The sequence below is a fragment of the Aquila chrysaetos genome, chromosome 1 (genome assembly GCF_900496995.4).
Source record: "Aquila chrysaetos chrysaetos chromosome 1, bAquChr1.4, whole genome shotgun sequence".
In the NCBI taxonomy this organism is placed as follows: domain Eukaryota; kingdom Metazoa; phylum Chordata; class Aves; order Accipitriformes; family Accipitridae; genus Aquila; species Aquila chrysaetos.
In genome coordinates this window covers 77,395,840-77,540,018 of record NC_044004.1, presented here as the reverse complement: position 1 = coordinate 77,540,018, position 144,179 = coordinate 77,395,840, and the positions used below count along the sequence as shown (strand labels likewise).

Below are 144,179 nucleotides of genomic sequence, written 5' to 3'. Positions count from 1 at the left end.
TTGAGGGGAAGGGGGGGGGGGGGAATCACAAGAGAAGTGTCCTATGCACTTAAGGGGGAAAACAAGTACTTTGATTTAGGGAAGAACAAAACTCGCCTGTGGAGGTAAAAAGTCCGCTTTTTCCAAAAACGTATTCTTGGGGAGGAGGAAGAACTAGTTTCTATTTCACAAGTTATCCTGACATTTGTCACTCTTAGACTGGGTATGAAAAAACATACAAATTGTGTTTTCACAGAAAAGATAGCACTAACTCCTTTTGGGTCTAGTTCCTAATGTCGTCGTTATCATTTGTCATATGAAAGAAAGGCAGGGCTGGTTTTCACTTGTAGATAGAAACAGTCTGTGGACAGTGTTTGCAGAAATATCAACCAGCTTCTCCATGGGACTGCGTGCGTGTGACTTGCTCTCAGGCTAGCTCTCTGCCAATAACTGCTCTACATCAGAGGGTGCCCTTTTGTTGTGGGTTTTCTTTCCTGAGAGAAAGCCTATACAGATAAGGGGAGAAATGAGTTCTTGTCACTTGAGAGCTTCATCTAATGATGATGGTGCTTCTATTTTCTGTCTTACTGGGTATGATACAGAACACTTGCAGTTTCTGTTTACTTCACTGAGACTAACTCAAGTCTCAAGATTAGCCATTTAATGTCAGCTAATAGTAATAGTCTCGATCCCTTAGGGCCATTGGCGGGGAGAGGGGGGGAAGCAGTAAAAATAGGGAAGTATAGGGAAAGGTAGTTAGCATGTCCTCGTGGAAATCATCAGGGAAAGAGAACAATAGGGCTCACAGGGCATGGGTCTCCTGTAGGAGGTAGCAGCATGGCTCACGCTGACACTACAGCAAGCATGAATCTGTGGCCACTAAGGCAGATGTAGACAAACTTTCCTAATGAGTAACAAAACATGCAGCAACAGGCTTCTTGCTGGATGAACTGCTTGACTTTTTGCAAGTTTTGTGACTAACATTAAGCACGGGGCTGTGCTCTTCTCTCTGGTCAAATAGCAGTTGTCAGTGTATAGGAACTGAGCCCTAATGTATGGAAGCATACTGTACAAAACCAGAGTTGGTGGGATGGGCATGAAATAGTTGCACAGATGTGAATATAACTGAGTTTCCTAGAAAAAAATAGTTTTCAATTTTAGTATGAGAATAAACTGTTTTGTGACAAGCTGTATAATGTAGTGATGAATGCCCTAGCTGAAACACCATGCTAACTTGGATTTGTGACAAACTGATCATTGTAAGAAAATTTGGAATTTCCACCCTATATTTTGGGTATTCCTGCTATCTTTCCATCTAGGATCTCTCCAAGATCCACTGATGAACAGATTTATCTATATAGTATCAGCTTTTCTTGGGCTTCAGGAAATCCATTCTGCCTGGCTGAGCCCCAGAAGAGCTGCATCTTCAGTGTAAGAGGCTTTGTAGGAAGTATGATCGACAGAGCCCCTCTTCCTGGAGAGATTAAGATCTGTGACTCCAGGAGTAGATTGCAAAGGGTGCTAAGGATTATCCAAACAATTGACCTGTTACATACATGAGCAGAGATGAGATGTTTGGATCGAACACAAACCTGGTATAAAGGGTGCAAGTCTTGTCACAGTAGCATGTTCTTGCAGATATCTTACTTTGGTACTCCTATGTCCTGTAGTCATAAAGTGGCTAATGTCAAACCTTACCCGATACCCTTGTGATTAAAACAAATCCCACTTTTTTTCTTAATATTTTTAGGAAAAAAATACAGACTACCTTCAGAAATAGTGAGATTGCCTGTGAAAGGAGTTCAGTGGGTGGAATTACTCACAAAGATACTTCAGTACCTTGCATAGTTGCCTTGGATATAATTTGGCATTTTCTAGTTTAAGAATATTTGTTTTACTCTTCCTCTCCCTCTTTTATTGTCGTTCTAATTGGTGTTCTCTTAGGTATGGAGTTAAAGTAATGTTTAGTGAACAAATAGTTCAGGAGAGGAAGATTATGATTCAGAATATGAACTATGTATGAGTTACAGTTCTCACACGTTTATTTTCCAAAACTAATTAGCAAGTGATTTAGGAGAATCATCTTGTTCAAGAAATCTTCAATGTCCTCTCAGGCTGAAATATCTGTGAGTTCCAAGCTTTTGAGGCTACGAAATTTATGGCTCTGCATCCCGTGGTATCATATCCATGTCTTGATTTTCTGAGTGTAACTGAATGATAAAAGTCCTGATTCTGAGGTGAATGTTTTAATTCAGTTTTGGCTAAATATATAAAAATATTTGTATAAAAGGTTCCTTTCCTACCACCATGCCTTTGAGTAAACTCATTTGCTAAAACAATTGTGGAAAGTGATTGTGTAGAGATCATTTTGTCTTTGTCCCAAGCATTCACTGTCTTTTTCCTTTCCCATGGGTGCTTCTGTTTAGCTAAGTTCTACAGAATAACCACATAGTTTCATTACGTACACAACAGCTATAAAGGACTACATTCCCAGACTATGCAGTAGCAAGGTTGCCAGAATATTCAGCAAGCAACTTTCCTCAGTAGATCCTACTGTTACTGACAGATGGTTTTGCAACTTAGAAATACAGCTTACATGCTCTTTTTCACGTGTTTTCCCTTTTAGGATCATTTGGGTTCTCGCAGAAAATTCAGTTTCAGTGAAACGGAGGCAGGTTGTGAAACTGTTTCCACTGAAGTGTTCTGAAGAAAAAGAGGAATGCTGAAGTGCCTTTTTATCATTAGGAGGCAAAATTTTGATATAGTCATTTCAAGATACTTTTGAAATCTGGAATCTGTACTGTGGTGTTTAGGCAGTAGGGGGAAAAAAAAACATAATGCGTTTTGAGTTAAACTCTTTTGTCCCTAGAATTTATTTTCATGGATTTTCTTGTTCCTAATCAGAATTAAATGAAACTTCAAGATCTTGAACAAAATGGAATTTTTTTACCTGGCAACTGCTGTTCTGAGCACTTACTGTACTTTTCTGATGAGTAGATATAGTTTAAAATTTGGCAGATATTTTGAGGAGATGCAGCTGACCTCTGTGCAATGATTCAGAATGTGGGGGCTTAATATTTTTAGCTGTCACTTTGATAAAGTTCTGTGTGGAGTGAGCAGCTGAATCCTCTTCTCTCCCTCTTTTATCTGAAATGCCTATGCATGCCAGTCTTCCCCTTCTTGTCCCCCCTGCCCCCCCCCCCCCCCCCCCCCCCGCCTCAAGTGCTTTGGGCACTTGAAAGTGAAATGAAGGACTGGATTCATAAGATTTGGATCATTTGCCTGAACTGTGGGAGGTCCAGGCGTGACTCCTCTGCCAGACTGGTGCAGGTTGTTACCCCTATTTCTCCAAGAGCGAATGTGCTCACTACCAGGCTGCTCTTAAGCTCTGCTCTTCTTTGACGTTACTTCAGTGGGAGAACATCTGCTGAAACAAGGCCTGTGACAGTGATATGTCATCCCCGGATGATTACCCAAAGTGAGAGTTAGAAAGCCTTTTGACTTATTTTGCTGTGTCTCACCTTTAGAAAGTGTATCACCTTCATCAAGATGGACTGGAAATATTCATAGCCAGAAATTTATTCACCACAAGGTAAGCATCCTAATTTGGGTTCCCTTGGGCAGAGGAAGGAGAGTAAGTTTTGAGAAACCCAAGTTTAAGTGAACAAAAGGAAAAGAGGGAGCAACAACTGTTTTGTTAATCTAGCCTTTCATTCCCCCAAACAGCTGAAGATATTTGATGAGTTCAGAAACAAGTTTGTCACATGTTTTTTGGATAGCCTGAATTATTTTTGCCATTGTGGTGAAAATGAATACTTTCTGGAAAAATAACTGAATAATTACCCAACTCTATTCGTTATTACCAAGTGTGTTGGCTGCTTTCCCTATTGGTCAGCCCCTTATTCATTATTCTTTTTCTCTTCTGACTTCCTTACCTAATTCCAGGGAAGAATTTATCTTTCCTGGAAGGAAGATTAGGAACCACAGAAAGGGAGGAAAAACCCTTATTTGAGGCAGAACCCTCAAAGGCTTTGCGTCAGTAGACCATACTTACTCTTCTTAGTAGCAAGCTTCACCTACTCCTCCTACCTTTAAAAACCACACTCAACCTTACATGTGTCGCTGCCCTAATTCTATATACCATGTACTAAAGAAGAAACTTGCCAAGGTGAGCCAATGTTATGTGTATCCCCAGAGGCCTTCCACAGTGGAGAACCTGACGTGTTGCTAAGACAAGATGTTGAATATTCTTTTCTAAATGGTTTTTTTGACTTGAACTATTTATAGGGTGTATGTTAGCTGCAGGCCTAGGAGCACATGATTCAAGAAGCAGGATAATTCCTAAAATAGGCTTTTAGGCTTTCATTGATCAGGTGACATAGTGTAGTTGAGTGAACTAGAAGCATTTTAATTCTACTTCTCACAGATGCCACTGTAAACTGTAGGAAGATTTCAGAAGCACATAGCCTGGTCATCTGCAAGACAGGAATAAGATTTCCAGCACTTTCCTTTTGATAGCATCTCTGCAAGATGCTGAGGAGCCTCTTCTCCAAATAAAAATTACAGGCCATACAATGCTTTTAAAGACTATGTTTTATGCAAGTATTATGTCCACACGTTAATAAAAAGCAGACACACAGCAAAATAACATCACAGTTATGAGTGGCAGAGTTCATTTTAATAGCATTGATCTATAAAATATTTAAGACCATTAAACCCCCCCCCCCCCCCCCCCCCAAACTACACAGCACAGAGCTCTTTTTCTTGTATACTTGGTCACAAACATTGAACATGAGGTCAAAGAGCAATGTTCTCTACATTCATGATGCTCTTCTGGGCATTGCATTGGCAGGAAAGCAGAAAATAGGATCCAGAATATATGCTTGGACAGGCAGATCGTACAGAGTGATTTAAAATCCATGTTGGAAACCTCTTTGTTTAAATATACAAACATTAATGCTGTTTTATAGGATCTGGGCACCCATGACTTGCTTATGGATGTCAAAGTTAAAATCCCAAAGTCATTAGCTAGTGAAACACAATGTACCTAGCCAACCACTAGAAAGAATTGGGCAGTTTATAGGCTCAATAACTATCTTATGTTAATAATATGAAGCCTAAGCTGTGGAAATGTTATTAGGTGGTTAGATAAACAGAAGAAATGTTATCACCCTGAACAAAAACCACCTTTTTACATTCTTCCCTTTGTTGGTTACTAATCACAAATGAACTGACAATACCTAATTTGACTGTCTAATTATTTCTTTTTGGGGACATAGTAAAATATTCCAAGATAAGGAAAGACAGTGTGACTGCAAATCAGGACTTATGGGATTATTTCCAATTTTTACCAATGGCAATGTGTGACCTTTTCCAATATCTGTTCAAAAAACCTTACCAATTGAACAAATTAATGGCAGAAAAAATACATTTAATAATATGTTTCTGGCTTGAAGACCCTGACCTGTAGCTCATTTAGGGCTGGGAGAGGATACCAGGAAAGTACTGTTACTTTTCCAGTTCTCATATTTTGCTATTAATATATGTTGCTGATTACTGTCGTAGATGTCACATTACACATGATGGACCTTTGGTCAGAGCTTATATAGCAGTCTTCAATTTTTATTCCCTGCGTTCCATATTTGCATACTTAAGGTATTACCATTTAGGTCTGCAAAATCCCCATTCATTTGTCACCTGATAGCATAACTGCTTGAGAACTTCTGGTAAGTTCATTTTTGCCAGTTTGTACTTGCACAGCCACCCAAATCTTGAGAGCACTAGGGTATTAGGCCTTAGCTAGTATGATTCTCAAAGTAGGTATTTTCCCTTCCCACTCATCTCACCTGACCTGAAGTGTGTGCCAGCTGAATCTAGCCAAAAAGTGCTCCCCATAGTTTAAAGGGAAAGTAGACTCAAGTATAATGACACAGGGAAAAACAGGGACTTGAAGAGGTTGTCAGAGCCTGCATCAACATATGTTGAGATGATGATGTAATGTTCTGGCTCATACTTGTGATATATGGCTCTTCAGTGTTGCCAAGGGGAGCTAAGCCTATTCTCAGCTTGCTTTGGCTAGTAATTGAGCACTGTAAAATGACAATTGTAAAATAAGGCCAGAGTGCCTAGCTGGTTAGAGACAGAAGCAGAGAGGAGTCACTTTCAAGTAAACTCTTACAGTGTCCCACTTCACGTATTTTTAGGATGAGAGGAAGTTGCCTCAAATTACGCCAGGGGGGTTTAGATTGGATGTTAGGAAGAATTTCTTTACTGAAAGGGTTGTCAGGCATTGGAACAGGCTGCCCAGGGAAGTGGTGGTGTTGCCATCCCTGGAGGTATTCAAAAAACGTGTAGACAAGGCACTTCAGGACATGGTTTAGTGGGCATGGTGGTGTTGGGTTGACGGTTGGACTCAATGATCTTAAAGGTCTTTTCCAACGTAAACAATTCTATGATTCTGTCTTCTAAAGCGGGGCTAGAGAGACCAGGTACCAAGCAGTGCCCAGTGCCACGGATGCTGACTGTGTTACGTGTCCTGGTAGGAACATGCGTAAACTGAAATGGTGCTTGGGATGTGGATATCTACACAATCTGTGCATCGCAGGGGGATGCATCTTGGACTAGCTCTAGTCTGGAGTGAGTGCCCATTATTTGTGGATTGTGTTAGGTGCATTCCTGGAGTGCGTGTCCGAGTTTGGCTTCCTCTTCCTTGAATCAATTTCATGCACTGTAGACTAGTTCTAGTCAGGCCTTAATAAATGAATGTTCATTAGCAACTGAAGTACATTGGGTATATACTTGGAGGATCTCTCTCTCTACTTTCCACCAAAAGGAGTCAGGTTGCATGCCCTGAGACAGCCTTGCAATATAAACCAAAGTGTGGTTAAGTAGGGCAGATAGAGAGATTCACCTCAAAAGCCCACTCCTGTTCCTGAAACACTGTAAAATGCTCTCCTTCTTGGGTTAGCTGAAAAGGACTGAATATGTTCAACTTCTCCTTCCAGTACGGTATCAGAGAAATAGTAGCTTGTGGACTTCTTCCTTGCAAAGGGAAAAACTTGTAGCAGCTGTCACACCGGTGCCACTCCAGAAACATGGATAGTAGTAAGAATGTAGAAGACACAGACCGATGAGTACAGGAAAGCAAGAGAGAAATCATATCAGAAGGTAGCTGGAGGCATGACATCTATGCTTCTGTCCGGTGTCTGAAACTTAGCCATGGGACAGGCACGGCACAGGCGTTAGGGAAGCAAATGCTTCATGCTGCCCCATCAGCATTGTAAGAAGGACTGCATCTAACAGGAGTCCAGTGTTGAAGGCTGGCTGGTCCTTAACCTTTCTAGTAAAACTGCTGATGAGATTGCTATTTGTGCCAATTAAAGTGGCGATTTTTAGTTACATAAAAGCGTCCAAAGATGACTATGGTCAATCACTTAATTTTGTATCAGTTATCAAAGAGCCAACAGATGACCTTAACTTTTGATCTCTGTTAAGTTAGCTTTTGTCACATGCAAGAAGAAGGTGTGAAAAAAGTGGAAGTGTCATATCCTCAAATCACTTCCCTTTTTCTATCCCTCAGGCTCTGTCATTTCCTTCAGTATTTATTTGGTTAACTGAACACAACTCTTCCTTAATTTACCTTCTCTCAGTTACTTTGGAAAAAATGAAACACAGAAGCCCCAGCACGGAAGCTTCCAATGGCACCTATTTGCAAACATATCTTGGCCAAAAGCCCGACTTTACCAGTTTAAGTGCAGATCTCCCCACCCCCTTGATTGTACTGGAAATTAACATGACGAGGAAAAAATGTAATTTGACTGGTAACATCTTCTGGAAGGGTCAACCCTGTGATGCGTTGGGGCAGAGTGGGAGGAATCTCTGATGTTAGTTTAGCGATTAAGTTACAGGAAGGAAGATCACAGAGCAGCTCCGTGAATAGAGAAGGAAAATATCTTTAGGGAGGCCACCCACACCCCACCCAGGTCTTAGCTACATTCTTTCCAAATGCCACTCAGAGAAGCCCCCTTCACTAAGCATAGTCAGTATAAAACCCCTCATTAAACAATGTCAGAAGATGTGGTAAGGCATCCTTTTTTATTTTATTTTTATAATATTGTTTTGATTTTCTTTTCAGCAAGCGTAAAAGCTTTTTTTTTTAATTTTTCATTTGGTATTTGGGAGAGGAAGTCTTGGGTTCCAACTATATACCAGTTACTGAAATAGTCCTTTTGCATTTATGGGCTACTGTAGTTAACAAAAATGCCGGTTGCAACCGTTAATTTCACATGTTTTCTTTGTGGAGGTATATTACAGGTCATTCTTTCTCTGCTAGAAAGGGATGGGGGGAGCAGGGCAGGAAGGAATTTAAGCTACAGGACAGGCAGAAAGAGGCAGTTGAGCAGCCCAGGTTTTGGGTGTCCTACTACCCCATGGAATCTGCAGCTCTAAGTCGGGTATCCAGGTTTCTTACCAACGTGACGCTGGGATCTGGGTGGATCCTGCCACAAGCAAAATAAATTGCTGACAAAAAAGGTAGTAAGAGATGGCCAGGAAAAAGATATGGGATTAGGCCAAAGGGAGAGAGTAAGGGAGACCAATATCACCATTAAGGCATTCACATGGTATATGGGTATCCATTGAACATTGGCATATTTGCACAAAACAGAATGATAACAGAAGAAGAAACAGATTTTAGAATCAGGCACCTTCTAGAGATGTAAGTTCAAGTCATGGCTCAGAACTGGGCAGAAGGTGTAGACTCAAGCTTTTCTCACTCTCGTGGGTAGCCAGACCACTTGCTTGTATTTAACTCCCAATTTGGGGAATGCAATTTTTCTAGACTATATGGCATGTTAGCTGAGAGGAAGCATATATGTATTTAGCCCTGGAACTGCTAGAGTTTGTATGAGAACCAGATTGACAGGGAAAGAGAAAGGTTCAAAAGCTTCTTAGTGAAACAAAAAAGCCTCTGGTTGTGCCAGGACCATCTGGTAGTATGTGAAATGAGAGTTCTTCATGCTACATCAGATCTTCCAGTGAAGAAGATAACACAGCTATGAAAACAAAGCTTGATGGGAGAACATTATTGTGTAGGAAGGAAGAGCAGTATCTGTAGCAAGGGAATGATGTTGGGTAAGTGTTGGACTGAGCTACTCTGGCAAAGTGAATCTTTGCAATTAGTTAGGCTTTGTTGTGTGCACCTTCAGACTGTTCAGCTGGAAGGAATCATGAAAGCAAGGTATGAGTCAAGGGTGGAACTAATGCCTATTTCCATACACAAATGGGGAAGATTTTTTTTTTTTTTTCACTACCAGTGGGAGGAATGGAATACAAGCATGGAGGTAAAAATGTGTCTGACTCATGGCAAAGAAGCCATACATCAGTTTGATAGATTCTGTCACGTTTCCTTTGTGAGTATTCAGTACAAATAATGTATGACCTGCCCACAGTCTTTTCCACGTCCGAAAAGTGCTCCTGCATGACACATACTGGAACAGTACAAGGACTTTAAAATTAAAGCAAGGCTGTTATGATACCTTTTGGTCATAAAGGTATAACTGTTCCTAGAATAATTGTCTTGCAAAAGGAAAGTAAAGGTTTTGCTATTGCTGTAAAGGCTCTAATACTTAAGTATGTATTTTTCTCTCTTCTAAACCATGCAAGTTCCTAAACATGCATGCATCTAAACCACTTTAGTGAGGTTACATAAATCGTGATTGTCAGTGACAGTAATTATTGGTTTTGGAGGGTGAGGACTTCAGAATAAACCCTTATTTTTCCAAACATCAGAACTTGAAATATGTGCATCTTTCCATGCCAATAGCAAGTATGTTAGCACCCTGATTCATTTTCTCCCATACAGTCTTTGCCTTTTTGTGTTTCACATGTAAAAGTCAGTAGAAACAGGTAAGTCAGAATTTTCCACTCACCCTGTTACTAGAATTTGTGTCTGAATTTCTAATAGAGCAGAAATATGTAACTATATAATAACAGATCCTAGCTGCATTTCTTAATCCAGGTACAAGTCTTCCCATTGGTGTTCTTCTGGGTCATCCCTTTCTCTAAGTTCCTACCTCTGCTCCAGACAAAAGAAAATGAATGCCCCCTGCCCCCAGTCATTAAAATGATGAAAGATGTGGTGTTCTAGAATATCATTAGGGTTTACTGGTCTTATATTTTGAACTCAGAGATGTATTGCAACTCAGAGGCTATAATAGCACCTGGACACACTACTAACAGGTTACCATGCGCTATTTCTCCTGCAGCAAATGTGCGGTTCCTCATTACTTTCATGTAGGTCCATTTACCAGCTGAGACCTGCTGGCTTCAGTTGAATGTGTTGTCTCCCATTGAAGTTTTTAAGTTACTTGTGTCAGGGTTGCAGTACCTGGAGATTATAGTCTTTTGGGAGGTGGGAGTTGTTTTTTTTCATGTGGGTGATAAGTGGTATAGGAATTGTGGGCTCAGGCAACAGCTGGAACACGTGATGTGGCAGTCAACTGGACGAAGCATCTATCAAACTGATAGATTTAACTGAGTAAGGAAATGTTTAACTTCCAGATGTTTAAACTCTAATCCCTCTGATGAAAAGTCTTATCCTTCCGTGATTGCAACGGATGGGTAAGCAACATGCTGTGCCTGCCTGGCTGCTCGTGTGCCACTGCAACACGCCCAAGGTAGAGCCCTCCGCTACCGTACATGGTGCGGGAGCGGCAGTGGTTACGCTATTGTTTCTTTCTGAAGGGGTACTATCCATTTTTTCTTATGAACGAGCGGATGCCAGAGCTATGTCTTTTGTGTTTTAAATGAAAAAGTGTCAATACTAGGTATCGCTGAGGTGAAACTGAAAATATCTGTAGTGAATCCACAAATCCTTGGGCCTGGTTCATCATTAAAATGTGTCTCTGCAAGCTAGTTAAGGCCTCTGTAGCAGCAAACAGCCAGGCAGAAATCTCTCCTCTGTCCAGGGAGGAATTCCCCCAGCATGGAAAATCCCTGCACATCGTAAAGGGCTGCCTCTGCCAAATTTAAGAGATCTGTGCAAAAAGTGTTGGCATGGGAAATATCCCAGGAGTGGTTAGGGTAGGCAACGTTCTCTCGTATAGCATAAGCTGAGTAGTGGCATAACAGGACTTTGTTCCTGGAATAGCACTAAACCAGAACTGGAGGCAGCCCTGGTTATGAAGCACACCTGGCATTCTCGCTGTAGGCATGAGCTTCCTTCTTGATGCCTCCCGTGAGGATCTCTCCTCCTTCCACCAGCCTCTGCCTCCCCATGGTCCTGGCCACGGTCTCCTGTCTCAGAGGAAGGGAGGCTGCCTGTTGGTCTGGCACTGCATGCTCGTTCTTTTTACTGTTTTCTTGGGTCTCCAGCTAACTCCCGTAACCTTTCCAACTGCAGCTTGCCTTTTGCTTATCTAGTGACAGGAAAGTGTCATTGCTGCTTTGTGCGATCGTCCAAGGATCTCACCCATGTCTATTCTTCAAAATGGCCTGAGGTGCTTTGCTCCTTTGTAGCAGAGCCATTCCCTTTACTGCTTGTGCAGCTGTTGTTCCTTTGCCAAGTAGAGCATGTTACCCCGTGGCGGAACGGTTGTGGTTTCCAACCTGCCATTCTTCTGGATTTTGTCTGGCTTTTCAGTGGACGTAATGGAATGGCCCAAAAGATTCAGGTGGGGATTTCCTCCTGTTCCCTCTTCAGTGGCCCCACCAGCAGGAACATCGCTAGGACTTTAGGTAAGCTCAGAGGCTACATAGGGTTTAGCTCTAATTTCAGCCTGTATTTTCTGTTCTGTATAAGGCCTGTGGTGACTGTTTGTTTTCTTTCTTATTTTAAAGGGATTCTGGGAATATATTGCTGTACTTGCAATATACATATGTAATATCTGTATTTGATTTACGCTGTTTCCTTGCCAATAATGGGCAGTACTGCCACATATAATTTTTCTGCTCTTTGGGATTTTGTAAGATCTGAATACAAAACACATCATGCACATCAGCAAATGTAGTGCAGAGACTTTCCATGGGACTTCAGTTCATGTTAGCTGTGAGGAAAAAAGTGAAAGTCTTCTACGTTCTGTACTTTCACTGCCACAATATTTAACGGCTCACACTTCATTGCGCCTCAGAACTTTTTCTCTCCCTTCTCCAAGAAAACCAAGTGCCAAAGGAAGATGACATATAGTTATCTTAGCAGGTAAATTTACCTGCCCCCAACTGGAGTGAATATATCATTTGCATCATTTCTTACTAAAATCACGCTAATTGATAGGGAAATTACTAAACAGGAGCAAGGTTCTAGTTGTTTCTTGACTGCATGCATAGAAAACTAGATATTAAAACTGAACGATATTAAAAAGGTCCCAATAAGATAGAAATCATCATCTTTCATAATAACAGTAGCAGCAGTAAATGATGAGATTTAATGGACCCAAGATTTTTTGGACCCCAAACAAAACCCCAAAGCCACCTGTGCTCAAAACAGGTGTTCTTGCTACAGAACCTGTGCTTCAGATAATTTTGGAAATTTCCTCCATGTTATCATTTTATAACTTACGCAGAATTTCCTTATACTAAAAGCATACCAGCTCTTGGGAGAACAACTGGTCAGTGTGTACACACAGTTATTTCCTACTACTATAGTTTCATGTTTTATTTTGGTACGAATGCAGGAGGGCAGAAAGGCACAAAGCTGATAGTATTAGCTACCCTAATTCTACGCCAATAAAAGGTTTTATACTGAGACAATGTGGTTTGAAGGCTCAAGGACTTGCTCTTCAACAGAGTCAGTCCCTAAAGATAGACAGCAGGATTTGAGGAAAGGGTTGGCTACTCAAAGCTGTCTTGAGTGATTTTATAATGTACCTTTGTGAACAAAGCATTTGCATTGCACATGTCGTATTAGCAGGATGTTGTCCCCAAAACTGTGCAGCCACCCCCAAGATAGGTGCCACATTAAGTCATTTCTTCATTTTACTTAACAAATAGAAAGCTGCAGCAATCCTCACCTGTCATGAATTAACCTTCTTGATTAGCATGTAAGAGAGGCATGTGAACTGGAGCCCAGCTTTGTGTCAGGTTGAGGAATTCAGCGCACCATAAACCCCCAGAATTGTGATCATTGTGGGACTGGGCTCCAACCAGTCAAACATCCTATCAATCAGGAGGACCCCTGCGTGGTATGGCATTAACTTCTACAATTCAGACTAGTGTGGAACTCGGCTGTACTCAATCCATCAGTCAAGTCTGTCTGCACAGTTCCTCCACAGGGGATACATCAACCTTTACAATGCTGGTCATTGACAAGCTGAGTTGTGATCAATCAATCAGTCTCCTATCATGCTGCACAACGGCAGCAGGATAACACAAGCTAGACTGCCCCATCAAAAAAAAAAACTTAAGTAAAATAACCTTAAAAAAAAAAAAAAAAAATCCGCCTATTCCTTACATATCACTCCCAACGACATCCTCCCCCAGTTTTCTGTCAATTATTTTGCTCTCCTTTTTTTTTTTCCCCTTTCCCAATCTCAGTTCTGATGAATGTTTTTAATTATGGTTTGTTTTTTGGGTTTTTTTTTTTTTTTTTTTTTTTTTTAAGTTTTGTGTGTATGTGTGTGTGATTACCTAATCATTTGGCACGAAGAACTGTCTCTGATCAGGCCCAGGCCTAGAATAACAGAAGTGTGGCAGGTCAGGATGGAAGAAGGTGGATTGGCAGAGCAAGCGTGTTTACATCATCCCTGGCTCTAGCTCAGTTTATCAGTAGATTTGGCCCTATTTACTGTTTCTTTATAGCTAATGGTGAAGTAGATCATATAAAACAGAAATGATTTACAGGATAATAATTGTTTGGAAAAGCTAGTAGTGAATGAAACTAAAGAGAGTGAGCAAGCATGATAATATGCATGGTGTGCCTTGTGTAGGCAAAGGATGTGGTCGTACTTGGGCATTCATATAGCTACTAATTTCTGCACACCTCTGCCCTCCAGTTTTGGTAGAAATTAGTAGATTTTACTTTTTATATACATAAAAATTGTGTGTGTGTGTGTGTGTATATATAAAATATATATTTTTGCTGTGGTGTCTTGCTCCTCTGTCGTTTGTTTCAATGACTTTCAGAGGGGGTTTTTTGGCAACACTTTTTTATCTGGAAAAACACTGTAATTATACTGTGAAGTGATCTCAGTTTTTAACAATTCTTAAGTATTTTGTAAAATTCTAGGGGAAAAAAAAAGTCTGACTCCCCCAGGCCTTGGTAACAATGCAATAGTCTGATAGTATATATAGTTATAACTTTACTATTAATGGGGCCACCAGTTTGCCAGTATTCTGGGCAGGTGTACTTTTTGAATTAGCTTTAGAAAAATTAATAACATAAAATTCAGTATAGCTGAACCTGTTCTTCTGCAGTTCAACAAGTGTTAGGAACAGGGGGTGGCATGAGGGACGGGCTCAGTCGTGCAATGGTAACATTCAAGTTACATGATTTGTGCTGAGGAGATCAGTTGGAGTAGAATAGCTTCTTCCTTCAAATGTGCTACTTTCTAGGGCATGGGCCAAAGTACTGTTAGTAGCTGTGTTTTTATAACTTTTAGGAGCAATGCTTCTTTAGCAGTATGCAGTGGAGCCAATACACTGTTAGCTGGCTGCAGCTAGGAAAATTAAATGCCTGCAGATTCGGTGAAACACTTAGAGGGATTCAGAAAGACCAAACCTTGCTGCTTACCCCTCATCCCATAGTAACGCTAGCTAGGCAGCTATTTGGGAGAGGAGATACTGTGGGGCACCGGTCCCTTATTGTCCAGACCAGGTCTAGAGTAAGCTGGGATACGTTCCCGGCCTGGATTCAAAGTTTTCCTTTCTGTTGCTGTCTCAGTTGTTGTATGCCCGGTGACCTTGGCCAAACAGCTCCTTTTCTCCTGCTGCTGCTTCTCCTTGGAGATAGCAATACTCCTCTCTGCTATGCCCGACTCTGAGATCTGCTAGTGAAAGGTAGTAGGCAAGAACTGGGCAGATTTCATTGCAAATCTTAGAGAGACATTTTCTGTAGTAAGTTTTACAGCAGTTGCAGCCTTTGTGCAAGACTATGGTTGCTTCATTGTTTCTACAGGAGGAAATTCCCTGTCCTAATTCCTTGTAGGAAACACTGGAAATTTTCATGTTTTGGGAAGAGATGAGAGAGTAGGAAATAGCTTGTCAGGCCAGCCCTACAAATACTTAAATACCGGTGAGGAAATTTGCTAATTTATAAACCTGCATCTTACTTGGCAGGGGTGGAAAGCTCTGAAATCTCCGTGCCAGGGAAGCAAGCAGTGCTAATGAGAAAAGGCAGGCGGATTTGTGGGAGGCCTGGGGCATTCTAAGGCAAGGACACAGTGGATTTCCAGATCCCAGCATGGTAGGGAAAGGGAATCGCTGCTCTGATAGGCCACGGGGAGGCAACTAAACTAGAGGAGAAGAATTAAACCTTACCTTATCCATCAAAAGCGTTCTATATAAAACACAGGCCCCTGTGTCAGCGCGGGAAGAAGTCCAGAAAAATAATGAAGTTGTATTGGATTCACTAGCTCTTTTTCCCTCCTCTGTATCCTGCCAAATATGCTATTTTGCTTTAATTTTGTTTTTGTGTTGTTTTTCATGATGCTAAATCATTGCTTGAACACAGATGTAAAAGATCAGTACAGTACTGTAAGGCGTGGACCACACAGACATGCAGTTCCTTTCAAAATGTAAACCAGAGGAAACAATCTGCCTTTAGAATTAAACTTCCTCATTAATTTCATTAAAAACGTGTGCGGCTTTTAGGGAATGGCAGAGGGTGACTTAAAACATGGCATTATCCCTTGAAAACTGGCAGGCGGTGAATGTGCTCTGGAGGAAAAAAAAAAAAAGGCGATCTGAAAGAAAGGTTGGGAAGGGGAAGCGGATCTCCTGCAGCGGTTGCCATTTTTCTACTCCTGTCTGCTTTGCTGTGCTCTGCAGACACACAATAATAACCCCAGTGGGCCCGGGGATCAAATGACGTGTTGCTGAAGGATTAGGAGCAATTCTATCCCCCTGGCATGGGCTTAGGAATTTTCATTAAAATGACCTTGGGTGTGGTGAGAAAGGAATTCGGGCTGCATGGATGGAGAGCTAAACATCCTACCTGGGGAACAACAAAAGGGCCTCTGCACGACTCGCCTCCCTGGGCCCCAAGCGGAGCTGTCATGTTTTTTCCCCCTCAGTGCAGTCGTTCATGGATTAGCTTGGAGATACGTGGAGGGTCAGAATTAAAAGGCATCTTTCCAGGGGATGGAGGGGGGAGGTGGGAGGATGGAGGGGAGGAACAGGCAAGAGGAGGGCTTGTTTCCTGGAATTGCTTAAAAAGAAATACTTAGAAACAAATATGTGTTTGGTAGGGTGGAATTGCGTTTAATTAACAAGGGAGCGCTGTGTCTAAGTGCAGTAGAAAATGGGAAATTACTGCTAGGTTGCGCAACCCCGTCTTGTTCATCTCTACAAGCAGCCCTTGCGCAGTTTGGTGAGTTTCTTGTGTACGTGCGTGCTTGAACAAAAATTTTTAGTCCTGGTCTAGGAGACCTGGTGAGTGTTTGAATACAGTTTGACTGTATGTAATCAGGCAGGCAGTGTCTTGCACCTTGCAGTAGCACTTTTCAATTCATGCTGGTTAAACCCAGTCGTCTTTGAGGAAGCAATTAACTCTTAACTGTAATGCAGTTACCTATGAAATATGCTGTAACATCTTCAACTGGTAGCAACATTCCAGAAGAAACAGGTTTATCAGAATAAAAACAAAGCATGATGTTGCTAGCAACAGATCAAAAGCATTAAAGCAAGCAGAATGTAAATACCCATGCTTACGTTTATAGGGCATGTGGTTGAATGGTTCTATGCTTGTATGTACAGTCTTGACATATTTCATCACCTCCTGGTGAAATGTCCCTCCTTATGTTGCATTCAAGGTAAATTAAAAGAAATGGTGGGAGCAGGTGTCATTCTTTTCAGGCAAATCTGTTGCCTTTGTCCTCAAATTCCACTTCTGTGTCACTGTCTCATTTAAGCATCCTGCAGGCTTTGCATCTCAAGCTGTTAAACCCTCCAGGCGGGCCCTTTAATGCACAAGACGGTGACGGAGGGGCTTTTCTCAAAGTACTGATGGAAATGATGAAAGAAGGAAGGTGGTGAAACTCACTGACCAAGCAATGCACTGTTGAGTTAGTCTCCTCCTGATCAGACTAGCCATGTAGTGAGCACATAACACTATAGCAGGTATTCTTGGCGACAACAGTCGTTCTGGAGCACTTGGATGTAACAAAAGGTTCAGAAGCGAGCACTGAAAAAGGTGTATTATCTGTAGTTCACTTTTGTCTGGTTTTAGAGGTTTGTTCTGAGCTTGAACTGGAACTGACTTTGGAGATTCAAACTCATTCTGGAAGACGTCAAGGAACTCTTGATGTCCAAAGACGTAACGGTCAACAACTGACAATTAGGTGAACCCGAGCTATGTCATAGGTGTACCTGTGCCCAGCTGCGTCCCCTACTGGTCCTCATTGGACTTCCCAGCCTGACCCCAGACTTAACCTGTAACCTCACTTTTTTCCACGGTCACTGGGCTGTAGGTGGATCTTCTCACTGTCACCACCCTGGCCCTGCTCGGCTCCTGGGTTGTCTAGCCCTGCTCCTGCTGCTTCTAGAGAGTGAGTGTGGGGAAGGAGCAGGATCCTGGGCAGTTAGGTTCAGTGGGGTTCCTGGGCCCCTAGGCACGGGATCCCAGGTAAGGCTGGTCATGGCAATTAAGGCCTACTGGTGCCCTCAGGATGAGGGACTTAAGGATCTCTGACTTCATCAGGAGAGTGGGGCAGAGCATGTGTCAATAGGTCAGCACTGGCTTTTTGTGAGATATTGCACAGCTTCTCTGTTGGGAAAACAGATAATCTCCTCTTTGCTAATGTCTTAAGAGAGAAAAGTCATTAAGTTGGCTTGTGCTGTCCTGTCAGTGGACTTGAAAAAGCTGGGGGGGAGCTGTGGGCTGTGGTTACTTAAAGTTCACTGAGACAGGAAGAAACTCCATTACTTTGGGCCGTGAGTGCAACCTTGTTGAACCTAATGGACAGTTAAGAGCCCTTCAGTCCTCCTTCCTTTGACGGTCTCCTTCTAGAGAAGATCAGTTTGGGCTTGGCCTGGCCAAGTGCTGTCTTCTGGGAGAAGACACAGCCCAGGGATGGACTTCCCTGGACCAGAGGAAAGGCTGAGCATTTTGCAGCAGGTGCTGTGTGGCCGACCACCCAGAGTTTGTAAACCAGAAGCTGATTGAGTGCAAAGTCCTGTCATGTTCTCAGAGGGTGCCCTGGGTGGGATTGCCATGATAGCAACAAAAGATTATCTGTTCCAGGCCTCTCCTTCCTGAGCCTGCAGAAACACAATCCATTACTTCAGACTGAAAGAGTTTATTTCAGCCTGATTACGTTACAAGAAGATCCTGGAAGCGCGTTCATGCACGAGTAGCAGAAACCTGTCACGTTTGAGAAACTGTTTGTCAGTATGACTGGCCTGTTCCCCTCAGCTCAGTACCTGGAGGCAGAAGGCACTGTGGTTAATGGGGGGGAGGCCTGGAAATACTAATCAAACCTGTAATCTCCTACGAAGACATGTGTAGGCACTGCTGCTGAAGGCTGTTATTCTAGACACCTTATTCTGATCTCTTGACTCTGTCTTATGTGGCTCTTGGAAGGAAGAGAGGAATGGAAGTGTGACCAAGCTCAGTAAGTGGCTTTCATGAAAACAGGCTAAGAGTGGTTTTCCTCTTGCAGAAGACCCATGTGAACTGCATGGCTTTTCCCTAAATCTCTGGAGATTGCTCTTCAAGAGATCGATGGGGCCCAGATTTGTAGAGCTGAGGATAGTAGGACCTGTTTTGCATTTTCTTCATACTGTACCCACAGATAATTTGGTACAAGTTAAGAAGGGAAGTTTTCTTCTTGATCTGCATGGCAGATCTCTGCCTCCCTCCCCTTCCGTTGTAGGGAGACTTCTTTGTCCTGGGAAAGATTTTTAGTAAATTTTTTTAAAAGAACCTTCAGTCCACCTGTCATAGGAATCAATGGGGCTGGAAACCTGAATCTTTCTTTCCAGAAACAGACCTAAGGTGTCTGAAAGCAAAGGGAGCAACTTTATTTGTGCTGGGGCTGCCTGTCCTCTCTGCTCCATGAGGGAGAAAGACAATCAGAAACTCTGAAATATCTGTCATTCCCATTGAGTGAGGAAAAGCAGAGTGTGATACTTTATAGTGCCAATCTGTCAACAGTCATTATTGCTTAAAGTTTTTGCTTGAGGCATGCAAGTTGGTATACTTATTTTCACTTGCAGGAAGGGTGATTTGAAGCAGAGAGAGGTTAATCTCTTACATTAGCCAAGTCATATTAGCACCGGCCAAAATGTTCAATAGAGTTTGTTTGCTCACTGTCACTATGCATAGCTAAAAGCATTGGTATGCACTGCTTCTGCCTGCCTATTATGGGCTATCTTGGGTGGCCTGTCCAACCCATTGATAAGGCCCAGTGGTGACGCTGCTGTGACAATGAAATTGCCAGGGAAGGAGTCACTAGCTGAGCTGTGAGTCTTAAGCCTCTAGTAATGTGTCCAGCCCAGGTTTTCCTAAGCTGACAAACGTGTTCACTGCGGCCAGAGAGTACAGCAGAGGTGGCTAACTGAGCCGTTTGGCAGCCCATAATTTTCTAGTCACAGGGTGACTCAGTTCCTCTAATACCATTTCACTGGCCCCGGAGAGACTGGTTTCCCTTGCTTCTAGTCCAAACCAGGTGGCAGTTTTGGTGGCCATTAGGTCTTTTTTGTTTTCTCAGATCCCCGTATTTAGATGCATTACTCTCGTATCAAACACAACTGTGTTGTGTTCTTGCAGATTTCGCTCAGGAGGAATGGAAGAGGACATCCAGTAAATATTTACTGCATGGGAAATGTATGAATGCCAGTGAGGGGGAGTATTTAGTGCTAATGGAGGGGTGTTGTAAAAGGTACAGCACTATTTGACAGGATTTTAGTAGTTTTGTCAATATGAGAATGTCCTGAATCTGAAAAAGTTGTCTGCTAAACGTGAAGGGGAGGTTCTGGCTGTTGAGACCTGTGCATCATTCTTCCCCTTTGGTCTAGCCTGTGTGAAGGCAACACTAGAAGTCTTCTCCCTCAGGATTTAGAAACTGAACTGGAGAGAGCACTGAAAGAAATTTAAACAGAACAGCCAAGATCATGCAAGAGGATATGGAAGAGGTTACACAGTTCTGGACATATTTTCCATCTTTGATTCTGAGTTTTGCACATATGAAGACTTTCATGTTGGACTAATGCATGGATATGAGGGCTATATTTGAAATCCCGATTTTTTTTTTTTTTTTTTTTTTTTTTACGCTTTCATCCATGTTTGTGATATTTCACGTATAGTCAGTGCAGTCTCTGACTGACATTTCTTCCCTTGGAACATGTGCAACGTGGCTAGCAGGTTTAAAAACAAACAGAAGAGCTTTATTAAAGCAGCTTAACCAGAAGAGTAAAAAAAAAAAAAAGAAAAAAAAGTCTTGAATTGGACCTTCAGTTGCTGCAGAGGTCTGTTGTCCCTGGAATACCTTTGCAGTGTGTGCTAAACGGTCACTCAAAGTCAGCATGAAAAAATGATTTCCGAAGCTGTTGGACAAATAAGGAGACTCATTCTGAGCAGGGACTAAATTGGTTTGGAACATATGCTTGCACTGAGCAGCCAAAGTACATAATCAGGTTTAGCAAAACAAAGCCTGATACCAAACTTGCCAGGAAAAATTGTTTTGTCATTTTGAAATCTGCTCGGTTTTAAAGCAGACCTTCCCAGAACAGAAAACAATGTGTTTCATACCCCACTTCATCTGCCATTGCTGTATTTTTCCTCTGAAGATTTGTAAGGAAGGGGAAGAATATATAAGCCCTTTGTTAAGATACTTAAATTAAAAGCTTGCTCGTGTTGAACTGCCCTTTCAGTCGGGATTAAGATTTGTTACCCGTCTATATACCCTGTAAAACAACGACTAATCCTGACATTAATCACAGGAAATATTCTGGACCTTTTAAAAATAAACCATGACGTTCTATGAAGAATACATAATTGAGAATATCCTGGACAGGTTGAAAATTAGCCCAGTTGATCAGTTACATAATGATCAGCTGGGTAAGCCAAGGGGAAAGAAAAGAGCACATGGGGCAAACAATGCAGCAACTTTGTGCTATTGTCTGCCTTTTCCTGTCCTCGAGTTCAGCTCGGTACAAACATTGTCATTCCAAACCAAATTATATTAACAGGAGGTGTCTGTACTCCTGATCAACCTTGCTTCCCTGCTCTCCTTTTTTTTCCAACCACGGTTCATATTTTTTCCCCCTACTCTCTTCGCCATTTCCAGCCAGTGTTTCCCAGCCCCGATCTGTTGCCCAGAGCAACTTCTGGAGCAGTTGGGTTGTGACTGATCCCTTTCTTCAGGCAATATCTGTCAATGTCCCCCCTCCCTGCCAAAGGCCAGTTACTCATGTCAAGGTCAAACTGTGGACAGTCATTCTGTGTCTGCCCAAGTTAATCCAAACCAAACATACCATGTATAAGTAGCTTATCTCCCAAAATAAATAGATGATAATTAGCATAAGCCACCGCACCCACTCCTTTTCCATTCCTCTCTGAAAAATCCCTCCACCTGAGTAAATCAGGATGCTTTGTCTGACCCATTCTTATTATGTCGAAGAGAAAGCAAGCAAGCTCTGGCTCCAAGTGGGATTGCGTTTACTACCTGGCTTTCCCAGACCAAGCCAGTCTCGGTGACACAGAGAGAAAGAGATGCGTGCAAACGTGCCTGTAAAGGAGATGAGATTATTCTGGGAATTCCTCAAAAACTATCATTTGCAGCAGATCTACCCCCAGCTCCGGGTCTATCATTATCGGTTGCACTGATGTTGCACTGGTAGTCTAAGTGGGCATCAGTCCTCAGGCACAAAGGTCCCATCACTATTTTTTCAGAGACAGCAAGCTAAAGCAGACCTAGCTGTGCAAGGAGACCAAGGTACTTGGAGTTACAGTATGGATATGAGTCAGAGGCGTATAAAAATTCCATATTTTGTCTGTGGGGCTTTCACTGGGGACCTGTCCCACACCAGCTTGCTTCCCGGTGGGCTGAGCCTTTGTGCTGTGTCACCATGGGACTCCAGTGAAAACAGTGTCCCACCCTGGTGCCATAGAAAATGTAGGTAGCAGTCCTGAGGGAGGAGAGAGATAAGGGATGAACGCTGATGCTGTCACGAGGGTACGTGAAGATGTGTGATGTAGAAGGAAGAGCGTGAACAGCCAAAGGTAAAGGAAGCGATGGGTCTGAACTGCTCTCCCTGCCCAAAGTGTGAAGGGGTGGTTGATGGTCAATTTTTCACTTCTGTGGAATCAACTTATAGCGTTAAAAAAATAAAAATAAAAATTACATGAACTGTGAAAAATCCCAGCTTTACTCTTCGAGAAAGAAACTGCCCGATGCTGGTTGCTGAAGCTCAGCTGGCAATGGAGTAGGCAGGTGGGATTCTGCTGTGCTGGCAGACAAGAAAAAATTTTCAAATTGCCTAAACTTTTTTCTTTTGCTTTTAAGTACCCTATGAGAAGAAAGAAAGATAGGCAATAATCCCACTGTTTGTGTTTAATGTTGTAGAGATAACATATATGTAACTCTCATTACTTAATAAATGACTAGTAACATGAGCAAATTCTGTTCACTACACAGGGTTTCCTCTCTTACTCAAGCTTGTGTAGCTCCTTTGACCCTCTCAGGACATGTGATTTGTTCTGAAAGAGAGAGTGTCTGTGAGAAGGGAGCTGAGCACCCACACCTTGGCTATGGTTATCATCTAAGGTGTAATTTCTATTTAGATAATTCCCTTTTTTGTCTGGGTTTGTGCCTTTCTCACTCCATGCCTATGAAACAAAACATGAATATCTTGCTTAAAAAGTAAAAGAAATACTCTAGGCTAAGAATGATCTATAGGTTTCATGCAAGAGTTAGAGGATGCAGTATTTTGGGGTGGAATCAGACAGGAAATTAAAGGGTTAAACCCAGGACACACAGGTCTGCTGTGGGTCCCCAGTCCAGGGTTTTCCAGAGGGAGAAGTGAGATATAAGGTAACTGTGGCCCATTTCAGCCAAGCCCCTGTTCGGACAAGGTCCTTGGTGTGTACCAGAAAACACAACTGCCTTACAAAATAGAGGTGTTTCTGTTTCAGTGGTGCTCTTGCACTGAGTATCACAAATTCCATTTTAATGAAACTATTTGCAAGTTTGCTAAGCTCTTGTGCTTAATATCACAAATTTCAGTTTAATGAAACTATTTGCAAGTAGAGAAAGAGAGGCATGTTTTGGATGTGCTTCTAGCCAACAGCAAAAGTGGCCTAAAATGCAGTTTTGAAAGAAGTGTTCGTGCAATCTGGGAAGCTGTATTAGCTATAGCAGCCCAGGAGCACAGCAGAGGTGATGTGAAACCTCTTGGGGGGTTTGGTTTTGCTTTGCATAATTTCCATCAACGTCTACACATCCTTCCTTGGCTTCTGAGGCTCAACCCAGGTGTGCTCAAATGCTCCTGAAACTTGGCAAAAGCTTCTGCAAAGCTGGCGAGAGCTCTTGGGCTGGGGGAAGGGAGGGAAGGAGGCAATGGGGAAGTTTCACCTGGTTTCAAGTTTCAAGACAAGACTTCTGCGTGAGTAACAGTTTCCAACTTCAAGAGCCCTGTGACAACATCGCAAGCAGGAATCCAAAATATTGGGTCTGTATGCAAGACAGGAGCTGTCGGGCAGAAGAGTGGGATTTTAAGGCAGAATTGAAGAATAGGATAATGTGCTTGTCACTGTACAGGATGTGCTTACTGGCAGTCTGTGGGAAACATCTTTTTGTTAAGCACCCAGATTTGGCCACCTTTTTCTCTCGTGGCAGGGGAGGGGAGGAAGGCTTTGGAGGCAGCGGAGTGGCAGTTGTGTCCACCGTGTTTTTGAGAGAAGGGAGTCATCTGGCACATCGCTTGCGGCCAGGCTCAGGGCTGTGTTTCTCCTGCGTGCAGCTGTCTGCAGCTGTCTGCCAGGAGCCTGAGAACTGGCTGCTCCCCCAAGGTGGTTTAGGAGACACTCATGAGTGGTGCCGTGCTGCTCGCGGGCTATCTGCCAAATTCAGCTCTGGTGGCAGAGGGTTAACCTTGTAAAGGAATTACATTGATCGTTGGGTGTAGCTAAAATGCGCCCTCGGTTGAAAAGTCATACATTAATTAAGTTGATGGCCTGTTTAGCTTGTAACCTCAGCAGCAGAGTCTCAACCTCTCCGTGGTCAAATAGATTTACCTAATGTAATGAAAGGCCATACCCTTTCCATTTCCTTCTTTCAAAGCCTTCTCACCACAAACTCTTCTGGTAAGGCCACTTATCAGTGACAGCACATTTTTCATTACTAGTGGAGTATGTGTTAAAATGAAATTTTGAAATACTTTTTCAAATGTCACACAGAGCATGCTGCATATCGACTGGTCGGTAATCAATCCATCAATCAGTTATCTTTGAAGAATTCTGTTGTTTTGATTTTTTTTCCTGCTTGTATTGCATTTATTTGTGACAACACTCCTTATTCCAGGCAGGCTTGTAGAAAAAAGGCAGAGAACTGATTTTTTGTCCCAAGCTGAAACATTAATCTTTTCATTGGCTCATTAAAAAAAAAGAAATTAGTTTTGTAGATCTTAAGTAATTAGTTTTGTTTTGCTATTCCTTCTGAGTTAAAAAAAATAAGGCTATATATATTCACACACACACACACACACACATATATATATATGTAAATAACCACTTCTATTCTTGTAATATAGTTATATGTGTTAATACCATGAGGCAGTCTATGGTAGTGAGGTCTATTTCATGTATTCAATGTATGTTAGTAAAGTATGAATTTAGCTCGTGCACATGTGTTCAAAATGATCCTACACAACTCCAATTATGTAGGTTATAATGCTGCTTCAAGTTAATGAGAAAATTTTTATTTTGCATTTGATTTTGTACTAGTGCGTACTGATGTCATTCAGTTTACTTTCATTAAATTTTACAACAGAGTTATTGAGTAAAGAATCTGTATTGGGGCTTTTTTGTTTGTTTGGGTATTTGGTTTTTTTCACTTGTTTGGTTTTTTGGGGGTTTTTAGGTGGTTGTTGGATTTTTGGTGTGTTTTTTTTTGTGATTGCAGCAATGATTCAAGGATCTGCCCAGTGGCTGAGATGGCTAAGGTTAATGTGCTTAATGTTTTCTATAACAAGGAGGAAGTGTCAAACAGAAAGCAGAAAGATATAGGAATAAAAATTTGTAGATGGTAGGATAAGAAATCTCAGGAAAGGCTTAAAAGAAGAAAAAATGTGGAAAGCATTTATTAAGATGGAAGATTTTTCACTTGACACTGTTATCGTCTATAACATGTTCTGTTATAAATTCCATTCATTTTATACTGCAAGGCATCCCTGTGATACTTGAATTAGAATCTCAAGTAAATTCAGTGACAATGACAAAGACCTTACTGAATTAATGCAATCTCTAACACGTCTGTAATTTCAGGGCTAATATCTCCAAACATTTTTATTTTAGCTGTGGCTATTACTGTTCACTTGCTTGGATTTGATTTAGTAGAATAACATGAGTGTCCGTCTATTGAGGATATTGCTGTTTCAAAAAGGATTTAACAGAATATTTGCCAGAGTAGTTCAGACCTCAGGTCTTTGTAGGCCAGTATGCTGTTTCCAGCAGTTGCCAGTAGTGATGTCTAGGAAAGACTATGACCAGGACAAAGATCTAGTGATACATCCTGGGATGGATTTCGTACTTTTATGTTTAGTGATCCTGTATGAATTTTAGCTTATTTTGTAAGATGGCCATACTGGCTTAATCTTAATAATTCTTCCTGACAGCTTTTCTGAAGCTAGATAGATCTCCTGTGAGTCTTAACACAAGCTGAGTTCTTCTTAGCTCTTTAAGTCCTTGGGCTTTAAGTTCTCTGAAGTCCAGAGGAGTCTTTTCTAATTTTTAGTCTCTCAGAGATTTGGAACTTGATTAATTTTTTGCTTTTGAAGAAGATCAGTGTATTAAACTGACACCGGAACTGGTGCTCAGTGGAAGGATTTAAAGCAGATGATGGGGCAGACAGACAGCCACAGGATATACCAGCTGGAATTTCTCACTGTCTTACACAACTGGCAGACACCCTGCCGCATGAGAATTGCATAGATCACTGCTACCTCATAGGGGAGGAAAGGATAAAGCAAACTGTGGTGAGATAAAGCTCACTTACATGCTGATGTCATCTGGCCATTCACACTTCATGAAGAGTCAAATTGGCCCTGAAGCCTTTGCATTACTATGATTCAGTGAAACCCTCAGCTTTCAGTAAAAGAGGGAAATCACAGAAGCAGTGATCTAGCCAAACAGTTTTTTTTTGTTTTGTTTTTTTTGTTTTGTTTTTTTTTTTTTTTGGTCATGAAGATATCCCTATCCAGGTGAAACCCAGACTTACTTAAACATTTTTTGTTCGTTCGTTCTGAAGGAAGAACAAGACTTTGCTGAGTAGTTAGTCAGTTCTCTGGTTAGGGCACTATACTGAGGGAGAATCTGGTTTCAGAGTGATTCCTTTCCTAATGGAGAACGTGGAGATGACATGCTATCTTTACCATCTCAGGAGCATGCACTAAATACTGTGCTGAGGGTTTCCTAGATTGACTCTCTTTCCTGCTGAAACACTCCATGCTGTGGAAGTAGCTATGTGCTGGGCATCTCTTTTATTCTGATTAAAGTTCTTTGTTGAAATCCTTTCCAGAAAGTTTTGGCAAATTTCTGACAGAAAAACCATGTCACTGGAAACCCCTCCATTACCTCTTTCTGGAACCAACCTGGGATGGCCTAACCACACTGCTGCATTTGGTTTTGTCTCCTCGTAGCCATTTTGGTTCTCAGATTTGTTTTACGTTGTTAATGGGCTGGTGTTTCTAATGCTTAACACATACAATTACTGCTCTGTTAAAAAAATAAAGCATGCCATGGAAGCTGAAACCAGAGCCTGGAGACTAAGAGTGAAAACAGCTGAGAGCAGCAGGGAAGGGGAAGCAAGTGGCAGGGCAGGCTCTGGTGCTCTGTGGTGCCGAGATGCAGAGTACTCCTCGCTTGTCATCATTTGCTGGGAGCTAAACAGAAGCAAAAGCAATCTCTTCTTTTGTAAGTTGGTACAAGTATCTTAAAAATCTTCATAAGTGGAGACAACGAAAAAGGGTGGAAAATAATCCAGAATCTCTTTCTGATTGCTTTCTGACCGTCCCTGCTCTGTCGCATGTTGAAAAGATCTGGAGCAGAGTTGCAATCCAGATTGCATCCTATTGTTGCAATTTCTCTTTATTGTAGAGCAGGACTGACAGTGAGAGGATGACTTTCAACAAGATGCCATGCAACCGGTTTATGTCTACTATCTGAATTTACACATCAGCACAAGTAGGGGTACAACAAAGCAAAAAGATGCTGAGAGGGTCAATGAAGTGTTCTTAAGCACTTGGAGCTCCTAAATGATATGTTGTTAGGCAGTAAATGAAGGTAGAGCACTCAGGTAGAAAGAGAAGCTGTAGAAACACAAGCAAGGAAATGTATTTTCTTCCAGAGGGGAGAAGGAAACACTGCTTCACATGATCATGCTGTGACTTTGGCTGTGTAGCTAAAGTGATGTACGTAAACCATATAATTTTTTTTTTTCCTTTTTAAACAATACACTCAGAAAATGTTCTGAGGGTACAACAGAGGGTGCCCTCTGTCTTGTGGCATTCACCTTTAGCTGCAAAATCTGTACCTTTCTGTCTCTTGTTTAATCAAATGCGATGGGGCCATTCATGTGACCTACTTAATGGGGAAAACACATTAAGTGCCTATGGTGTCTATGTTTGTGAGGGAAATTCAGACATGCTGCGGACAGGAGATTACTCTCAGTAGTTTGTGGACAGAGGGAGTCTCTATATTAGCAACTAGCTATCACAGTAGCAGTGGACCTGGAAAGGGAAAAAGTTCATACTGAGGACCTGACGCCTATGCTATACTGTATTTTATCTGGATCCGAGGACTGAACACCTGTTAATGGTCGAGTGCATTAGGTATGTTTCTGCAGTGCATTTTACTGTATGCATTATACTGTATACCTTTGATATACATGACAAAGGTAACATAGATGCAATCAGAAAGCCTATATTGAAATGGGGTAGATCCCTCCTCTCTCGCTGAAGTTTCATGTTTACAGTAGAATAAGAATAAATGTAATGGCAAAAGTCTAGATGCAAGATTCACTGTATTGCACATACTTTTCTTGTAGCATTGAAATGATGAAATCAATCCTGCAGCCATTGCAAAGAAGGATTATATCCTATTTATGAAAGTATTTAGTTCAAACCAGATTTGATGGTTTTTAAACTCGGCTGTACTAATGCCTGAACACAGCGTTCTTCTGCCGGCCTCTAACGCTGTGTGAAAGCATTAAGGAACACACTGAAATGCTTAAAGTGCCTGTGCAGTATGTAACTCTCCAAAGCAACATTCCAGTTCCTGAGAATCCAGTCTCGGTGTAATTGCGGAAGCAGCAGCCAGGGACGGATGATTTTTATCTTACATCTTAATGTGAATAAAATGCATTTATACTCAAGGAATCAGATTTATCATAGAGGGGAGGATATGCTGGAATCTAAATATGCAGCAAAGGGGTTACATTCCTGCTCTTTGTGAAAATCCCATCATAATTATTTAGCGACAGCCAGTACCTGTACAATGAAAGAAAAACAGCATTGTTGACAGTATAAGATAGTCTTGTATGTAAGTTTTATCATCCCGAGGCTGAGTGGTAGCAGATGTTCCCGGTCATGCAAGCTTGTTTCCCGCTGGATGAGGAATCAGTGATCTGGAATCTGGGTATGTTCTTAGTTTACTTCAGACTGCATTCACCAGTTGTGTGACAGAGATGGTCAAAGACCATGCATGATGTTCTTCCTCATCCTTGTTTTCTTTCCTAAACTGCTAGAAAAGCAATGCCAATGGAATGACTTTATTTCAAGAATTAATTCTAGTTAGAGACACTAACGCAGAGAACAAACCACCTTGTTAACTTGTGACAACTCCCGCAAGAAAAAACGGAAACTTAAACCTAAAAATATTAGCATTTCTTGAAAGATTGAACAGTGCTTGCCAGCTAAATAAAAGAAGATGTAAAGCAACATACAATGGCATCCCTTTACTCTCACCATAATGATACTGAAATTGAGGATGTAAATTACAACATAGAGGATGCAAGATACAGCATGCAACACATTGGGGTACAGTGCCAAAATAGCTGATGAATTATAATTCATCTCTTTTTAATGGTACAGTCACTCCTTCTTTTAATCAGTTCATCTCTTCTGAGTAATGACACAGTCCAGTTATTGTTCTAATGTAGGCAATAAGTAATCGTCAAAAACAATTTCTGTACCTGCTCTCTCTCTCTTTCCAAACACAGGAGATTATGAACCTTAATTCATGTTGATAAGTAGGTCCTAGAAAAAGCACATAATCTATTTAATGGCTGAAGTTGTAAATATATGTCTAACTTTGCTGATTTTATATTCCTCTAACATGTAAGAGAATGAATTTGGGAATCTAACCCTGAAAAGCTTTGCATAAAAATACCCTAATCTCAAAGCAGAAGTTCTCTTTACTGCAGTGTAAGAAATTATGTTTGTGATTTCCTTTGTTGCATCTGCTGCAAGTCTTATATTTCTGTTTTTTTTTCTGTGGCTGAGAAAAGAAAGGTTCCAGTAATATTTTCCAGCAGGACTGTCCAGTAAGGGAATTTTTTAGAGTGGAACTTTAGCTCCAATAACATCAACTGGAAAAGCCCAGTTGTCTTCAGCAGAACCAGAGTGTCACTCCAGTTTTCATGCAAACCAGGATCATGTGCTGCTTCCGAAGTCCAATTGCATTTAGTACTGGAAGCCCTATTTCTCTTTGCTCTTAGAGCAGCTTGGGGAATCTTGTGCATGGTAGCTGGATCCTTGAAAGCTACAAGCCATTGCCTGGTTTAGTGTTGCAACATCTAACCTTTCTGAGCTGCCTTGTGGAATTTTTTGTTGGGAGCTGTGTACCCTTGCACTTGGTGCAGCACATTGGTTGGTTATCCTTCTGCCGGGAATACTGCATGGAGCAGAGTTGGCTAACATGGTGCACTCCTCTGATGGACCCAAAATAAACACCTGGGCTGTCTAGTACGTCAAGGTAGCTTACAGTGTAGACTCCTAAGTGACAGCACATGTTCACACAAACACAAAATGTACTCAGTTAAAAGTTTTTTCAATTATAAAGAAGAATAGTCCAGGAAAAAGCACTCTTGCTATTAAAATACAAACAAACAAAAACTCCCTGGCATGTGAAAAATGTCATGGCAGAGTCATCTTTTTGGAAAGTTGGTGATGCAGAACAGCTGTGTTTCTCAGCATCAGACAGGCGATCTGTTGGTAGCGTGATGGCTTCCCATGCGTTGGAATATAGTGTCACACTGCAGATGGCAAAAGCAAGTACTTATCTTTAATCTTAGCTTGTATTTTCTGTATTTGTTACAACTTTTGCTCATTTATTTGCCTTTTCTCTGGTGGTGTTTGGCTGTCTCTTCGCTTTCTGAAGTGCTAAACCAAAACCAGAAGCTCTGATAAGAGTGATGGAGTATGTCAGCTCAACTCACACTCATACTCTTATCGGGAATAGCAACTTTGGAGGTACTGAAAAATAGGTATGTAATTAGGGAGACAGGAAATGCCCATTTCTGCAGAAGACTCAATTTCTGTAATTAACTCCTGAAAGAGTTGGAGCCTAACACTGTGCCTAGATTTATATAGTGTATTTGTAGTACTTATATTATAGCTGAAGAATAAAAATGATCAGTTTTCTAGCTTTCCTGAAGTTGGGTAATATTTTTTTCTCCTGGTGAGGTGTTGTACATGTTTACATGTTTTCATATTCCTCTTGATTTTCTCCTACCTGTTTCCCATAGAAGCCAAAGTATAACCTGACCTTTGTGGGAGGTAGATTGTACCACAAATAATGATTGCAGTCAGAGATGGCATACCAGCCTACATGATCCTAATATGACAGTCGGATGATTCCCTCCAGAAGGTTTGCTATATCCTGGACAGTAGAAATCCCAGGTTATTGCTGTGTATTAAAGACTTTTCAGTTATTTTGCAGATATAATTAACTTTATGTCTATGCAGTAACCTTTTTGAGAGAGACAGAGAATCTTAGGCTAACAGCATCACTGTTTTGATGCGAGTATCCTCAAAGGAAGGAATAATGTCCCTTCTTTGGCAGAGTCATGGCTGAGCAAAAAAACCAAACAAACAAAAAAAACCTGTAGGCTTTATCTCACTGAAATTTAGTCTAGACTTCCCTTATAGGCACTTATAAACCAATTCATTCACATGACATGAGATCTGTTTCTTGCCACTGATTATAAGGGAAACCCAAAATACTAACCAAACACATAAGTCTCCTTAGACTTTATGCTAAGTGGGTGCAGCCTTGTCAGTAGAGAAACACTTTCCTTTATGTAAGAAAGTTGTACAGAAGAGTATCTAGTCTTCCTGATATTTCAGGAACCTATTGTAGAGGCATGAACGGAAACATCTAGAAGCCTGCTACCTACTGGTCATCAAGACTGAAAGAAAATTGTCTAACAAAACTGACATGTGTTTCTGCAAGAAAGCAGGGCTGTGTACATTCTTCGTAATTAAACAGGATTGCATAAAAGATACTTGGTTCCATCGCTGATTCTTCCTCCTCCTGGAAACAGCCCACCTTGTCTTGAATTTTGCCTCACTGCCTGGATGAAAAGGGTAATAATACGTGTGTGAGGGGGGTTAGTTGTGGCACTCCTTTTCCAATATTTCATGATGCAGAGAATCTTATTTAATGTTTTCTCGTTCAGGTTGTTTTATGCGGAATTTGCCTATTGAATTTTTTCCTACAATTTGAAACTAATTCAGCAGATTTGCTGGTATGTTGATGTGCGTTTGTAGCTGGCCTGTGGTATGGGGAAGAGAGACATTCAAGTGTCTTCTGTTTCCAAAAGTGATATTGATGCAAACTTTGGCTTTGATTTAAGCAGAGTCAAACCTGGGTCTCTCACACCCTTGGCCATAGGCAAAAATTGTCATACACTTTTCTTATTTGAAAAAATAAGGCTCACACTAAAAAAAAAAAAAAAAAAGGAAAGGAAAAACCAAATGAATCTTTTGCTAAGTTTGTATTTTGCATAATCATTTAGAAGGTTTTGGTTCTGTTCCTATGAGGACTAGTATCAGATGATAAAATCTCCAAAGCTGGTGCCAAATTGCAGTCCCCGGTCATCTGTAATGAGGCTCGTAACCATTGGTCCCCCAGCTCAGGGAAAGACCTGTGTGTTGAATTAACAGCAGCTTTCTCGTATTATGTGCTTCCTACTCTAGGGTCGTGTATCCAATTATCATCGGTTACCAAAAGCCAGGAAAACAGCGGGGTAGCGTGGCGAAAAGGCTGTATCCACAAACCATATTGATCTCTGAACAAATTTGTCTAGAGTCCTCAAATACACATATACACATGTGTGCGCACACACACATAAATTCCTGCGGCTTTGCCGCTGCTGCTATTTACGTGGTTTGGTCTGTGCCCCCTCAAAGCTTCATGCCTTCGCCCAGTAGTTTTTCTGAAACTGTCAGTGCAGGTGTTCCAGAAATGCCTGCAATACATGAGTGGGGATTAGCAACTTGCTTCCTGATAGCTCTCTTGACAGCTGATGGATGGTTCTTTTATTACCAAAAGTTTAAAAAACAAAAGGATCTTGCAGTGGCGTGGCTCAGAGTCAAAGAAAGCTAAACAAAGCTGAAAATTGAGTGTATACATTGCAGCTTGATTATTTTGAAGGTTGAGGTTTCTGCTTCAACCCTTCATAAGGAAAAAGGCCACCTTTATTGAAGCAGTCTCTTTTATCATTCTCTGGGATCTTTATGTTTTGTTTTTTGGGTGTTTTATGGGAAAAAAAAAAGTCAGTACATCTATTAACATGTTTACTGCTAGTAAACTTTAGTAACCCTGAGCAATGCTGAAGTTCTCTGAATAAAGTACAGCGTTTTATTAAGGGGGACATCATGAAAGGCATTTGTTTTCTGGCAGACAATGGCCAGAAGTGGCCCCAATTTGAAGTGATTCCATTCTGGATATCAATGTTACTGTCCTAAGACTTCTGTTAAAATAGGTGGGATGTTTTCTGCTAGTCAATGGGAATAAAGGGAAAGTAAATGAAAAAGGGATAGAATAGCATTTGTAGGCCATGGAAATGCTTAAAGGTGTCTAATAAAAAGCAAACAAAAATGAAAGTCTCCTAAGAAACTGTCCTGTTGTGCTTCTCTTGTGTTTTCTCTCCTGGTCTTTGCAGGCAGGTTTTGATGAGATGAGGTATTTGATTCCAGTGGGATACTTGCAGTGATGCGTGCCTGTGATGCAGACTGGTTAGCGAGTCCTTCATCCCACAGTGAGGAGAAACAAATCACATGGGGTAAACATGACAGCTAGCCCACGCCTTTAACCACTCTGGATTTGTAACCGGTCTTTAGACAAAATTGTAAAGTACCGAAATGCTTGTATATGCTTTCTGTTGGCTCCCTTTGTATTTCTGGTTTTGGAGGAGGCCGAAAGCAGAAAGGCCAAGAGTATTTGCTGTATTCTTTTCAAGTGCCTTTTAAGTACATTCGGTAAGCAGGGCAAGCATCCAAACAGCAACTGAACATCACATCTTTTGACACTCTCCTGTTCTGGTCGTGGACAAACGACCTGGCCTTCAGCAGCTCTGTGGTACGGGATGTCTCAGCTATTTTTCTGTTGTTCATCCACTGTCCTTTCTAGTAGAACAAAAAGGAAGCAAAGAAAATCTGAATGTATTATTCTGGTAGTGCTGTTGTCGTGTGGTACGTGCAAAGCCAAGACTTTGGTTCGAAGCTGCGTTGGTTTCAGGGTAATCCCAGCGCTTGCAGTGGTGTGACTGTGCGATTTAACTTAAAGGCTATTTCCTGCAGGACAATTCTGCTTAAGAAGTTTACGTAGGTGTATCGGTGATATTCATTGTGTGAGGGAGAGTCAGCAGAGTCTTCTGGCTTTTTCAGCTTCTGTAGTGAAAATGCAGTACTTGGCCTGCATATTTCTTGATATCAAATTATTTTAAACTCTCACAGGTACCTGAATGCCTAGGTAGGAGGCAGCAGGCAGCAGGAGGATGTATTTCTTTCCTACTTTTTGCAGTATGTCTTCTCTGTAGATACAGAGAAGTGTGTCCATCACTGAGTACAAAAACCATCTTAATGCAATCCTAAAATGCAGGCACAAATCAGCAGGAGTAGGATCTAAGCTTTTAGGAATTTCTAGATTTTATATTTTCAAAATAACATCCTGGCCATTGACAATTCATAAAATCAAAACTTCTCCTGATTTTTCTCTTCCCATCTCCATTAAAAAAATCCCATCGTAAATTAGGATTTGGATTCGTAATAAGTCATTTTGCATACGGCTGCTCACACAAAGCTATGTAACATAATCTGAAATGTATGTTATAAAGTCAGGCTTTGCTATCACATCATATTTGCACATAATTTTCTGGACAGAAAAGCGAATCTGACTTTTGAAAAGTTACATTCCTTAATCTGATAGCTCTGTAGAATCATTTAATTTTGTATGATGTCTTTCACAAAGAAGCTGGCATCTGGCTGACGTGGTGGTTCGATTCTGGTGCAGTGTACTCGGCAAGAGAAATGGACCTGATGAGAGCTGAATCGTTCAGTTCCTCTTTCAAGTCCTTGCTCACTGTTTCGTCTCTGTTCAAAACAAGAATTTGTGTTGACCTGATACTACTAAAATTTGGGAGTGAGGGGTGGGGGTAGGGAAGAGAAGTATCACTGCGTAAAGGATTACTGCGTCCGATTGGCACTGATGTGCATCCTTGGTTTGATTAACATGCAGTGTCAGTTCTTTGACTCTCAATGGTTTTTGCCTTGAAACGCTGTTGTGCAATGCAGATGTGAAACGTAAGTGTAACACAGCATAAACATGAAGTAAAGCTGAACCCTTTAGACCTCACCTGTCATTATTTCAGTAGATAGGTGAGTTTATTTGTAGTATACACTTGTTGTAGTGAATACCCAATAAGAGGAGGACAGAATTAATTTTGTTTGTTTATCTAAGACAACATTTTAGGGTAAGAGCTGTATGCTCTCATGAATGTGATTATTCTACCAGCTGGTCCTCTGTGGTTACAGCCTGCTGTTTCTCACTTCTAAACCTGTTAATTCTTTAGTTGGGATCTGGAGGCCTTGTGATGGTGGGGTTGAAAGCCCAAGGTTTGAACTCTGTCTGCAGAGTTCATTGTCTGTGCATATAAATGGATTATAATTTCCTTAGCTGGGAGCATAACAGGGTATGCATGCTCGGGGCCAGCTGTACTCTCCAGTTCTCTACCATAGTATTTGGTTACGGATCAGCCTTGTATTTTTTCCCTAAAGCTCTTTTGCTGATTGAAATGAATTTTAATTTTTCTTTGATCAGCATTTTCATTATTGTCTAGTAAAAACATTGGGTCTGTTTTGTTTTTTCATGCACAATTAAATACAGAATTAACTGTGAACTAGGGTGTCAGCAGTGAGCAGCCTTTCTGAGTGCTGGCTACAGTGATCATGCTTTGGGATCTGTGATGACATATCTGTGACAGGACCTGAGCCTGCATGGAGACACTTTTTTACCTTTTGTTCATTTGTCTGGTTTGGTTTGGTTTGGTTTGGGGTTTTTTTTGTTTGTTTGGTTTTGGTTTGGTTTTTTTGTCTGCAGACTCTTCAAACCAAACGTATCTTATTAACTCCAAAATGCCTATATGAAAGTGTTGGGAGTCTCTGGGGCTATGAGGTCTGGCTACAGGAACTAAAGGATTTTGCGAGGAGAATGCCACTGTTATTTGCCTGTTGTTGCATTGCAGTTCATATCCTGTTCGGCTGCATGCCAAACCCACAAACTCCCTCTATCCCTGGTTACTGAGAAGATTACTTGCTTATAATGCTGTGAAATAAGTGCTGTACCATTGTGAGCATATGTAGGAAAAGCCTTTAGATTTGATACTCTTTATGTAGAGTCTCTGAACCTTCCTACAACTGAATAAAGACTCTTATTCCTGATATAAGATCTAATTTTAAAACCTGGTAAAAAGTTTACAATTTTTTTGGCTATGTTTAGTAGGTTAATTTATGTAGAAACCTCTTAAATTTTTTTTGTGGCATGTTGGTTTCATCCCCAATAAATTTGAAAGGGCTATTGTATAAAGATTAATGCTGGTCTGTCTCTTGTTAAAGAGTAAATGCCCAAGGAAATGACAAAAACTTGTACTTTTGCACCATTTATCACTACCAGTAGTGAAAGCACACACCAAGACACAGAGTGTGGTTGCTGGTAGCAGTGAACAGTCTAGGAGATCTTTCCCGCCTTTAACTTTTAGCATTTTTTAGCAGTTCTCCAAACTTAGAGATTAATAAGGTTTCCTGAGTCTCAGAGAAGAGGGTCTAGTGACAGCCTTGCTGTCATTAAAAGGCAACACCACCAAATGTATGGGGTCAAAATGCAGCATAGTTCATTTATTTTTTCTGGTCATAACTTTGCTGTTCTCCTTGAAATATCCTGGTTAGATCCAAAAAGGAAGACCAGATGGAGATGCTATTCTAAAGGTAGTGGTTTGGGTTTTTGTTTGTTTGTTGGTAGGTTGTTTTTTGTTTGGGTTTTGTTTTTTTTTTAATTAAGACTAAAGAGCAAAGTATATCAAAAGACTACTGTGAGTTGCTCGAGAGGGAATTCCAGCCCAGACTTGTGGTCCCATATTATGTGAATAAACACCTGGATCTTTGTATACTTTCAGCCTTTCCAATACTTCCTTCTGTAAAAACATCATAGAAAAGCAGATTGTGATTTTTGCCCGATTTGTGCAGAAGGACCATGAATGAATTATTTTGCCCACTGAGTTAGTGGGTTGTTGAAAAGACCTCTGTGGCTGTGAGTGTGCAGCATGATGAACTGTCCTTGTGCTTCTGAACAGGTTGAGATGTGTAGGAGGGAGCTTCTGTCCGAGCTATTGATAGAGCTGAACTGCATGATCAAGTTTCTGCTGTTCATTGCCCCCCTTTTTCCACCAATAATATCCAGAACAATAGAGAATATTATCTCTTCTTGGCAGTCTTGCCCTTCTAACATGAAATCATCTTGGATATGTTAAGGTAGCTGTACTTTGAATCTTTTCAAGCACTGTTGTGAGAGTTTGCTTTTCTGAGAGGACTTTAGGTACGGCATACTGGTGGATGCTAGTCCTGAGGAAAAAAGATTAATATTTCCCTGTTTCTACCTGGGCCCATTTGAAGTCCTTTACAATACCATGATGTGGTGCTGAGGTATTAGATGTCTCATAATCTCAAACCGGATACAGCTGAGTTTATTGAGGTCTGATCCTACTTGCTCTGTCCTGAAGAGGAATTTAATAATTTATTTCACCTGTTGCAAGACTGCATGAATAACTGGTGGATTAATATTTTTGTTTTGAAATTATGATGATTTTATGATTAATAAATGGCAACATTGCAGCAAAAAAAAAAAAAAAAAAGCACCATAAGCAGATTTTTGTTAGCTAGGGTTCCCATATTTCTGTGTCTGTGATTTCACAATGATACTTCATGTGAACATCCAATGTGAGGGAGAGGAAGAAATGATTAAACTCAATTTCAGTTGAACTGTTGGTAACAGTACATCATGCCCTGTTAAGAAAAGGAAAAGATGCATGTATACTAATGACTTTCTATTATGCTATCAAGAGTATAAGAATTCACACAGCCTCATCTTGGGAGGATGATTTTTCCTTCCTATTCCACAAAACTCTTTAGTTCCAAGAGAACAAGCTCAAAGACCTTGGCTGCTTCCCAACTTAAGGCTAACTAGTACAAACCAACTGGTAGGATGGCCATGAAATACACCCCAGCCTTATAAAGACTTGCGTTTTGGGCTCAGTGCACTAGTTCCTGAGACAGGGTGCAGGACTTAATGGAGAGGATTAATAGGGAACGTTATTTATGCTGTATTTATAAAATCACTGTGGCAAGATGAAAACCTCTAAGTCAGTTTTGGTGGGGTGTGGATTTGCAGTAATCCACTGAAAACTTTGTTTTTTCACTTGACTTTGCCTTGTTAAAGCTTCTGTGGCTCCTGTGGATTATTGCTTCATGGTGCTTGGACAAACGTCGATTAGTATACATCAAAAATTTTCTCGTTTGTGTCCTCTGCAAATGGAGGAGGCCCAAAAGACACAATCCAATTGAAAACGGCGCATATGCAGATTACAGCCAGCCAGGCAGCCAGTCAGTCAGTCAAACTTTGTGGACAACGTGATTTTGCTGATACAGATTTGTTGGAACTATTATATTTCTTTCTGAGACAGGAATGATTATAAAAGCAGATCCCAAGAGAGCAACTTACTGGAAACCTAAGCCATGCTGAATAGTAACTACTTTTACCTAAGGAAGTTTGCCGTTTGCACACTGTGGGCAATTTGGAAACCCGGCTGCCGTGTTTATTTTGGGATTGCAGTGGATGTTCTATTGCTGCTATTGTGGATTTTTGTATTTTCCAGGCCACAGCTTTTAAATATTCTCCAATTTCAATGATCCTCCAATAGTTTACATCCCCAGATTTTGTGTTTGTTAACAGGAATGCATGCAGTACAACGTCATGCAAATTTTACTCACTTTATGTATCTCCTTCTACTGAAGAAATAGGAGATCACGTGAAGAGATTTGTCAAGTCAGGTATACAGCAAGGTCAGTGTAGACAAGAATGTATATATGCTATTGGTAGTCTTGCCTAGTTTTAAGAATAAGCCAATTCAGTGAGACAAGTCTTCACTCAAACAAAAATTTCTGAGTTGACGTGAATGGACGTAAGAATTGGTCCCTTTGGAAAACTCTGGTTGAGAGAAGCTGGATTCTGTGTGAGGAGGTTCGGCTAAGCATGTACCTCTTGGCCTGGTGCCGCTCTCTAGTCTTATTCTTTCTATGTCATACCACAGGTAAGCTGAGGGACGATCTTAGTATGCTTGACCTATAGAGCAACAGTACGCATTTTGTCTTGGTTTTATAACAAGGATTACCAAGCAAGAGAGTAAGTCGGGAACAACAAAATGAAGGACATATTTTAAGATATTTAGGTAATTCTTCGGCACTAACTCAGCCAAGCTTCCTTGTACTTTGTCAGGTAAAGTGGAAGGAAAGAGACTGTTATGTTTGATTACTTCATTTTGATTAAGTGTGCCTGATGGGAGAAACCATGCTGTGTGATACTGGCTAGACTGTAGAAGTGAGTGTGAAGCAAAACATACGATGAAGTATCTCTGGTATATTGGGGAGACTGCTCACGCTTACTCCATTATGTCTGAGTGAGGCTGACAGAGGATTTGTCTTTGGGGTTGGCTCGTCAGTCAGTTTCAAATCCCTCATTTTGCCTTGTCTACCCAGTGTAGGGAAATGAAGGGATTAATGAAGGGATGGTGTTCTTGGGTTGGGGGAAGAAATAAAGGGATGTGGGCCATCTGCACTGGTAGGGTGCTCTCAGAGCTGCTCTCAGGTCCGTGGACAGGTCCCAGGACCTGACGGAACAAGATAATCTTCTCAATTAGACGTTGGGATAAACTGATTAAAAGTGGTACCTGTTGTGCTGTGAGAAGGCCTTAAAGATTTAAATGTTAGTCTTCTAAGTACTTTTTCCACCAACTTGCTGTTTTGCTTACATATCATATGGCAGTATCACTTTTAGATACCAAATGAAAAGCATATGTAACAGAAAGCAGAAACGTTCTTCCACTCTGTGTAACCAAGGGTAACGTCCAATATGAAAAATGGATTTTCCTGAAGTGGAACATGCTACTTTAATTATTACATGCAGTTTGGAATCACGACTATTTATACAATTAGAAGTTTGGAAAGGCTTCCACAAATTCTTTCTACTTATGCATTAGAGAGGGTTTTGAGGGGTTTGGTTGGTTGGTGTTTGTTTTTTGTTGTTGTTGTGGGGTTTTTTTTGTTGTTTTGTTTTGTTTTTTTCCCCTATCTGATACAAACTAGAAGATGAATACCAAAAAAAACTTGGAAGTCGTCATGGCAGAAGAAGTATCTTGCATATTGGTGTTGCTGGAAATTCAGTAAGCATTTCTTAGCTGAAGATTCAATACTCTCTTTACCTTTAAAATCAGTGTAGACCATTGCTGGAAAATAATCTTGTTGGGAGGGGAATGGCTGCCATGGTCAAAGCACTTTACAACTTCTCTGGCATTAAGGTTGAAACTGTATTTCCATATTGGCCTTATAATTTTAAATTGATAGCTGTTTTCTGGTGTGGGTTTTTTTTTTTTAATTGTCTTTATTATGTAATGGTATGCAGGCTGAATTCTGCTCCGCATTGTTTGAAAAAGTGGAGGGTAGTGAGATCTATTATTTGACATGTTCTTCAGAGTGAATGCTCTGAAATAGTGTTATTATCACATTGCAAAATTACATAAGCTAAACAACGGGCAAAATTCTGATCTTATTGACAGCGGTGTAAATCTAGGTGAATTCCCCTGAGACAAATCTAAATACATGGATTTCCTCCACATTTCTACTGTTGTTTTAAAGCGCTGAAGCTGCGCCGGTGACATAATTGAAAGAGCCACTGATCACACAAGAAATCTCCTGCTATTTGATAAGGTTCTACAAAGAAAGTTTATCCTCATGAATTCCATGTATTTTTAATGCAAGTTCTCTTTTTCTGAATTGATTAAGCTCTGTTGAAAATTCTTGAATGTGGAAGCAAATCAGCTGTGACTGTGGGAGGGATTGGCTGATAATTTAGTAAGGAAAAAAATAGCATGTCTGTAGACTTCTGAAAAGAAGATTTCCAGTAGCTGTAATTTTCAAAATAGGCTGTTTTTGAAGTTTGATAGTATGTTCAGAATGGAGCTCTTCCTTTGCTTTAGGCTCTTCATGCACTTTACCAGGGGTCAGGAAGTTTGCATAAAAGCAGGGGCAGTAGGTAAAATCCCTCTGAAATCATGGGTAAAACTCTCAATTAAGCAGAGTCAGGATTACAAACCATGTCAAATGCAGTAGACAGACTAATATTATCTGTGGAGAATTTGTCTATTAATAAGGTGTGGCTAGTTTTCCACACTGAAAAGAGAATTGTACTTGATTTAGTGTACTGTCATTCCCTTTTTCTTAAAAACAACATGGTACAATAGTCTGCATTAATGTCACCAACCATTACAATGGTGTTACTGTAATGTTCTGGTTCATTTCTTAGACTGCTGTAATATTTTATAAGTATTGTATATCAAGGGCTCCATCTTGGTAAGGCAAAAAAACCCTGGCTGCTTATATGTATTTTCAGGAAAACTGGGAAAAGCGAATGGAACTTCAAATGACTGTACCAGTTCTGCACACATCTCTTTTGGTTTCTTTCTCCTGTGGTAATGATCGGAGGATTTCTGTATCCACAGGCATAACAAATGAACAATTAGTCTTTGGTTTTTAAGATTACATCAGCTCTGAAGCATTGCTGCCTCAGAGAACCAGATCAGTGTGGTTGATTCATGTTGATTACAGCAATTGCAAAATGTATCCTATGCCTGATGTTCCCTTGGCAGATGTGTGTTAGACCTGTTGATCACTGAATAAAGGGAATTCTTTTATTCAGTGACCTCTGCTTGTTATATCTTTCGTATGGGTTCTGAGCCACCCATTTTTCTTTCTTTCCAGAGAGAATTCCATCTGGTTGAGTGATAAGGACCTTCCAGCTTGATGATCTGGTCCATTTTCTGTGCACACTCAAAAGAAGAATATCTGGGAATAAACTAAGAAATACTATGTGTCTGTGGCTCCCCGACTAAGCATTTGCTGGCAAAATCAGTATGTAAGCAATTTGTACATGAAATCATGTCACTTTACAGTACTTACCTAAAGAAGTAGAAGCTAACACAATCAGATAAGAGACCAGATGACTTGTCTTTGTCCTCCCTCTGAACCAGATGTGCTAGGAAGGGAAGAGACATTGGTGAAGGGTCATTGACTGAGTAAATTCTCACACCAATGTGTCAAGTATCTCCTTTCCTGGTACACTTTATTTCCATTCACTCTCATGTCACTAATGTTACTCAGTGTTCTGAACCAAGTGCTGTGCACATAGTCTTTCACAAAACCCTTTCCTAATGCTAAAACAGGAGTCTCCTCTTAACTCCCTTATGTGTACTATGACACTGGTTTGTGAACTGACTTTCAGGTACGACCCGATGTTGCCAAAGCAAATCTAAGTCATGTCTGAAGCGTAGTCCGAGAGACCACTCTGCTGTCTGGTCACAATGCTATGGGTCAACGTTCAGGTTACAGACCCCAACTTTAGAAACCCCAGTGTATACCTATGAATACAAAATCTGGAAGTATGGCTTATCTACTGTTAAAGCAGTATACTGTTGATAATGATGCCTGTGGTTCCAGACAACATGGTACTGTGGGGTTTTTTTTGTATGCTTGGATAGAACAACGTGTCTGTGTTTTCCAGCACTGTATCTTACGGTATCCTTTACAATGACTCTTAATTAAAACCAAAACATGTTAAGCCTGTTTGGTATGGGGGTCAGGGGTTATTCAAGGTGGCATGGTGTGGAGAACAGGCATCTTCAGTTGAGGAATGGCAGATTAATAAATAACGGATTCAGTTCATTTGTCTGAAAGAGTATTGGTTGCTCAGAGAATCATGAGCAGAGGAAAGAGGCAAGGATGACTGGTAATACTCAGTGATGTAAACTTCCTTAGTGCAAAATGAGCTTCAGCCATATTTGGATGAAAGGGAAAACAAAGGTGAATTAGAAAGTGGTAATAATAATCCAGCAGAGAGTCTCCTTCCGCCCATGCTAAGCACAAACCCAGTATAGTGCTAGAAGGTAGAGTTATTTGAGGTGGTATTTAACACAATGATCAGTACAAGAAAAAGGATAATGACATCTTTGCAGGTCTAGACTTCCATAAATGTCAACAGATTAGATCTGTACATATCGGTTATAAGCCTCTAAATAGGGGGATTGAAATATTTTGCAGTATCAAATACAATGCTGTTTTTCAGTGGGTGATAATTCCACTTTCCTTCATTTAAAATGCATCTTGTGCAGATATATGTAAGTAGATAGATAGATGTTTGTTAGATATATGGTAGAACAAAGCAGCTACAGCTCTCTAATTCAGAATCTGCATTCTGAAGTAGACAAAACTTTATTTTTCTTATATCATTCTGCTTAAACCAGGCCTTTCAACTGCCTTTACTTGAAAATGGCCATGAAATTGTTTTGCCTCCTACCCCCATGAAAATCTGGGACAAATTATAGCCTCTCCAGCCCTCTTCCCTTTGACAAAAATGGAAAAAGTTTTCAATATATTTTGATTTTACCAAAGTCTGTTATCTCTTGTTAACAGTCTTTGGCTGATAAGTTTAGACTTGCTGTGCTTTTCAACTGCTTGCAAGAAGCCATGAGTGTCCTGTCTTTAATTTTTATAGTTAATGTACTTCTAATTTCCTAATTCCTCTTCCCTCTTTGCCGCATCTCAGGTACGACAGTCCCACACATATATCGAGGTCTGCTATCAAGTCCTCTAACCAGTCCTTTCAATGCTTCTTTTGGAAACAAAAGACCCCTTTTGGAATCTGAGAAAAGCCCTTGCTCCAAGTCTCTCACCATCAGATGCATTGTATCCAGATATTGCTGGATCTGTTCTTTTACTTCATTTTATTCTAGCAGTAGTAACAATTTGTAGCAGCTAGTATTGTACATAGAGCAGGTTCTTGCTATTTTCAGTGTAAAAGATGGACATACTGTGTATGCAGGTGGCTTCATGGCAGTATGCAATATAATAAAGTTTATGAAACACTGTGTGAAATACTGATGTTACTGGAAGAAGCCCCTTGTGCTAGGAGCTTTCTCACACTGTTGAAGTAATTCAAGAATAGTCAAAAGCTTGTGTTAGTCTGGGCTGTTAACTACAGATTGAAAAAGCTATGTATAGTGGAGGTAGCTCTCGAAGGCAATTGTGATCCTTCCTTGCCTTGTATCTTCATAATTTATGCACATGGCAAGTGAGTTTCCCACACATGCTGCAGACCTCGTATCTGAGGACCAAAGCAGAGAAGTCAGGACTATAAAGTCCTTGGAAAGCACAAGACTGCAAAGAGGATAAATATGCTAGCTGGTGTTGAAGCTTTTTGCTTAGTGATGTGAAAACAGGTGTGTAAGAGGCATGATCTTTTGCTTGAAAATAAGGATGTGGGAGGCAACCATGGTCTTTTGTGTGATCTGGTCTCTCACCTGGGTTCTGGAGAACAGGTAACAAGAGAATCCATGTGGGATTCCTTCCTACCTTGGGCATCCGGACACATGAAGCAGCAATCTAGTGCTTAGTTGCTTACTTCTTAGCTCCCTACCAATTTTATAAAAAAATGGATGAGCTACTCAGTTTCCTTTTCTCAGACCTTATGGAAATCCATCTTTCTTTTTGCTCCCCCCTTTCATTTGTGTGCATGTGTGTAGGTGTACGCACATGCACATCTGTATTTTTGTGCGCTGGATGCTACCCGCGACACTCAGTCGTAAAGAATGCATGACAGCCATGACCGTAGAGCTGTGATACGGCTATGTTGTGTGAAATGGGGCTGGGAAGGGAGGGCGGGAGACCAATGGTACACACTGAATGTACAGTCATTCCCTCCTTTCCTTGTCTGAAAGGTTTCCAAATCTCATATATTCACAGGCAGACCCCAGCCAAAGCCCGCAGCTGTCATGCATTTTCAACAGATTCCACAGGGCCTAGATGAGGTTTGAAGACATTCCTTTGCTCTTACACATTAGCTAAAAGGAATTACCGTAACATCTGATATTGTGGAAGTGGGAAATTTGCCATCCTGACCTTGCCCAAAGCATTCCGGAACTGGGGGTCCGAGGATTTATTATCTCAGATGGCCTCCAAAGGTCATCGAGGGTCTGTCTAGCGGTGCTCCAGCACAGCTCAGACAACCAATGTGCTATTCATTTGGAGGGACTACGCTGGCGTTTTTTTTTTGTTTGGTTTTTTTTTGTTTTTTTTTGTTTTTTTTTTGGTACGGCTGAAATAATGGGCAGACACATGTTACTGCTGCTCTCTGGATCTTTGTCATAGGAAAAGCATGTTCCATTGGAGCAATTCCCAGCTGTCAGTAATGTGCTGAAACACCACAGCCAATCATCAGAGAACAGGCCAAATAAACAGGATGTTCACAATGTGTATGATTGCATGAGTGTGTAACAAACTTTCTGCACATTTCACAGTCTCATAATGAGATTGACATGCATTGCTTAATCTGCATCTGTCTGTTTGGGGAAGAAACACATAAACACCATGGAGACCATGTGCAAGAAAACTCAGTTTCTTGGCTGCGTGGCTGTTGATATGATAGGACAAAATCTGGTACTGAGTTGGAAACAAGCAGTGCTTTAGAGCTATTCATTTAGCTGCTGGGAAGTGCCCTGTAGTCAGCCAAGCACAGTTTGGTGAGTGTTCGTGTAATCAAAGTGGTTATTATAGCAACAGATGACAAAAGTGCCTGAGGATGATGCACAGAGCTATTTTTTAAGGGAATATCTGAGGCGCCATTTGTTTTCTCTTTGTTTTGATTTCAGAATTTATTTTGATTGCTTTATGTATTTAAAAAAATCCATGCACAAAGCAAACCAACAAAGGAAAGAATGTTTACAGAAATCTATAATTACATAATGGAATAGAAAAAGCCATTGTGTCTTTAATTTGAAATCAGGACAGTATAATTAGAATAGCAAATATAAAAAGGAAGTCAATGTCCTCACCCTCCAAAGCATGCATTTTTCCAGCAGTTAATGTTCTCATCCCCAAAAGCATGCATTTTTTGAGCAGAGTGAATGTTAATGCACGTTAACTATCTAGCTGCACGATCATCGAGGTGCAAGACACAGATAGTTTATCCCACAGTTGGACAATGCCAACTTCTTCCTTAATCCCTCTTCTCCCTGCTGCTAGGCCTTTTCATGGTTCATTGCTTATAATGTCCTAAAACCTACATGCATTTTGTTCTCGTGAGATTTTTATGGGTAACATCTGATGCCTATTACTTACCTGAAAAAACAGATCTTAAAAAGAAAAAAAAAAAGGCAAAGCACAGATGAAATATAATAATCTGATCTGATAATCTGTGTTATAGTAGTGGCCTCAGATTAGTCAGAGGCCCTTCTAGAATCTATGAAACCATGTCTGAAAAAGCTATCATCTGCCCTATCACAGTACTCAGAACTGTTGTTAGCTTTTCAGTCTTATGGGAGAATGTATAAGGCACGGTTGTTATGAACACATCCACCACTACTTCACAGAGGCTGCTTTCTGATATAAGCTCCAGAAGAAAGCTAGTGCCTGAATGTCTTTGCAATGAGCTGCTGCAGAAGACATTTCAAATGCTACCAGTGTTGGATGATGATAGTGATGAATTTATTTACCGTAACTGGATTGACTGCAAAATAAGAATAAAAATATGCAGAGTATGTCCTGACTGACTGTACCTAGTCAAGCTTTGAAAAACTGGCCACCTTGCATTCCATAAGACTGAGGAAAGTGATCAAGAAATTAAAATTGCACGTTACAAGATACGGTATTCTAGACATGGTATCCCCTACCATTATCTTCCAATTTATCTTGGCATTTAGGATATGCAGAGCCTTACCCCCATTTCTCTCAGAAAATCTGCATAAAAATGGGCAGGCGATAGTGCAAAACACTAATAGACTATTTTCAGACTATCTATTTAGCATTTCTAGTGTGCAGGAATACTGCTTCCCAAGGGTGCTTGTGAGGAAGAACCCATTTACTAACAAGAAAAGTCATAGAATGTCAAACAAATGGAGTGGGGAAGGAGGAAAGAGTGAGTTATTGGCAATTCTAGCCCAAACCTCTGGGAAGATGTAGGAAAAGGTGACTTCTGTACAGTTTCTTAGGGTATGACTATTCTGGAAATGTAAGTGCTGTAGCAAAAATTCAGGCAATATGAGTCAACAAACAATGTGAGAAAGAACAGAAAGAATTCCATGATGTATCTATCAAGATGCCAAAATTGCAAGTAAGCATAAAGTCAGAAATAATTCCCAGTTCATGGGGTTGGAAGAGAGTCTGGGAAGAGGTGAGTTGCCAATTCTGAATATGTTTGAAATAGATCTGACATAGCTTATTTGAAGAAGCCATTTTGTCTCAGTGGCTATCATTTCCCAGCATAATCTCTAGCCTTTGTGGGTTCTACAGGAGTGGAATTTATGGGAATTCTTTGTTGTTGCTGACTTGTTTGTAAAATGTGGGAAATGGAGGGAGGCGGTAATATTTCAGGACAGGTCTTGTCTGATGGGGCATCTAGAGCTTGGAAATGGAAACTGAACAAACTGCATAGCAGTTAGCATGAATCCCTAGCCGCCGGGCCTTAAACATGCCCCAAACTGTTCTTTTTTTAACAGCCTGGTTGGTTTTACTTCTTAATTTTATAACCTAGTCACATCTTTCATGTTTAGAGTGCTATCCTAGCTCCCAAACACTAAGAATATTAAGAATTTCTTTTCCCATTTGTATACTGTTCCATTATGTCCAATTCTGTTTGATTTTTCTCTGTGAATTATGTTAAAGCTCCTGTTCAGTGAACATAGTCAGTGCTGTATTATCTCTTCAGATACGGATTCAGCAGGGTAGAGGCAAAAGTGTGGCAGCAGGTACTGAATGTCACCTTTCAACAAGGTGAAAAGAGCACCTTGTTGTAACAGTTCCATGGCCCAGGAAATCAACCATATAAGCCCGCTCCATGCTCAGCACACACATGGGCACGTCCATGATCTTGCTTCCTCTTTTGCTGGCAGCTTCTCCCCGCTACAGTGTTCTCACCACAAAAGATTGAGCAACTTTCTTTCCTAGTCTTTAAATACTTACTGTCTAATTTCCCACCAACTGAGAGGCAGCCATCACTGGTATTACAGATCTGTTCAAGTATCCTGAAAAGGGTAGTATTTAGAAACTGTGGCTGAACATGCTCTGAAGCTGTATAATGAAAACTAATGTAGCGTGCAGGGTTTTGTTTTCCTAACTTGATTAAATTGCGAGATGCTAAATGGATGGATGTTGGTACAGGCATAAATAAATCAGAGTAAGTCTACTGCAGCGCTCTAAGTTTATATGCAGATTATAAAATGAAACCATTACAATGCTGCCACCCTGATTTATTTAATTTGACCTGAGACATTTATTAGTCAGGACATTCTAGATCTCTTACAAAGCCACACTCATGAGAATTAAATGTTTCCACTAAGTTAAGCTACTTCAATATTGACATTCTTCTCTAGAACCAAAGAAGAGCATGGCTAGGACTTCCGTAGAAAAACACTTCTTTGAGTCGGTATTTTTCTTGTTTTGTTTATTGCCATTACTGCAAGCTAAATCAGACTCTATTTGTTCTCTTTAGCTTCTGAAACTGTATTCAGTTGTACTTCCCAAGAGCTTGCTCAGCAATGCCAACGCATTATGGAATCGATGGGGAACAGGAAGAAGACAAGGAGGAAGCTGTAAGTGTCCAATACAAATGTATTTCTAGGACTCTATAATGGCTTGAGCAGATGTGATATTGTATCTTCATCTAGGTGTATACGGTTGTTAATATTTTAAGGCATTTCCTGACCAGAGTTGCTGCTGCTGTTGCTAATCAGTAACCCTTTGTTTATTTCATGTGTCTTCGGAATGAGTAGTGATCCTCATCCATGTAATAAACAACATGTTTCTCTTTCAAAATGAACTGTATTTTTTAAGAGAGACTTCTCAGCCCTTCTGTTTGACTGTGTAACCATGTGTATTTGGTTAGTTACCCATAATAAATTTTTGGGAGTGAATGCATTCGTTTGCCTTAGTTTTAGACCTAAATAAAAATTATGACTTCATGAGATTTGAAAATTTTAAGTTATTTATCTCCTGTTGCTCAGCTTATTGAAAAGTGGAGCAGAGGTACGTCTGGTTACTTGGTAGAGAAATGAGAAGCAGAGAGGCATTCCTGTAGAGAAGAACACAAGTTGTCTATGATTCTCATTGCCGGCCTGGTCTCTCTGTACTCGTTCAGCATCTCTTCCTTACAAGCTGAAGGTCATACCCACCAACTGGTAAAGCTTTGGGAAAGACTGTGATCAGCAAAGATTGGGAAGGAATGGCCTCTGCAGCATATGTTTTTGAGAGAATAACTTGGGCACATCTAATCAATTCTCTGCCACTTCAGGAGCCTCAGGAAATGGTGATGTATTGATGTCTCCCTGATTTAAGGCCTGTTGCACTGTTTGGCCTCCAGAGAGCTTGATACAGGATTCTGAAGTGAAATTCAATGACAGGAAGTCGCACTAGATGATCTAATGGTAGAATTCATCAATAGATGAACTAATGGTACTTTCCAGGCTTAAGAAGCTATGAGTTTACCAATGGGGTTATAACTGAACACTGTCATAATCATCATCATTGTTAGCAATATTTATATACATGTGTGGGATGTTACATTCTTTATTTTCATTTTATTAATGATTCTGTAGAGCCTGTTCCTGACCTCATGCATCTCTTCTCAAATGCATCCGCTAAGGTCCTGTAAAATAACAGAAATTTCATAGGAGGTTAAGATAACAAAAACGGCTTTTTTTTTTGTTTTGTTTTAAAATATATATACACAGGTAATCTCAGTTAATTGTAAGCAGCATGGGAGAGGTGAGTTTTTAAGAGGGCATTAAATAGCAGTAGGGGAAGAACCATGCATATTGCTTCAGGACTTTGTTCTGTCAGAGAAGATGCTTGAGAAACAGATAATAGAAGTGATTTGTGAATGACTGACAGACCAGTAGGCAAGACTGAACATTAGCAAACGTGAATGGTAACACAAAGCTTGACAAGGAGAGATAGAGTCAAGGGATAGTAACGTAGAACTTGGAAACTGATGGCAAGGAACTTAAATTGTAGTTTGCAACTGATGATTAGAAAGGGCTCGGAAAATGAAGATTGATATGGTCAAACTGATGAGTCAAAAAGACAAACTTTGGCTGTATTTTGTGTATTGAGAAGAAAGAAAACAGTAGTAGACAGGAGAAGAAATTAGAAAAGGAAATGTAATAAAAATACCAGGAAAAGGGAGGAAAAGTTTGCATAGTTTCTGGTTACACAGGCAAGGGTGAGGATAAGGAAGGAGGCAAAGAACAATCTCTAGGTTGTTACACATCAGCTATTTGCTGGATTGTATGTTTGTACAATGTACAGATATAGAGTAAGGTGTTACCATCAGTGAAGGAAAGTGGAGGAAATATGAGGAAAGAACAAAACTTCATGTGCCATAGTTATGGAAAGAAACAAAAAAAGTCCATTAATTAGGCAACTATCTCCTTATTCCTGGTCTCTGTTTTGTGTTTAGAAATTACCGTTGGACACAGGTGAGAATTTACTTTCTCGTACATGCATGTCTGTAGTTTGCGAGTGTATGAAGACTTGAGCTAGGCCAGTTTTGGAGAAATTTCAATTAGTAGTATTTAGTGAAGGCTTCTCTTAAGAAAACCTTTAAATAAAGTAAAATTTACCCTGTTAATGCAGAGACTAGAAGAAAAAAATCAACGATTAAAGAAATGAGAAAACATTCAGATTTTGAAATGTTTTGGTGAGGCTGAAGGCCTCTTGAAAGGTCATATGGTGTAGCCTTACAATTTGAAGATGTTCTGCTAGTATTAGGTTTTATCTTTTAGCTCTGTTTTGTACCTAATTATTTGCTCATTTGCTTAGTAAAATGAGTTGAGATCCTCAGGCAAAAAACTATTATTCAAAATGCAAATGGTCTTCTGTACTTATTTTATTTAGGGAGTTAAACTCTATGAATAGAAGGGCCAGACAAACCACTGTAACATTTCTATTCCATTACTTTGGAAAATCCTCCCCTTTGCCCTCCCTCTCCTAACCACAACCACACATATATCTGCTATTTTGAGGAATGCCAACATTGTTCTCGGTTGTATTTTCCTTGCAATTTTAGTGGTTATAAACTGAATTCTTCATCCTCTGCTCTGGTTCGTATTTTTTAACCTAAATCAAACTCATATGTCAATCTCCAATTGACTAATGCATGCCATATAAACTTAAGCAACAAGACTGTGAGCCATATACTGAGAATGACATAATACTTGATAAAATATCAAATATTTACCAAGTGAAAGCCAGTGGAAATGGCTATCAGTGGCAGCAGCAGAATTGTGAAAGGCAGGGAACATCAGCTAACTTAGCTCATTTTGATAAGAAAATAACTTTTTCAGTCTAAAAATAATAGTTCTTTAGTGCTGCAAATATACAAAGTGTTCTATTTGTCTACGATATGTTGTTAGTTAATAACAAACAGGTCTAAACCCGCCAGTAGTCATAAGCTGCTATAGCTCCACTGAAATTCATATAGCTCCTCTGATTTTCATCAATTAAACATCTGTCCCTAAATCTAAAGATAAGCGATACTGGTAGTGTGAGCCAACTGATTTTTTTGAAATCCACGTAGACCCACAGAGTCTCCTTTTACATGTCTCTGACTGTTGTGACATCCGCTACTTTGGCATTCCAAAAATAAGCAGGACCCTTCCCAGTGAATATGAAATGCATCTGCCAAACTCTTTCCTTAATTATCAGCTCAATCATGTTGCCTCCCTCTTTCGTGTATGTCTACCGGCTCCTCATCTGGTACTGCATCAGGTTTAAACAGCTTGCCACCACTTTCACAGCTCTGTGTGTAAGAACAGCTTGCCCTCCTTAGCTGTCCTCCCACAACAAACTTCCTGTTCCCCATCCTCCCCATCTGCTCCTCCAATATTCCCAAATCCATCTGCTTCCCATAGTATCACCATCTTTTTTTTTTCATGCTGTCCCTGCTGAGCAGAGCAGCCTGCCTGAGTGAGTTGGTAAGACTCTTGCCGTATATGTTTATACTCAAGCCTTTGTAAGGTTCCCATTTCATTTGTGACTTGCACTTTAAAATAACCCTTTCTGTTATTCCATTTGCTCATCGCTGAAATAGATAGGCCCATAATACAGGAGTGATGCCTTCCTGAATGTCTAGAAAACATCTGTCACCTGATGATGATAAACAAAAGATCTTTATCGTGGTAGGACAAAAAGGCTGGAAATATCCTCATAAATGCACTGTGAGATGGTACTGGAATTGTCTTAGGAATTTTTTAATTAAAAGCTCCTACCTACTGTCCTTATTTATTGCTTGAAGACGTGATCTTACATGAAGCTTCTCCCCTTCACTTGTGGGAGGTGGTGTTTGGATATTCCTATGGTACTAACCTGTTCAGCAGTACGTCCTGCAGGTCCTTCTGGGAAGTGCTGTAATCCATGGTGAGAACTAGCACAGTCATTTTCCCAACTAAGAAATTTCCTTTACCGAAGAGAACACAGGAACTGCCTTAAAAAGGGATCTTGCAAAGGAAAGGAAGCCACAGCTTAATCAGAGACAATGAACCCCTATTTACAAGCCCCCCCCTCCTTTTTTTTTAAACTGATATTTGGCTTTAGCGGGTCTAGTGCCTGCCCAGTGTGAGTTAAGGGAAAGTTGAATCTAAACATTACATAGAATTAAGTTCTGACATAGCAAAATGGGATACAAGGCACAGATATTACTGAGAGGAAGGGAAATTGGGGCGAGACCCAAAGTCTCTGAGGAATGGCACAGTAGGCGCTTTTCACCAGCCAGTTCTTCGAAAAAGGCCATCAATGGCAATTTGTTTGCCTTGCAGTGATGCAGAGCTGAGCCAGCCTTCTGAGGTTCATACCCAGTATTTGAGTCTTTTACATATTTCCCCGACTCTTAACTAGCCTGGAAAACATTTTGTTTAACTCATAGGCTTATACAACTTAACACAGGAAGGACCGTGACATTATCTGCCGTTAACTTCTGACTAGTTAATTCTCTATTGAAACCTATTGTTTATGTTTTATAAAAGTGTACCTTCTGGAGAAGTCTCAATTTTGATTTGAAGATATGTACAGATGAAGAAACCATTACTCATTTTTCTTTTTCATCCAGGAGTAAATCATTAGCTTAAAATACTTTATTTCAATTCAGATAGATTCGTTTTCCAGCCATTGGATCTTGAAATACAGTTCTTTGCTAAATTTAAGAATTGTTTAGTGTCTGTATTTTCTCTTCATGAAGGTATTTACACACCGTGATCCTTCTCAAGTATTCTCAGTTAAAATGAACAAAATGAGATCTTTAAATGTATCTCATCTCAATGTAAGAAATTTTCTCAAGCCCTCATTTTTGTACTTTTTTCCACCTCAGTCATTCCAGTTTTCCAATCTTCTTTTTAGAAAGTGAACATCAAAACTGTGAGCAAGTATTCCTTAGTGGTTTAATCAGCTCTAGTCTAGAGGTTAAAACACACTTCTACTCAGTAATTCTCTGTTTATATATCTTAGGTTTCTTTATTTACACTTGCCAAAGATCAAGCTCAATTTAAATGACCTGCATACTCTAACACCTAAATCCCTTTCTGTTGCTGCTTTTAAAGACGTAGTCTCACACTATATAGGTCTATAGTGACCTGTGTATGTGTCTGTGCAAGCCTCACGATGTAGGTCAGTAGGGATTAATATTTATAGATCACCCATGAAAATGCTGGACCCAATACCAATTTGTCAGGGCTCCAGCTAGGAAACTTCCATTCAGTGACTATTCCTCATTGAGAAAATATTTTAAGCTAGATCTTAATCCATTGATACGTATCTCATTGATATTGGATAGTGCTAAACAAATCAGAAGTGCATGTCTTATATAAGTCTAAGATTATTGCATCTGTGCAGTTGCTTCCATTAATGAAATATGTAATCTCCTCAAAAGATTGAATGGGATAGGATATGTTTGACAAGATCTACTTTCCATAAAAACATGCCGAGTGGTAGTAATTATGTTCCTGTCCTTGAGTTCTTTATCAATTCAATCCCTTATTGGTTTTCCATTATTTTGCTAAATAGATATCACACTAACCAGCCTGTAATTACCTGGGTCATCCAGCTTGCCCTTTGTGGGTACTGGCAAATCATTAGCATTCTTCCAGTCTTCTTGAATTTCCCCATTATTAAAAGATTTATTAAAAATTAACTTTATCAGGCTGGATATATATTCAGCCAGCTCTTACAGGACTCTGTGCCTGTTATCTTGGTCAATTGTTTTTAAAGTGTTTATAGCTAGCTGATGCCACTTAGTGTCTTCCTTGACCGTGAACTTCATCCAGTAATGTTTTGGTTTTGTTTTTTTCCTGTGAGCCTTCTGCTGTTTCTGCCTTGATATTAACATCTTAAGCATTCCTAAATATGGTGGACCCTGATTTCAGCACTAGGATTTTTTGTTACTGATTCATTAAAAAACACTTGTTATCCTTAACACTGCCATCATTCCTTTTTTAAGCTTTCTTTGATGGTTTTCTGCACTGCGCAACTCCCCATTTTTATGGATCACAGTCTCCTATTTTTCCATGAGTTATGTACTGTAATCTTTCTCCTCCATTGCTGTCTTAATTTTGACACAGCTGGTGGTTTAATCAAGTTATTGTCTTTCTTTGGATATTTATATTTATTCTCATATTTATATTGGATATTTATAAATATTCTCATATTTACCATATGAGAAACTTTTTCCTAAATAGTTTGATTCATTTATTTTTGCTTTGTAATTTTTCTTCCCAATCAGTTTAGCTTAATTTTTTTCTTTGGGAAGTGAGCTGGTTTGAAGCAATGAAGTACATATGTCTGAATAACCAAGTATGTCACTCTAACCCTGTCCTGCTTGCCATGCAATATGCTTTAGCCATGTAGGCTGGACCTTGTGCTAGTTAGCTCAGCTTACCACAGGTGATTCTGGACGGACTAGTAGCTCTTGCTCTGGAAGCAGACATGCACAAAAATATCCTGAGCAGATTTCTTCTGATCTACTGTGTGCTTCTCGGAATGCTTGATTCTGGAAGTAAGTAATTTTTCTCATCACATTGTCATATAGCATGAAGAAATGTGGCTGAAACCAAAGATCTGCTACCAATTTATAATGATCATGTCAGGTTTTTTTTTCACAAACTTAAAACTTGTTCAGACCATTGGAGTGGTAATAGTTCTTGTTGAAAAAAACCCAAACTTTTTAAAAACAGTTTAAGTCGGTGTTAGGCCGGGACTGGTGGAAGTGGGGACACTGGTTGAAGGGTACAATAAGAGGATCAATCAATTTTCAAAAACTGAGTCTTAAAATGGTAATATTGTAACATTTTCCATGACTTTCAAGAGGCAGAAAACATTGTTTTCAAGAGTGCTATGTGCAGTAGCCCACATTTCATATCTGGATTATTTTAATGGGGCTGTTTTCAGAGATGAATGCCTATGATGGCGTTAAGTGAGTTTTTATTATAATAACTCTTGTTTGTATTGCTACTGCACATGTGTACATGGGTGACAGTAAATCCTTATGTCTTCACCTGCCTTCAACATTAATATAAGATACAAACAAATGATTGTTTGTAATAAAAATAAATAACACGTTAGACAGCTTCCAGAGGATGTGCAGCTCTTTTGGTTACTGGCTTTAGTTAATGAAATAAAATTGACAAAAGAAAGCCCAGAAAAGATTTATTGTTACATAAATCTTAGGTATATTTTGTACATCCTTGGAACAACAGATCTTTAGACATTAGCTTTAAATAGATTTACAGGAGTCAAAGGTCATAGTTCCTGAAAACAGAGGAAACTATGCATAGAGATCGTGTTTATTTTCAGTCTCTTAAAAAAATCAAATGAAACCATTCAGTGTATAAAGCAGAAGCACTTTGTTATGAGTAGAAGAACCAAGGACTGCGGATATTTTCATCTCCCTGGTTACCATGTGTAACAAAAACAGATGTAGAAAAACTTGTGGCTTTTTTCATCATTACTTGCCTTAACAGTTTTTTTTGGTTTTTTTTTTTTTTTTGTTTTTTTTTGGTTTTTTTTTTAATATTGCAGTTTGTTTAAATAAATACAGTAATTCTTTGGGAACATCTGCCCATAGAGTGTGCACCAGAAAAACCCACAGCAGATTGGAAGAGGAGGCAATATGCAGTTGCTTCTGAGGAGGGAGTCTGGTAATAGATCTGTACCACCTTCCTGAATGAGTGACAGCTTTAATTACATGGTTTTACTGCAGGATAGATGAAGATAGATTTACAGGATAGATGAAAACCTAGCACTGAGACTTTTTTCCACAGATTGAATGCCAACAATTTAATTTTAAATAACCCATTTTTAAATTATAAACAGTTTAAAATGAAGATTATTTTCCTGAATTGTTGAATACAAAACGTCATCGTTATTTAAAGCTGAAGCACAGAATGATTCAAATCCCCTTTCTGACTAGACTAGGCATAGCACTAGCCTCCTTTGGACAGGGTGCACAGTGGAGGCTGGATCATCGTTACTTGCCTGGTGATTTCGGTACTTTTCCGTACAGTACTATCCAGGATCATATTTATCCTTTCCATCCCTTTTAATCTAAATCTTGATCTCTACACTAAGTACCATTTGTCAGGGCTTTCCTAGCTTTATTTTTTGGTTTAACTAGTTTGTGGTCCTGCATTTACTATGAAGAAAAATTCTAGTGCCTCTTCCAGATCTGCCCTTCACAATGAATTACATAGCTGTTGTTCATAATGCTTATGAATCAAACTTAGCATTCCCTTCTTTTTCCTGCTACAGAACAGTGGCTGGTCATGCCACTAACCAGCCATAGGATTGTTTGTGGACTTCCATCTCGGCTTCCCCGGAAGGCTTTGAGCAGTCTAACTCTTATCTGAGTGACCGAGAAACTGGGTTATTTGGCTTACATTTTGATGTCAATTATTGTATCTGTGGTTCATCAACTTGTAAGGTAATGGATTCCTCCCACCAAACAGTTGCTTTTGGGAGCGTATTGGTGCATAACCTAGGGGACTAACGTATTTATTTATTTGTGGGGCTCTTATCAGAATAAGGGCTAGGTGCTTATTTACGCAGTAAAGCTAAATTGCCTCAAATCAATAGCATGGGAGTTGCTGCAACTGCTCAGCTCTGAGTGGAAGTATCCAGGTCCTCTGAGTGTACTGGGTGTAATGGACATAAAGGAGGCTGAAATACCTGGAGATTGTAACAGGCAGAGGAGAAAACACAAATGGAAGGAGCACGAATAGGAAGGGAAGGAGGAATGATCACAGCATTCATAATTTGTGTTCCAATAACAGTAGGAATACACAAATCTTTCTGGGTTTAGATTGGGGATCAGACAGAATGCAGTGGTTCATAGACAGGCCTGAAAAACAAGCCTTCTGAAAAGGCTTATGCTTAGCACTTCTGCTGCTTCGGCATTTGGAAACATGATGCGTTTTTCTTTCATGGACACAGACATAATGGGACGCCTACCAAATAGATTGTACTTACTACAACTTCAAGGGCAGTGTTCACAGTTTCTTTGTATGGCCTAATTTTAGTCACCCAAGTCAAATGCCGATTTAGAAACTTCATTTCCCAGGTTTCCTGTGTATCCAACAGAAAGAAAGCAGCTAACATCGGTAGAAAAAATGGCCTGAGCTTTCCTACGCTCATATCTTTCAATCGTTTTGCTAGAGTTTGCTGGAGTGTCTCCTTTCAGCTTCAATTAGAAGAGTTTTAATCGTGTTTGAACAATATATCAAACATATAACGTACAGTTGTTATTTAGGATCAAAATCCTTCAGTGCAGTTAGGCTTTTGAAATGATGTATTCTGAGGCATCTTGTCCTGAATTTTCCTTTCTTTTTCCTCTCTCTGTCACTCTTTCTGGTCATTTATGAGATATCTGCCCCCAAAACTGGCTGTAGAATCCTTTTGGCCAGAGGACTTCCTTTGAGGCACAAGTCAGTGATGTTTGCGCACAGGCCAACAATTTCATACTGGTATCTCTCCGAGTTCCCTGAGTTTTTATTGTCGTGATTGTCTGGCAAAGTTTCTCTCGGGATCAGTCACTATCCAGCACTGCTGTCCTGTAAGCAGTAGGTCTCACAGCAGCTAGCAATGCTTGTACTTGTGTTTTGTCATGAAGAAAAACCTTTGCTTTTGTAATATACCCACCAGTTCCCAGCTCTCACCAAATAGCTAGGAACGAGGTGTCTCAGTGCTGGAGTAAAGCGAGGGTAGGAAGCAGATGCTGGGCATTGTGGAGAATGTTTAAAGCACTGTACAAAGCCAGATTTAACTGCTCTCAGTCAGTCTGAGCTGACCCTATAGGTATACCCAGGGCACATTCATAAAGAACAAAAGGTCAAAGTGTCAAAGACTCAGAATAATCAGCCAACTAAATGAATGGAAAAAAAATACTGGTTCCTTTTTTCCCCTTCACTTGGGGATTGGATATTTGCCACCAAGCTTCAGACATAATTAAAGCAGGGGCCTTGTTCACAGCAGGTACAGCAGAATACCTTCTTTCATAGCTGCTCGACTACAATAATACTGTTTTTCTTGCATCAGAATGATTGTTTTGTTCAAATACTTCTCTGGGGCATAGCTCTTCCTAAACTTTGTGGAGAAACCCATGATTCTAATACAGGTCATCTTTCTCTTCCTTCCTTCCAGGCTATGCTTTTTTAACAGGGTAGCAGAGAACCTCTCAGATCAGCAAGGAAGCTCTGGAAAGCTGTGATTCCACAGACACAGCTATTGGCAAAGTAAATGGTAATGATGTAAAGGACTGAGTTAATCAGACTACAGTTTTGCTTTTGGAAGACGGTGAAAAGGCTGTGAGGTAGAGAGGGATGATATCTGCATTGGTGTGTCCAAACATGTCCTGTATCATTAGAACAATGAAGATGTGAATAGTTGTTCCTCTGCAGACAGATGCAATCAGTTCCTGTATATAGTGTAGCTATTGGACGTCACATTTCCACTTGAATATGTCTTGCAGGAGACCTCCAAATATGTTGAAGTTATGAAATAAGTAAATACATAGACAAATATCATGAAATCGGTCACTCTAAATGATTTTTTTTCTCTAGTGCACTTTATCTGTGTGTTCTGTGGAGAGATGTGCCATCCTAAAAAGATCTTGAGGATTTTCTGCAAAGCTTTCAGAAAATTGTGCTTTCCCTTTATGATTGTGGGTCAGGTAGTAAAGTCAGCCTGTGAGGATGGTGATGGAAAGATTGCATTTGTACTTATATTTTATGCACAGACCTTGGGGCCATTTCCTTGAAAAGCTACCTTACAATGCTGCTATTTTGTGAATATCTCTGGTAAATTTTGAGGAATCCACTCTGAACTGGTTCAGTTCAGCATAGTGGACTTAAGTATATTTTACTGTTTATAAATCCAGCTGGTTTCCAAATGTTCTGGGGTCTAGTCTAGCCTTCTAATATAATTATGAAAAAAAGGTCAGGCTAAATGTCAGGTGTTGACAAAGTACTGATTGTTTCCACTTTGCAGGCTTCATAAATGTCAAGAGAAAAGAACTCTGCTGTCTTGCCTTATTAGAAAAGAATTTAGTGAATGTAATGCGTCTGAAGAGTATTAGTGTGGCAGCATGGCAAACAGTCTCAGTCTCTTTCCATATCAGGTAGCTCATGGAAGAATGGACGGATATGCAGGTTTCTCCATTTTGACTTTATGCTCTATATCCAAAGTCACTCGGAGAAATTGGGTATGTAACTCAAAATCTCTTTCATTCCTATTTTCCATTCAAGTTTTAGCCTTTCTGCAGAAGTTACCCACTACTCTGGATTGTTTTTGTTTTCTCTCATCGTTGTATGTTTTTCCTTTAATTTGCTTGAACAAGTACTCCTTGAAACATCATCTTCAGAACTCCTTGCCAATATGGTTACAATTACCATCACCCTGCACTCAACTTTTTCTGTTCCTACTGGTTAATACCTATAGTAAAAAGATACTTGTTCCCAGTAGGAATATCCTGCAGTATTCTTGATGTCCTCATCAGTCATTAGGTTGTATCCACCAAGTAAATACTTGGCACCTGGTTCAGAACTCTTGATTGTCTGATGGTCCTAATAGGCAGTAAGAGGGATTTCGTGAAATTCAGTACAGTAACCGTTCTGGAGAATTGCAATATATGGTCGCAGCATGTCACTTTTTATTTAACAGAATTGGAGCATCATTTAATCATTCAAAGCCCAATAGAGGGATAAGAGAGCATTTTTTTAGAACTGTGGTCCAGAGTTCCAAGTGAGCTCCAGAAAGCTACGCCAGTATCATTGCAACCAAATATTATCTTCTGACTGTTCGGGAAACTCCAGTGGTAGAAAGGGCAATAAAACAAAGAAGCTTACAAAGAGTTGTAGTGACATATTTTGGGCTCACAACAGTTCAGTTGCTGAATGGTGTTATGTGATAATTTTTTTATTCAGGATATTCCTATTGGGTTGGGATATGGGACATCTATGTTTTTATGGAGAGAAAGTTGGAGGCCAGGTGGGGATATCCAGTGGCTCTAAATGTTTATGTGTATACAACAGAATAGAGTCCATAAGTCCCTTCTAACTGCTTCCACTGCCTCTTGCTGACATGCAACTATGGCTCTGCGGTCATCTTGAGTTGCACCGCAGCTTTGGTCATGGGGCCCCTCTCTCGTAGACAAGCACTATCTTCTTAGTAAACCTGGTTGAATCACCTTCTAGACTTAGCACTATTTCAGCCTCCTCTCTCCTCTTCCTTTCTAAATGGCTAGGTTTTAGTTGCAACAACCCAATAAACCATTCCTCCTTAAATGGCAGTCTGGTTTCCTGTCCTTTCCTTCCCGTATCGATAGGTCCTTTGCTTCCTATCTGCTGAAGGGTCACGGTCCACGTTTGGACCTAATAGATCCAGTTAAGCAATCTATGTACGTAGATGTGCATATATGTTTACCTATGAGTTCAATAAGTGATAGCTGAGAATACTGAATACTTATATTAAGAATTGTATCTGATGCCTATTATAAAATTAATACCATTAGCAGGAGTAGGTGAGGACCTTTTTTAGGTTAGAAGGTATTAAGTAATGACTCTGACCTCTGAGTGTCACATTCTTTCCTATCCTGCGGGAAGACACCTGAAAATTAAGATTAATGCCGAGAATAAATTTGTGAATATTTGTGAAGTTCTAGTTTCCACGTGTAGTATCAACGCAGAAAGACTGGGGCTGTCCCATTCAGGTCAAGGGAGACCTTCAGGTGACTAACAGTATTCATACACCCTTGCAGGATTATCTCGAAAGCTGGAAAAGACAATTTAAAAAATAATTTATTTAAAACCAAAATAGTATTGGAACAAAACAGAACAGTTTTGCCATTATGAATTAATTTAGAGTACATAATTTGCCTTTTAATGTATTCTGCTCAAATTTGCCTGTTTAAATCTCGGGCAGAGGAAAAGTAGGCAAAATGTTCTCTTCTGGCAAAAAGCTGTCTCTGCATTTGGAATGTATACATTAAAGAGAGCTACCAGGGATCATTCTTTCTATATCTGTAGTAGCGTGCCAATCCTTTGTGTGACATCTTTGTCTGTCACTGTGCAGTATGGCACAAAAAGGAATGGATAACATAGATTACTCTCGATCTGGGAAACTGGTGGCTGCCTAGAACACAGGAGGTTTTTTCCATGCCACTTGGGAGACTACAAAAGGCATTCATTTTTAAAGTAGACCAGGGTAATTACCACTACATTTATGTTAGAGGTTAACATTAGTGTTATTTCCTCTATTGCCTGGTTTTACAGAATGTTATGCCCCACTGCTTTTATTGGATCCAAGCAATGGATGAAATAAGTGTTATTAACCTCTAACACTTGAAAAAATTAGGCTTAAGAAAAACAGAGACAAAGCTGGGCAGTTATTTTTCCCTGCTCGTTGGGTAAGGTGCCATAAAACTTTGCAAATTTAATAGTTATTTCATAATGTATCCATGAAAAAAAAAAAAAAGATGGGAAACAAAATAAGAAAACAAAAGTCAGTAAAATGCTTGCAGCTTTTCTTAAGTCATCGAAAATTTACATAAAATAGAACAATAGAAGGTTTTTACTGAGTATGAAGTCATTTGAGTTAAAGAAACACTAATGTGAGTCTTAACATAAAATGTTAACCAACTATATTTCATTGACATCATATTTGAGATTTCAAAACATTGTAGATGCTTTACTTTGTGGTTGCACACAGGACCTCGAACAACGCTAGTTTAAACAATTCCAAGACCCATGTGCTTAGCAGAGTTAGCAACTGGTTACAGCGTCACCAGAAATAAGATCTGAAGAGGTTCCCACACAGTACAGATTTAGCAAGAGTGCATATCCTCATCGTTAGGCAGAGAAATCCCCAGAGGATGAAATCAGGAGAAATATGGCTGGATATAGTGGGATATGGATTCCTGAGGTCACTTCCTAGGTTGGTCACAAACCTCATGTATTTATGGTCATGGATGCGCAGCTCTCTCTTCCTGCTCCTCACCTGTAGGGTTCAAATAATGGTGCTTCTTACCATACTGTCCTGAAGTTAATTCGATGAATAATGGGAATTAGGGAAGTTGAAGACTAACATACAGGGGTTGTAAAAGTGCCTATGACCATGGACTTTTTTGAGCCCAGTTGTCTTATGAGTTAAAATACAGTATAAAGTTATGAATACAATGTTGAATGTAGAATTTTCCTGAATTTAAACTTATTTGAAGGTCTACAAATTCATTTTTAACTGCAGAAAAAGTAAATCAATTTTTTTATTATTATTATTTTATTTCCGATTTGTCTTTGTGCATTTGCCAGCACAGCCTTTGCTAACCTTACAAAGAGTTAGGTGCCCCCCTGCCTCCCACCCCCAGCCCAAGTCAGGACTGTAGCTTTGGACATGGTTTGACTTTAAACTTCTGGTTAAATTCCACTTTCTTCCATCTGAGTTAAATGTATACCTAAGTGCTCTTTGAAATACTGTTTTTTATCAATATGTTTCTTCATTTCTTAATAAGAATTTTTCATACAATGACCTGTGGAACAGTGGGGAGGAATGAAAAAGATCTTGAGGGGGAAAAAAAAGGTGTTGTTTTAAGGGCACAAGCATTGTCAGGAAGAAGTAGAAACAAGAGAACAGATGTACTGGAGAATTTTAATTTGTTAAACACACACATGCAAACCAAACAACTAACTTCTAATTACTGGTGTTTTTCTAAAAGCTGATATAATCTGCCTTACAGAGCTATCCCAGTACTCAACATTTTTGGAAATTGAACTGATGATCTCATTGGTCTTTCCTATCTCTAATTACTATGAGATTATATTTTATTCCATATTGGAACTTTTTAAAAGATTATAACTAATTGCTGGTGATAAGGGTATGTGTCATTGCTTGAAATGAAATATCTACTTTAGATCCATAGGAAAAAAAAAAAAAAAGAATGCTTTTAAAGGTGACTTTAAAGGATTCTGTAAGACTTGTATAATTTCTGTGGGGAGCAATTATGGTAGAGAGCACACCCTTGAAACATGATTTCTATAAACGCATATTATTGCCCTTCTTTGCTGTTGCTGAAGTTCAGAAAGTAAATACTGTCATTTTCTAAACATCTAAAATATTCAGTGACCCAACTAATTTACTTTCAGAATATTCAGGTTTTACTTACTTTGTTAACTATCTCTTCAATAGCTTAATTGAGTATTTTAAGCCAATAAATTACCCTTCAACATTTCTGTCTGGAAGCTCAGTCAGTATCCAAAACAAGCTTGTCATTAATGAACACTTTCTCAAACAAAAGAAAGGAAGGCAGCAGATCTGAATTGTGGACGCTGTTTGGTTCCCTTATTCTAAACACATTAGTACACTGTATTTCCCCACTTATATAGGCTTTTGTATGGTGAGCATGTGACTGTTTAAATGTCCCAGCAGGGCATCCAGAGACTGCAAAAAGGAAAAAAAAAGAAGAAAGAAAAAGAAGAGAAAATTGTTTGGAACAATTTGCATTAGTTCAAGGGCAATGTTAAGCATTTTACAGCTGGTTTATTGCTATTCTTGTGCTGTTTAAACTGTCTTTCATGTCAAAAGTCCTTTCCTGCTTACAAATCATCAGGAAGAATTGCGGCCACCACGCTGTTCGCCTAAGCTCCTCCAGGGGTTCTGGCCCTTTGATCACAGATATCGTTTGCAATCGAGTTAAAAATAGGGGGCTGCTGAGATAAGCCGAGGCTCTGACAGGAGAGCAGCTTTCCTTTTTCTTTTGGACTTTGTTCGCTCCTTCTGTGGTATGGGAACACGTAATCTTGGCACAGAAGGAGTACTGTTATGGCTTTAGGAGATGCGTTTGAAGGAGTCGGGGAGGTCATTAAAGAGCTCAGTCCCTTGCGAGCGCAGTCCAGCTTTGCAAGGTCCCTGGGTTCAAAAGCAGACTTGTAAACGAGAGCCTCAGCACATAAAATTAACAAATGTAAGGCTGCATCCCTCTTTGAGGCAGATTCAACTCAATGCCACGATTTTAGCACTTCTCAGCTCTCTTCAGTGAGGAGAAAACTATTTAAAACTGAAGATCGCTTCCTCAGTAATTTCATGTCGAAGAACCCTGTGCTTATTCAAGCTGATCGAAAATTCTGGTTGACATTGGTGGCCATTAGATCAAGTTTGAAGTGAGTGGCTATGGTGTGGGGAAAAATCTCCAGAATAGTGCATGTACTTTTCTGCTGTAGGTGGAGTAGCGAAAAGTCTTCTTGAACAGTGTCTGTGTGTGCAACCAGAAGAAGGATGGACTGCACTGCAAGTGAGGTTAATACTCCCCCCTGAAAGTAAATTAATTTTATTTTTTGTTGCATTGTCTTTTTTAAGTTACACTAACACCTCCTTTTGGAAACATCCAGGATTAGGGTGAAGAGGTCTTTAATTTAAGCTGAAAATTTTTGTCCTTGAAAAAAAATCCAAGTAGTGTAAGACACGGTCCACACGGAGACTGCACAGCCCACATACAGACTACCTTTATTAATATTATTTATTTGTTTGATTATATTGCTTAGGAACCTAGGTCACGAACCAGAGGCCTGCTGGGCTAGATGCAAAACCAGAAAAACGAATAAGCAAAAAACAGTTTCTGCAGGCTTTTTGTAACCGACGATCGAAATACGGGGAGAGGCAGAGCAGCTGTCACAGCACATCAGCAATCTTTGGTTTTAGCAGTCCTCATGGCAAAAGAGATGTTTCAGAAGGGATTTGAATGTGGATGCGGAGGTAGCTTTACAACCATTTTTTGCAAGACTTGCAGCTTATATTTCATTTGCTAGAGAAGAGGGAGACAGAAGATATATAGAAAAGCACAGTGTTGTTACAGCTATGATGTTTAAAGGGTATTGGGGAGGAAAGATTAGAAGGGAGAAGCAGATTTTATTAGTTGGATAGATTTATTTTTGGGGGAAAAAACCTCACAAGATCTTAAGAAGGGCTTTTGTGCCTGGAAGGTTTTTTTTTCCCCATGTAGCGATTGGTATAACAGAAGATGTTACTCTCCCCATAAACTGTTTCTTTTTTATAGAGAGGACTTAGATGGCCTATGAAGTAGGCTACAGATATGATCATGCTGAATTTTGGTTTCACTTATGCACTGATCAGTAATGTAAGAGAAGCTCGCTGTTGTGTGACTAAAAGTAATCACTGCATGTTCTTGTCCTCCAAAATAAATGGGGATGAGAGCAGTTAGATCTGTGGGTTTTGCTGTACGCAGTCACACAGGAGCTGTGATCTGACCTAATTAAGTAATTTCATAAGAACATGATATTTTATGAAATCAGGAAAAGGTGGAGTGAAAAGTAAATCAGACTTGAATTTTATGTGCAGTTGTTCAGCTGTTACAGAGCTGCCTCAGTGTACGCAAGATTAACAGGTCAGAACTTTTACTGCTGAGTTTTGCATTTGGGAGTATTTTAGTCATATAAATACTACTGGTAGTAAAAAAAAAAATCACTGGAAACTTTGTGGGAAAAAGTTGGTTTTAGTGGGTTTTTTACCCTTTTTTTCTGGTAACATAGAAGGTTTTTTTTCTGGATACTTTTACTGGTATATATCTTGACAGAAAAAGTATCAAATGGCTCATTTATCTTTACAACAAAAGATACATTTCCCCCCTGCCCCCCCATGTGTTCTGACCATTTGCTTAAGATTTACCATCTATAAAACAAAAGGAGAGCCTTTATAACTTTTCAAAAAATGCAAGAAATATCAGTGTTAATATCTCAGAATCAATAGTCACCGTGAAGGACAGTTCTTGAGCTCTGCCTTATTTTATGCTCTGTTACCCCATAGACCGTTGAATTGCTAGACACTCTTTACAAAGCCCATTTTCTCTATCACTTTTTGTCTTTTTAATTGGCTGACTGCTATGACCACAAAACACACCACAAGCCAGTGATCTCATAAGCTCATGTATACTGAAAAAAATGCAAGTCCATGGTAATATCCTCTAAAAATTGTCAGGAGGAAGAAATTCCATATTTCCAAAAAAAATTCCCCAATGAAAAGAACAGAACATGCTCTGACATACATGCAAACATCCCACCTTGTGAAACTCAGGTGGGAAATTAGTCTGAGAGTCCTAAGAACAGAACCGAGGCAGCCACCATCACAAAGGTGACAGCAACGTGCGCTGGAATAAAGAGAATTGTTTTTTCATGAGCAAGTTATGAGCTGTGGCCAAAGACGACAGCACGGTGAAGCAGGGGTCCAGGAGCAGGGTGGGATCCCTTGGTTTGCTGATGTGGTTAGTTGAAAAGGAAAAGGAAAAACCTGACCAGGTGCACATCTCTGCGTCCGTGAACTTACTGTCCTTGGTCCCTTTCATAGTAAATGGCGTAATACAGGGACTTCTACTGTAGGACATCTGATTCTATAGGGTGGCTGGCGCTGAAGTGAATGTCTGAAACAGGTCAGGTGAATCACATATTAAAAGTTCTTGTCTCTCTTCATTGACCCTGAAGGGGGGTGGTCTAAGACAACTGGTGTAGTTATCTAAGACTGTGTGGTGTAAATTAGTCACCCACAGCAGAGGACAGGGGTCTTGCCTCCTCCTGTAGAGACAGCGCAGGGAATGGGCTTACTTATGCTTTTCTTTTGATGGAGAACTAAGGCACCTACTTCAATTTTCCCCCAGCTCTGTTACCCCCGAGGACTGGAGGTCCTGTCCTCGGCCTGGGGAAGGAGGCAGGCCAGAAGACTGCTGTCTGCTGAGAAACTCTTGACCCCTGAACTGACCCTTTATGGATCATCATTTGATGTCAAGTGGAGCTGCCTACCTAGAGGTGCTTCGACGGACTGCTAGCAATGCAGGGAGGGAACTGCAAAAGGGGCACGTACAAACTCACTTCTGCAAAACAGTAAGTAGCCTTCTCCTGGGCACCTTCGGGGGCTCTCTGGACTTGCCTCTGATGTATCCATTTACGTAACTGATTCATTTTTATTTGGTTTAATATTGAAAGAAAAACACAGAGTATATTAATACTTCTCCCATGTGAAGAAAGCAAAGCATTTATTTTCAACATATGTAAAATATATAATTAATGTACGGAGAAAATTTTTATTATTCTTTAATATAAAACATAATACAGTAAGTGCTCATAGCAAGCCACTGTAATTCTATATTGTTGACAATGTTAGAGTGCTCATCAAATTCAGTTGTCATATGGTTGATGCTAATTATACAGCTCACTTGCTAATTAGATGTGAGTCCTTCCGTAACTTCTAATAGTGGGGCTATTGCAATTTGTATTAGGAAGCCACTTACCTGCGTGATGTTGAACAGTCATGGCGTTTTGTTCTTGAGACAAATGGAAGCAAAATTGCTGTGCTCTTGAGGGAAAATTTGGGAATAAATACTTGTATCGGTATCTCCTTTCTGCTGTCCAACATGGGAGAAAGTCTCCTCATTAGTCAGGAAGATTAAGTTATTCTTAGAAAAGAAGCTTTTGTGTGCGTGTCTTTGAAAGACATCATCTGTCATTTGTAGGCTTGACCTGCTGCGTACGTAGGCGTTTGAAGTGGCAAAAGTAACATGATTAGAGATGTTAGGTAGGTATCTCTGTTTGAGAGGAGATGTAGGCTCTACACTCAAGCCTCAACTTTTAGTACAACAGTGGGGGGGGAAAAAAGAGATGTTTTGCTATTTGACAAAACCAGCTTTTCTCCTCCTAACCCTTTAAAAAGTGTTGCTTGAAGTTGGCCTTGCTTATGATTTACTGGTTAGAACCAGCACCTCCAGTGAAATGGCTTAGCTCTGTGATTGAAAACACCAATTCCTAATGTATTGCCTTTCATATCTGCATTTGTTTCCTTGTTCGCTGTTTTTTCTTACTCAGTTTCTAGCATATTGCAGCGTTATGTGTAGTGACACCTATGGCAGAAATGACATTATTTCTTTGTGTAAGGGATAGCATAAAAACAATATCCAGAATTGTTTTAAATGTCTTTCTGATGATCTGTGCCTCAAGGAGGGAAGATAAGGGAGGGATAGGAAAAAACCTTTGAAGAGAATGGAAAATCCATTTGCACAGATGTCTGGAAAATCAGTTTCCTCCCAAGCTGTCGTAAGACTTTTGAAGAAATCATTATATTACCTTTTAATCCCCTAGTTCCAGCAGTTGCCTGTGTGACCCAACACTGCCAGCAATGGTCTGTGTGTCTGACAGTCTTTCCTCAGTGTACACATGTTAATTAGATTTGTTCCTGTGGAGAAGCACATTCATGTGCACATAAACACATGCATTTTTTGCTTTTCAAATTTTGACAGAGATTATTAATTGCAGGTATTAATAGGACCTGTCAAACAGTATGGAACACGATTTACTTCCTTTCTGGCACCAAGTATATCCTGTCCCTATAGTGAGGAAGTACTACTGCAAAAATGTTGGTATCTGCATTGCTTGTGATAGCCCATTCACCAAGCAACTGGGACACTTTCTTCCTTTCTTCTTTTTGCAGGACAGTAGAAACTGAATATTATTCCAGTATTTTTTAATATCTAATGTATTAATTTATATCTAATTTATAGATTTATTATTTTATATTATTTATTTCATATATCTACATTTGTATAAATGTGCACATTAGAAATCTGATGTCATAATCCGTGGCATTACTCTTGCTTACGTCAAAGGTGGTGTGCTGTATAGACAAATATGTATCCCACATGATGTTACTAGCATTTCTACATAAGTAACTTTACAGTTATCTCCTGGGAAAAAGAAACTGTGGAATGTAGTACTGGAAAATTCATAATACTGGTGCATGGAGGACTGGGCTGCAAGGGGGTCTTATAGGTGCACAAGGAATAATCCTGTGTTTTGCATGCATTTTTATATGTTAAACTGTTGTCAATTAAAGGATTGATAGATTATTTCATGCTCTGAATACTACTATCAATTATCTACAGCCAAATCCACATCCCTTATTTACTCAAGTAACTGTACAGAAGTTGAGATGTTACTCACCTAAGTAACATTTAAAAAAAAAAAAAATCCCATCTTGTGTAAATGATTGATTATTAAACCAGTATAGTTACTAATTTAGAGGTAATACTATGTAGTTAATATGATATCCCATGTATACAATGCTGTCTTTGTAGTCTTAATACTGAATACACAAATCCATGCAACTCTTTCAGTAACAAGGCTTTGCTTTAATTGCTAACAAAATCTGCGAAAGTTCTTGTTGAGGATGTGTCTTCCTATAAAATGTTTTATTGGGCACCCTTGGGTAGGAAGTGGTGAGCCAGACTGATTGCTTAAGCCTCAGCCACTGAAATCATAATTGTGTGCGTTGGTGACCCTGGGATTAGGATAAGAGAAAGTCCCTGTGTTTTTGAGGTCATGTTGCTGTTAAGATTTGTTAGAGGAGACTCTTTTCCTGTTGCAAAAATGGCATCTCTTCGGCCCCCCACTCTTTTCTTTCTTTTATGATCCCTGTATAAGAGTGATGCAGATGCTATCTGAGCTTTGTTTACCCTGCCGCAGACAAAGATGATGTGCCCAAAGTCAACCAAGTAACCTCTCAAAGCCACTTAAATGTGCATTATCTCAAAGACGTGAGCAGACACATGGTAATTGGCTTTCTCCTGGTAGTAAGTAGGGTTGTGTTAAATGTGGGCCTGAGGGGAACCCCTGTTTTGGGTTGTAGTTTATTATTAGGTGAGGAAATTACTGGACACCTCCAGCTGCCATTAATCAGCCGTGGAGTCTGACTGGAGCCAAGTGAGAGGCCTGTGGGTGGATGCCGCTGAATGGCAGGGAAATACAACGAGACAGAGACAAATGTTTTCCAGCTTACCAGCACTAAACTCTGCCCTTTCACAGTCCTTAACATGCATGTTCAAATTGATTTAGTCTGTTTACCCCCTCAGCCTAACCATCTATTTCCATTGAAGACTGACAGTTTTATGTGTTGCTACCATGTTATTATGTGTTGCTGTGCTGCCAGTAGCTATAGTATTTCAGAAGGGCTCACTTGCAGACATAAAGGGAGAAGGGGGGTGGGGAGCTTGAGTCACTTAATTCCTTTTTACAGGGTGCAAAACATGTTGAGCATGACACCAATTCTCTCCCTCTCTCTCCTTCTTTTCTTCCTTCCTCCCCCCCCGCCTTGTTTACTTATTCATTTATTTATTGATTTTGGGTCAACACATGCCATGAAAAAGCCTTAAATGAACTTGCATGCTCGAGAAACATATCTGTCAGGTGATGTAAGTGTCTGGCTTATTCCTCTTTCCTGTTTAGTTTACAAACATGCCATTCCTTCAGGGCTCTGGTATGCTGACCGAGAGGCTGCCGGACACGGGTGCCGCTCAAGCGAGGAGGAGCGCGGGTAGCAAACCCACGAGCTTCAGTTGACTCCTAAACGTACTTCAGGTCCATCGCTGCTGCTCAGCAGGGAGGTCAAGGTACCGAGGTTGCAAGAAAAGCTGAACTCGTTTATTGTACGCATTCACAAAATGGACATGCAGGGAAACAAAAGGGAGGAGTTGTTCTTCTGTTCTGCAATTTTTTTTGAGACGGAAAGCATCAGCTCATTATCCAAAAGCCTAATTTCAGAGTTAGATTCCACTAACACTTCTTGTGCTGGCTAATGCCTTCTTCCACAGTTTGAGGGCTGGGGGTCTGGTCAGCAATGATAGAGGTATTAAAGGGAGAGCCAGGATGTGGCTCTTTTTCCCCACAGGATGATCTGTATTTTGCTGGTTGTTTTATACTGAAATAATAAAAAAAAGACACTTCTTGTTTGACTCAAATGCAGGAAGCTATGAAACCCCAAAGAGAAAGAAGTGGCAGACAGAAAGTGAATTTTGAGCAGCTCGGTGATTAGGCTTGTCCTCTGGGGCTCACTTAGGTCTGTCCTATGAATTGCGGAGTTCAGAGTTTTAGTGCACTCGGGTGGTTTTCTCTCTTCTGGTTTTGAACATTTCTTGCTCCTTTTCCAACCTGTTTTCTTTCCAGGTGTTGCCTCTTTACATTTTTTTTTCTCCCCCCCCCCCCCCCCCCTTTTTTTTTTTTTTTTAATGTGTGCATATATAAAATATAAGATAGCTCTGTGGAGTAATTGCATCAAAGTTACCCTGCAATAGTAACAACATCCTCTGGCAGAAGACTGCCAGTCAATAAAGAGGATTGTTTGGGCTTCCCCTTGCATTGCCTGACTTCATTCCTGTTGAATCATAACATGTTCAGAAACTGAAAACAAAGGCAAAAAGTACTTGTATACATAAAATGCTGATTTCTGAGCTGAGGCTGATTCATGTGCGTATTACAGCATGCCAGGCCCTGTGTATCTGTGACAGGCAGATCCTCTGTGTTCTGTTTTGCATTGAAACATCTGCAGAAACACTGCAGTATCTTCAAGAAAGTTTTGAATGATAAATAATTTAGTAAAATTATTTAGGTAAATAATTAGTAAACTAATGCAATAAGCAGAACAGTCATAATCCACAGTGCTACACATACAGAGCAGATAACCCCTGTAGTAGTCCTGTCTCTGTAGGAGAGAAAGGATGTCTTAAGATCTCCCCCAAAACTATCTTTTGCAAGCAGGTAATCTTGCCTGACAGTCTTTCCTATCTTTAAGGGGTAATTCCACCCTAAGAGCCTATGCTGGCATCCATGTAAAATTCAAATCAGGTAATATCATAGCACTCTCTAAATGACTCTTGCAAAAATTACCAAAAAATCATGGTCTCAGAAAATAAAAGCATTGCCTTTGTGTTATTTAGCAGCGGCTGCCTGCTAAATTCATATTAATCCTTTAAGTTCATATTAATAATTAAAAAAAAAAGTAACAGAGTTTGCATCACTTCATAGCATCCTATATTATATGGATAAGTATGTTATAGGCCTCCTTTTTCAATATAACTAGTAATATTTTCCAGCGTTTTGCATTAGGAGAGCTAACGGTGTGACCAAGCCACCCTAAATCTTATGTTTCCAAAAACTGATCGATTTTTAAAATCATTTATTCACTTTAAAATTACTGTATTTTTATTGGTACACAATTCAAGCATTAACATCAAACCAAAACCATTTTAGCTGCAGCGATCTCCTTTTTGGGGGGTAGGGGAGAAATGAAGGCAGGTGCTGAAGAGGCAGGTGGTATAAAAAAAAGTTTCCGTTTTGATGGATACAGGCACTCTGCCCACCACATTTCTGTACTCTTCTCAAAATGACATTTTTACTCTGTTCACTACCCGCATTTAGGCAGGACCTGTGGTTTCCAGTGGGTTTTCCTGAATACTCTTTGCCTACGGTCATATTCTATCCATGGATAATGGAGTCCCTGTTTACAAAACCTGGCTGTGTGGCTCTGGAGAAGAATACTTAGGAAGACGGTGATGTGGCCTGTGAAAGCCGCCGTCAAGCCCCTAATGCCATAAACATGGATCGGTAAGATCAGGAAGAGCTCAGAGGTCAAAGGGTTGCCAGTTCCTCTCCCTGTAGCGGAACCCCCGCTTTTGCAAAACCAGCTTTTCTCAGCCGGCTCTGCACATCCTCTGTCATTGTCCTCCTCCCTAATGGCTAGTTCAGTGAGATTTTCTTTTGTGCCAGGACAGCCATCAGCTCCTACTCCTTCCCTAAGCTGGGCAGGCACAGTGACCAGTCCCTTCCAGAGACCTTCTGGGTGTCTCAAGTTAACCAGCTTTATTTTCTGTCTCTTTTCCCTTGCTGCCCTTTCCCTCTTCCTCTTAACTGGTGGTTCTCATCTCTGACGCTGCTGGGTTCTCCAAAGGCTGCGAGAGTTGTTCTGGAGTCTTCCCTCTGCTCCGATGTTATATATTTTTTATGTGCCGGTGTGAAAAAGATTAATGTTGTCAAATTTTATTTTCTGATTTTCAGATTGGGAACATTATCAGATCTAAAACACAACAACTTTTCTTTTAAAAGTGTATCCATTCCTCTTTTCTATGACAGCTGCATACAAAATAACCCTGAAAAGCTGGCAGAAGGCTCAACAATGTAGGAAAAAGAAAAAAAAAAAAAAAGAAAAGCAAATGGTTACATTAGAACAATGATCCTGTGTGGCAAGCTAAGTAACTGAAGCTCAATAAGGCCAGGCGTTTTGGGTTTTTTTGGGGTTTGTTTTTTTTTTTTTTAATGGGAATAGACTTGAACTTAAATTTTTGGTGGTTATGTTTATGTTTGTGTCAGAGCCTCTGTTAGAAAAAGAGGAGGAGAGAAAGCGAAAGCCCTGTGTTTGTGGAATATTTTTAATCCTTTTATGTTTAAAATCAGAAGGGAAAATTTTTTGGGTGTATTGATGAATAAGTTCTACTAAGGCGTCTATTTTCACACTTCATATAGTTTGGGAGCTTCCTCCGTGATTCAGTAAGAATCACAGGGAATTTCACAGGAAACTCGCAAGAATGAGGGAAATTCATCCTTAATGATGTGCCAGTCTTTGACAACAAGATGACTTTTGGCAGCAAATCTGTATGTTTATTTTGTGTTGGATGCTTTTTTTGTTGGACCTTGAACATACGTAAAGTAATATTTGTAAAAACATTTGGAGCCATTAGCATCACGATATTCTTATTTGTAGTAAAAATCATCCTCAGACCTTCACCAGAACAAGGGTAAAGTTTCCATGATTCTGTCACTGATGTGGCATATGGAATCCGTGCTATTTTGGCATTACCTATTTTAACTGTTTTCCAAATGCTTGATGAGGAAGTGGGTGAATATTCCAGTTGAGGGACTATGAGTGAGCTGCAGTTGAAAATGGAGGGGCAGTAGTTGTGTGAATACCAAGCGGCTCTCGCTGTTGCTTATTGAGTGAAACCTTTGTGGCGTTACTGTACGTGACAAATACGACAAAATGGTTGTCAGAATTCCTCCGTGATGCCTTTGGGTCTAGTACAGAATCGATCTTTGACTGTGGATGAGTCAAGTATTGTACATAATTACTGTAATACTTACTACTTGTAAATAAATATAAAATTGTCATGGCATCTTCTCTCTGCTGGTGACTGACCTCTGGTTGGACATCATGCCACTGATCACAACCCTTTGAGCCCAGCAGTTCAGCCGCCTTTCAGTCCATCGCCGGACTTAGTCACTTAACTAGGCTGCGCTTCATCAGTTTGTCAGTGAGGACGCTGTGGACTTGACTTTCCGTGTTGTGAGAAAGAGCACAAAGCAGGGAAACAGGCCTCTTTCAATCACCGATTTGATGCTGGTCATTATTAACCATATTTTTAAAATGTGCTTTTGGACATACAGCTATGCCAAATTAAAGCAATTGCCTTGAACTGATATATACTGCATATGCAGTTCTCTTTGAACTAATCTCATTTCATAACATTTCCCATTCCTAGCCGTGACTCTCAAGTTCTTGTTCCACTAAAAGTGGAGTTCACATTGCAAATTTTAGACTTTTTTTTTCCTTGCACATAGTGCTGAGTACTGCAGTCAGCATCTTTAAAATTTTCTTTCAAATCATGACTTCTGAAGTGAGAGCATCTGTTCAGTCTCTGCCTCCACTGAAATATTGCTGTGTAAAAGTAATTCTTCAAATGAATATGCATTGAAAATATATAAAACATTTTGTTCTTTAGGAGCATACCTAACACTAAGACTTATTGTTCATGTAATTGCCTAACATTACTTTTTCATCATTAAGAATAAAATAAAAAAAAAAAAACCCAAGAGAAAAATATTTAAACAAAAAGAGACTTTTTTTAAAACAATGTGTCTATCTGGAGAACATGTAAATTGATGCTGCACTATTTAAAGGTATAATTTGGTCCTGTAAATGTACCTAAGAATTTATCTTAAATTGGTTTCTATTCAAAAGGATACAATAATGCTTAATATCCCAGCTTTGGATTCAACAAAAACTTACCCACATGCTGAGATTTAAGCACGTGAACTGAAGGAACAACGCTATAGGAACAGCTTCATCACATTTCATTTAAAAGCTGCCTTTTCTAAGAGGAAAAGCAAAGCAAAGTGTCTCCAATGTTTTCCAGCATAACAGCAAAGGTGGAGAATATCAAAGCCAAAAATTATCATCGTATTGCTAAATGCTCAGTGCCCAGGAAATTTAATACAGGGCAAATCCTTAGCTCTCCCTGCCTTCAGCTTGTTCCTGTAAACACACAGGTAACTGCATGCTATAATGTAAGAAAAAAGTATTTCTTTATGTAATGTAAATCTAATTTTTGATGACTTACCTGTAAAATTGCCTTACCCAGTGAATTTTAAACAGCTGGCCTATACATCCTTTTCACTCAGCTGTTTTTCCTTCTGGAGATACTTAAATAATATCTTGAGGGTGTTTCCTCTTAATGAGGTAATAATACCCATATCCTGGGCTAAATAAACTTGAGGCCAAAGGCCTAGGTGTTTATTAGCAGAGGATGTGGTTATTAACAAATTTAACAGGAAGCACCCTCGAGTTATTATTTTACTGACATTTCTAATGATTATGCATTTGAGAAATAATTGGTTGAAAAATAATGCTTACACTTTTAAGAGGGCAGGTGAAGCAGAAAATAATTTATAGGTCGGCTCATGGCAAACAAAGCTGCTATCAGTCTGGTACCGTCCGAAGTGGGTAGTGATATCAGAGGGAGGAGGATCAGTGCACTTTCAACCGTTGTTGCCTTGGGCCCTTCAGGTCAGTATGCCCCTCTCCTTAATGCGAGAAAGCCCATGGAAGTTTTGGTTTTCAATTCAAAGCCAGTTAGACTGTGCGTCTTTTTAAGAGACTACAGTTATTTGTCAACGACAGAGGTAGCAAAAGCACATGAATTTGTGAAGTTTGCATGTTGTTAGCTCTAATAAGTGACAATTGGCATCCTAATCCTCTTTAGTAAGAGAGTTTTGCCCCCAAAGGAGCAATAATAATGAGCTTAGCACTTAGAAAAAATGGTTCTCATCTCTGGAGCTTAATTGGTTTTGCAGAGATGGACAGAGGAACTGAGACAAAGGGAACTTAAAGAGCATGCCAAGTTCCTGTCATAAGTAAACAGCAGTTTGGAGAAGGCTCTGGACTCTTAAGTCTGGTGTTCCAGTCATGTTGCTTCCTCTGCCTCGTAATACCTCCGTCCTGCAAGTATTTGTGCTGCATGAATAGATTCAGAGGCCTTGGCTCCACTTACCAGGCACCTACCACAGTGGACAGAGTTTCATTTACAACACTTTTCATTTTGTATGATGCAAATGCTGACAGAGTACAAATGTACTGATGAGAATATGCAAACTACTCACAAAGTCAAAGCTAAGCGCATATGTACGTATTTGCAAGACTGGAGTCTGAGAGAGATCAGATTATGCTGTTTAGTTTCACTCATATGAAATCAACAGCCATATAAAATCCTACCAGCTTCCCTTTATTGCTACAGAACAGAAACTTATTGGATTTAAACATATAAAAAGAAGGTGATTCGGTGAACTGACAAGTCTCTACTGTTCTTTGTTTAGGGCAGAAATTGTAGCAAAGTATTTTCAGGTTAACTAGCATCTGTGATCTGAATTTTTGCCAAGCTTGATACCCTCCATTAAAAAAACAGCAGTGACTAATTGCTCTGCTGACAGTCTGTTTAAGTTGAATATAGGATGCTAAGTTCCTCATGTTAGAACAAAACCAAAAATACAATGGCTAGTTATGTTTTGCATACAACTAACAGAACAAACTTCTTAATAGAGAGAGAGGATACAAACAGATGTTCTAATTGCACATCTGTGAGAAACTTTGCTAGTTCCACTGTAGCTTGACCTCTGTACCTCGGGAAGTTTCGGTCCCATAGGATTTAAATGATTTATTGATCTGGATGCAATGAATATTGCAGACACAAGCTGTATTTCTAGGAAGTTAAATACATCCTCATTCTGTGTAGTACTAATTAATGTTTGAAAGGAATCCACACTCTGCTTTAATTGGAGTGGAGATACCAACATTGTTCACCATATCCTTGAATAAGTGGGAGGAAAGATTAAATATGCAGAGGATATGATATTGGGAAACTGGAGGAGTGTGGAAACAAGGAATTTGGTTCCAGTAGTTATGTCTTTCTCTTTAGGCTTCTAAAAAGATTTTGAGAGATGGACCAAAGAAAATACAACGGAAAGAACCACTTTTTTGTAGCAAGCTAAAAAACCCCTCGTACCCTACACTGAAGATTAATTTTGTATCACAGTTCTCTATCCAGAAAAAAGCTTCATAATACATATGAAGCTTTTTTCATAAGTAAAGATTTATATTGACAGGTTTTCATGACAAGTTTCAAAAATAGCAAATAATGAATATCAAGTGACTTTAGGACCAGCTGCAACATAGAAGACTGCAAAATAATATCCTGACCTCTACACTGGAAAATTGACCATAGTAGATTTGTATTAATTTTATTTTGTTTATTTTTTAAGAATATTTGCTTGCATTGGTTTTGGTAATTATGCCTTTGACACAGCAAATACACACACTAGTGTGTGTAGCTTTGAGTATCTTAAGAGGTCCACTGAAGTCAACACTTAGGTCAGACATGGGAAGATGCCGGTCCCAAACCCAGTGCTGGTTGTTAGAGCTGTGTTATCTACCTAGCTACCTATCTGTTCCTACCAGCAACAGTTACACTGTGTTGAACTGAAGTACAGCAAATGTGTATGTTTTTAACTGCACTAATTTTTACATACATCTGTCTGAAATCAGTGCAGAGGAATAAACAAATGGCATGCAGCTTGATTTGTTCAACCTGGTAGAAATCACTGGGGTTTTTTTGTGGGTTTTGTTGGTTTCGTTTTGTGGTTTTTTTTCTTAAATGTCAAACAAACCTGAAGTTAATTTTGCTAAAGGAAAGTGAGATTGAGGGGAAGTAACAAATCCAGTGCTACAGAGGAACGGATGGATCTTTCCAGCTAGGAGAAAAATATCTGCAATCAATATGGAAGCGCCCAGAGCATGTGTTCCCCCTCTGCTGCTCAGGTCTAGCCAGCTGCATGATGGCATCCTTGTTTCCATGTCCTCATCGGTGCATGAGTCTGGCATCACGTTAGGAAAACTCTTCATGCCTAAAAAGAAAGTGAATTGAGAAAGTAAAATGGTGAGAAGAAAGAGCAGAGGGAGGATAGCAAGGAAGTGGGGAGGAGTGTAGAGGCAAGAAGTGAAAGAGTAACTCACTGAATGAGTCAACAGGGAAGGAAGATTTTTCTCCTGCTTGATGGTACCGAGCCTCCTGCTGACGGTGCCACTGGCTTGTTTTGCTGAGATCTGGATGATGATGACAACGACGAGGGAAAGGAGTTCTCTCTTCTTGTTGTAGCGCTAGCTCTCTGTGTTGTTTTGGAGATTGCTGAGGCGTGGGAAAATGGAAAGGGAAAGGAGTGATCATCTGAAGTATACACAGGACTTGGTGGATCGGCGATGGCTAGATCCTTAGCCAGCTCTGAGCTCTTCCACTTGGCAAGCTGGGAGACTAATGTTTGTTTCACGGAAGACAGATTTCTTCAACAGAAAGTTATAATCCCTTTTCTAAGCTTTAAACCCAACTAACTCTCAAGGAAATCCCTAGTTAGTATTAGCAAATAAGAGTTTACCATTAAAATACTATGGTAGTATATCTAAATTACAAAAAAAACCCTCACAAAATCAATAGGAAAACACACACATGCACTTATGCATATATGTGTGTAAATCTCTGTCCAAGGATGACTCCATTAATAACAGCAGCATTACATAGCAAGCGTTAGCACAGTATTTTCTATTTATTATTCTTTTCATATAATTTTTATACCTCCTTTTTATGTCTTTCCCCGTCCGTCCCCTCCCTTTTTTTTTTTTTTGGCAGAGGTGCACTGCCTTGCAGTTTTCAGGTTATTTCTGTGGAGCTTTATGGGTTCTGAAGTATTTTGTGGCACACAGAAATGTTTGAATTAGAAGGCAAATCATTCTTTGATATGTATTTGAGGAGCTAATATATGGCTTCTAAATTTCTACTTCTCTTTTATTAAGGCTAGTATGAGAGGATCCTCCAGGTGTTTTCAGTTAACTATTTGGTGTACCGCAAATACCTTTCATATGTGTTGTGCATTGTGTCTACGTACTATCTGGAGCTATTGTAAGACAGTATTTACTGAGGAAGTCATTGAAGAGTTCATATATATGATTTTAACAGCACAATTTTCCTTTCCCTAGAGGTGATTTATATATATATATATATATGTCAAATTTAAAATATATGACTCCGCAAAAAGTAGCCACAAAACACAAGACTGTGGTCATATAACACAACTCCAGTGTCAAAGAAAGGCTGTATTTTAGGACTTTGACACCATTGTCATGAAATATGGCTTGATATAAAACTAACTGAAAGTCAAAAGTTAGTTTGCAAGAGAAAGGGACAGTAACTTGCTGTTCTTAAAGTTCCTGTGGTAATGGGGTTATGTTACATACATATCTTGTGATAAGGTGCTGCCAAGGCTAAAAAATGAAAATTAAGAAATAAAAAAGAGGTCATGCAGATATTCAATTCCAAGGCAAATTCATCTGTCAGCTGAAAGCCTTCATTTAACTTTGTTAGTGTGTGAATGACTCTCAAACTGGAGAATCAAAGTCCGTCTGTCCTACAGCATATACCTAATGGGAAGGAGACACGCATGTCTCTCTCCTTTTCTGCCCTTACAGAAAGCTCCCACGGCAGCAGAGTTGGCAAGGTTCTGCTTTTACTTGTTCCCAGCACACCAATGCACTTGTGTTGCTTTGGATGCTATGACTACTGGGTTCAAATAACAACCTAGTCCAGTATTTCTTTATGTTCAGGCTAGTCTATGGACAAAAGCATTAGTATTATTGAATCACTGTGTATAAATTTATGGACAAAGCAGACTTATAAAACTTGTGGTTGTTATAGTTCAAAAATGAAGTCGATTCCAGTAAGAGCAGGTCCAGAATTACTCAAAATGATTGTACTTCTCAGTGTACAGCAGTCTATCAGGGCAACAGCTTTTTTATACACAGTTTACTCTTAGATATGAGCAACAAGATGATCTTTTTGTCTGTAGCTGTGAAGGAAAACAAATAGTTATTCTGAGTTTGTGGGACAAGAATTATGCACATACTGAGTTTCACCTCATGAGGCTATTGATAGTGAGAGGAGCTTGCTGTAAACATAGTGCAAGTCTTATATTGCTCTGTATTCTTAAAGATAATTTTTACACTCTAGCAAGGACCAGGATATTTACGGAAACCTGTGCTAATGAAATGATGGAAATCAGAGGCAGTGCAAATCAAACCTCTTCATTGCTGTGGTCAATGAGAGTCTGTAACGGGTTGCTATGTGACAATTCTTAAGGTCTTCAAAAGATAACGATAGGGTTGATCTTGCAGTAAAAAATAAGAGCCAGCATATAAGGACATAAAAAAAAAAAAAAAATCTTCAACTTATGTAGTCTGGAAAAGGCACAGAGATAATGTCAACTTTAATTACTGTTTTCTTCTGAACACAGGGAATAGGCCAAAGGGCATGAATGGAAATTAAAGAAAAATGGAAAACAGATGGTAGGAAGCATGCTACAGGAACTGGAATACAGGCAGCACTGTACATAATTTACCAAAAAGAAAAGGGGCCTTATGAGTTATTTTGTCCCATTTTAAACAAGATCATCTTATGGTCTGTTTCACAACAACGTTATTACTAAATCAAGTCCCCATTGATAGCAACTGCTATATTGTTGCCAGAATTTAAAATTCTTCCTTCTCCAGCTTTTATAAGACATCTTTGAAATATAGGTCAAGCAAAATTGGATGCTGAAAGATAGCCACATAAATTAATAGCCTGACATTCAAAAGTGCTGGTCACCAAAGCCACCATATATTTCAGGGGGTACTGGTTGAATACTTGCCATTTTGGAAAAGGTTGACATTGATTTAAATGCTTCGGTGTGGGATTAGGGGCCTAATTTTAATAAGCATTTTAAAATAAATCACGTCAAAATTTATGATGATATATTGCAAAGTGCTGTTGCTTTGTTTTAGAGGCTTTCATCTGGATAGGAAATCATTTAGTCCAGGCAGAATTTCTTTCCCTTTACAGCAGACTTCTTGAAGTTGGAGGAGCCAATTAGGCAATGGCCCTGATGTGCAGTGGGGGGGTTTCGAAGTCTGAAGTCAGAAAGACTTTAAGTCACACTAAGCCATAGACCGGTGAAACGCAAAACCCAAATGGCAGCCCTTGCAATTAATCCTAAAAGTCATGCTTGTTTTTGAAATCAATTTTTTTCTCCTCTCCTCCAACTCCTGCCCCACGAGGGGCAGGGTGACAAGGCAGGGTAGGCAGCGGGGCTGACCTACTCTCAGCGTATTGCTGAGCACCCCACGGCCTGCCCCAGTGGCTGTGCCTGCTTCACCCTCCCGATGGTTTGGCCATCTTGGGCTGGTGGGGAGCGAGGGGTAGCCCGGTAGCCAGCCCACTGCCGGGAGCTCACGTGGCTGCAAGCTGGTCTCCCCGGAGCTACTGCAGCTTTCATTTTGGTCAACTTCCCCTTCCAGGCAGGGCCATGGGGCTGTACCCTTGACTCCGTACTGGGACTGTCACTGATATTCAGCAACGTTTTGCTGTCCAAATACTAGCTGAGGGGTCTTAGTGGACCAGCCACAAAAAGCTGCCTTGCCATGGCCGGCTCCTGTGTTATAGGCTCAGCAACCAGCTGGCGTGCATAAGTGAATGTACTCAGTGGAACGGGTGCTGCCTGCTGGTAGCGCTTGTGCCTGCACCGTGCTCATGCTTGTTTGAGATTCTGAGCTAGGTTTTGTGCGCGTGTGTGAGTTTGAAGCCACGTCCCGCTTAGGTCAGCTGAACCACAGGCACGATTCTCTCCAGCCTGTCAACATTAATGGTGTTATTCAGCATTACGCAGGCCAGTAGTGGCTTTAGTAGCAGACATCTCTCCTCCTAGCTGCCTCATATAATGTTTATAGGGAGCCAGGTCTATGCTTTTCATGGCAAACTTCAAATTTGTTGGGTTTTATCTAGGATGAAGCAGAATCATGTTCAAAGCACGTATAGAAAAAGAACATCGCAGCAGTTCTCTGAATGGCCTTCATCGGAAGTGCTGTTTCAAAGGAGAGGAAAAAAAGGCTGAACGGTTACTTGCAAACATGTTAACATAAGCTCGGTCATCCCTAGGCTTCCAGCACCATGATGGGAAGGTAATGAGGTCATGGGTTGTTTTTTTAGGTTCTGAAGACTGACTTTGAGAACTGAGGAAAAGTAAATAAAGGATTATTTATTAAATGAAGAAAGGATTATCCATTACAGGATAAATCTTGCTTGCCTTACGTGTACAAATAGTTCCCATTGACTATGAACAAGTCAAATACTTACATAAGACATTTATAACTTTTTATGTAACCTTATAAAACTGCATATATTCTTCTATGTCCTGGGCTTAAGAAGCATGTAGAAGTTATCCAGTTAGGTGTATAATGAAACAAAGTAGCCTCATTTTTACTACAGATATCTTCAAAGACAGGTTTAAACAGGAAAACTTCTTATCTATTTAACCACGAGGAAAATTTTTCCAGAAGAATATCCAGATAACTAAGCAAGTTTCGCTGGAGGGTCTCAATTGGTGTGAGAACAGAGTGGCTGGGAAAAAGAAAGGAGGACGATGCAAAGCATGAAAACATTCGGAAGGTATTTAAATGAAAAAGTTTCTCCTCCTCCTGCGCATTCCTCAGAGTCTCTCAGAACATGGGACAGGGCTAGCTCAGGGACGCTCCTTGCTGCATAACAGTAACCTTTATTATAAGACGCTACAAATTAATTTCAGAATAATTTTCTTCTGGCCCACCAGCTGTAGTTACTCAAGGCAGATTAACCAGAACATGATTGGTTTCAGCCCTATTCAACAGCATTAGCTAAATACCACAATTATAGAGGATGCCAACAGAGATAGTGTTAACGGTTAAGTTAGTGATACTCCTAGCTAATCCCAACTGTCCTGTCTCTGGGCTGAGTTTTTCCAAGGTACCAGTGCAATGTCATCGAGGAATCAGGAGGCCTGAGGCGCTTCTGTCATCCCCTGCACGGGTGATGCATGGATTCATACCCACAAGATACTCCATGGCATACGGGTGCCCCGCTCCTGCCCCAACTTCTCTGTCAGCTGTACATGGCACATTCGTACTTGGTGAGCATTTGTGCCTCAGATATGTCTGGTATTAAGTCACTTGGCAGTTTGTGCAGCTTTTAACTGATGTTATGCTCCCAATACTAGATACAAAAACTGTTCTCATCATCTTTCATCCTTATTGATTCACTTAGAAATCACCGTGCTTTATGTTTCCCATAGTTTATCTCAGGAATGCGTAGATAATGGCCTTTCATTAACAGAGAAGGAAACATTCAGCCTCCTATTTAAATTTTGTTCAGAGGAACAGCTGAATCCAAAAGGAAGATTTGGATGTTTTCCCCTCTTTCTTTGAAAAGTCAGCTACAGAAATTGAGGAGAGCAGACTTGAATCACCACCGGACAAGTGCATTCAGTGCTGCTCTGGAGTAACTCACAGACATTCTTTTCCCTGTGGTGAAATATTTTGAAATCCCTCATTTTTGTCAGAATGGCAAATGCCAAAACCTCAGTGTTTTTCATGAGGAGGAATTCTTGTCTTCTGGCCAGCTCAGTTAGCTTCACAGCAGGAACTGGGAAGTTAAGGTTATGGCAAAGGGAGGATTTCCACATTCATGTGGAAGTAGACAGCAGTTGCTTTCAGTCCTTTGACCTCCTGTAGCACTGAGGTATTAAGCTTTAGAATCATGACACTGTACTGAAAGTTACCGAATCAACTAATTCCTTAGGGCTTTGACCATTATCTCTATCTATAATTTTTCTCTGAAGATGGTTAGTTAAGCTTAGACATTCATGCAACTAAAGATCATGCCAGGTAATTTTCACAGCAGCTATCAAGTACTCCATGCTAATTTTTTCAAAAAAGGAAAAAAAGAAAAAAAAAAAAAAGGTCAAATGATGCGTTCTCTCAATTCTATGCTGAAGCGTATTTCCTTTCTTGATCACAGTACGTATTGCCATGGTCTAACCTGTCATCCGTAATCTGAGTTCAGTCTTCAGCTTGACCTATGCTTGTGCTGTAACTTCTGCACATTCTGTTTTACATTAACTCAATGATAGGGCAGTTTTTATCCAGCTAAAATATTTGACTAGGCTTTTCCTCGCGTCTTTTCCGTGACAACTGCAGTCCTCCCTTGTGCAGCTCCCCCAGAGTGTTGTTGCCAAGATTACACTCCCAGAACATAGTTTTGAGTACGTCCCGCTTCCCTTGGCATCCCTTCACTATCTGCTTGCCCTCGGTCTGAAGGCCCTTCCTTACCCCTCCGCTAGTCACTATCGTGATGTCTCTGTCCAGTCTATAACACCAGGCCCTATTGCCAACCTCTTGTTTTGTCCAACAAGCTCATCTTAAGTGTGCGTGGGCACACAGAAAGTAACTTCAGTGCTGTCCTTCAAACTCCACTTCATTAATGTGTTACCAGACCATCCCCTGGGGAAGGGTGATGTTGCACATGTGATTGCGGGATTGTTTCACCATTTTTTTTGTGCTTTCCTGCCTGTCTACAGGTATTGCTTTTCTCCCACAGCTTGTGGTATGGCCCTTCTCTTTCTCTGCATCTGTGTGCCATCCGGCAGGGTGGCGTGGGGGTTGGTGAGCAGGGCTATCTTTTGGGGCACCCTTGGGAAGCTGTGGCTGAACACCAACGCTCCTCTGCCTCTCAGGAGTCTCGTTAGTCACCTTTGGCTCTTCAGTCCTTTCCTCTCCTTAATGGGTGGGCTTGTAAGCATGACCCACAAAGTCATCCAGACTCTTGATTCTCACAGACCTTGCTGTGTTCCAACGTGGCTTCTTAGGCAGCAGTCCTGGAAACTTTTTTTTTCTGAGAGGGAGAGACGAGCCAGGTGCCCAGATTTTTGCCTTTGCATAATTCTTCTTTATAGTTGGCCACCGTCTTCAGTTGACTGGGTCTGTCAGGTGCTTTCTTCCCTGGCTGATCTGTGTGTTCGTCTGTCCCATCATGCTCTTCTAGGTGATTCAATAACAGAATGTGTTAGCAGGGAAAATACATGTTACATATACTGTAATATGAATCAGTAGAGGGGTTCTATCCTAAAATGGATGCATTGCAGTTAGCACAACCTAATTAGCATATAACTTCTGTACAATCATGGAAACTCTATTCACGTTCATATTTTCTCTCAGAACTCTCCCAGCCCTCCGAAAAGCTAGAAACGAGAATGTAGAGTTAAGGATGGGAGATGATAGATTGCTACTTCCAGTTCTGTCTCTCTCCAGCAAGTACTTTCCATTTCTGTGGGGTTGAAGTGTTTGCTTTTAAAAGTAATTACAAGAGGAATTAAGGGTTTTACAATGGCTTTGCGGTAATGCAGTTTTAAATAGATATATCTGTGAACCCCTGCAATCTGACATAATGATGTTTCCTTGGAATAATCACTGAATTGATCTGTGATGTAAAAACAAATTTAAAAAATCAAATGTTTTAATAGGTTACATCTGCATCTGACTTTCTTATTAGCTGATTTACCATGTTAAATTTGCATTGACACCTAGCAGCTTATTGTATGTTAAGCTCTGTGAATACAACATGCCGTTTTCTGGTGCTAACAACAATTATGTAGTGCTAATAAAGTGCACGTTGACTTGCACAGTGCTATATAGAGACCTGTCAATCAAAGCTGTCTTCTGAGAGAAGGTGGAAAAAATCTCCATGGTTTACTACACCCCATTAAGCTTCCTAACCAGTTACAGCAGCTAATTCTAAGGATTTTTAACCTAAAATTCACCTCATTCAACCTAGTCCTTTTTTCACATTTTAGAGTATTGTTGCTGTTGTTACTGGACACCACTTGTGACATGTCTGTCACCGGAGTCTGTAAATCTTCTAGAGGGAAGCATCGACACTGCTTGGTTACGATATCTTCTTGATCAGCACTGAAGTCCAGGTTTCTTTTTTACCTTCACACAGTTTCATGTTGTGTAACAGGTCTCACGCCCCGACTCTGTCCTACATCCCTGGTTAACTGAAACTCAGGCTCTGGAATTCAATCAGGTGAGCTAGAAACTTTTCTGGGTGGACACAAAGCACTGCAAGGCACTGTGCAGAGGGTGGGAGTGAGTTAAGCGCTTTGCCATACTCATAGGAATCGAATGTGAATTCAGCAGCTACTCAGGATTAGGTTTCTCTTATCAAGAAAGACAGGAGCTTTCTTGGAGTCATGAAATACTCTGTGGAAACAAATTAGTCCCAAGAAAAGTGTTTTTTACTCTTGAACTCATTATATAGTGTAAGGGCTGGATATTCAGCTTGGTACTTCAGGCTATGCAGATCTGAGTCTCAAGCAGTGTCATTTATTTGACGTAGTTTAAAGCCACAACTCTAGCTGCAATTCAGAACATGAAAAATAGTTTCCACTGGATTCCCGTAGTTTCGACTTCGTCACTTGAGTTACAATGATTTCTTGTTGCGCCTGAACAGAGTCCACAAACTCTGCAATTTACTGCTTCCTGCAACAGTCTGACACGGTCCCCTGTGGGAGAAAAATAAGTTAAACAGAGAACTTTTTCCTCTTAAGGCATTATATTGATCTTGCAGATGCTGAGTTGACTTACTGTGTTTTTCCTTAGAGCACTTGGCTGCAGATTCACTTAAGAGTAAATGTAAGAGCCCTATCATCTCATTTCCCCTTAAGCCTAAGCATTATAATCTCTGTCAGTCACTGACATGCAGTTTTAAAGATGACATTTAATAGTATGAAACAGCTCTTCAATGTTCGCTAAATTCCATGTCATAATTTCCCAACTATAACGATTTCATTTCTCTCAAAAAATCTGTGGTTTATATGCAGCCTGAATTTCAAGTGCAATATATAGAAAATATAAATATTTAAATTTGAGATACGGTTTACACTGTCCTTTACTGGAGTGTTTCTTCTTGTTTCAAAAACCGCAAGAGTGTAGCTTAAGTAGCCTACTCGAGAGAGCAAATTCATCATGTGTCTACTTCAAGGCTCTCTTGTTGTTTAAGTGCTAGCTAGACTGTGGTAAATAATCCACAGACCTTAACAGGAGGCAATGCTGACTCACATTCCTTCTGGAAGAGCACAAGCTTGCATCTTTTGGTACCCTCCTCCTCCTTTCTTTTACCCCTTTTCCATCTCGTTTTCTCTGAGGTGGGAATGAAGAGGTTCTTTCATCTCTGGAGAGTTCTGTGACGTTTATTTGACATAGACCTTTATAGTTTTATTTCAGCTTGACTGGGCTCCTCAAGGACAGTTTCCATATTCTGCAGTTAGCCTACAATACATTCTTCCCTGCAGACTGCAATCTGCGTTTCCAAAATGAGGATGACTCTTGGCCTGTGCCCATAGACCCAGTGTTCTTACACAGCATGCATCTGTTGCCTTTATATCTTCATAGAAGATGAGGAACCTCCTCATAGGCTTTCCTATCTGTGAAGCTCTTTTCACATGCAGCCTTAAGCACGCGTGACCCCATCAGGATACACAAAGATACATATATGCGTATGTATATAAAGGTGCGTAAAGGATATACAAAGAGTATGTGACCATTAGCTTGACCTCAAACGGGTAGTATGCAGTGATGTTTCTGTCCTGAGGCCATCTTGTAGACATCATCAGATGCACTGTGATAAGGCAACACCGCATCGATAGTGCAATATGATTCTATTTTGATTTAATGTTTGAGAATTGACCTTTTGTGCTAGGTAATGTAAACATGAAATAGAAGAGGCAGTTTTGGTCCCAAAGGCTTACCGTTTCAGCATATGAATCTAATGTACTAATCTCTTATCTGTTGTTGAGTAGTTGATGTGTGCAGAATGTGTAGCTTGAAGGCAAAATACATCGCCAGGGCGCTTCCTTTAAAGCTCAGTGTGTGGCTCACCATCCAGGGTTACTCTTGTAATCTTCTGGTTGCTTGCTTTATTTTGAGTTGTTTGCATACCAGTGCTAAGGTGATTTTATGCTATTGGCAGTTTTGCCATAATTCAGCAAAAGCCAGTAACCTTTCCTACCTTTGCTTTCATTCTGCAGAGCTCATGTGGCTGACAGAAAATGACCCTGACTTCCAACTTGTATTTCCACAGTGAAAGAGACTATGTTTAGAGCAAACGATTTTAACTTCCCTTAGTAAATAAAGGAAAAAGATATTTTAATATCTGATACTGTGTTTTACAGGTAATTGATTTTAAAAAATGACTTTGCTTCCTCATTTATGGCTCAGAAGCAATAAAACCACCCCCCCATTCAATTCAGAAATTCACCACAGAGATGTTGCAAGTAGAGAGAGCCAGGAAAAGGGAGAGTGTAAAATACTTTTTAAACCAGACATCACATTTCTCTATAATGGTGGATTACCGCAATCATTTTCCCTTCCTTCACAGAGCACAAGAGATATAATACTCATGAGAATTATGCCTCAGCCCTTCAAATGCCAATTACCATATTATACAGTTTAATCAGAGATGATATTTGTTGGAATGAGCAAGTTGCAGACAGCCACTGGGCATTACTGTGGAATGCAGGAGTAGAGGGAAGTCCTGCTTCGTGTTTGGCTCTAAAAATTGGACTGCTTACGGGGGTGTAACGTGCCTGGCTCAGGCTTTGGTGACATGGAAGTTCATATAGCCGTCCCTTCTCTTGTGCTGCTGTGTTGAGATCGGGCACAGATGCAGACCCTGCCGTCCCCCCTCCCCTCCTTTCTGCCCCATTCCGGTACGGAGCCTTTCATGGTCTCTGAGGATTGCCAGGACAGCTGTGGTGGCATGAGGAGATGGCTCTCCCAGAGCAGTGCACTGCCCTTGCATTGCTGGGAAAAACCGAGGAGAGGGAAAAGGCTAAGCCTTTCCCAATTTTAGCAAAGAAGCACAATCTAGTATTTAATGCAAAATCTGGCATAGCACTTCCGAGCTTTCATTTCAGTGCCGGTGTGTTTAAGGTCTCAATGCCTGTTCTCCTCTGCCTTTGGCAAAGGCTCATTGCTGATGCTTTTAAGTGTACTTGTGTACAGAAAGTTACATGCTGGCTTTTCTGTAGCGGTCTTAGATATGAGCTAAAGATGCACCAGTGCCTTCTGGAAAGGGGAAGGAGCATCTGAGAATGTAGCTCATGAAGAAGAGCTCTCAAAACAAGTCTAATAGGTTGATGCAATCTTGTAGCGTAGGGAAGACTTGGGGCTTTTTCTCCTTTTAATCTATTAGAGTTAGTCAGTTAGTGAAGTGTTGAGTAAGGGGAGGGGGGCTTATGAGGGGAAGAGGAGTCAGTGATACGCATTTCCATCTCAGATTAAAAAATGAGCATTTTGAAGAATTTTCATGAGTAGCAACAACTTATGGGACAAGAAAATGTAAAACAGTTTCCCTAAGTCTACCCCATGCTTCCCGTGAATGCTACTAAAAATTGCAGTGTGTTTTCCTACGGCTTTTAGTGGCTGCAGATGATTATGGGGTACCGAGACACAACAAATACTTGCAATTTCTTTTTAAGACCCAGGTGGGAAAAGAGTATGTACTTGTACTTTGGCTGCTTCTACTTTTTCTGTTCATAGCCATGATGAGCACTTTTTAATATTTTTTTTTTCTCAATTTTACCTCTGCTGACTTCCTAAAAGGATAGCAAATAGTTTAATTGAATTAGGCTAGTAGTTTCTGATATGTACAAGCTCAGGCAACTCCCAAACTATGTGGGAAGAGTGCCTTTTGAGAAGATTGTCACTGAGAAGATAAATATTTTGTAACAGTAGAAAGCATGAAAGACAAAGTGTGGTTGGGGTCTGTGGTGTTCTTCAGATTGTGTTCCTTTTAGGAGTGTTTTGCTGGTTAGAAAAACTGCTGGGTGCTTGCATAACATCAGTTTTGCCGTTTTCTCTTTGACACATTATCCAAGTTACGGTGACAACTGTGGCCTTAGAGTTGTTTACTTTATGGATGGGCAAATAACGTGATCATTAAAGATGCATGCTGAGGTCAGAGGTTGGCTGATGTTTGTTTAATTGAGTCCCATGGCAGAAGCTGGAAAATCCTGAGCAGGAAAGGTTGTCGTTCAGGGCACATAAGAATGGTGAAATAGGCTAAATAATTTGAGTCTGACCTTCCTGCATCTGGTGGGGCTTTAGGGTTTGGTGCCCAGTGACTTTAAACCGCTTCTGCAATTTCCTGATCCTAAACATGCTAAATCTATTCCTGTGCAATACTGTAACACAAACTCAAGGTCCTAGTATGTAAGATAGCTACTACTGGTTTTGGTATTTTTGAATTATAATAAACTAGATTCTACAATGCTTTAGTGTTTTGCTTCACATCCCGTTAATGGAAAAAAAGAAAAAGAAGGTAAAACCTGAAAGAGGACAAAGTCCCCCTATTTTAAGAGAAAACAATTCTATACCCGGAACGAGATGGCTGGCACAATTCATTGATGAACATGAACCCAGAACGGGCTGCCATTGCTGCTGATTTTGCAAGGCAAGCTGAAAAAGAAACAGATATTCCTGGTTAAAGAGATGGGAATTTCCTGGTGTGCACATAACGCCAGTGGGTGCCAGGAACACCAGAAGATCTTTTGTGCACAGAAGAGGTTTAATGACTTAATGAACCTGCTGTACAGAATCAGTCAAAACCCAACAAGTAGAGGTTTTAGAAAAAGATGCTGACTTCTGGCAAGAACTGCTTATTTACCGGACTACACTTATTTTATGGGCTATGATAGATCATTACTTTCAGATTATATATGAGGATAATTACCAGAATTTCAGTGAAGTAGCCATCTCTTTATTTTCTGGGAAAGTTCATATATATATATATATATATTAAAAAAATGCTCGTTTATGTACATGATTTCCCTCAAGAATACCTGAAAGCCTAAGGTTGTTTTAGCCAAGTGTTCTCCCTCTCGAAATTTAGCTTCACTAACATATAAATATACTGTGGGCTATACTATCCAGGAGAAGATTAATAATGATAATTGTGAGAAAAAAAAAATATTTTTTTGCACTGAGACTGTAGGGAGACAGTCTGTTTATTGGCTGGAACAGAGACTTGGCATGCTTGGACTATATTACTTTACCACTACTCACTGTGTTAAAGAAGTGCAAAATATTATTTTTGTTTTTCATGTGTCATGTGTGTTAAGAACTTTGCATTGAATGAGAAGTGAGTGTACTGGAAACTCTCATAAAAACCCGGGGATGGTAATGGAAATGGTGGGCGTGTAAAGACAAAATCAGGTGGCTTAGAGTGTGCTTGTAGAAGTGAAAATTCTGGCTTAGGTACTTAGAGTATGATGTTACCTGCAGTGTAAACAATTTATTTACAAGGCAGTAGTATATAACATTTGATATCCATAGCTGAGTAGTATGGGAACCTATGTGCATTCTGATAGTTATTTATATGGTGAAGGTTGAATATAAAACTCTTTGCAAAGTAAGGCAAAATTATTTTCATATATCATAAAGGTCAGACTCAACTAATCTCCAACAACTTCTTAGCAGAAGTAAAGCTGTGTATAAAAATGGGTTTGAAATTTTGCACTTAGGGTCACATCCTCCCCTTGCATAAGGCGGAATAGATTCCTTATGTCCAGTCGAGCTGGGACAATTTATAGCATCTGGCAGCTCAGCTACATACTTTTATGTATACAGATTCAGAGGGGAATATTATTTTAAAAATATGCAAAATATTGTTTTCAGAGAAAAGGAAACAAAAGTTATGTACTACAAAAAACTTAAGACGTGCCTCAGTCTCAGGTTTAGTGTGAGCCTTAGAAACCTGGCCTATGTTTCTTAAGTGGTTTGCAACCACAGGCCAACTTTCAAGGGGAACACCCTGCTCCCCATGGGGAAGGATTTATGATTTTATTCAGGATGTATGAAACGCAGTGATTTTGGCTGGATTTCAGGCAACAAAAGAGGGGGGCAGTGTCTACATTCATTTACACCCCTTTCAGTCTGCTTGTTGTCAATGAAGCTTTAATGACAATGAACAAAGGCAGAATGTGGGCTACAGGGTGGGAACCATGTGCTTTGTAAGAATGGCAAAAAGATTAAAAAAATTGCTGACCCTTCTGTGAGCGGAAGCTGCTGGTGCTGGCAGAGCTCTGAAAAACAAGGCTGCAGCAGAAAACAACAGCAGATTCAGAGAGCCCCTGTTAGGGACCTTTCTTCTAGATCCTGAGTTCTTGTTCTCTCTGACCTACTGAAATGATCTGTTATAATACAGCGTGAACTTAGTCTTTGGAAATAGATGAAATCAGTTGTGTTTCCAAAATTCATGTATGTGCCGACAAGTAACTGTATTCCTGGAATATGCAGGAACTTTTCATCCCTTGAGCTGTGCGAAGGGACGCTTATGCATTTTGAGGGAAGCAGTTTGAAACGGAATTTTTAAAACCTAAGAAAAGTGCACGGTATCCAGCCAGATGAAGGAAATGCTTCCCGCTGTTCCTTCTCACTGATAGTTTAATGTTATCTAGCACACGGTAATTTTCATTTAATGAAAGCGGTGTGTGGGGGGAGAATCGCTATCTAAAAAAAGCAGTTTCTGAGCCAGATCCCTGGCTTGCATCCATTGCCTCTGCACCGCTGGTGCACGAGGGAATTCCTCGGTACCGCCGAGCTGCAGGAGCCTGGCCCCCGCAGCACCCTCTCGTTCTGCCTTTCACGGGGGGAGCACGCCCGGGACCGAGCTGAGGCGAGGCAGGAGGGATACTTAAACCATTTGTGAACTCTGGCAAGCCCCAACTGCTGAAACAGCCCTTGGGAGGATGTTGCAGCTGAACGCAATTTTGAACAGTCTGAAGCAGCTCCGTGCGGCTGAGTGGGGTCCCAGCAGGCCCCCACGCGGGACGGAAAGTCCTGAGACTCCCGCGGATTCTTGTTGCTGCGCTCGGATCTTGCTGCGGGAGGTGGGGACAGAGAACCTGCCCCCAAATATGCTATCAATAGCTTCAAAAGAGAGAGACAGGCTTTGCTGGATGGGAGAAAAGACTCCTGCCTGTCATCGAAACATATCTGCAGTTTGTAAGCAAAGCAATAACTTAATAATACACTGGAAGTAACAGGTATTGCCTGGGAGGCTGAAAGTGAGAACTGAACTAGAGAGCTGTGTTCCACCTGGGATCTGCGAGAGCCTTGAGGTCATTGACAAAGATGTCTTGACTTGAAACTGTAAACTTTCTTTGGGATATGCTCTGCACTTGAATAATCAAGTATGGAATGATTTATTGACATTTTATGCAGATAGAAGAATCAGTCTAAAGGGAGACAAATACGCTATTGAAATAGGTTTCTTTTTGATAGAAATAAAAATAAAACGCTTGGCTTGTTTCGCATCATGATGTAGCTTGCAACCTTCCACATGTCCTCAGAGAGAGAGGGTTCATACCCACTACAGATGTATAATGTTAGCTATCATTAAATTTTTCACATAGTATCCAACACGTGCACATTGTGGACTTCATTACGGCTCAATGAAAAGCTTTCGCAGCCTCAGATTAATTAAAAAACAGCGGCAATGCAGCAGCATGCCCATATGTAACCAGAAAATTACCGCTAGAAATGTTAGCCACAACAAATTTGAAGTCTGACAGTCTCACCATACTAAGCTGCTTGTGTCTGTCTTCCTTCTTGTGTACTAATATTCCTAAATACATGGTAAAATATTAAAACGTAATTACACAGTAGATACTTGACTGGAAAACTTTCCCTCACCTGTAATATACGTCTGGCTGCTTTGTTAATATTGCCATTCAGGTACAACTTAAAATCAACAGAGAAAGTTATTGCAGTACCTGCACAAGAAGGTCACAAACTCCCTTTGAAAGCACTGATACTTCCTTTTGTTCACTCTTATGTATCTGATTACAAATTACTAAATCCTCCTGCTATTTGAGAACTTTTAGATTCTAATCAGTACTTTGATGAATGTACAGCACAATAATGCAGATGAGTGATGTCACCCTTTATGCATACAGCAGCATGCATGGACAAAAATGCGGAGAAACCGTCCAAAAGCATTGGGACCTTTGTGATCTAGGAGCTTCCTTTGTAATCAATCCTGACCGTGAATTGTTGCCTAACAACTAGACGTTGTTAAAATGTCCAATGAAAGGTTTAATAAAATCACATAAATACAAGATGTTCTGCTTAAAATATGAAGAGTTGCCTTTATGTTGATAAAATAGAATGAAAATCTGGAATAAGGAAATGTTACAGAAATTGACTTGAATAAATGAGGAGGAAACATAAGTAAGTTTCAGCAATGTCAGCAAGTTTAAGATCTTTGATGAAATGATGCAAATGAAATGTAACGTAACGAAAGGAAAACAATGTAGCCAGGTGTTAATAAATAAGCAAAAAATTCCTAAAAGGTAGGGTGTTTTCGTAAAATGTGATGAAACCAAGTCACTGAAGTAAAAGTTATGATATAAGTAAGTATAAATACCATGCTGTGTCTTTTTTTTTTACTGCAGATGACATGGTCCTGACATGTTCTTTTAGTCCGTTTAATACACTTATATTCAGCATTTTCACTGGGCGTGAAAACTCCATAGGACTATTCTTTAAACTAAAAACCTGCGCTGAAGGGGTGCGAGGATGGTGCTATGAATTTACAAAGGGGAAGGGATGCAGAGATCTGCCTCTCTGATCCCTGTTCAACATGAGCTGATGTCCCAGAAGGGATAATGCCTGTCCGTTCCTATATAGTCTTTATATTTCTTTGGGTGGTTTTGCATTGTAACATCAATGTTCTTTTAACGTGGATTATGAAGGAGTGACCTTGCCTTCTTTTAAAACACACACCATTAACCTAGGATAACTGGGGAATTTCCTGTGAAGAGGACTTTCTTGCCACCTCGCACCGTGTGTGGGTAGTTGCGTGTGTTGTTCTTCGGAGGCTGCCCGTGAAAGCGATAACAGGAAAAGGAAATGTAACCAAAGCATACGTTCCTAAATGCTACGTGGTGCCAAGAAAAGGGTTCTCTGTAGAGGTGCTGCAAACTGAAGGCACCTACCTTTTAGTAGCCTTCCTCCTTTTCTCTGTCAGCGACTGCTGACACTCCCAGCCCTTGAGGCTGGTGCATCTGAAGTACAGGAAAAAGACTTTTCCTGTAGAAGTTGTTTGAGTTTCTGAGATATACTTCCTCCCTCTTAGGTAATCAATGCTGCTTATTGGTCGTAAAAGTGATTAAACAATCTGCTGTGCTTATATCAAGCTGGCGATTGAAATAGCATGAACATACTAAACCACTTGGAAGTTTGTCACCAGAACTGAACAAGTATTCTATGGTACTAGCTGTGATCATGGTTATACATTCAGTGTAGTTTGTTTTCAATTCAAGTACTAGAAAGCAACTTCTGCACTGTTGTAAATTTAACCTATATCCCTTTATTTTTCTATCCCGTTCTTTCTCAGTGTGTGTATATATATTTGTGCAACTCCAATTGTCTATGCTGTTTTATCTGGGAAGCCCATTATACAAACCTAATGCTTTTCCCAGCTGCAAAGAGGTTCTCCGTGCAGTGTGTCACTTTTCATTATCGTGGGGTGCTCTTTTCAACACTTAAGCATGTCATGTCACCACATGATTAACATTTAAAGCAGTAGTACACTGCTTTTAGCAGCGAAAGTCAGTATTACTTATGTACTTGGTTCCCTTGTTGATTGTAATATGGGAAGTCACTATCCTCTAACTGGACAAATTTCTTCCAAGTGAGCTTGAAATAAACACGGGTAGTAACACTGTATCAATTCATTTCATTCCCCCTCCTTCCTCTTCTTCCATCATGTCTAATAGATCTGATGCACTTCAAAAGATCCTGGGCATAAGATAAGCTGTAAGAAGTCTCCAGTTATTTCTAAAGAGATCGGGGAGTCTGAAACATTGGAAGGGGTCACCTTGAATCTGTATAAGTATGAAAAAGGCAGGCATGCTAGCCCAGATGGTCTTTCTTTATACTTTTTATGCTATAAAGAGGGGCATTACTGTTGCTGGGAAGGAAGGGTTTTTATGATCAAGAGCAGAAGAAAAGGATTTAGAATTGTTAATATACTGCTTGAGTGCTTAGCCATTTATATTTACAGTAATTGCTTCTGGAAAAAAAAAGTCCTTTTCCTGCCAACATGTAGGAAAAATAAAGGCTGATTGAATTAAGTCTGGGAACCAGTTTGATTAGAAATTGAAACAAATCTCTTAGGACTCTAGGAACCTGGTTCATTTGTGGCATTCCTTCCATACTCTAATGGGCTCTAATGCTTGATACCGAACGATAAGAAATGCTAGTTTCTGAAAACAGCTGTTGTGGGTTTGGTAGTTTGGAACCACATTTTGAGAGCTGAATGTAAACCATAAATAAATGGAAATGCAGGCAAGTCAGATTGTTCCTCCAGATATGATTTGAACCGATGGTCATTGTTTCAAAAAAGTTCACAAAAAAGCACTAGAATTACACCTTTCACTTTTGGAAAGAAAAGCAAGATCACCATTATTCCAGCAAGTGATACTGTATAAAATGCCTGTAATGTGTAATGGCATGTGTATGCTATGTGACTTTTAATAGGCACTTGAAGGTACTCTACATATCAGCATTTTGGTATTTTCTGTTTACTGAACTGTAGCCCAGTGCCATTTTGCTGGGATGGTGCAAGTATTGGTTCAGAATCTGATTAAAAGAAAAACATTTCTGTTCTAGACTCTTCTTAACGTAACTCAGGCCTTCAAATACCTGAAAATCATGACCCCACTTTCTAACTTTTCCATCGCTCGTTAAAACTCGTAAGGGCTGTTTGGCTATTAGTGCCTTGCAGGGCTCGGAGCCCTTCACCTCTAGCATCGTTCCCAGTGCAAACTTGAAAATGAGTTTCTCGAGGCACTTAGTGGGCCACAAATTGTGAGCCGAGAGCGAGAAAATCCTTCGGTCGCTAGATGTAGCAGTGCGCTTCACTTCCCTGCTTTCTCGCTCCTGTTACTTCCACTCATCACAGTTGAATTAGGTCAAAACTCCTTGGGCCGTCCCTGACGTAACCCGCAGCTCGCAGACTCATGTGTCACGATCCCGGAATGGAGGCTTTGAGGATGGGGGTAAAGGTTTCCCAGCCCACCAGCAGAAAATCTGCTCAGGGACCCAAGATTATGGATTTCTGGTGGTTTTGCCCATTTCGCGAATCATGGATAAAACCAAAAAAGTCACACGTGGACTCGCTGCATGAAATGGTAGTGGAAGTAAACAAACACTGAAACAAAGAAGAATGTTTATGGTGCCTTTATGAAACAGGCTAGGAAAGGAGTTTCTCCTCTGCCAGTCTTGGAAATAAACTCTGTGGTTTTGCATATTTTTAAATGGAAAATTGAAAGTTTCCATCTATTGGTGATTGTAGAGATAGTCTTTTTAAAATGAAGTTGTGTAATAACAAACACATTTCACAGGTAGCTGTGTTTTCCCGGTAGCTCTTTGAAAATGACAAATTAACAATGATTATAGTTTTATATAATGTATAATTATCTATTATTTACAGAATAAAGAGTGAATAGTGAAAGTAGAGGTCATGCCATAACATGCAGTACATGAAGTGCTAGAGAAGAATACTTTTTTATGTGGCCACTTCTTTCATCATTCGGAAATTGTGGGAAAATGTTTCTAAAATACAGCCTTGATAGGCATTATATTTAAAACTGAATTTCATGAAGCAGACAGCACAATAACTAATTAACATTGACTTCATTTTTTAAATCTTAAAATGTCCGATTTTTTTGGTATCAGCTAATCATAGTAGAGTCATGTTGAATGCAATTGTTACTGGATTATTTTTGACATATTATAGAATATATGTCAGAACTGAACAATGTAAATTCAGCCCGCTTTTTCGAAAACAGGTTTTCACCAACTTCAGCGTGCGATGGAATGACATTTGATAATTTTGCAACAATTGCAAAATGCAGTTATTCAGAGAAAAATATTTAAAGAATTGCATGGATAAGGTGTGCAGTAGCACTTTGCATACAAAAATCTTGTGCAGATAGAAATAATAAACCCCATGTGGTGTAACCTGGAAGTGTAATGCATGGACACTGTATGTGTAGTTCTGAAAAAACTTTTTATAACCTGGCTTCCTTAGAGCAAAGTCATCAGGGTGCAGTTCACCAGGATGATCTACTGAAGACAGATCTATCTTCTGCCTTAGCAACACACAACTTTTACAAAAAAGAGGTAATCTGAAGCATTCGAATTATAAATGTTTACAAATCATTGAACTTAAAAATATAAAATTTATTAATTACATTCAAGAAGTAAAGGAAATAAAAAAATTGATGAGTTAGCAGGTTCAGATGAAGGTTGTATGACATCTACCAAACATTTCTGTGACCCAAAACTGTGGGCCAGATGAGAGGGACAGGGGGAAGATGGTGATGCATAGTTGATGTTTCAATACATTCTTGTACATTTTCTGTGGTTTCGGTTTGCTTTGGTTGTATGTCTGATTAGATCGGTTGGATGGCTTTCATGCTCACTTGGACACTGTGCCCAGTGCATTCCTGCGTGCACTTCATGACATATGGCTGTTGGTTAAAACCTGTAGAATATACCCCACCTACCTAAAAGATTTTTAAAGGGTTTTGTGGACACGATTTCAGTCTCAGGCTTAGGAAAAAGAAAGGATTAATTTGTCACTGGAGGAGGAAGGAAGGAAGCTGGGAAAGGGCAGGAGAAGGAGGCAGTTGAAAGGTAAGCAAGAGAAAGTGAGCGAAAGCATCAGGTGTAGAAGTATGAAAGAATGAGGTGAATATAAATGAAGCAAAAAAAAATGCAGTCAGACATTGTTTTTCTTTAAATGCCCTGTAAGCAGAGCAGTCAACAGGCAGACAATTATTCCACCAGGCACTTTAGATTGCATTAGGGTGCAAGGCAAGCTTTGCTCTCCATGGTTTATGATTTCATTTGAACCCCCTGAAAGGATAAATGATATAATTTGTGATGTGACTCATACAGGAAAGCAGATAATCAGTGGTGTGCCATAATACAAGTGAGAAAAAGACAAAATAACAGTCAAGGATCGGTTACAGTAGACATTGTGTTCCTTTTATCTTCTGATATTATTTATCATATCAGTATTATCATTATTATTTGCTAACGTTATCATATCACCTAGTGACAAACATTCAAGGCTCAGAGCCAGGATCCTAGACAAAACAGCCTAATGCTGATGGCAGTTTCTTCCTTTGTTGGTTATTAAATTGTTTCTGTGAATGAAAATAACGATAACAACAAGCAGCAATGTGCACCATGCTGTGACCGATTTCCTGCCACGCTATGAGTGATGCACATAACTGCCTTCTGCAGCTGTAATGATGCTCTTGGATGGAGGGAGCCTGAGTGCAGACCTCAAGAGTGTGGCTGGAGTGACCTCCTGAACTGCGCTGTTAACACCGAGAAGTTTTTCAGACTGCACAGCTTCCTGCGTACTGAGAAATGCAAATACAAGAAAATAGGTGTGACAGGGCTGGTTGGCATTCAGACTGAGATTTCAGTATTGATTTACTGTGGGGATAGCAGTTCTGTGGCGAAGTGAAAAACTTCCTAGCTTACCATCTGTATCTGCATTTTGCTGCCTTTTCTCTTCCTGTGTTTTTATTTATTAAATTACACTAAAGGGCACCAGAGCAAACCCCTGATGAAAATGAAGTGCCCTGTTTATGCAGAGCCTTGAGCTATGCTGTGTGTCACATTTTTCTAAAACCCTTTTGTTAATACTTTTGTAGGCAGACTTGAGAACTCCAAGAATTAGCTAATGTTACACCAGCAAAAATGTTTCTTGAAAAAGACAGATATAAGGAACATTTCTACTGGGGATTACGTTCGGTCATATTTTTTCCATTAGATTGCGCTTCTGTGGAGTTCCTAGACTCTCACTGGAAGATCCTGCTGGCTCTTGGACTGTGATGCAGAATGTCCCTTACGTTCATTAGTAGCTTATATTGGAAGCAGAGGGCTTCTGAGCTTTTCAGCCGTAATTCAACAACATTAGTCTTAGGCAGGAAAGTGAAAATTTATTTACTGAAAGTAAAATATTTATTTTGGCCAGAATGCAATTTTTGGCACTAGTACTGACGCCTTTTAGGTCAAATTTTGGTAGTAGGCTAGTAAGCCTGTGATTACAAACACAGGCGAATTTAATAAGAGTTAGTCCAATCCCATTCCTCTTGGTGTAAATCCAGAGTATTTTGCTGAAATCTATTGCCATCTGACTAAACTTTCTGTTTCTAGGGTCTGCCAGTGTACATGGTATTTGGCGTTATCAGCCCGGAGTAGGTGTATATTTAGATTTTCTCATTATCATAGAAAAACTAGCCAACCCACTTTATAATTAACCATGAGTGTAATGACAACCTAGCAATCCTAAGCAGGTGACATAAACTCATGTTACTGATGTGACAATTATCTGGTTTAGTAATAATGATCAACTGTAGCAGCAACAATAATAAAGCAAAAATGACCTCCTGAGGAAAGTGAGTATTACTATCCCTCTTATGCAGACAAACTGAATCCAAGAGGTTAAACAGCCTGTCTAGCACTTCCGTGTAAGATGGAAATGAAACGCGTGTAGACAAATGATGAATTATGCCACGTGCATAGCGTTACTTCTGACTTTTAGATCAAACTTTGCTGTACTTCTACGTTAAAGCTTGTGGAGGTGATCAAACCAAGACCAAGTGCTTCCCTTCCCTACAGGATGAAACTCCTCGATGTGCTACACGGGAGATTAGTTTAGTAAAGTATCTTTGCTTCATTGCACTCAAAAAAATATTTTCTGCTTGCATGTAATGGGATGTCTTTTTCCTTTGTTTTCTAGTTGGTCACCATCTTCATGCTTCCTTTTCCAAGAGGACAGCTGTTAGCAAGAGCCGTACAGTTCCTGTAAAAGTCTGGCCTTTGACGGCTCAGAGAAGACAGTAATCGTAAGTTTGGAGTCCGTAAGAGTTAGTCTCCATGTTTTCCTGGAGACTGTGTAGGCAGTAAATGCTGGTATTTCACGCAGTGGTCACCTGCTAGAGAGGTGTGACTACCTGGGGGTGCTGGGCCATGCAGAACTCTTGGCACTCTGCAGAATTGGCACTGTCATCCAAAGAATTAACACAAATTTTACTCGCTCCAGAGTTTCACCTCTCTTTTGAGTGTCCCAGGCATTCGACCAGAATTTCCAATTTTGATTCCCTAAATTGAGACATTGGAAACAGGAGCCAGATGCTTAAACTTAATAGAATAAACTTGCTGTGGAGGCTCTGAGCATGCTGCAGTCATAATGTCAAGCACCCTAATGCAGACACTTCAAGCTCAGCAGTAGGTATCTAGATTTAGCAGCTAAGCCTAAATTTACACTTTTAGATCTGGCCTGTGCTTTTAGATGTCAGAAATTATTTAAGCAGCTATTAGGCCTGCAACAAATTGCAGTGGAAAGATCAACAGAGCATGGAGAAGCTCTGTTTACAAGGTACCAGAGACCACTTGCGTAACAAAGCTGTCAATGATTTATAAAGTGTACAGACAGAGTACCACGGAAAGTCTCACTCAAAACAATTGGTTACTCATTACCACATTGTTTCAGTGATCTTCTCATCTTACTGGATGTACTGGACAGCAGGAAGGCCTGCCCATCTCTTTAGCACCTGATGATCCTTGGACAACTTTGTTGCCCTCTCTGTAAATTAATGTCAGCATTCCTGCAGAAGTATAGCACTGCCTACTGAAGTACAATGCCTGTTTTATTTGAATGTTCTCTGGGAAACAGTTTAGAGAGCATCCATATCAAACAATTTCTGCACTGCAGTATTTGTACCTCGAAGAGTTAGGGCAAGGGTTTTGGATCAAAGCCTAGCCGAGACTGCATACATCATGGGGCCCGGGGAGAGAAGCATTAAATTTCTTGCTTAAAATTGGCTGTTAAATGCAAATGCATCATCCTTTGTGTTACATAAAATCCAAGCTGAGTGTTCTGTATTTTCTTGAGGCAGCAAACTGTTGAACAGGGTCCCCTTCATTTCAAGGTCTTTAAATCAGGCTCTTGATGAATTCATTAAACTATATATTCATTATAGGTGATGAAAAGTATATAACCTTTCCGGGAGGGAAGTGGTCTGCTCCATAAATAAATCTAGCCCTGTAAATTAAAGATGTGCTAGAATGAAATACCTGGATCCAACAGTGCTGTAACTTGAGCAAGGCAAGTATTTGTAATGGTAGCTTTGGGAAGGAGGCTACTCACAGTGGAATGGATGAACCTTACGAAGTGCCCTGATGGTCTAAGAATCCAGGCTGCGCTGGATCAGGGGAAGAAGTAAATTCCAGGATCAAGGTCCCTCAGGGAGGAAGCCCTGCCAGAGTTTCTCTTTTGCATTATATTGAGCTCCTGTCTGAGCATGACCTCAGATCAAAAGCACTGCAGTACTACACTAACAGAGAGGCCTAACAAGCCAGAAGGTTTTGGATTATATTCTGAGAAGTTGTCTCTTATGATCTGTGTCCTTTAGGGGATCAGAGGACAGGTATTCGTGGAACACTCTCCCTAGTTTCTTGCTCTATTTAATAATGAGTTCGTTGCTTTCGGTATTGTTTGCAGTTCCCCATGACTATGAAAACTGGCTCTAGCATTGAAAGCACTGTAGTAGCCTGAGGAAGAATCGACGAGTCGATGTGTTCCACATATCTGTGTTGGCCAGAAACATAGAAAAGTGCATGGTCTTTCTCACTGTTGTTTTCAGGCCAACTACTATCAGGTGGCAACTAAGTACTTAACCAGATCCATATCCAGTAGTGTCAGGTGAGAAACAGCAGACGTACTCCTATGCAAGAAGGTCAGGAATAGCCTTTGCCATATCTTGCTAGTGATTTTCCTGACATGTGAGGACAACTTTGGCTTTCTGTGGGTTATACTTCATGTATATCCTAAAACCAAAACATCATTCAGCCCCTAACTTAACCAAAGACTTCAAAAAAGCCCCAGTCCTCTACTTGTATTATCAAAATTTCAACACTTTGGTGTTGGGGTTTTTTTGTTTTGGTGTCGTGTCGTGTCCCGTCCCGTGTGTCGTTCGTTCCCCCCCCCCCCCCTTTCAAATGAACTGTGAAGCTTTGCATACTTTGGTTCTAAATGTAAGTGCACCGCAGACATCGATCCAAGGCACCATTTTCTGACCTTTTTCTCAGTTGCAGCTTGTTCATGGTATCATTGTCAAATTTCTTGGCACAGGGAATTGGCCACAATTGGTATACTCTGCAGCGCTTGCTATAGCGGTTGGATGCCAATGAAGAAGCTTTTATAGCAATGGTAGTGTTACAGCATCTCAGTATTTTTTCTTAACGGTTGGACACAATCCAGTCACAAACATGGTAGGATACAAATGTAATCTGTGTTCGTGGAAAAATAAACATCCCAGGTAAGACCTAAGTAAATCCTCCTCAGTACTGACTGTGACCAGGGTATGAGCCAGATCAAGTATGGAGAAACAAATATTGTCCTCATATAAGGTTCATATGAAAGCTCTACTGTATTAAATCTGTAGTTGTTTTACATTGGAGTACCAATTCATGCTACAACCAACTTAAATCTATTAATTGCTACCTTAATTTTTTTAAGTTGGGACTCTCTCTCCTCACTCTCTCCCAGTAACTGAATTTTGATCCCGTGGAACCAATTCTGCTCTCAATGAAGCTCTCGGGAGCCCTGCAAAGCTACTGTAGACAAAGGGGCTATAGTCGGTCACTTACCAGACACAATGTACTTTTTTTTATGGTTTAATGCAGACTCAAAATAAGAGCCACATTTTTTAATTTTAGCATGACAAATCATGTGCACCCACAAATCATGCTATTGTCATCAGGGTCTTAAAAAAACATTCTTCTTGGAGAAAAAGTAGACTAATGCAGTTAAACAAAGTACATTACAGGAGAAGGAGAGGAAAATCCACAGAGGCGGAAGGGGAAATTAGTGTACGACTTAGTAGTGCCTTTAAAAATCTCTCTTTTGTGCATGAAATATTAAATAGTGGGCTGGAAAAATGTAGTCTTCCTGCAAGAATGTATTGCTTCCTTCACCATAAATATCAGTGTCTTAAAATGAAAGTTTGTCAGTGCGTGAATTGTACTTTTATTGTGGTGCAAGCAAATGCTTTGTGCTGTTGAAGGAGTCTTCCTTAATAAAATGCGGAGGCTAGAATGGTAAATCTTTTGAAGTTTCTCCTAAACATGTAATATTTAGCTTGAGAAGCAATAGTGAGGAAATGAACACGATAAGAGCTCATTCAGTAACAGCCCTAAATTGATTATTTCCTTCCTTATGTAAACTTATCAGTGAGCCCTTTGGGCTCACTTCCGAATACCAGCTCAGCACAAGAGTCTTATCACAAGGAAATGGAATGTAAAAGCCCTGACAATTTTGATAAGGCACGTACTTTGGTTATGATCCTATCTCACCCCTCCTCCCTTTTAAATAATTCATCTGCACTAAAAGGGGAGATGCCCTGCCTCTAACTTTTGTATAAATATAAGTTGATGTTGTTATATTCAGAGTAAACCCTGATTATTTATTCTGCTGGTTTCTCAGAATATTCTTAGGTAAAGAGACTGGAAGATATATTGACAATTATAAGCAGCTCTGGAATGGAGTGGCATAGTGCTCTGAATAGATTATTTCTGAGTTTTTAGAGACGCTCGTATGTCTTTTAGACACAATCTAAAGATTCTCAGTAGAGCGGATACCGTAGGAAACTTAAGGCTCTCTGTTTTTATTTGCCACCTTCACCCTGTCCATGATGCCGTCTGTGGGTCTCGCAGCTCCATGTGACGGCAGAACCCAGACTGAATAAGGATCCAATAGCTCACAGTACAAAAGTCAAACAAGCAAACTAAAAAAACCTACCACGCAGACACCAAACCACACACACAAACGTACATATGGCAAAAGAAAACTGGCAAGCGAGCTCTACCCGCCAACCACCACAGCCTAAAACTTCACAGTTCTGGCAGCCAGAAAAACAGCAAAGCAGCCCAAAATACAAATTTAACTTCATTCACTTGTCCCAGTAAAGTAATAATTTAAAAGTGTACGTAACAAGTTTTGTGGTTCATTGCATTCCAGGACAGCAAAGCCTGATAAAAGTGCTCAAATGACAGTACTGTTTTTGTTTGAGATGTGATGACATGCTCCTTAAGCAAATGTTATAGGCAGCAAATCCATGACCCGGTAAAATACACTCCAGACCATCAAAGTACTTCTACAGCTTGATGAAATCCACTCGTCTCTAGCAAGAATGACCTAAAACTCTTTAGAGGGAAAAAAAAAGTGTGGTGGAATTCAGAAAGAATGTTTTTTAAGCAAACAATGCCATACCAAAGTTGAGTGTAACTTTTCCAGTGAAACCTAAAACTAAGGCAAAATTTCCTGATTTATTTTTTCTGCAGAAACTCAAATCTTGAGTCATTTTATGGAAATTAGGGAAAAATCATGACCAAAGCTGGACTGACATATGATTTTGATTGGCTACTTCGCAAAATCTCCTTTCAGGAATACTCATCATCAAAACAATGTCATAAATCAAGAGAGGGCTTATCCCAACAGTGTTGAAGTTCATGGTAAAGATAGCATTGATTTTAATAGGGTTAGGATTTCTCCAAAATTTTCACGACGCTTTGCCCCTAGACTTCTTCACAAGACATCCTGAATGCTTGCTGTTGAAGAAAAGGTCTGTTCCGATGGCAAGTATATTTGGTGAAGCAGTGTGATTGTGACAGAAACAAGACTGGAAAAAGGTCATGGACCAAATCCAGAATGTACCTACGTGAGCACGATGCCCCAGAGGAAAGGAAGGCTTTCTGATGAAAGACTTGGGGTCAGAGTAGATGAATCTATGTTGCCTTTGCTCTGTCTTTGTGTGCAATATGAACTTTCATAACTCTGTGCTTTTTACACCATACTGATACCACCACATATGTAACAAATTGTATGTACCTGTAAGAAAATCTTGTTAATGTTTTGGGAAAAAAAAATATCAGAATTAAAAGGCATAAGGAAAAACTATAAACTTGCAAAGTGAATGCTAGGTAGCAATATAAGAGAGGGTGTAACAGCATTGCCTGTCATTTATTTTTTTGGGCCTAGAGCAGCAAAGTCCTCAGGGAAAGGAATTACAGTAGGAGATACTATCTTATTTTAGTGCTGTATTTCCTATCTTAAATTCATAGCACGTAGGATTTTCATTATAATTGGTATAATCATTCATGAGTCTATTTTGTTACACAAGAGAGTAAAGAGCACTTTGCTGCTCCATGAAGCCTGGCTTGTTTTATGGAGTTTAAATTAAGGCCTTCAAGATATTAGTAAGGTGGACAAATACTATTGCTGAAATTTTCAATCTAACAACCAAACTGGTGTTCAAAGCAGAGAGGAGATGGAAGGGCTGGGACTTTGCACCCATTTCTGTAAATGCTGATGTTTGTGTTTAACTCCTTAGGGAAAAAAAATTAGTGACTTCAGATACTCTACAGCAACTGGCTGTAGCGTGCATGGGTTTTGCTTTGTCACACAGAGCTCAAGCACCGGAGGAAGTGCAGAGCAAATAATTAGATGGTCTGTAACATAGCACAATCTCGGTTCACAGTAGGCTTTATTGGCAGTGATAAAAATGAGGGTGGCATTATACCAATCAGTCATTGATTGGTTGAAGGTAGAGAACAGGGTAAATTTAGAGAGAGCTTTCAGAGAGAGTTCTCAGCAAAGTTCAGTTGTCCATCTGTGATATGCATGGCTGAGCTTCTTCGGGTTGGATTCTGCCACCTTTACTGAATGTAGTACTATACTATGAGAAGAGGCACATCGGAAAACTTTTGTGGTCTGCTTGAAGGTGGCGGAATTGGGTATTTATTTAGGTCAAATAGACTCAAGTACTTGGAGACCTGGGGAGCTTATGTAAGGCACTGGCTAAGTGAGCATGGTATGAAGGAGCTACATACTGCACAGCTGAAGAGACGCACGGATGGAATAACTGCACGTTCTCTGAGTAGGTGTCTGCCGACATTTCGTGGTGATCTGGAGACAATTGTGTGGCCAGAGACTTTCTAATAAAAAGATCTGCAGGGTCCCAGTGAAAAAAAGCCCCACAGAACTCTCCCAAAAACTTACGAAAACAGACCAGACGAAGAAAAGGATTTTCATATCTTGTGCTTATTAGTTGTGAGGTTTGGAAACACATAAAGATCACCTACTACCTGGGCCAGCCTTCAGGCTTCTGTAGTACTTTGAAAGAGTTTGGGCTGAATTCAGGTCTCAGGTACTTTAAAAGATAAACAAGTACATTTTCTTGTCTTGAAACTTGCAGGAACTGTTTTAAGGAGTTCAGCTCGACTGTTTGGGTTAAGTAGAAGGGCATGAAGTTAGGCTGGTTTATTAACTAACAATAAATATATTTCCTTCTTTGCTAAACAGGTACACGTTGCATGAAAACAATACAGAATGCATGTGCAAGGATTCCATCAGGTAACTATATGTTTACAGCCAAAATTAACTGCAAGATAGTTTTCTCGTACCTGAATTCAGCTTTTGAAAGAGCATTTCCATTACTTCTCTTTGTCCTTTTTTTTACAAGCTACACTTCTTCCACTGATTAAATGTAATTCCTGCTAAGAGATGATGCATTTTCTGCAATGTTGCCAGTCTTGAATAGTTGCTGTAAAAGATGCAAGTCTTGAATCAAAATGCATTTATTGTATACTGTAGCTCTAGTGCTAGTTATGTATTTATTAGATATGTGAAGCTGCATTGTACATTGTCACCTGCATTTCCAGCAAGCGAATAAGAGGTCAGGTGGGGAACGTATGTTCACTTTGCAGGCCATCACAAGATTCAAGGGAGTGGTGTAACTCAGGAGCCTCTCTGCCAGCTGGTGTGATAAGCTGTGAGGTGACATACAGGTTAGTGTTCTGTGCCAGACTCGAGTGCTGAGGAACAGTGCAAAGGTTGTGTAACGTGGTGGGGCAGCGTGTAGCTGCTCCAGTGAGAAAGTTCCCAGGGAAGGGTTGCAGCCTATCTTACCTGCACGCTTCACGTGGCAACATCACGCTGTGGAAGCAAATTATTATCACCTCCTGGGGCCGTCTTCTCAGTGTTGTTTAGCGCCCTGTGACTGGAAGGGTTATTGTCAGAGCAGGTGCAGGTTGTCCTTTGCATGAGAGCCCTTCTGCTTGCTTGAGAACCAGCTCTTTACAGTCGGCATAGGGGTATTTAGCTCGTATTTTTGTTTCTGTGGACATGTAATACAGGTGACACAATCGAGATCTGAATCACTGCCAGTATAAGTGGTAAAAATAACATGGTGCAAACCAGATTCTTGTCCATCTCGGATAGCATCATGTGATAAGCCAAAGATACGATCTACAGTGGCTTCACAACCAAGCTGGACATAGGCATTAAATTGACTTCTGGCTTAATATGGTTGTTCAGCATGGTTTTTTTCATGACCCCATGAGTGGTGTAACAAAGAACACTGCACGCCAATCTGTGAAATTGCTGTGTTTTAAATGTATGTTAAATTCTCCACTCCATAGAAGCTGTACCATGGAGTAGACACATTTCCTCTTTTGGAGAGTTAAATCTCAAATTAGCATTACAACAAAGCCTGAAGAAGCTACCTCCCCTTCCATTTCCTTTTCTTTGGTGGTAGATCAGTTATTCACAAGACATTCTTAGTTTCAGGAACCAACTCTTTCTTTTGCAAAACCTTGTTCCACCCCTGCTGTCTAGTAGAGACCTGTTCCAAAGTGTGTTCCACTGGCTGGGAACACGCACAGGCAACAGAAATGCTTTTATTACAAAACAGTCTTTGCAAGCATTGTATCTGCTCCCCGCCCTAAAGATTTTGTTGAGAACAAGTAGACCTGTATGCATTTCCCTTGGGAAATTCTCCTTAGTGGCTTTAAAAACTGTTACCAAAAATCTGCATTTGAGGAAATGGGCTATACATCAAAATAAGCGAAGAGATTTCTCAGATATCTTCCGTCATGATCTGCGACGCTTCAGTGCTAGTCATTTATGCTACCATGGGAATACATTTCTAAAGTAGCACGCATTGTTCTGCTTTTAATGGTTCCCAAATCTTGACTCAATTCTGTGAGGTACATTTTGCTTAATTACATCTAGTATTAGAGTTTCCATTCCTTCAGGTACTGGATTCCCTGCTAGTGATGGAAATGACACCTTTCCTTTCATAACCAGTAATCATAATAACTGTAATCTACACTCTGTACATTTATTTTGTGTGACATCATTGACTCTTGAAGCTTGCATATCCAAAGGTGACCTTGTCCTGATACAAATACATGGATATTCCCAGGGTCTGCATTGCCTTGTGTAAGTTTCAAGAGGAAAACATATGCTAACATGGAAAACAAGGAATATTAGAAATGCTTGTTACAAAATTGGAAACAAGTCTCACCAAACCTCAGATTTTTTTTTTTTTTTTTTTTTTTTTTTTTTTTTTTTTTTTTTGAGATGAAATGGAAACAGAAAAAATGTTTCAAAGGAACTGACTGTGTGTAAGATGTGATTCAGGCTCATGGAGAAATTTGTTTAGTATAAAAACTTTTGCAGAAGATGTGTTTTGATTGAAGGCAGTGAAATGAATGGGACTAAGATTAAAGAAATTATTATTTAAAAAAAAAAGTCAGTAACCTCTGTGTCTCATCCTTATGCACCTGTCCTGGTGCCATGTAGATGGTTTCTGCATCACGTCTGTTCTATAGAAATTGAACGTGCTTTTTAATTGTCTGAGGGCTTGCTGAGAAATAGGTTTGTTAGGGTTACTGCAAATAAAAGAAGATCTCAGCAGTCAATTATTTCTTTGTCTAAAAGAGGTCATTAAATTTGATGATAGAAGCTGTCAATGTATAAAAATATACAACTGAATGGAAGGTGAGAACAAATGCTGACAAGTGTAGTATACAGCCAGTGCTCTTGACAAGACACAGAATTGAATTGAGCAAATGGCTCATAAAGCTCATTAGCAGGAGGACAGTAAAATCCTTCCTTTAAGGTGATTTAGGTTTTTAGTAAGCATTTATATGGAGACAGGGGTCTACCCTGGTAGATGGGGGTGCTTTCTTTTACTAGGCACTGCAGACAGCACTGCAATATAACTTTAGTTTATTACGGCACTAAAACTGTTACAGTCTTTTTTTCACTTGAGTGAGGTTTGTCTCTAACCAAAAGGGGGTAGCCATTCTTTTCCGATGCTGGCTATTGTTTTTGATGGACAGTCATCCCTGTGTCTTTTTTAAAAGCATGAGTTCACTTTGTGCTAAATGGCTGCAAGGGAAAATGATATAGAGTTAATTATAGAGGTTGATCAGTAACTTGCAACTACAGTAGCTCCACTTAAAAAAAAAATAAAAATTAAAACAGTTACTCCATTCTCTGCCTTGTTGATTAGCATCATCCAGATGATAAAAATTAGTGATGGACAGCCATAGGACCGTCCAACTTCCTGGGGGACAAGACAAGAACTGTGGTGGGTGCAGAGAGAGCCCAGGTTAGGAGCCCTCCCACGAGGATGGGGATCTGGCTGATGCCCCAAGTAGCAGATAGCTATGGTGGCTGCTGCAGGGGATGCCCCTGGGATAGGTGTGGGTGTTGGGTATATGGAATCACCGGAGCCAAGTCTCCAATAAGGCAGCTGACCACGTTGAACTGAGATGGGGGGCTGTCTCAGCAAAAGGCCGCCAGACTGCTCCTCAGAGGCAACAGGCCCTCTGTCTGATGTCCTGGCCTGCTTGTGTCCATCACTGGTGTGTCACCACTGCCCATGGTAAAAGACTGCTCCTGCCAGCTGCGGCCCTACCCGTCCAGTCCCCTCCCATATGGCGTGTGGCTTCTGTAAGGTGCCTGCCAGGCCCACGGTCCTGGGTTCGCTCAGTTGTTCCAATTTGGATGCTTGTTCTGGGGAGGTGCACAGAAACTCTCATTCCGACTTGCGAAAGCGTTTTCCAGAGTCACTCTGAGGTCACAGAGTCCTCTCAGTCACTGAGGTCACTTAGACATAACCTAAGTGTCTTTAAGAGTCCTTTGAAAATTACTGCCAGTATTTTCTCTGACCAGGTCATTTTCTGCTTACTGACAAAGAGCATGTTTTGTAATACTCGCCCATTTTCTGTCAAACTGAATGAGGTAAAGGTCTTGCAACACGAAAGTCCTCATTTGGACTGAAAGCTCATCTTCAAATTCATGAGTTGGGTTAGAGAAAAATCTGTCTAAGAACACTGACAAATCAACACTTTCAAAGCCAGATTTACAATAGTGTTTGAATTTCATGTAAACTTTGGATCAATTCTTGATTTTATTCAACTGTTTCTTTAGATAGAGTATTTAGATGAAATAAGATTTGTCTTCCTGTAACAATCCTTGTGTTGATTAAGAAGAGGTGTGCACTCTGTTATTAGCAACCTCTGTTACAGAAGCTCTCACATACCTACTTTGTTGAAAAAAAAAGAAAAGGAAACAGAATAAATATAGGCTGCCATCACATGCAAGCACCAGTCCTAAATCGAGGTCAGGTGCTGTGGATCTGGTTCAGCATGGCAGAAATCCTAGTGCTGTGCAAAGCCTAACCCAAAGCAGGACCCTGTCAGTGCTGCTAACCCCAGATATGATGCTGAGCAGTGGTATAAACCAGCTGGCATTGTAAACTGTGTCTGTGAGTCTCTCCTCAGCGGAGCAGCCACCTCATTCCCAAGAAGGTCTCAGCTTTAATCTGAACGTTTACTTTAGTCCAGGAACATCTAGAACTTGCAAACTAGAACATCTTGCAAACACGTCTGTCTCATACGGACACCAACAATGAGCTTTAAGCTGTCTTAGAGACTTCTTCTGGATCTGTTTTTTTCACCTTTTGCTCTATGACAAATTCCAGTATACTTATATTAGCAGATTGTTCTTATTATCCACAAATCCCACAAAATTGAAAATGTTTTCCACTACATCTATCTCACTCCAAGACAAAAAAAAAAAATTATAAACAGCCTCATGTACCCCATGTTAGCTAGGTCAGAAACCACTGTTTATGTCACGCCTATCATTAGTCAGGTTGACCAGTCTACCTTGGCATACCTGACTTTAAACCCATACCTAACCTTAACTCCAGCATGATGGTTCTGTTCAGATCAGACCTTTATGATTTCAGGCCCTTCTGAAGACACTTACTAATCTGGGAGTTTGAGTCATTTCATGTCTTTTGTAGCTGTTTAATTGAGTACTATGTAAAATGCTTAAAATTTTATTAAACCACTGGCTGTGTTTAATAGCGAACAGAACTAAACAACCAAATAAGAGCAGCAAACCAGCAGGTATGTTAGGAAAACATGGCAGGCTCTGCTTCTTAAGTAGGTGAGACAGACAATTATTTACTATATTTTGAAAGCACCTGGCACTAAGTTTACTGGCCATCAGGACAACTTGAGTGAAAGTGGTGTTTATCACAGTGCCATGTTAAGTGGATTTGAGTGCAACAGAAATAAAGAAAACAGCTCCTGGAAAAGATTTGGGACTTTCAAACTGGTGAGTGCTCTGGTGTTGCAGAAAGCTCAGGTCATTTATTAGGAGCCAAACAGTCAGCACAGATGACAGTGTGCACTTTTATGTTTGTTGGTCTCTTTCTTTTGTTTTTGTTTGTTTCCTTGTAAAGAAGGTGGATTTCATACAGTTATATTAGTGTGCTACCTCCCCTTTCGCTTAAAACCAATCTCTAGCCTGCCCATCTGACAGATCCTACATCTTCTTTCAAATGCATTCCTTTGCTCGCCCCCTCATAAGGAAACCTCTCCTTTGCTGCTCTACTTTTTCTTATCTGACACAAATGAAACAATTCTGGTTTCCTCTAAGTGTGGTAAATGATTTAAATTTTTACTAACCATTGTGATACATGCTGCCTGCTTTTCAGAAGTGGTATTTTGGTAGATGATCTAAAATGGACAGATTGCATGCTACAAATTCCAGGATGTAATCATCTTGCAGTCTTGCATCTTGCTTGCAAAGGTTGCAAGATTTGCATATTGGCAGTTTTCTGCAACTAGAAGTCACCTTTCTAGCCATAGAATGGGCCTCCCATTACTTCTAGCCAAATATCACTTCTTCATTTCAAATGAAGAATGTCAAATCATTTCCGATTTCAGCATGTTACCCGATTTACCAGACCCAATAATTTCAAGAAGTCCAAGATGGAAATCCAGGACTTCGTTTTCAGGTCAATGATAGTGGTGAAGAGTTTGTAAGACATCCTCTTAGACTCCCTTTGATCTACTAAAATTTCTAGGTGTGGAGTGTGTCTCTACATTGCCTTAAAGTTCTCTGTTGCATAAGTAAGCACTCTGATGGGAGAAAGCTCATGCACGCATTTTCTTGTCAGTGGTCTCTTGTGACAATTGTAGTTGTTCTCTCCAAATTTGACATGTGACGATGAGCGTGGATAACTGGGAGAAGGTCATGGTAAAAAACCAGTTCTGCCACACTTGTTCCTCCCGTACCTGAGATCCCTGATATACCTTATTCAAGTGGTATAAATTACTGCTGGCCCTGGAAAGAATCTATATTCAGGCAAAAAAATGTTAGAAACAAAAGTCAAACCCACTAGATATGAACAACTTTAGAATGTGTTAAAAAACAGTGAAATTTTACCATCTTGCCCTCTGTCATTAAAATGCGAACATTATTGTAGTTTTCTTTCTTAATAGTTAAGGATTGTACATTGAAGTCTAAGAACACGTTCAGAAGGTTGGTATTAAGTACCTTTTCTCAAAACTTTGGCTGCTGTGAATATTGTTACTATCAAAAAAGAAAAAAAGTCAGCATTTTCGCCTTTTAATGGCATAGTATAAGGCAAAAAGTAGTTTTGATTCTTAGCAATTTCTATTTTTTAATAGAAAATGTATTTGCATCTTCCATTTCACATTTTGGGATAAAACTTTACTTCTATTTGATTTTGAAGTCCAAGCACAATATTTAATTCCTTTAATTATGCCATCAGCATTTTATTGTCTAAAATACTATTTTTTCCTGTTAACTAGCTGTTTCAGTGCATTTGTCCTAGATAGAGCATCATTTTGATCAATGATGCATTTAAACTATCAATTACAGAATCCTCTAGAGTTTACAAATAGGAAATCTGATGGATTCAGTGTGTCATATGCAGCTAATTGGTAATCTGCAGTAACTTATCAGATAACAATTATCCCCAGTAGTTTTATACAGTATTTCTGGGAATCATCCTTTGACACTTTGAGCATCTGTCAGCATACATGTTATTAATCTCATTGGACATCACTCAGCAGCTACCATTCCCCTGTCTGCAGAAGAAGGTAAAGAAACCTGCTAGATTATCTGTAGCACAGCTTCTTGAAAGATACCTGCTTTCTCTTGACTGTTTTTTTTTTTTTGTCTTGTTGTCTTTGATGAAAGTGAAAACACATATAACATTGCTGGCTGCTTACCTTTGGTATTATTCTTGAAATATTTGGTGGTTATGATGAAATTGTTCCACTGATTAAAGAAGTAAAAGAATTCACTAGACAGGGAATGTACGCAATACATGTACCATAGGATGGAAAGGACCTCCAGAGAATGAGAGCAATCTCGCTGCTCAAACCAGGTCCAGCTAGACCAGGTTGCTCAGGGCTGGTTCAGTCAAGTTTTGAGTGTCTCCAAGCATGGAGATTCCTCAACCTCTCTGGGCAATTTGTTCCAGTGTATGATCACCCTTGTGATTAAAAAAGTTTTCCTTATATCTGGTTTAAACTTCTGGTGTTCCAACTTGTGTTCATCATTTTTCAGTCTATCTTTGTGCTAACCTCTGAGAAGAGTTTAGCTTGGTCTTCTCTATAGTCTCTGATCAGGTAGTTGCAGATGGCAGTGAGGGGTCCCCTTAGTCTTCTTTTTGTAAGGCTGAACAAAGCCATCTCTTTCAGTCTGGCAAACACTCCAGCCCTCTGTGCCTTTGGGTGGCCTCTGCAGGACTCACTTGAATATGTCAATTCCTTTCTTGTACTGAGGGGGCCCAAAACCGGACACAGCAGTCCAGGTAAGGTCTCACAAGGTCCCAAGAGAAGGGAGCAGTCACTTTCCTAGATCTGCTGGCAGCCCAAGGTGCTGTTGGCTTTCCTTGCCACGAGGGCACACTGCTGGCTCATGTTGCTGTTGTCAGGACCTCCAAATCCTTTTCTGTGGAGCTACTTTTTGTCAGGTCAACCCCCTGCCTGTACTGCTGTAGAAAGTTATTTCATTCTAGATGCAGGACTCTGCTTTTGACTTTTTTTGAACTTCGTGAAGTTCCTGTTAGTCCATTTCTCCAGCCTGTCAAGGGCTCTCTGAGCAGCAGCCCGACCTTCCAACATGTCAGCCACTCCCCCTAGTATGGCCTATGTAGTCTACAGACTTGCTGAGAATGAGCTCTGCCCCATCAGCCATGTCGTTAGTAAACAGTATTGGCCCCAATATCAATCCTTGAAAGATGCTGCTAGTAACTAGCCACCAGCTGGACGTCAGCTCTGTGAGCCTGGAGATCCAGCCAATTTTCCACCCGCTTCTTTATCAACTTACGCAGTTCATGTCTAACTTAGCTCTAGTTTCAACTCCAGATCAGGTCTGGTTTTCCCAGCTCCATCCCTGCCTGCTTGAGCAATGTCGCCATATTCTCCCAAGTAGCCCCTCCCAGCTTCCTCTTTCTGTGTGCTTTTTGCGTTTGAACTCAGTCAGGAGTTCCCCACTCCTCCATGCTGACCCTGTGCTGTCCCTGCTCAACTTTCTGCACCTCATTTTGGTCCATTTTTTTGTGCTTTGAGTAGGGTGTCCTGCCATATCAACTAGCTTGCTTAGGCTTGTTGGCCTCCAGGCCAGTCTCCCATGGGATCCTGCCCAGCAAATCTGTGAATAATCTGAAATCCACTCTCCTAGAGTCCAGGGCTGTGATTCTACTGTTTGTCTTGCTCACTTCTCTCAGGATTTTCAACTTCACAGTCTCATGCTCACTGCAGCTATGGCTGCCCTTGACCTTCACATTTTTGACCAATTCTTCCTTGGTAGTAATGGGTCCAGCAGGGCACATCCCCTAGTCAGCTCACTCATTACCAGACATACCTACTCCTCCCTGAGCCTTTCCTCTTTACCTGTGTCCCCAGACTTTATAGTTACTCTTGGTGTGCTCACATAAATGAACAGCAAAGTGTACTACTCCAAGGTCCAGACAAGTCTCATTAGTGTCTCTGGAACATCCCAAACATCTGTGAAGAAGCAAACCGCCTGGGAAGTAAGACAGGTTGGCAGATTGGTCGATCCTTCACAAGAGAGCCTCCAATGGCTATCATCTGCCTCTTCTTCTTGATGCAAACTTAGGCTCAGCTGGCTCTCATGCATCCCTTGACGGGTCTCATGCCTCCTCAGTTGTTCCTGGGGCACCGTACGTGTTTTGTAATTGCAGATCTGCAGAGATACAAGGAACCTTTCTTCTGTTGCCAGGAGTCACAAGTTTGAAGCGTGACTTGTTCCAACAGCTGTGTTAAGAACTAAGCTTTTAGCGGTTTTGATAGCAGAGCAAAGCTGGCATGGGAGAGGTGAAAGAGGAGGATCATGTTGGGGGCATCAGACCTTGCAAGAACTCTGATGTGTGTTATTGGGCCAGGAAGACGAGGTGTGGAGGGCATAAGGATGAAGAAACTTTGCAAATCTGGGGAACTACCAGGTGCTCTCATTGAGTCCAGAGTGGCTACTGAAGGGAAGGGATGAGTAAATGAACCTGCTTTCAAGTGCTAAGGAAGATTAGAATTAGGATGGGTGTCATAGAATAAAATAATCTCCAAGCAATCATTTAAAGCTTTCCTTGCTTATTTCCACACCAGAGAGTAGCAAAATCTCCAAATTTCCCAAGTGACTGGAAATTCCACCAAAATAGAGCCTTACTAAAGAGGTTGAGAAAATATCACGTATGATGTTTTGCTCTGATTTTGATTACTTTTGTATTTCCCACTGTATGATAAATTAAATGAAATTAATTTTGAACAGTAAAATTGAGGAGGAAACCCTGCTTCCTTTCCCTGTATTTGTAGGTAAATACTAACTTAACTTCAAACTGAAATATAACAGAAGAGGATTTATTTCTGTGAAATGTGTTTCTGTTAACGGTCCATATTATCTGTTGATGAAGATTTGAGCAATTGTACTTTAGACTCTCCTCTTGAAAGAGAATGGGATACCTTTACTAGTGTCATGAATATTAAATACTCAGTCTTGAAAGGGGTGATCTGTTATGCCGAAAGTCTCCATGGGCCACAAAGACTGTCTACCCCTTTCTATTTCTGTATTTAAATCCTTTGATGACTGGACTGCGTTCTGGTAAATCTATCTGTAATGTTAGTGGCCTAAACCTGCTTTTTCTTTTTTCTTAAAAAAGCGTAGTTGATAAGAGGGTGCAGAAAAGAGATATGACTGAGAATGTATGGTGTACTAAGAATGTATCATACATACTGTATGTGTGTATGCTTCATACGTAGTCATCACCGCTATGAAATACTAGCTTCTACTTTGTATGTTGTAAACCAGCTTCTTAATAATGTGTTTGTGAGATTTTGCATGTTAGAAGCCAAAGCTTCCCGGGGTTTTTCTAAATTGTAATTTTTTTATATTAAATCACTGAAGATTAGAAAAGTGTCTGTGCCTAAAGTGGGATGCCACTTGGACACAGTGACTTGAATGACATATTGAATTTTTGAATTCCAACTGAGGCAGCTACTCAGAGGGGTTATCTAAAGTGTTGTGTGCTTATAAATTTAAGCAATAAAACTTTGGAAGATTTTGTCAGGGCCCTGCTTCAGCAAAGTCCTTAGTCTTATATTTAACTGTAGATAAGGGAACTCATTGCTTGTAATGTATGTACTAAGGCAGTTTACCCTTTCCTAGAAATGTTTTCAAAACCAGCTCCTGAGTCACTTTGAAGCTAAGGCAATTCCAAAACCTAGCAATTTGTTGCAAACAGACTGCATTGATGCAGCAAGCTGTTGCAAAAAATCACAGCTGACCCCCTGGTTCATCTGAACCTCTTTTTAACATTTCTTGTAGACTTTTCCCAGACAATGAGCCCATGAAAAATGTATTTTGCATTAAAAAACCCTCAAACTTACAAAGCATCTAACAACAAGCAAAGTTACAAAACCAAATCCACCTTAAGAGAAAATGAGAAGCAAAACCAAAAATCCAAGCCTGGGTCATAATGTTGCATTTCTCTATCGCACACTCATTATGAAGGTAGCTTTTACTTAACCTCTTAGTTCTCACATCACTCATGTTAATGGCCAAGTTTCTGATACCGGTGACATTTATCAACTGATCATCTGTGACTCCATGAGTCACTGTCTCCAAGCTTGACATAAACCACTCAGTCTCTGTGCTAGGGTCACCTGGACTTTGTCACTATTTAACAATTGAAAAGGAGCAGTATTTTCTTAAAGCACAGGCCAGGCCCTCCAGTGATGTAAACGAGCACAAGAGAAGCAAAGTCAATAGAGCACTGACGTTTCCTAGCGCTCCAAGGCAGTTGAGCAAACGGTGAAGCTCTGTTTTCCCTCTGCGCTTTCTTTTCTTTGCTCATTTGTTCCTTTGCTCTCTTCAGTTAAATCATCTTTTGCTCTGCCGCTAATGTAAATCTAGAAGTAATGACAAGATTTTTTGGTTTTCTGCTTTTAAAGAGAAGACCTTCTGAATGCAGAGAATGGTTATCTTGGTGCTTTTTTACACAGTATAGAAAGGTAACGTAGGAGTAGCACGTAGGAAGGAAGTGTTTCATTTACCCTGCTTTTTAATATGGTGTTGCATTTTGGCCGTGCAAATGTTATAACTCTGCGTAGAAGATTTGATTTCTTAAGAGGCAGAACATTCAGATTAGGCCAATGGCTAATTCTTTCCCATGCCCGCATCTGTGAAGAAAATTCTGTGGAAAGAGGGTGGAACGAAAAGGCACTATCTCTTTAAAGACAATTCACACCTCAGTTCTTGTGCAGTTTAAAGTGTGTATCAAACCTGGGACCGGCAAACTGCCATTGCCCTCTTCACATAGGCTGCAATCTACCGCACTGCTTGCATACAGCTAGTAAAGCTACAGGTAGAAGGCGGCCCAACTGCAACATGGGGGCCAAGGTTTATCAGTGAGCCAGAGCCATTGACAAAACTGTGCTGTAATTCAGTTCTGTTCTTGGCAGCTAGTTTGAGAATACATACAGACTTCTTCCAGGTCAGCTGGGACTCCAAGCCCCAGGAAGTAAAAAAATGTATGCTTAGTGAACTTCTGGAAAATTGCAGTTCTCGTATTCCTGTCCCGATAAGTAAAAGATATTGATGAAGTTCAGAAATTTATAGTAGGGGAACTTTCATCCAAGTGCCCGACATATATTTCTTTAGTACATGAAGTCTTTAAAACACTAGACTAGGTCAGGAGAATCAGACCACTGACTCAACGCAGAGAGTTTCTCATTGTCAAAACACTGTCTGAAACTTGTGGGAATTTAGTACTGCTGCTAGGGTGTAGCTGCTGGTTAGTCAAAGGACGTGCTTATCTGTGTGTTTCTGCTACTCTACTTCACTCCTGCCCTGACATAGTGTGTCACGGGATCTATTTCTGGATCAATGGCAGAAGTCACCAAACAATCCTTTCAAATTATTCTGTTGACCACATGAAGGCTTAACTCTCCTCTACAGACAACAAGGCCAATGTAATGTTGAATGCCCTAATTAGCTCCATATGTTTTGAGTCATTAGGGTAGAGTGAAATGACCAGAAGTATACTAATAAATAAAGACCATATCCTGGTATTGATCTGCATGTGGAACTCACCTCTGAAATCAATAGGGAGCACTGAAAAAAATCAATGGCAGGATATGACCCTCAGATAAGCTAGTTTCAAATCATTCTGTCTCTCTACTACAAGAAGACAGGTTACTTTGTGTTATCTAAGCCCTCAAACATCCTCAAGAAGTTTGGGAAATAGGAAAAAGCCACATGGAAGGGAACTGATATAGAAAGATTTACATGACAAAATACTTGTGTTTTGTAAGACCTCGACTAGTCATTGCTTTTTAATATCAACTCTCTGGGTGAAACGTTTAAACGGTTTCTTGTAATTAAGACTGAAAGTCTCTGAGAATACCTTGGGGAAGAGTGAGTGATGTAGTAAAAGGAACCAGTGTTTATGTGCACTTCCTGCTAGCATTATCAATAACCTTGCCCTGCGTTATAACATGGGGAAAACTCTACAGACATTAGGCCTTCAGGTGATTGCTCTGCGTGAGAAGTCAGCCATGTGTTGAAGAGAAAATGGAGATATGAAGCTCAAGGGACACAGCATACCTTCTTTTCTGAGATATGGTTTTGACAGATGAGCACAGTATAGTGTGGATATTTTTCCTCTACTGGATACCAAAAATGCCTGGTTTTGCAACACATAGGTTATGTTTCTTGGCTGTATTTGCTTGTGTTAGGTCAGTGCTGTGTGGGATCTTCTGAAGCACAAGATTGCAAACAGGGGCCCCACTGAAGCATGTTACAGCTCCCTTCAGGCTCACAAACTTGATTTCTTTCCTTCAGAAACCAAAGCGAAGGGATGGGTGTATGGACGCCTGGATATCTGTCTAATATGGCATCAAAATGCAGCCAAAACTTACGCCCAGACCTAAGTGCGCCAGTCCTGGCTAACTAACTTCGATGCTTCCGTGACCTGAATCAACAAATAGCTTTAAGATGGCTGCATGGATACTCCTCTCACTAATTGTTTTCTGCTGATGTGAGTATTCAAAAATTTTTTATTTGCTGGGAGAGAAATCCTCAAGCAAATGCTTCTGGGAGTGAGAAAAACTATTTTTGATACCCCAAAGTTTTGTGCGGGCTTACTCTGATGAACATCGTCAAATTCTAGTAATTTGGTACGAGGCATACTCAGCTAAAAAGAATTGCTATAATATAGAGAAAATTGTAGATTTGAACCTGAAAAAAATTGAACCAAAGGCATTTACCCAAAGAGTTTCTATCTTCAGAATAACTCTACTTGCCCTTGCTTGTCTTCTGTCTTTTTTTTTTTTAAATTGCATGCGCATTTAATGCACGTGAAATGTTTCACATTGCCAGACGTGGTATAAGCCTGCACTCAGAGCCTTGTGGACTTCTTGTTCCTAATATTGGAAGATGTAATCTAGCCAAAATCCCCTCTAGATGGCTCCGATGCTTTCATTACATTACCAATCTTTGCTTAGATCCTTGTCTGACTCTTTTCCCTATCTGTGGCTTTGTTCTCATTTAGAATTGTAAGTTTGAAGGTTCCTATTTCTTTTTATCCACAAAGGAGATCTATCTCAGTAATACAAGCTTTTGCATGCTGCCCCATTAGTGTCTCATCTTAATCCATGCCTTGAGGGTCCAAATCTAGGGAGGATAGAATAATTCAGTCTCCATGCAGATCTTGGACTCTTCTCAGACTGTGCCAACAAGCGTGCCAATTAAAATTGTGTTTTCATGACATTGCAAGCTAGCCAATTGCAGAGAATGTGGATGAATAAAATGGATTTCTAATTCAGGTTTCAGAAAAAGAATGATTTTCCCTGCAAAATTATCTGACTTGTATCGTGTCATTGTTCACGATTTAGTCAGAACCTGGAATGCTACCTTCAGATTATGGAAGCTGGCAAAATTCATAACCTGGCAAAAGGGAAAATATTCGCATAACTCTCGGCAAGAAACCAAATCAAACTATTCTTTTTAATTGCAGGTGAGTAATAGCACTCTTACATTTCATACAAATAACGTCAGCACTCTCCTGCTCTGTGATTGATGGGATCTTTTAAGTGGAGTGCTTTAATTCAGCACAGCTGGACGTCTCTTGTTGGATTCCCCTCCTAGTCTAAGAAATTTTTGTTTTTAGATGTATTGGCAACAACTTACCCTGTTAAGGCTGAAAAATAACCCTCAGGAGAGTAGATGTTGAATTGTCAACTCTTTGCTCGGTCAATATCTCTGCTAATGAAAACTGGGGATTACTGTTCGGTTGTTTGTTTGGTTTTTCGAACCAATTTGCTTGGTCTTCAAGGTCTTGTTTGAGCTTTTGGATTGAATTGTAGTGATCTATTACGAGTAATGTGTCTGTAGCCTAAGTGCTTCCTTGTAGTAGTTTCAAAAGGCGTTTTTCCTTTCCCAGGGTCTCTGCCATTTTGTTGCTTCCCGTGGCTAGGATTAAACAGCTGGCTGCAGACTTAGGAGACCTTAGCAGAATTCCCTTTAACCCACGTGCGTGCGTGGCAAGTGGCAGAGGAGGGCTCCCGTGGGGGGTCACAGGAGAGTGCTGATAGGGCAAACCACACATTTAGCTTGTGTAGATGCTAGAGAACCTGGCTTAAATCCAGTGCAGGTTCAAAGCAGGGGATTGTGCAGCACTGGTGTACTGTCCTTCATACCACGTGCAGGCCACAGCGCTTTGCCAAGCCAACAAAGGGTATCTAGGGAGAGAAAACTGCTGGGTGTTTCGAGAAAGTAGGGAGAATTTAAACCATTTCTATTAAGCTTCCAAAAGGGAGGACTTTAACTGTTTAGCAAGTGGAGCAAAAGGCAGGATTCTTTGAGGATCTTGCCATGCTAACAACTATGGAGTTCATTTAAACTAGGCATATATCCACTTGGTGTATTAAGTTCCCTAGCGTCAGACTCACATGGATTTATTTACAGTCTCTGACTAGAATCAACATGAGCTTTCAGAGCCCTAGAGTACATAATAACAGGAAAATCGTGGCTCTAGTTAAACACATCCCCAGGGAAAGCCTGGTAAATGTCGAGGGCAGTGATTAGGAAAGGTTAACTTATGATGTGACAAGGAAAGTAGTACAACTTAGATAACGCTAATAAATGACACTGGTGCCGAAAAATGATAGATTATTCTGATGTGTTCTGTTAAAAAAGAAATAAATAAACCGAGCAGTTTTTAGAGGAATATCCTGAATCTATCTGTGACTATGTGCAGTTACTTACTATTCTAGCATATCAATTTGGATGTCCATGTGTGGAAAATGTATTACAGAAGGAATTATTTAATATATAAGGAATCATCTGGTGTGCTCCAGATGCAGGACAGGACATTATACAAACTTCCAATTTGTGTGGCTGTCATGAGTGAGCACCCACGATGCCATTTACATTGGAGGAAAATGCCAGTAATAGAAAGCATTTACTGAATGACTGAAAACAAATTTGCAAGGGAGAGAGAATTTTCTCTTTGCCCTGGTTGGTTTTATGCTTCATACATTGTAATCCTTAGATTATGGAGTTAGTAAATTGAATTGTGGGGACTTCTTGCCATAAACAAGCAAACCCCTAAACTTCCAACATTAAAAAAGCCCTCTTTTTCAAGGATTAGCCATTTTGTTATTGTTGATTTTCTTATGTTAGAATTTACGCCGTAATCTTCTTTCCTTCTGCTTTAGTTATGTTATTATTGCTGTGTTTGTGGCAAGTATATATTTTTAGACTTTATTCCTTGTTATGTTGCAAGCTCTGAGTCTTGTACAGACTTTCAGATATGCTCTCCCTCTTATACAGCGATCTGAAATACAGATTTCAGCGGGAGAGTTCATAATGAAAAAAATTAGGCAACACTTTAAAATTTGGGATCTAAATAGTTCTGTCTTGCTCAGTAGTTGAATAATTGCTCAATATTCAGGACTTCCTGTTACTGTGATGGACTCAGCATGTCTATTCAGCGCCAAGGACTGTGGAGCACAGATATCTGATCTGTCTCTGAGAAATCCTGGTTTGCCTATGCAGTGCTGTCTGGAAATTGTAGAGCTGGTCTCGCAACTCGAGCAGAGCCCTGCACCGACACACTCCTGTGGCATGCAGTTTGGCAATTAGTTTAGCTGCTGTTTATTTGGGTGTCACTGTATTACGCTCCACTACGCTGTGTAGATATACTCAAGTTGTGTCTTTCAGGAGAGTTGATGGAGACGTGTCTCAGCACACTGAAAAACAGAGACTCCTTAACTGATGCATTGAGATCCTGTGGGTATCTGTAAAAAGCTCTGTTTCCTCAGGTCTCTTCTTGAAGTCTGAAACAGATGTTTTATTACACTTTCACTGACTCTAAGGAAAAAATCTCTCCACTTCAGCAGGAAGATAAGGCCTCCTGACAACAAAAATTTTGTTCCAAATAATATCATGTGTATTCTATGGCACATAAAGAAAAAGCTACTCAAAATACCAACTAGGGAGACGCTTTCCCCACCTCTTCCATAACGGATAAACAGTATTTACCTGGATAATGCTATTATAAATCATACATCTATTACGCAATAGTGCCAAAATGTTAAAACTTGAGTGTTTATATCAAGAGTAAGCTAAAGTTCAGCAAGGTCTAACGTACATGCTTTACACCATGGTCTACAAGATGTCTCACTAAAGTGTAAGCAGCTGACCACATGGTATGTCCCTGACTCCTTTCCAGATTCAGGCACTTAGTCTAATTTTGGCAGTCAGTGAGATTTAAAGACCTCAACATCGCTGAACGTCAGGCCAATTCTTCAAGGCTTGAGCGGGCATAACAAGATTTGTATCAGAAATAAGAAGCTGGCTACAGACGTAGTTACCAGTTGAGAAGGTCTCTGTTACGTTAACATAGGTATGTACCTATGGTTGCTTTCTTTCTGGCACAGTTTCTTATTGCTACTCTTGCTCTTTTTCTGATACAGTGGTGAGGATTTCAGCATGTTGCCTATGTTAATGGCATTCTCAGTATTGCTGAGAATAAAGCATAAATAGGCACCTAGGGCAGCTGCCAGCCTTGTTAGGGCCACAGTCTTTCACAGAGGCGCTGCTGTAGAGGCAATGGATCCAGCTACCGTGGGAAGCTTCTGGGCAGCTCCTGTCTGAAGTGGCTCTTTACACAACCCCCAGATCCCACCCAACATATGGGGAGCACAGCCAGGTGGTGCTTGACTGGGCTGTGGGAAACTAGGGCTTTCCCGGTGGAAGTTTTTCCAAGACAGCTCTCAAGGTATCCCCTCGTGCCCAAAGTGCTGCCATTTCTGTCTTTCTTGAGCTGTGTTGTCTGGACAGGGAAGCAGTTCAAAACAAATTGGCTTCTTCTCTGGGCTGCAGAAGGCTGATGATCTAAAATACAAGAAGAAAAAGAATAATACCATAAAAAGATGTGCTTTTCAGCCAGCTAAAAATGAATATGTTTGCCACTGAGACCAAACAAAACCTGTTTTTTAGTTTTTATCAGCTTTGTTTACAGGATGCATGAGCAGGCTTCATTTACGTAAAGGTGCAAAGTTGAGAAGAAAAAAAAATCAATTCTGTATAAACTTCTCAGGAAAAAGATACATTTTTCACTTTTGCTATATGATGAGAGAATCACTAAACTGGAGCAAAACACAGAAAAAGGATGTATCAAATCTGAGGACGGTTACTGTAATGCCCTAGCTTTTCCTTTAATTCATTTAATGAAAAAGATGTTTGTAGAGTGTAATACAGTTATTTTTTTTTCTCAGCTGGCTGCAGTCAAAGCTATGACTGTCTATGCAGTGAACTGAAGCTAGGATCCTATGTGGTTCAGCCAGTTAAAAATACTAAAATTACTTTCTTCCCTCCTGCTCTTCCAAGCTTTCTTCTTTGCAGATGGCAGAGGACAATATGCTGGGTCTGCAATAACACTGACTCAAAATTCCTTGCTAATTGTAAGATAACTTCCTAAAGATTGCAAGCAAAAGGAAGTCAGAGAACAAAGCAATGTCAAGTATGCACATGTCACAACACAATGTGCTGATTCCAAGCCTTTGGAAACATGCTGAAAGACATGTCTGGAAAAAAAAACAGGGAAGTGCTTCCACACAGTCTTTCAGCATGAAAACAAAGGCTGAATGTGCCTGTTCCCACCAGGAAAAAATACCCTGAAATAACAAAAGGTGCTGGAAAGCTAGAAATGAAATCATCGGATGGCGAGTACACTCTTTTGTCTGTTGCTAAAATTTACATAGACTGTATTTCCACTGCATTGTAAATCAAGGGATCAATCTGGAGCAGTGTTTGACTGCGAGGTGCCAAGACGACCAAGAAAAATGGAATGTATAAACAGGTCTCTCTTACAATGAAGGACTAGTAGAACAAAACAGAAGTAAAGCAAACAAAGGGCCACACTTTCAGATAATGTGTCTGCAGGAATGCAAACTCTGTGCATTCCTGATCACTCCTGTAGGTACTGAAGGTACAAAAGACACACTCTTGAGGAGAATGGCATACACAGTGTTTCTTTGTGGAACAGAGTCTGCATACATTCCCCTCATAACCACGGGTAAATCTTTGCATCGTTGGTGTACTCGAAAGATGTAAGTGTTTTCAATTAGGTCTGTCACTGTTGGCTTGCTGAGTCCAATTTTCTGTCATCTTAAGTGCTAAGGGTTGAGTAAATTCCAGGGGAAAATTATGGGATCCCAGTGAAAGATGACATGTACAACACAAATCCGACTTAAGATGTTACAAAGTATCACCTCCAAAACCAGAGGGACATCATACATAAATGCAAATGAAGCAACACTCAGTAATGAATAATGATGTGACTAGGCATTTTTCTTTCAAAGCTGACAGAAGGAAATAAAATTATCCCTAGTTTTTGCAGGCAGAAACAAATACCGAGATGAAAAGCAAGTTGCCTAACATTGCATATCAGCTCAGGAATAAATTCTCCGTCTTCAGATTCTCAAGTGACTTTATAAAACTTCCTTTTTGTTAACTGTCGAGCCCCAAAGAGCACTCATGAGAAGTGCACCTGAAAGGCTTGTTTTGCATTCGGCGCTTCTAGTTGTGCTCCCAGAGATACATGCCATAAAATGACCTCAGAGTTTAATGTTTCCTACAGTGGGCATAATATGGATGAAAATGAAAACCCAACCTTACTTTAAGCAAAAGTTATTTAGGTACATTTTACCAAAATTTTCCAGAGATATGTTAAAATCTAGCATAAATGCTTCTGCCAAATATAGGAAAAGTGTTTCCATGATTATAAAGGCTGAACATGAAATAAGCTGGGAAACTATTTATTTCCCCTGGCTGCAAACTGTCGTATCTCTCTCAAACCTATTTGTCCGTTAAATATTCCTTTTCAGTGTATGTTTTGGGATTCAGGTCTTTCTTGCTGATTCTAATTTGGACTCCATCTGTATGAAGCACCATTTAAATTTGGTATTCAGCTGTCTTCCATAGATTTTCATGCAGTTAATGGATTTCTGCTTCCCTCTTGGGCTAAATTGAGAATATCTGGCTCTGAGTCTCACTATAGAAGTTCATGGAAAATGTGACTTCTTTGGAACCAATGCTTTTCTAATTATTATTTGTGTAAACAAGAACCTGACCAAAATGAGCCTTCTATTTTTTTTTTTTAATTTCACTGCTTGCCATACAAGTTAGTAGCTTACTTTTCTGAACTCTGGTCTGTTATGGTTTCAGGACTTGATGTCCACATTGTGTCTATATAGGCAATAAAATTTGCACCAGTTGCCAGTCCCAGGCAGGCACGATGTATGGGTAGAGAGCAACATGCTGGAGGACTGGTGTCTGCACTGGGGGTGTAAAGCTAATGCCCATGTGTGCAACTTCAACCTACCATCGCGAGGCAAAGAGCTTTGCACCAGCAGTGAACCTGAGAGTGTGCCACAAGATGCCAAGTAGAGACGCTAAGCAAATTCCCACTAAAAAGAAACCCTCTGCCGTAGCAAATCACTATTGTAGATGCCCTTTGAGGCTGAGACTATGCCTGACTGTAACACAGCCAAATGAGGGAGTGAGATATTCTGTTACTGCTGTGCATGGCCACATAAAATGTGGGAGCTGGCAGGAGCAGGCGGGTAATAAGGCACATGAAACAGGCAATGAAGGGAAAGAGGGATGGGGAATGCACCTTAAAAAGACCTTTTGGTTTCACTTTTGTTGGGCCTGCCAGAGGTGTCGAAATAATGCAAAAGAAGAGCCTGTTGTCCTGGGTACAATATTCTAGCAAATTGCCTTTCCAGGACCAAGGGAATAGAGTCTTTCATCATAATTCTCCCTCTCAGACCCCTTCATAAATGAATTGAAAGCTAACTTTAGCTAAAAAAAAAGAAAAAAAAAAAAGAAAAGAAGAAAAAAAAAGAATACGAAGGTTAAACCCAAGCACTATTATACTGTCCAAAAGCGCTGAAGAGATTGTAGCAGGTGGTCCCACCACCTGTGCTTGTCTACTTCCATTCCAAATAATCTCCTTATCGAATGCCGGGAGGAGCAGACACCCGGGAGGGTCCCACAGGAAGAGCAGTGGCTGAAAAACAAGAGTGACTAACCAGAGAGATAGGAACCTGCAGTGCAGGGAATACATAACTTGGGGAAGGCGAAACAGCGAAAAACACTAGAGGCAGATCCTTGTTTCATTTACAGCTTGTGTATCTACAGCGATGCTGCTGGCTTCAGGGGCAGCCCTTTGCATTTATGTCATGTTGGTAATGGATGGGAGGTAAGAGATCCTGCAATTCAACTGTATAAGCTACCATCTTCTAATGGCTTGCAGAGAGAAAGGCCAATCAAACAATGCTTTTATAATAGCACCTATTTTCTTTATCCTTCCTCAATTGCTACAGGAAATGCTTTAATTTAATAGAGTAAGCGGATGCATTGCATGAATTCCAAATGGCACGCTAACAACGTAATGATCCCTACCCTCTGCATTGCAGGGAGGACTGTGGTTTGTTTCTCAGTGGGCTGCACCTACAATAGCTTTTTATGACTGTCAGACTTTGACTAAAAGAAAACAAAGCGCTGGCTGAAAAAGAAATAACAATAAAGACCACTCCTGTCATGAATCTGAATATTCCCTTTCACTCATTCTTTTCTGTGCATGAAATTTCTTAGGTAAATATAGCTAGAAGGGGAAAGGTACCTCAAAGGAGCCTGCTGTTGCCAGCATGTATCCTGGGATTCAAGGGAGATCTTTTGAAGTGAAAGCGTTCTCAAAGTTGAGGACTTCTGTGTCAAGCTGCCTGCTGGGCATGACGCACACCCCGGAGCTGACGGCTCTACCTTTTCACAAGCTGTTCTTCAGCAGAGCGAAGTTCTTGCTCTTCACGTGGCAGCCAGTGTTTCCTTTTCGTCAGGTCGGCTCGCTGTGGCGCAGCATTGCACTGACACGGCTAAATGGCTTCTCGGGTGGGAGCCAGCTTGGTACTGCTTTGCCACCTTCCACTTTGCGCCCAGAAGTGATCCCTGAGTTCCTTGCAAATTTTACATCTAGGTCCAAAGGCTTCCAGAGCTTACTGTCTGCACCGTGCAGTGCAGAATAATTTGTGATAACCTCTTCTGAGATTGAGTATACAACCCTTGCTACTTTTCTTCCATCTGTTCCTCGTTGACAGGACATTTTTCTGTCCTGGAAGGATCAGCTTGGTAACAGCCCTGATGCTAGATTTGCTGTTCTGGGAGGTCCAGCTGTTAGTCCTGGACTTTCCTTAATCCCTTCTCCATTTTAGCAACACAAGAGGACACGGACAAAAGTGAGGCCTGTTGAAAACCATCAGAAAGGTTGACTGGCACCCTGGGTAAGGGTGACAGACCCCAGGTTCCACATTTTCCGTCTTGATAATTAGCCATAAAAATGAACACTCTAGGAGAGCTAATCCCAAAACATCCAGCATAGCTTCTGCAAGCTTTAGTGGTTTGTCCTGTTGTAGCATTGCATTATATTGTTTTTTCAATGAACGTTCCTTCACTTTGGATTTAACACTGTAGTCTCAAACTATTGTTCACCTTGATAGTTATTATTCGGCTGGTTCATTTTGAGCAACGGTTTTGAGATCCTCGAGTGAAATATTCTGAATTAAAAGAATAGTACTGCAGTTTTCTTTCATGAATCAGAAATACTTCTTTCATTTCTTGCATGTTTTTGTCCAAGACAACAGTGTCCTAACTGCACCTATACTGTTTGCCACAGTGTTTTGGAGCACACAATTTTTTGGAGAACCACAATGTTTTGGAGCAACTTTTGTTATGGAAATATTTCCAAACCTGAGTAGCCCTTTTTTTAAAACATATTTAAAATCTGTAAGTAAATATTTATTCCTGCATAGAATTTACTTGACATTTAAGATCTAGAGCAAAAGGCATTTTTTTGTTCATATGACTCTCAGAATAGACAGGCTTTGTGCTAACTTTTCAACCAAAAATGCCACATATGCAGAAGAAGGATTAAGGTTCTAGAAATGTAAAAATCAGGAAATGAAAAGCAATGACTCTCTTCAACTATGATGCCTCAGAAATGTGAGACATTTTCTATTATTCTGTAGGGTGATGACTTTATACCTTCGTATACTTACAAAGTGTGGGCAATTTTATAGTAACTTTTCATTCATCAATTTGGCACTTTTACAGTCTCATCTAGTGTTGCACTTAACATGCTTTTTTAATATTTGATTTCCTTGACTAAATCCATAAAACAAAGACAGGAGAGACTAAAATAACAAGAACTACATTGACCTAAATTCTGTTCAGAGGTTATGCTGGCTTCTGCTGTATACTTCTAGCAGAGATGCGAGAAGTTTGAATGAAGAAGCAGAAATGCTTGTGCTCTCCCCTCTTGTGAAAGGGTTATGTCAGAACAGGACAGGCCTGGAAAGACTTGCTGTGAAGAGGTGGCAGCAGTGTTGGTGGCAGCTTCTTCAGACCTTCTCCTTCCTGGAAGCGTGTAATCCTGTTGATCAGAAGGCTTTTGGTAGTAATACTTAAGGTTCCTGTCAGTATGAATTTTCCTTAGGAACTCTGAGCTTTCAAAACTGGGTAGGAAGAAACAATTCGTGAATCTATGACTCTAGTTTGAGCACTTTGATAACTGGAGTAATTAGCAAAAGCAGCAAAATGCCTGTGGTAAAGATTCAGATCAGGGCAGCGATAATTTTTGTTTCAGTGTTGTCATTTCCACATTGATCACAACGCTGGCCAGAAAACAAGGGAAGAAGAACCAACTTTATATGAAGTTTCTGCCGACTCCACTCCAGGGCCATAGCGATTCTTCCCATTTCAGGAAGAGCATCCTTTTCCAGATGATTCCTAATATTCTTTCTTCCACTCAGGTAAATTGAAAGCTGTTCTGTGGCAATAAAGGCTCGGTAATGACACTAGAATTAATTTTCACCTATATATAAAAGCCATCCAAAGATGTCACCTGCCAGAAATGCTGTGCTAAGGTTGCAAAGCCCAGAACTTAAACGTTAGGAAATGTCTTATTCATAGCTGCCAGCGGAACCTTAATTCAGCTCCTTTCTGTGTTAAGATACAGTCTTTAATTGCATAATCACATACTATTTTTTCCAAAGGACCTCTGTCTCATTCAGGGCACAGGACCTACAAGAGGGCCGAGTAGAGGTTATGCAGGCACACATAAATCTGCCACTTCCTAATTTAGCTGTCCTTGACTTTGCAACCTAAATAATTTTGCTTTCAGGGAGATACATATATATTTTTTTTTTTCTTAAATCATGCTAGAGGAGCATTTTGTAAATGGTTTCCTTTGGTGGTACTTTGGACATCAGCTTGCGAAGGCTCCTAAAGGAGACATAGTTAAGAAATGGATAATCCGGTAAACACAGCCTCCATGCGTTTTAAACATGCATAGACTAACACTTCATTTGCTCTCAGTTTGGAGTGTCACATGGTGTTTCAAGTGCTAAAAGATTTACTATGGTTTATGGCTCAAATATTTCTAACTCAATTTGTCGTTTAGCACCAAACTCCCCTGTCCTGCAGCACACTCAAAGGCTAAAGGGCATTGAAGCATTTTCCTGCTTAACTGCCCATGGATTGGAATAGCTCTCGTGACCTTTCTATTGCTCTTGGGATCTTTTATGAAATTAATTATTAAAATGCAAGGCCACAGGTCTGTCTGTGATGTAATGCTTGAGGTTTTCAGCCCCAAACCAGATTCCCTCAGTCACAATAACTTTTATACTTTAAACAGTTTCTTCTGCTTGAAAAGAGAGGTCCTTCAGTATAATTCTGCTTTTTTAATCAACCTTATTACTATTTTGCTCTTCTGCAAAGCACTATTAACTGAGTGCATTTCCATTAAATTTCAAAGTACGTCTTAGTCTTTATGACTGGATGTTACTTTTAAAGCACACAAGTTCTGGCAGGTATGACCTCGGGTGCAAACATAACTTTATTTGCTAAGAATAAGCTATTTAGCTATGTAGCTTTGATTATGGTTCCATAATTAAAGCGCTTGGACACTACTACAGTGAATGGGCTGAAGCTACAGGTATAATAAGCAGGAAACAGAAACACAGATAAGAATAATGAAGTTTGAGGAGTAGGTTGTCATATCCAATTCTGCTAACCTCGTAAATGGCTGAACATCTTCCCCAGTCATTTTGAGTCAGCCTTCAGACAGGTGAGTGAGGAGGATGTTACCACAGTGGAAGACTTGGAAAGAAGAACAAGAAGGTTGAACAGGGAGGATTTTGGAAAATACCCAACTTTGACTTGCATTGAATGTTAAGTACAGCTTAACAGTTATCAGAAAGAGTCCTTCAGTCCAAGAGGCTTGCGTTTAATAGGTGGCCAAATCAGTGGGTTTGTAATTTGCGGAAAGAATTTGCTAGAGAATTGCATATCAGCCTATCGGAACAACAATTACTGAGTGGCAAATGCATTTTAAGGCCTTTTAGTGGCAGCTCACCAACTGATCCTACAAACAGAGATCTATTACAATCCAGGTTTTCATGCCTTCAGCAAATGCTGGTTTTGAGTGAGAGTTCAGCTGTGAAACATTGAAAACCTTCAATACAGATGAGCAATCTGAGGCAGCACTGAAAGAATCCTTCATTTTTCTCTTTCCAATTTCTCCCCATCTGGGTTTACTAGATTACTCAACAAATATGAACTAATATTCTCATCTACAGAGAGTTCTCCTAGTGTTTGGAGGAACTAGGGATTTCGTAACAGTTTTATGAGATGAGTTTAGAGTTGCTTTTTGGAAATGTGTTTTTAAACAGAGGATGTATTTTATCTTTCTTCGGAACACATTTTCTTCATTTAACTGGCAGGGGTTCATATTTTTTTAATAATTTAAGCAGCGTGGATCCAGGGCCCAAATTGTGTTGACCTCAAATATAATCCTGGTGAAGGGAATGCTGAAATAGTGAAGAGAAGTTCAGTTTTGTGTTGAAGACCAGGGTCTGTGAGAAATATTTCAGATGTTATGCTATCCTGATTTAGAAGGCAAATGAAAGGCTTCTGTGCGTCGTATTGATGTGATGTGACTGAATGAATGCAGATGCATCATGATCTGAAGTCTGCTAAACTTGTGTTTGGAGGGCTGTGAATAAATAAGAGAGAGTCTGTTCCTGGGAGAAGCCAACCACTGGTTCTGGAAAGATCCCAGCAAATCACAGCAAAGTTATGCAACTAATCTTTATTGCTAGGATGTGGTACAAAATAAGATGATTTATCAGTTTATTCAGAATTTCTGAGCATGACAGACATTAGCGGTTATCACCAGTGTCAGGTCAGGAACAGGGCCCAGGAGCTGCCCTAAAGGCTCAGACAAAAGTGCATATAATTTGCGGCCCATTGTGGGAGGAGTGTTTTATATTATGTGGAATATTTGAATTTTCTGTTAGGCTGCTCCTTATGCAGTAGACATAACAGAGAAGCATAGGACCAAACCCAGGCCTAGCAGGGAAGAATGACTACAGTATCTTTCAATACCTAAGACCTTATGCTCCTGCAGGACTGGAGATAGTTCCAGGAAAACTGGGTTCCCAGGGAAAGCAGAATCTCAAATCTGTTTTTCTGTTGATTCAATTGGGCAAACAGTGAGGAGGTGGCAGCTAACCAGTTGCCTGTTTTCATTCCTGTTCTGAGATGGCCATTCATTTTCTCCATTCGTCGCATGGGGACCTTAGGCTTTCACCCCTAGGTACTCTATACCCAACAGAGGGGCACCTCAAAGATTAGGCATTACGTCCCCCCATCTGTAGCCTCCTGGGTCCTTAAATGGATGTAGCCCTTAGTGTAGGAATTCTTGAAAGTATAAACATATTACTGTCTCTCAGATAGTTGCTTCTATAATAGGTGGCCGACTCTTGTAGTTACTGCTGGTCAGAGCCCAAGCAACAAAACTTCCAGCCCACAGGAGTTTAAAGGCAAAATGCCGTAGGCCGATCTACAACGTACAGCTATGCTTCAGGCCAGCTAGCCATGCCCAGCCTAGGTGGTATTTCTGCATGGTCCAGGCATTAACCCAAGCACAGACCCAGGCATGAGCGTGGGTCTGTGCTTGGGGTAGTTAACCTCACTCAGCTTAAGCGTTTGGTGCGAAAAATCTGTAGCACAACTGTTTTTTTAATTGGGTGGAGGGGGAAGGGAAGGCAACGTGTTCCCCATCTGCAGTCTGTTATTCGAAATTATTTCTAGTACTTGAAAACTGATTTGACTAATACTTAGATAGTATTAGTCATCCATTTCCCTCAATTATTGAAAAGGACTCAGCACAAATAATGTTTCTTTTTTCAAGCTGCTCTGCTGCTTGAAATAAAAAATGGATGTAGAGAAATGCCAAGATCTTTGAAAGAGATCTAAGAACAATGGAGTCCTCCTGAAAAAAATAATCAATGGAATTTGTTCAGTTCCTTTAGAAACCTAGCCTCCGCCTTCAGAGCTTTCTCAACAGCCTGTGTTTTTCCCAATCACTAGCAAAACAAGGGCAAAGGCTTTCCCAAGGGAAACCTGCTTAAGCCTGTTGCAACGTCCGTGAGGAGTATGGGTGCTGGTGGAGAGTGATACAGGGAGGAACTGTGCTGTCAACAACAGGAAGCTGGTGAAAAACGAGCGCTGCCCCTGGGGAGGTGAATGCAGAGCAGATGGCTCTAATTGTGAGTCACACTGTGACAACTGACAAGAGAAATTCTGCACTCTTGACACTTTAAAGATACCAAAAATACCAGAGAGCGCATTCCACGGCTTCTTGAAGACTTCCATATCGAGGTAGCTGGGGGGGGAGAGCTCCAACTCCTCCTGTTTCCATCACTAAACAGCCCATAAAATTTGCCGTTGATAAGCTTCCAAGCAGCCAAGCATTCTAATACTTAGATAAGTCACTAATGTTAATAAAACCGCTGAAGAAATAAGAAGGAAGAGGTGCAAAGGGGATTCATGTGCAGGGCAGCACTAGTTGCTTTAAATACTGATCCTTTCAATTAAGGGCGGTTCTGGATAAGAAAGGGGAAAGTAACATCCTTGTTTATAAGGACTGATAGATTTTGAAATCGCTCTTTTTTTTTTTTTTTTTTTTTTTTTTCTTTCATCCGGAGTGACTCCAAGCATTTTCTTGATGTATTTAAATTATTGCCCGGATACAGGGTTGCAGATTTATATTGTGCCTTCTTTAGCGGAGTTACAAAAAGTCAAGACCAGAAACCATTCATAGTTGGTTGCCTATTTTTTATTTTGGGATGAATGCCTGGCTTGGGTAGGTCTGCAGATGTCAACAGAGCTACCCCAGAAATAAGTTTTCTTTGCTGTATTTGCTTGCTTGGTGCAACTGCTTTAGTACCAGTAGTTTAGTACCATACTCAGGTAGTTTGTCCCTTGAGCATAGCCTGGTTGTTTCACATGCACCCTAATAACATAAATCAGCTCCTTTACTTGGAACTCTGTGACCATTAATATCTGGCTGAGGCATTATTCTTCTTCTTCTGGTATCATGCAAAAATTTTCCTTGGATATTTGGGGAGGTGGGGGGGTGGGATTTCATAGTGATAGAAATATTTTTGGGAGTGTCTCATTCTGACTGGATTCAGATACCTGATATTTTGTCATGCTCTCCTGCTTTTCAAATTGTTGTTATTTGTGAAAGTTCCTAACAATGGAGAAGTGCATCTAGTCACTTGGGAAGGCAGCTATGCTGCACAACTATTCCTCCTACAGCTGTTACGTTGCTGCTCAAAGGTGCAATTTGAAAGTTGTTACCTGAATAAGTGCTCATGCACTGAGGTGGTGGGTTTTCTCAGGCAGGTCACACACGTCTAAGTTCGGTTCAGTATTTCTGAGTTGGAGCTATCCGTATCATTTTCTTTTATTATTATTTTGCTTTATGTTATATCAGTTACCTGGACTCTGCAATTTTTCTTCGGTGGGGTAAGTCTGCTATATAGAGATACCTAGGATGAACTGAATAAGTTGCACAGGGTACCAGCAGTAGTATGGCTTTAGCGTGGTGCTCTGCTAAGGTTGGCTAATTTGCTCCATTAAGTGTCTCTGTAAATTGCAGTACCTGAGGTAGTCATGGCATTTCGCGTTGCATCAGCTGGAAATCCCACTAAATAGCCTTCCCCTTAGTACTGCTGTGTTAACACTCCTGAGGTTACACCAATGGGTACTTTTGTCCAGTTCTTTTGTGTCACCAATGCAGCTTGAGATGAAAATAATTTAAATCCTTGGGCATTTTGGAACAAGAATTTCCCTTTGTAACTGCTGTCCCAGACTGACATTTGACTTACCGCTAGCAAGTATTTTTATATAAGGTCAGCTGTTACTGCCATTTTTAAGATTTTGTTACCTCTGTGACAAGCCCAGGGTTTACCACTATTTGGAATAAATCTAACAAAATATTTGTGTTGTCATGCTTTAGAATTTGTAAGTTGTATAACACCCATGTACACCAGGCCACATTTTCTAAAATCATGAACCTTTTTTTTTTTATCTAACTCACAAAGAGCTATGCATCCCATGAGTCTCCTAAGACGTGCAAAGCCCTGCCACCATTCTGTGGTATCACCACTGCCAGAGCAGCCAACAAGCAGGACTCAGGAAGCCCCCTACTCTCACGTTTGGTGTGAATTTCAAAGTTTGTCTCTTGTGGTGTTATTTTTTCTTGCAGATAGTAGTGAAGGGGAAGAGGAGCAAGCACCATGTGATCTTCTCTTCTTGAATCCTTGGCAGGGATTTTGAGACCACAACTCTTCTCTCTTTTTAAATGCTTTTGCTTGGAGAAGTTGTACATGTGGTGGAATTTCTTTCTTCTTTATATCTGTGTTGGCTACAGCAAGACAGAGGAGCTTGAAAAGGCTCGCCCTCCTCAAGGAACGCTATCTGATTCGTAAGCATTCCTAGAGGTTAAGGCTGGTGACTATCAAGAAAGAAAATACTTCACGCAAGGGTAAGTCCTCTAATTGTGTTTGTGTTGAATAGCTGCCAGATCCCCATGTCAGGATGTCTGCAGTCACGGCTCTGATCTCACCATTCCTTCCTCGGCTGTTGCACAATTGTGTTGCATGTTTGTGGTAGGGGAGAAAGTTGGAGAGCTGGGCTATGAAACCATCTCAGGGAAGGAAGCCATGTTTTATTTTAGTTGCTTGGTTTGGATAAAAGCCTGTAGGAGATTGAATAACTTAAAAAAACCATAATGCGGCCCATTCATGGAAACCAAACCTGGTCTTCTATACAGATATGTGAAATACGAGGTTTAATAGCCAGGGTGGAAAAGGAAATGTCAATGAAAATGTGTTCGCTGGTGTGGTAGAAATCCTAACGTACAGATGTGATAAGTCATTACTTGTTCTACCCCAACTCTCACCTGTAGTTGCAGGGTCTGTTGGGCTTAGGCTTGTAGATGCAATGAGGGAGCTTTTGGAAAACTGGTGGTGAATCTGCTCCTCTGATGGATCACTTCAAGGATCTTTTGTGTCAGACAAGTGAGACAAAACAGTGACAAATAACAGGCTGTGGAAGAGGAAAGAAACCCAAAGATACTGCAGGCCACGAGCTTAGCAGAGGAGAGAGAAGGAAAGAATATCGTAACTCCTTCCAGCCACAGCAGAAGAGTTTTGGGGACTCTCAGCACATGTAAGGGTTGAAAGCCACTCTGGTTACAAAAACATTCAATTCCTGAAAGAAGACAGCCGTTGCCTTAGCCACAGAAATGTTGGTTAAAAGTAATATCCTGATTAGTCTCAGTACCATAAATCTTTCTTAGATGATAAGGTTGTGCATTACTGCTGTTTGGTTAGAAGAAAGCAAATTTCACAGAAGTCTAGTTTTACTACTGAAAAATAGTAAGAGGTTGGGTTAATCTATGACCATCATGTCATCTCACATAATAAAATGTGATGAGCTGGTAGCGGTGCTCCAGGAGGACGTCAGTTCCACTTCCTAAACCAGGAAGTGGAGAATTATCCAGAGCAATAAAGAGCTTGTACAAATAATACTGGGGAAATCAGAAGTTAATCTGAATACCAGCTCACTCAATCTAATCAGTATGAATAGCTCCCTGCCAACTGCTCCATTACCTGAAACAGGGGTCAACTGATAAACATCAGTCAGTCCTCTCATTAAAACAAAACAAAACAAAACAAAAAACCTAACAACCCCCCTTCATCTCAGAATCTCAAATTCCATCATTCCTGATAAGCACCAACCAGTTCCTCATCTCTCATTTGCAGTTCATATCCTGAGCTACATAGATTTGCTGTTAGAGATAAGGATATGAAAAAGTAAAGTGATATTAATATGCATGTTGCAACCTGTTAGCCTCTCTCTCTCAGGCTGCTGTGCCTGACGTTGTAAATGGAGGTGGTCAGTGAGTCTGCACAGGAACTTGGGGTCTGGCCACATGCCATTTGTTTAACAACATTAGCCCAGATGAGTACGTTCAGGGAAAACAATTCGAGTCATCTGAGCGGAAAAGCAGATGATTGAAAAAAGAAGGTGGAAGAGGAGAAAGGGAGCAGTAACCCCAGGCTTTTGAAAGATGTCACCCAACTGACATCAAACCAGACAAGTTACATTTTGATTCTTACACCGTGCTCACCACTGTTAGATATTTGTCAAAGTTGTAGCCAAGACAGTACTTTTCTGCCTTTCCCTTTTAGCATGGGCGAGATTCTGCTGGCCTAAAAACCAGATGGCACCGATCGATAGTGGCATTAAGACAGCAGTCAGTAAAACATGGTTCCTGAATCAGTATTCTGGTGTTCGAGTCAAACGTTTATCTTCGGCGACTTAGGAAGTATTTTTCTAAATTTTTGGGAAGGTATAGGAACTGACTTTTTTGCTTTTCTTGGTAACTGAGAGAAAGAAGGGTTGAGTCAGCTGCGCTATAATGCAGAATTCTGCTTTACAACAGGCTAGAGGCTTCACAGAGAAAATTGTTCTTTTCTGTTTTACAGACTTTTTTCTTCATGTGTTTTAGATTTACAGATAAACTAATCAAAACTAATCAAAAGTAAAATAGAACATAACCAATATAAAATCCTCAAACATGCTTTCAAAGGTCACTGACACAACTATATTTAGTTTTAATATATTTTTAATTTCATTGTGTAGTAAATAAGCAGAGATTATTTCCTCAAAACAACCAAGGTTTTCTTAGCTTGTTTTCTTGACTTCAGATTTAGCTAAAATTATTATGAACTGTAAACATCTGAGAACAATACGTCTTTTTAACGCTCAAATTGTTATTCACTATCACCTTAGCTGTTAAGGAAAAAAATAAAGCCTGTTTGAATGAGCCACAGGTAAATTAAATTTAACTCAATTCTATAATTGCGAGTAGAGGTCTTCTGGAGAAGAGCTGCCTGTAGCAGCTTATATATGCTTCTATTTATGGAAAGTCTACATCCAAATTAGAAGTAAGTCAAAACGATTTCAGTAAAATGTTTTCCTGTTAAGAAATGAAATTGTCATTTTTGTCAAAGTGAAAAATAAAGAGAAACCTATAAAATTGATTAATTTAGGTCATTATTTGTGGAAAACAGATTTACTGTTTCATTTTGTGTTTCTCTGTGAGTTATCACTCATTTTTCTTTCCAAGCACACACTCTCCTTCCACTATTTACTTTTCATTTCAAAGGGGGAAATAATGGGGTGAAGGGGTTTTTATTCTTTTTTTTTTTTTTCATTTGAAATGCCTAGACAGTAATGAAATAAAATATTCTATGCATCCTTAAAAAGCCAGACACCTGCTATTGAAGGGGAAATAATGCCCCAGCTCCCCCCCCCCCCCCAAAAAAAAAGAAGAGAAAGAAAAAGAGAACAGGTGCAGTTAATGGGCCAGACTAAAGTATCATGGGAGATTTTCAAAGCCGCAGATGAATTTAGCTGCACCGCTTCCGAGGAATATAAATGAGTGTTGTTTACTTTGGTTTTCTGAAGTTTGAAATTATCCTCTTCAATGTAGGCTTTGGGGGGAAGTCCACTTGAAATAATTGTAGACATCTGAATTGAACGTGTTACTGCCACCTCATATGACAAGGATAAATGCCACTCATGCGCTAATTTTCCACAGACAAACAGTATGCCAGAGAATATTACCAAGCATTGTCAGCGAGAAGGAGGAATAGCCTTGCCTTACATCTCCACTTTTAATTTCATTACTTTTATTTCAAAATTGTGTTCGAGTGGGGAGCAACGTCTGGGCATTTGTCCCAGGCAGGCAACATTATCTCTTTTTTTCCTCTGGTCTAACAGAACCTTTACTCCTACCTACACTCCCTGTTGCATTTGTTTATCTAAAACTGTGCTGGAAAATTATGAGTTTATAAAAATGTAACACTGCGTCTTGATGCACGAAATCATTATGTTATTAATGAAAAAGTCTTTTAATCACACATACCCCTACTCCAAATGTATACATTTGTTGATACACGTACATTGATTCTATTAAAAAACAACTTTCAGGAAGCTTTGGAATACACAAAAATTAGACAATACTGTACAATTAAAAGCCCATCTAGCTTATTAATGGGTAACTCTTGCTCATCTCTGGGCCTAATTCACATGTTGTCCTGATCAAAACACACCCACCAAATTAATTTAGTTAGATGACATCTATAATCCTATTCTAAAACCTTAGTTCTTTGTGAAGTCTACCATTTTGTAAGATCACTGTGGAAAGACAGTGAAAACTATTTACTGAAGTGATTGTTGCTTATTCTAATATCCATAATAAGGGAGCTTTTTTCCCTCATGTATTCTACCCTTAGTAGACCATTATCTTCCTTTATATTCAGTATTTAAAATTGTTTTGGGAAAGTGCCTGTGTAGTCAGAAATGCGAACTGCTTTTGTTGGACTGTTTTGTTCTTATTTTTATTTTCCATGAAATACTTCTCATATGTATTCTTCTGTACAGTGACCCACTGCATGTAAATTCAAAGCAATAACCATGTTATTTCTTTTGTTAAAGTGACTCACTTTAGTTAGGAATAAACTCTGTTGTGTTAGCTGTTACTTCTAAGATAATATCATACACTGCATTCCAACATAATAATGGATTTTAATTTGAAATTATAGAAAAACAGAATGATTGAAAATAACCCATAGGTGATTGAATGAGCTACATGTAGAGTCATCCTCAGGTCTGGATTCATCTGTCTGTCTTTTCTACAGATCAGTTTTTTTTTTTTTTTTTAAAGACAGTTCTTAATGCTTGAACAAATCCCTTTTTCTTCCCCTCGGTAATGTGGTTAACTGTCTGGAATGTGAGCCACTGGAAATTCTTCCCCACAGAAAAATCTCCATTAAGCTTTCAAACAGAGTTACTTCATCCCCACAGCTGCATGGATAGAAGACTTTCTAGTGCCTAAATACTTACTGTATATGTCATCCTTAAATTTAATTATTTTTTTTTCCCAGCCAGAGCTTTAGGAGCAGGTGCTAGCCTTTTGCTTCCTTTCTGCTTCCTCTGTGGGGAACGGGCTGGAAAGAGCCAACTAATTAGAAAATTCTACAGGGAAATTAATTCTGCAAACAGCTGAGGAATGGCATTTCAGTATAATGCTCACTTTGTCTGTCAGCAGAGCACTGGTCGGCTTGACAAGTGGCAGTTCTCCCAGATGTTACACATGTTGTGATGAGACCAGAACTGCATCATACGTTGCCCATTTACTGAAAGATGTGGTGCTCTGGAAGAGTAAATACACTAAAACTAACCTCTAGGACATGCTATGTTGCTGTCACAAGGCAACAGCACGGTATTTTTACATATGCTTGAAGTGTAGCAACAAACCAAATCGTTTTTAGCAAGCTTAGTTCCAAATGTTGCCTTTGCTTTCATGTAGGGCTGAGGCACGGGGGAGGAGGGTGAAAAGAGCCGTACTAAACTACTCGGGGTGAAAGGGCTGGATTGTCAAAGTTAGGCTTGCATATTGTACACATCTAAAAATATGTGCAGATCTGTAACATGTCTGAGCAAAACGCTTATTTAAACAGTTGGCTAGTTAACGTGCACATGAGAATAGTCCGATTTGCATCCACAGGCTTCCCTGTTCAGCGGCACTGGTGACTGAAAGCTGCAAAGATGGTTCACTCTGAAGGAGCCTGTTGTGAGAGATTTATGGAAATGACACTGTCTTAGTGAAGATGATGACAGCCTACTCGTTTCTCAGAGATCTCGCCAGTACCAGTTTTGTCACCTTAGTACTTCTTGCTTATGGACTAAAACCCCATTTAGCCACTTACCCTATCTTAAGTGATGTGCCAGGCTCTCAGCTCGCTTCTCATGACAGACCTTTTTGACCCACAAGCCAAGAACAGCGTAAAAACCCCAGCCCTCCTCCCAACGACATTCCTTATCTGTTCCTTCCCAAACCCCCAAACTCTTCCTCAAGCTATTTGTAACGTGAGGTAACCCTCCGTAGCAGACTTCTCGTGCACACCGTTCCCAGATTGACTTGGCATGCCTTGTTTCTGTCCTGCCAGGAGATGGCCCTGGGCTTCGCTTTAGCGTTCAGCTATGCAGAAGTGTCCCCCAGACACCAGATGTCTGGAAATTTGCCCTGGACTTAACATAGAAAGAGGGACTTGCGAGTGCCCGTTGAGTAATATAGAACGGCTTTTCTTATCTTTTAGGTCCAAACATGATGTTGAAGCTTGCAGTGTTATGAATACCTCTTTGTGTGGCAGCTGGTTCATTTTTCGAAGTCTTATTCTCCCGCAGTGGGGCTTGTATTCTTGAGCTCTTTTTTGTACTCTTCATCTCTGTCATGAGTACCTGAATGCTTTTTCCTTCCTGTGTCTAAGAACTAATTTGTCATATCTAAGAATATAAAAAATAGTACATTCATGTAAGTCCTGTGGAGATATGTCGCTTTTCTGTAGCTGAAGATTTCCCAATGCGTTTTCCTTTTTCTTATATTTGCTCTACTGTAACATTATTGACTTTTTCTGTATTTTTTTTTTTCCCCTTTCCCTTGTCCTGTACTTCACAAATGCAGGAATATTCTATATTCTGTCTCAGT

General features: G+C 40.2%; 1 long non-coding RNA gene across 1 annotated transcript; it reads left to right on the top strand.

The window, feature by feature from the left end:
• The first annotated feature begins 48,711 nt into the window (after window positions 1-48,711).
• LOC115342536 lies at window positions 48,712-108,349 on the top strand. Its single transcript, XR_003923810.1, has 3 exons — window positions 48,712-48,812; window positions 101,678-101,783; window positions 108,302-108,349. It is a non-coding gene; the product is annotated as an uncharacterized LOC115342536 (long non-coding RNA).
• Window positions 108,350-144,179: the final 35,830 nt, after the last annotated feature.